The sequence below is a fragment of the Balaenoptera borealis genome, assembly GCF_965194805.1.
Source record: "Balaenoptera borealis genome assembly, chromosome: 19".
NCBI classification, from domain to species: Eukaryota; Metazoa; Chordata; class Mammalia; order Artiodactyla; family Balaenopteridae; genus Balaenoptera; species Balaenoptera borealis.
In genome coordinates this window covers 26,159,368-26,302,803 of record NC_138878.1, presented here as the reverse complement: position 1 = coordinate 26,302,803, position 143,436 = coordinate 26,159,368, and the positions used below count along the sequence as shown (strand labels likewise).

The following is a 143,436-nucleotide window of genomic DNA, read 5'->3' as shown; positions in this document are numbered from 1 at the left end:
AACCCTCCCTCGCTTTCCCTCCACCATTTTTTTTTTTTTTTTTTTTTTTGGCTGCTCCGTGTGGCACGCGGGATCTTAGTTCCCCGCCCGACCAGGGATGGAACCCGTGTCCCTTGTAATGGAAGTGCGGAGTCTTAACCCCTGGGCCGCCAGGGAAGTCACCCCTCCACCATTTTATACTGTAAGAAACCCCTGCACCTATTCCAGTCTATCCTCACAAGGGTCAAGTCTGTTGCCATCGTCATTTTACGACAGGCTCTCTTCTGAGAACGAGCATTCACCATTACACTTACTTAGCTGCCACTAGATCAAACATAAAACCCCCAAGCCACTATAGGAACCCTGGATATCCCTCACATGAGTGGAAATGATCCCACTGCCCCTCCCAGCCTAATTTCTGGGACCCAGACCAACCACACAGGGACCACCTTCAAACAAATCCTTTCCCCACCCTAAATTTAGCATCCTTTGGTTACTCTCAGCCATCAGATAACTATCTCTATGGCCCCTCGCTAACTCCAGATGATTCTTATTTTGTCCATGGAACCCAAGTTTATTGGCTGTTACTTGCTAACTGGGCCAGATCTTCCTACCTTGCCAATCTTACCAATCCCTTCATCTTACTCTATTCCCCACAACCTCCTTCCTCTCTTAAACTGTCTCTAAAACAATCACCCACTCCCTCAGGTTCATCTCCTCTCACTGTAGGAGCAAAAGGTATCCAGGATCATTGTAGATGATCTTGGTTCCCGGGGAGACAATTTAGAAAAAAACAGCTACAGAACTGGGCCTACATTCCATCCACGACCTCACTACTTTTGGGGGAATGGTTTGCCACCTTTTGGGTACCATTCCCAGGAATCTATAGCCTGGCTCAAGAAGTTAGACTCGGGACTTCCCTGGTGGCGCAGTGGTTAAGAATCCGCCTGCCAATGCAGGGGACACGGGTTCGAGCCCTGGTCCGGGAAGATCCCACATGCTGCGGAGCAACTAAGCCTGTGTGCCACAGCTACTGAGCCTGTGCTCTAGAGCCTGTGCTCTAGAGCCCACGAGCCACAACTACTGAGCCCGTGTGCTACAACTACTGAAGCCCACATGCCACAACTACTGAAGCCCACATGCCACAACTACTGAAGCCCACACACCTAGAGCCCATGCTCTGCAACAAGAGAAGCCACCGCAATGAGAAGCCCGCACACCACAATGAAGAGTAGCCCCCACTCACCACAACTAGAGAAAGCCTGTGTGCAGCCAAAATTAATTAATTAATTATTTTTTTTTAAAGATGAATAAAAACAAAAGAAGCTAGACTCAACGACAGAATCATCTACTCATTGCTGAAGCAATTCACCCTGTCCCCAGATAACATCACCACTGGCCTGAAATCAGTGACTCACCAACAGTGAGAAACCCAGTGTGCTATTCTCCATAACTGCATTGCCCTTGATACGACCCAAAAAGGGGGCACGTGTACAGTGGTTGGAAACAACTGCTGCACCTTTGTCCTCAGCAACCTACCTGACATCTCTGCCGTAACCAGGAAGGTTCGAGCTGTGAACTAAGAAGTGTGTGCATCACTGCCATCGCGCTGACACCACCCCCTGAGGAAGGACAACAGGTCCTGGGACTTCTGGTAGATCCCTGAAGGTCTACAAAGTTAGGCACAAGGACCAATTCAGCCTCTAACCTTCATCTTTCCATTTATCTTCAAGGTATTCCTCTCATCAAATGTCTGTGGATCCTACAGTACAGCAATTAGCAGCCATCAAGTCTCAACAGATGATTCAGCTGGTTCTAAATGAATAAAAAGCAATAAAATGAGAAATGAATGTATATTGATCAGAGGAAAGAATGCCTCTCCTTCCCTTGAACAAAAGGGGGAAGTGACAAAGACCCTTTGCTTAACCAAACTTTAGTCAGGCTCCCTTGAACCTTCTCCCTAACAAGACTCATCCCTGTACTTCCTTCCAGAATCCAGTTTTAGCAAGAATCTTGCTAAGTCAGTTTAGCTGAATGCCCCACCCTTGATATCTGATCAAACGCAGCATCCCCACTATGCCCCAGGGGATATCTGATCACCCTCACCTACCTTCAGCCAGAATCCCCCAGACTTGATGTCTCCCCTTAGTAATTTTCCATCCACCAATGCCACCCCGCCCCCCACTTGCTCCTTGGCAGTAAATCCCCACTTGTTCCAGTTGTATTTTGAATCAGGCCCAGTTCTATATCGGAGTCTCTATTGCAATAGCTTTTTTTTTAAAATAAAATCTATCTTCGTCACTTTACTGCCTGTTCTCTTTAACAGTGCTCTTTTTCTTCACCTGGCAGGTTGGTGAACAGGCCATTTCTGAAGCTCTGCCAGATCTCTGTGGATTTCCAGGACGTGAGGCCTGCCGGGCGACCTGAGGGCTTACATTAGGGAAACCCTCCCTCAGGTAAGGAAAGCTCCCATTTCCGGGGCTGGGAGGTGGCGTTGGAGAGGGACGGTCTCCGCCCTCCTGCCCTCCCGCGGGGGCCTTCACCTCACGACTCTGCCCCTCCCGGACTTCCCTTGGTCTGGATGCGCAGCCTCTGTGGACCTTAGACACAGGCCTCCCACCTCAAGCCTTCAGCATCCAAACCGACCGGATCTCAAGCCGCTCTTGGAAAAGAATTAAACTAGCACTTTAAGCTCCGCTCTGCGGGGAGTTTTGCCCACCCGCCCAGCACCCTGTGGGGCTGCATTGTCACATTTCATTTGCACAAAATAGTGTTCTTTGCTCGGACACCTAATGTGTGCTAGGCCAGCAGCCAGAAGTATATCTAACCCCCCACCCCAGCCCTTTGCCCTGCGTTCCAGATAAGGACTTGGAGGTTCAGAAAAGTTAAGTAACTTGCCCACCTCCATACAGCAAGTACGTGGCAACCCAGGACTGCAACCGCGTCTCTGTCGCTTGGCACTGCCCGTCCAAGGTACCCAACGCTTCACTTGGCAACTGAGAAAAGTCCTGAAGGGCCAAAGACACCCTGAGGCTCTTGAAAAGAGACCTCAGGCCAACAAATCTCTAGATTTTTGTTTATCTTTTTTTTTTTTTTTTTTTTAGCCTAAGACCAGACACTTGGGTCTCTCTTTCTCGGCTCTCCCTGCTCACCGCTGCCTCAGTGTCCCCACCAACCCACTAGGCGGGAGAAAGAGGCGTCTTCATTCCTTTTTGCCCCTCCCTCTGTGGGGCGGGCCTCTTGGGGGTCAACCCAGCTCCCCAAAAACAAGAAGGCGAGTGACGGGAGCGGACTGGGGAGGATTCCCGCCGTCTGGGAAGAGTTAAAGGGTCGCCTGTCCGGCTCCACCGCCGGCACCTGCTACCAAAAAGCCTCTGGCTGAGGTACCGCCCCCGGCCCCCGCCCGGGTCCGCCCGCCACGAGAGCACTGGCCCTTTAAGAGCGGCGGTAGTGCATCGCGGGGAGGAGGGCCGGGAGCGCTCGGGGCTGCGCGGAATTCGCCGGGAACGTCTGGCGCCGGCTCTCTGGCTCGCTCACTCGATCCGACCGGCTCCCTGCGCCTCATCCCTGGGCTGCGCGGGGACCCGGGCCCGGTCGGGCGCGGGGCGAGCAGGATCCACGGGCGGGAGGCGCGCGCTCTGGGCAGCGCCTGGCCCCGGACATGGACAGAAGGAGCTGGGCGCGCAGGGGGCGCCGCGGGACCGGGCGGCCGGAGCGCTGAGCCAGACAAAGGCTCAGGAGTTGCGCTTGCTCTCGAGAGCCGGGCCCCGGGCGCCGAGGCTGCAGGACCCCGCGGCGGGCGGCTCCGGCCCGCCCTCTCCCCCGTGGGCAGGCTCCGCGCGCCCGGCCCTGCCCGGCCCGCTTTTCCTCGGGCGTGGGAATTTGCCGAGGAGACCTAAGCGGCTCCGCGGTGGCCGGGACCGGGAGGTCTGCCTCGCGCCCGCCGGGCGGGGAGCCAGGGAGCGTCGCAAGTTTCCGAGCCGCGTGCGGGGACCCGGCGAGCGGGCGAGCCGCGCGTGCAGCAGCGCCCCGGGCCAGGCCGGTCGCCGGAAGCATGGGCAGCGACCGGAGCGCGCCCGGACGGCCGGGCTGGGCGGGCAGTCTCCTTAGCGGCCGGGAGGCGGCTGCGCGGCCGCGACTGCTGCCGCTGCTGCTGGTGCTTCTGGGCTGCCTGGGCCGCGGCGCAGCGGCGGAGGACGCAGAAGTCAATGCCGAGGTAAGGACCCTCGCCCAGTCCCTTTGCCACGGGTTGGAGGACTTGGGGCTGGGGGACTTGGGGTGGGAAGGAAGCCACGCCCGCAGCCTGAAGCGTGGAGAGGAAGGGCGCGGAGATGAACCCCAGTCCCGGAGTTGGGGGCGGGGAAGAAAGGGGACCCGGCAAGCTGCCCCTCCCCAGCTGGCCCTTGGAGGTGCACCTCTTCCCAAACCCTGGAGGGCGTAGGGCTTGCGCCCACTCTCTACCCCTATAGCCCCGTCCTGGGCACTGATCCTTCCCAGCCCGCGTCCCGGGAGCCGCTTCTGCCGCCCCCAGCCCTTGCTCTTCTCCTTCCCTCCCTACCAGACTCCTGATTCCTCGAGAGCTCTGCGGACGCACGGTGACGTTCTTTGCGAATGGGAAGGGGGCTGCTGTGTGTGTGTGGGGGGGGGGGGGGTCTTGGGCACAGCAGGCAGCGCTCCTGCCTAGATAGACTCTAGTTTGGGTGACACTGAGCCTCGCGCGGCAGGCTGGGGTAGGGGTAGGGGGTGCGAACCTCCGAGGCAGCCCATTCGGGTTGAGGGGGCGCTTTGGCGACTTTCTCAGACTCTTGCGCGCAAGCCGCACCAGGGCCAGATGGCATCTAAAAGGGAAGCCCGGTCTCAGCCGGCGCTTCCTCCACCAGCGCCCCTACGCCAAGGCCCGGGCCCAAGAGGGTGGACCCCGAACATTTTTTCACCAGGAGCCCGGCAGACGTCCCTACCGGGGCCCATCTCTGGAGCGGTCCCGTGGGTGATTAGGCGCCGCCTCCTGGCGCAGAGCTGCGTCCAGCCAGCGTCCCCGGCTCCATGGGGTCGCTGAGCGCCGTCCTCCGGATTAGGGACAGTGAGGGCACTAGCTCCGTTGACCCAGAGCAAAAGCGTAGACGTTCCTTCACGACTTCTAAGACCCTGCTCCCCGCCCAGGAGAAGGGGAGAGGTTTGGCATGGTGGGGAGACACCCCCTCAGCGCGTCCCCCGTAGGCTCGGGCCTCGGTGCCCTTGCGCCGGCCTGGAGCCTCCTGCCGCCCGGGCTGCTGCCCTGAGTGCCGTTTCTATTTGCAGCCAGGCCGGTGCTCCCTCCCAGCTCTCAGCGGCTTCCCCACCTCCCCGGCTGCCTGGGAGATTTTTCCGATGGAAGCCTGCCCTTCCCCGCCCTACTTTAATAAAAGCACTGAGGAAGGGCAGGGAATTCCTCCCAGCTCAAGTTACACCTCCCAGCCAGTTCCCCACCTGCTCTGCCCCCTCCCTCTTCGGCCCGGCCAGGGAAAGCTACGGGGAGCCAGGCCCAGGCAGGAGGCAGAGTGTGACCCCAGGCCATGCCCAGTCCAGCTCCACCACCCCACCCCTGATTCACACAGGCAGGCAGGCAGGGGCTTATTGGGGACTCCTGCTGGTGGGGATTGCCCCTCAGCCTGCATCCAGGTACTGGGCGGAGAGTGCTGTTTGGGCCCACCTGCCACTCTTTGGAGTTGCATACCAAAGAATTGCAAGTCATAGACCCACCCCCGAGGAGTTTATAATCTATACTTAGAAACGGCATCTCCACACAGAAAGCAATTGCAGACCAAACTGGAATTTGGTAGCCAGGCATTGTGATTTGGCATCTTAGATGGCCAGGAGCTGGGGCACTGGGGCCTTCGTTCTCTCTTTCCTTTGCTTCTGCTCCTCCATCACCTCCTCCTCTCCCAGCTGCGGGAGTACCCATAGCCCCGGGCCTGCACTGGGGCCACAGACCATGGCCCTACGCCTGGGTGGCACTGACTAGGGATTCTGTGACTGACCTGCAGCCCCTCCCCTCGGGAGAAACTTGGGTTGGGCTATTTCGGGAAGAAACTCTGGAAAGTACAGGGCACCCTTGAATGCAGGAAGCCAAGGCAGATGCAGGACTAGAGACCGGTGGGCTATCCCAGATCCTAGAGTTGGCTTTGGACTACAGGCTGTTCCATGGAGTCCCATCAAGTCTGGCTGGATCTGGGCCCAAAGAGTCAAATGGCTTCAGCAGCCAGCCCATTTGCCCGGAGGCTGTGAAAACTGTCCCCAGGTCCGTGCTAACCAAGAACCAGCATCAGAGATTCCTGGGCCTGGCTGTACCCTGTGTCCAGAGCTTCCGTCCCTTGGAGCAGGGCTTTGGTCCTTGACCACAGCTCCAGACCTCCAGTCAGGTCATGGCTGGGACTGTCTCTGAGCAGCTTAGAAACTGAGGCAAGGCCAGCCCCTCTCCCTCTCTCTCCCTCCCAGGGCAGAAACCAGAGGCATCTCATCAGACTAAGGAATCAGACGTGTGCTAGGAGCCAGTAGGCACCGGCAACCTGCCAGGCCTCAGCCTGGAGAAGGCTGTCTTCCTTGGGGAAGCCACCACTGAGCTACTCTGCCCTGTCCCACTCCCTCCCTTGGCTGTCAGGTCCCAGTCTCCAGCCATTCTGGCCCACATAGACCCAGGCCCCGCCTGACTGAGGTGCCAGCTGTAGCTCCTGGCCTCCCTGACCTGAGAGTCCAGGCCCTCCTTCAGATTTCTGTCTTGCTCTTTCTGGCTATAGCGCATACTCCGCTTAAGTGCCTTTGATTTTTCACCAGAGAAGCTTTGGCTCTCCCCACCTTCCCCTCCCCACCAGACACACATCTAGGCCCTCAGCCCACCCACCCCTCCGCATGGAGGTGACTCAGGCCGCTAGAGTTCAAAGGTGTGGTGCCACTGCCACTAAGACATGGACACACCCACCTCCTTGCCCCTACCTGGCAGCTTAGCAGGAGAGCAAAAAAAGGGGTAGGAGTCAGCTGGAATTCTGCTTTTGACCTTCAGGTCTAACTTGAGCCGCAGCCCCAGGCTTCCTGGGTTCCAGTCTCTGTCCACACCTCCATGCTGGCCCCTGGGGCCCCACTGTGTGCTCCTGTCAGTGCCCTTTCCTAACTGCGGAGCAGAAGCGGCAGGGGCCCCCGTGCCCACCCTCGAGGAGAAGGGGTTAATGTGAGGGCTTGTCTTTGGGAACCTACAGAAGCTGAATCTTCTCGCCTTCTTTCTCCCTCTCTGCTTTTTAATCTGTTCTCCTCTTATCACTAACAAGCTACTGCTCTCTATACTTTATTTCAAAACCCAGAGAGAACTGGGCTGACTGGTGCTGCCAGGCACTCAGGATCCGACTGGGCTGTGCCCTTCATGCCCAGCCCTTTGCCAGGGCCCTGTGTTAGGTCTGCCCTGGGGTGCAGTCAGTCAGCTTCCTCCTTGCAGAGAACAGCCCAGTGTGCGCTCCATGTGTGTGCATCACCTGGCCTGCCCATTCTGACCCCTGGACTCAGACGCCTTCCTTTGCCCCAGCCCAAGGAGGGTGGAGAGGAAGCAACCTAGAAACACACCCAGACCCCCCCTTAGAAGACTTCCTGCAAATCCCTCCAAATACTACCCATGTTCTCTGATGCCAACTCAGAATAGCAACGCTGCCCAGCAAGGAAAATCCTCTCCCTGCCAAGCACTTGGTTCTGGTCACCCCTCCATGCCCCCTTTGTTGCTTGGTCCAGATGTCCCCTGCCATCAAAGCCTCTGCCCAGCTGGAGGTTTGACTTCTGCCTGAGGCCAGCTTGAGGTGGTCGTAGTGGTGGCCACTGCTTCCCACCTCCAATTAAAGTTGGTGCTGTAGGCCTTTGGGAGGTGATTAGGTCATGAGGGCAGAGCCCTCGTGAGTGGGATTAGTGCTCTTACAAGAACTGCCTGAGAGGGCTTCCCTGGTGGCGCAGTGGTTAAGAATCTGCCTGCCAATGCAGGGGACACGGGTTCGAGCCCTGGTCTGGGAGGATCCCACGTGCCGCGGAGCAACTAGGCCTGTGTGCCACAGCTACTGAGCCTGCGCTCTAGAGCCCGCGAGCCACAACTACTGAAGCCCGTGCACTTGGAGCCCGTGCTCCGCAGTGCATGGGGTCACCGCGGTGAGACGCCCGCGCACCGCAACAAAGAGGGGCCCCTGCTCACTGCAACTAGGGAGAGCCCGCGCGCAGCAATGTGGAACCCAACGCAACCAAAAATAAATTAAATAAATAAATTTTTTAAAAAAAAGATAATTAAAACTGCCTGAGAAAGCTCCCTTGCCCCTTCCACCATGTGGGGACACACACACAGCAAAAAGTTAGCAGCCAGGAAGAGAGCCCTCACCAAACCTGACCGTGTTGTCTCTCCGATCTTGAACTTCTTACCTCCAGAACTGTGAGAAATACTGTTATGAGCCACCCAGCTCATGGTATTTTCGTTATAGCAGCCAGGGTGGACTAAGGCAGTTGGCATCTTCAATATTGTCCCAACATTTATGTAGTTCACACAGCTGACCACTCGGGTAGGGGTCGAGCCCCATGGCCAGCTCTGCCCTGGGCGTGGAGATGTGTTCTCTGAGTCAGCAGAAGCAGAGAGGGCTTGGGAGCTCTCTGCTTAGATCCTTCTCCAGCTCAAAGAGGGCCCAGGGAGGAGTCCACAGATGAATGTGAGGACCTGGGACCCTGCAGGTGGCTGAACACTCCAGGCCTGTGGCACACAGTAGGTGCCTTCTGAGTGGACAAGCCCCCGCTGAGTTAGAGCTCATATGAGGCCGTTCCCCAGAAGAACAGTGGTTCTGGGGATGCCTGAGCCCTTTAGGGGAGGTAGTACAGATTTTGCAGCCCTGGGCAGGAACAGCAGAGATGTATGAGATGGTCCTGGATCAGAGAGACAAAGAGGGATGCCTCTTAACCAGATCCCATTTCCCTTGTGGGAATAGCAGGAAATGAGCAAGAAGACCCAACTCAACCTCCAGTATCTGGACAGACAGATGGGGACCTGAGTCCCAGCCATCAGCCAGCCCTCAAAGATGCCCCACAGCCACAGAGCCTGGAGGTCAGGGTCTAGAACTGCTCTCTAGGATTCGCCCTTAGCCCTGGACACCACCTGGTCCTTCTCCCAGAAGCAGCTGCCCCCCCCGAGGGGTGAGAGCCCAGCTTCGTGTCCACCACACATGGGCCTGGCGCCTGGTACATAGGAAGCGCTTACAAAATGGTGGCAAAATACAATGACAGTGAGAAGCACATGGCATTTGCTGTTGTGAGCAAGTCATTGACCCCATCTGAGCCTCAGTTTCCTTGTCTACAAAATGAGACTAGTAATAGTATCTACTGGATGGAGTTACTGGGGAAATTCAGTGCGTTTATATGTAAAATGCCGAATGCGATGTACGGTGTCCTTCACGCTCACGCGGGGCCCATGGAGGATCAAGTGTTATTTCTGAGCACCTTCAACATACTTGGTGCTATCCTGGGCAGGGCCTAGGTGTGTTTTGTAAGCATTTTCACATTTAATCCTGTATTAACTCTGTAAGCTTAGGTGCAATCATGACCCCATTGTACAGAAGAGGAAGCTGAGACCTTGAGGTGAGAGACATTACCCCTGATTCCCCAGCCTGGGTGGTGGCAGAGGAGCCTGAGCTCCCAGCCCCCAGACTGGGTTAAAGGCTACAGGTCAGAGCCCAGGGTGTCATCCTTTGGAAGTGCCTCCAGGCAGGAGCCTACTGGGCCTGAGCCAGGTGGGAAGGAGGGCGTGGAGGTGGAGCCAGGGCCCGCCCTCAAGCACGTGAGCCTGGAGCCCTACCCCTGCCTGTCCAGCCACCCAGGCTCTGCCTGGAAGGCAGCCCCATGTAAGAGGCAACACCTACAGGGGGTTTCCAGGTGAGGCCCCAGGCCTGACCCTCAGCCAGCCCGAAACCACTAGCAAACAGGGCCCTTTTCCCCACCCCTGCCCGCCCACTGGCCGAAGGACCCGGCTGCTTTTCCCTCCGGGTTAAGGAGTGCGGGCAGGCTGGGAGGCCACAGGGTAAAGAAGTGGCGTCCACTTCCTTCCTGCTTCCCTGGCTGGACGTCCCCCACCCCGCCTGCTCTCCCCACCACCCAGAGCCCCTTCCCCACCTGCAACTTTCCCATCTTGGGGGGTTAGATTTGAGCCCCAAATGAGCAAGTTTGTTCTTCTAGAACTGCTTAAATATGGACTGTGCTACCTCTAAAGGGAGTAAATGATCCACTAAGGACAGGGTGGTCTGGCTTGGCGCCCCCCTTCTTGCCCGGCCTTGGACTAGTTATGCCTTCTGCGGGCACAGTGAGGACCTCAGGACACCATGAAAGGTCTGCGTCCGTCCGTCGCTGGCGGGCCTGACAAGACGCCTTTTGTGCCTGTCTGGGCAGCCCCGCTAGGGTCTGCTTGGCCTGCAGAGAGAGCTGTGGGTGAGTGAAGCAAAGCAGAGCCAGGAGAGGTTTTTCTTATCGCACAGGGTCTGATAAGGCCGGGTGGGAGGCGGCTCGGCCGTCTGAGCCCCAGGAGCTGGATGCGGCGGCAGCAGCAGCGCGCTCACCCTGCCCCCACTGCTGCTTCATGCACAGTATTGATCGGGCAGCTCCTTGCCAGACACGCCCGCCCTGTGGGGAGGGCCTGCCTCGCCGCTGTCTCGGCAGTCCTGGGGGGCAGCCCTGCTGACGTGGCCCAGCGCCCAGACCCAGCCGGAGATGTGGAGTGTGGGGAGGGCTGGGCGCTGTTCCCGAGAAGGGCCAGGGCCCAGTGTGCCCTGCCTCAGGCCCAGAGGAGCTGCTGCTGCTTCACAAACAGCCTGGTCCGGTAGCACTGCCCACAGGCTCCGGTGCTAGCCACAGAGCAGCTGCGTGACCCTGGCTGGGCCCCGCACCCTCTCTGAAACTCGTAGTCTGTGTAATGGGGATGGGGCACTTGTGAGCATTGAATGGGGTGATGAGAGTGGACAGTCTGGCCTCCAGCAGATTCTCGGCCCCTGGCTGCTGCATTTATGGCCTCTCCTAGGGGCCAGGGGGCCAGGAATTCCCCCTCAGACTCTTGATGGCTCTACATCTCTTTGCCTGGGGCAACCACTCACCTGAAGCCTCTACACACACTTATTGGATGGGGTCTGGAGCTTGAGAAAGAAATTGGTGAAAGAACCAGGGTGGGTGGGGTCTCCTGCAGCAGCCTCCCTCCCTGGGCTGCAGGCAGGAGGAGGCCTCGTGGCCCAGAGCTCTCTCTGCAGAACCCTTACCTGCCTCCCACTGGACAGTGGTCCTCATGGAGGAGGGCCCACCACTCTGCTGCTTACTGACCTCCCTGAGCCTCAGTTTCCCCAGCTGAGCAACAAAGCTTCACTGCTTGGCTCACCCCACCTGTGAGAGTCGAGGTGACCGGACGGAAAAGGAGACACCTTATGGAAGGGACAGTCTTTACCGGTAGGAGCAGCAGGGGCTTGAGCACAGCCCTTCCCCGACTTTGAGACCAGGGGTCAGTCATGACCTTGGGAATTGCTTCCCGCTTTTGTCCCAGGGCCGCAGAGCCCCTCAGGAGGCTGGAGTTAGGGCAGCACCTGCCATGCACCTGTGCCCCCCATGGTCTTTCCCCTCCACCCCCAGGGCTTGTCGAACTTAGCAGAGCAGTAAGGTGATGAGAAACTTCTCCTGGACACGGGGGGAAGGAAAAGCCCCAGCCCCGCGGGCGGTGTAGACTGACTGGTGCATTGCCAGTCAGGCGGGCTCCGTCAGCTCCTTCACTTTGTCTTCCGGGGGCTCAGCTGCTCTGGGCCAAGGCTGTATTTCAGCTTAGCCCACTCATGTCACCAGTCCTCAGCCTCAGCTTTTTACCCAGCAGTGGCCGAGAGACATTTGTCATCAGGAAGCCTTGGCTGATACCGAGATGGAAGTTCCTGGCTTCCCTGGGACTCAAAGGGTGTTTGCCTGTGTGAAGGAGGGTCCACATCAGCCCCCCCGAACTGTGCCCAGTATTGAAGGGGCCCCTCTGCCCCATCCCCCGCCGGGCTCTGGAGCTCTTCACTGCAGACAGGCCCAGCTCCCTCCCCTCCCCAGGGCCCCAGCCTGAGCCTCCCCTGCCCTGCCCTCCTCCTGTCACTCGCCAGACACCGCTAATCAGCCCCTTGGTGGCCTGTGATTGCGCTCCCCGGGATATTTTTACCTTATGCAAATAGGGGATGTAGAGGTGCCCTCATCTGTCAGCAGCAGCCCCAGTTCTCCCCCCACCTCCAGCTGGATTCTTTTCACTGTCAGAGCTGTCCGAGCATCACAGCCTCGCCTTCTAGATCTTTCCAGGCTTCTTCAGGCAAACCGTGTCCATTAAGGGTGGTGGACATCCCCCTTTACAGACACACAGGAGCCTCAGGAAAGGCGTCCATGCTTGGGAAGAATGGGGAGGGTGCCCGTAACATTGCCAGTGTCTGGTGGACCTGAAGGAAGGGGGCCCCGGGCAGGAGGGGTGAGGGGGGTCCGTGGGGGATGCCACAGGGCGCTCCTGCCTCCCCCAGCTGCCCTGCCCCCACCCAAGGCTGCCGTGTCGGAGCCTGGATCCTTCAACCCTGTCGGCCGACGCAACGGGCTGCCACTCTAGGAACAACTGGGCAGCGCCCCTGCCCCCACCAGCCTCTGCCATTAATACCACGTTGACTGAGCACTTTCCCCTGCCCAGCACAGTGCCAAGGGCTCCTGTGGACTTGCCCATTTCATCCTCACAGAAATCCATGAGATGAGGCAGGTCTTGATTCAACCCCCTTTTACGGACTGAGGCACAGGGAGCAAAGTGGCTGGGCCAGGATCTGCCCCCAGAGCCGTGGTCGTTTCTCAGCTCGGTGTCTGCCACATTGTTCTGCGAGGCCTGGAAGCTGTGGCTGGGCATCCTCAGGCTCTGGCAGTCTCCCTGCGCCGCCCTTGTTGGCTCAGCCCCCGCTCCCTCCAGCGGCAGCCTGGGTGTTGCTGAGCCCAGCTGTGTGGGCACCCCATCCACACCAGGGGCCTGGGCAGGTGCCAGGGCTGGGCTGGCGAGTGGCACTGAGGGAAGCCAGTACCTGAGGAGCTGGATGTGACCCTGGTGGCAGACAGATGAGAGTGTGGCCCAGGCCAGCTGACACACGGCTGTCGGCCCAGAGCAACTACCATGTCCAGCTGCCATCCTGCCCCGTGGGCCCTTGATGTGCAGCCCTCACCTTCCAGAGCGTCTCAGAGAGCAGGCCTTTAGGTCCCCTCACTCTGGGGGTTCCCAGAGACCAAAGACAGACAAGGAAGGGCTCAAAGGACATGCTTCCATGTAGCCAAGGCCCACAGCAGTCCCTGGGCTCTGCTCGCCAGCCTCCCACAGTGGTCACCATGTTCTCGTGGCCTTGGGGGCACCAGGTGGGCAGGGCAGAGTTCCCTTCCTTACCACCACTCAGCTTGGCTCACTGGGGATCCCGTCCACCGGTCTTGACTGCAATGGTCCTGTCTGCTCACAGACTTGCGGGCGTGAATTCCTCGCTCTGCGGGTGCACCAGGTCTCCCCAAGGAGATCATAAACCCCTGGAGGTCAGGACACCTCAGCCGCCTCCTCCACGGCCTCCAGCTGGCATGGTACCTGGCACAGAGAGGGTGCTCAGAAACACTTGGCAGGATGGCTGGCTGGGTGGGTGGACACACAGACAGACAGATGGGTAGATGGATGAGAAGACTTGCCCAGCAAGTCTTGAAGGGGACGGGCACCCCCACTGTGTCCCAGCTGCTTTTCCCAGGTCCATCTCTCTCACCCCACCCCCTGACAACCCCATGGCTCCCATTTTGCACACGAGGACACTCAGGCCCAGAGAGAACAGAGTTTGTGGCAGAGCAGAGACTGGACTTCAGGCCTCCTGTCCGACCCTCCTGGGCCTGGGTGGGCTGGGCTGCCTGAACCCACCTGCTTTCCCTCCGGAAGGTTCAGGGTCTGTTGGGGAGCAGCACCAAGGGGCTGGTTTTCCTACTTGGTGAGAACTCAAGAGGTTCTGAACCCCGCAGGGTCCCCAGTGGTCTGCCTGGAATGGTAGAAGGCCCCACCCTGGAGGGGCCAGCACAGTAATAAGGACGGCAACTGTGGACTGTCCTCAGAGACACAGCTTCTGTCCTAATGGGGGAAGGCAAATGATAAACACCTAAGTGAAACGTACAGTGTGTCAGATGGTGACAAGTGCAGGGAAGCAGGAGAGGGAGTACAGCGGATGGGTGTCTTTTTTACATTTGTCAGAGAACAGCCCTCCAATAAGGTGATGAAGCAGAGACCTGAAGAAAATGAGGGCATGAGCCATGCAGATTTCTGTGGGGAGAACACTCCAGGCAGCAGGAACAGCAAGTACAGAGGCCCTGAGGCCTCACAGGTAGCTCCTGTGAGAATTGGCTTTTCCTCTGAGATGGGAAGTCTTTGGAGGGTTCTGGACAGAAGACTGACCAGACCTGACTTGTAAAGGCCTTTTGTTCCGGCTCTTGTGTGAGAACAGACCGTAGGAAGTGGAAGCACGGAGAGCGTACAGAAGCTCACATGGTCACCCGGCGGGAGGTGGTGGCGGGAGGTGATGGTGGTGGAGGTGAGAGGTGGTGGGATGCAGGCCATGCATGTTTGGAGGTAGCGGTGCCAGAACCTGCTGACCAGGTCATGGCCTCTCCTTTGCAGAACTGGCTGCGGCTCTATGGCTACCTGCCCCAGCCCAGCCGCCACATGTCCACCATGCGCTCCGCCCAGATCCTGGCCTCGGCCCTCGCCGAGATGCAGCGCTTCTACGGGATCCCCATCACGGGTGTGCTGGACGAAGAGACCAAGGCGTGAGTCCCTCGGTCGGGCCATTCCCAGACCCCACTGGCACCTGCCCTCCTTCTGGCCAGCTCTGATGAAGGCTTGGCATGTGGAGTTTCCAGAAAAGAGTGGCCTAGATAAGAGATGGCATATGGCTTGATCCTCCGTGCTAGCTCTGATTGGTTGGGAGTGGCTGCCTGCTGCCTAGTGTTGAAAAAGCTCCTGAGGCCAAAGCCCAGCTCAGCAGCAAGGAGCATAGGATTGATTAGTGATGTCTGCCACGGGCATGGGAATGGGGAGGTGCAGCACACATGCGCACATGTGGTTGCCTAGCTAGGCCTTGCTCTGAATCTGGCAGAGGTGATGTGACCCAAAGCCACATCCTTGATGAGCACGCACAGAGCATAAGGTATCAGGGATAAGAAGCCTCAGGATAACTCTCCTCCCATTCCTGGGTGATACTGCTGAAAAGGGGCTCACCTTTGCAGAGCCACTGCTGGGCACCCAGTCTGCCAGTACAAGATCACTGTACCGTTTTCCTGATGAGGAGCTCGAAGCTGACAGTCTCTCACCCCCTCCACACCCATACAAGGGGCAGCTGGAGGCCAGTGGGGGGAGGGTGGGAGACGGTGGACTGCCTGGAAGAGGCAGAGCCCAGCAGGCAGGCGTGTTGAGGGGAGGCTCTGTGCACCCAGGTGGATGAAGCGGCCCCGCTGTGGAGTGCCAGACCAGTTCGGGGTACGCGTGAAAGCCAATCTGCGGCGGCGGCGGAAGCGCTACGCCCTCACCGGGAGGAAGTGGAACAACCACCACCTGACCTTCAGGTAGGGACCCTGGCTGCCCAGGGTGGCGTCCCCCCAGGGCACCCTCCAGAAGCAGCTGGCCCCTCTCTGCCTGGGCTGAGGCCTCAGGCTTCCCAGTGGGCTCCTCTGGAAGGCTTCCTTTCCCAGCAGCCCACTGCAGGGTGTCTGGCCTAGCCGTCCAATCCTGCCAATCCCGCTCCCATGCTGATTAGATCAGTCACCCCACTCACCCACCCACCCCAGGCAGTCTCCCTCCAGAGAAGGGCAGGAACTTTGAACTGCTTCTGCTCTGTCCTCCTTCCCTCCATCCCCTGACCCGCGAGCAACCTAGGGCTGGCCTCACCTGCCCAGATGGGCTCCTGCACCGGTGCAAACTGGGGGCTTCAGGTGTCTGAAGGGTAAGGGAGGACTGGGGTGCCTGAATCCAGGCAGATGCAGGCAGGCAAGCAGCAAGTCACCTGCACAGACCCTGGTTCAAGCACCCTCCTCCTTTCCACTGAGTCCTTTGGCAAGAAACCCCCCTGAGCCTTGAGCTCTGTGGCAGTCCCCAAGGGTTCCCCCTTCCTGTTCCAATACAGCCATGACCCCACCCGCAGCTCCATCTCCTGAGGAAGAGCAGCCCACAAGGTCACATAGACCCAGGCCGCCAGAGTGAATTCATGATCCATGAGTTGATTCATGATCTTTGATGGAGATCTGTCCAGCACATGGACTCTTAATCTGCTTTATGTGGGAGATAACAGGCTTCATCATGCTTTGTGTGTGCGTGTGTGTGTGTGTGTGTGTGTGTGTGTGTGATGCTTGTTAATGCTTAACATTTACATGTTCTCAGAATGAAATTATGTAAGAAAGAAAAAAATCAGAATATGTACCCTTTATAGGCATCACAGTTTTGTTTGGGTCAAGTGTGAGGCAGAGTTGCCTTTAGTCTGTACTCTTCAAGGCAATGGAAATCTAGAAGGACAGATATTTATTATTAGGGGCTGGTATATTTGTTTAATATTTATCTGCAATAATGATAGAATTGTTTTTAGGAGAATATGGATAGTAGGGTAAAATATAAAGAGAGAAAGAGCTCTTTTAGAATTATACATAGATTTAACCTACTAAATTGCAGAACATTGGTAGTAGAGAAGCAGCATGGCATGTTGGAAAGAGGTATGTTCTGGAAGCCAGCAGTCCTGAGTTTGAACAGGCTTCATCATGCTTTTATCATGTGCAGGCTCATATGTGCCTATGTTCTACCTGAGTTAAGTCATTTAATCCTCCCAGGCACTCCATGATGAAAGCGCTGCCCTCCTTTTCCCATTTTACAGATGATGAAACTAAAATTCAGAGAGACTAAGTCAGTTGCCCAAGGTTCCACAGAAAATGTTAGAGCCGAGCCTTGAACTCAGGTCACCCTGACCCTGGAGCCCAACATTCAGAACCTCTTGGCCTGTGTTTCCCAAACCGCAGCCATTTGCATCCCACTTGCTAGGTCTTTCTCTTGGCTATGTATCACCTATACTTTTAATTACTTAATGTTTTTCTTTCTTAAAATAAGCTTATTGGGCACAATGCAACCTTATTCAGTGATATCCTAATGAATTCCTTGGCTTCACGTTAGTTCCTTTTTTTTTTTTCAAATTCACGTCAAAGTAAACTAACAGTTGATATTGATGAGCATTGTCCATGAACCAGCTCAGATCTTATGCCCTTTCCTTCAGACCATGTGTCCCCGCCCCCAACCCAGTGAGTGCTAGCAGTGGACAGCAGCCCCAGGCCCTGTGTTCACTCACACATCTCTCTGCCCACCTGCAGCATCCAGAACTACACGGAGAAGCTGGGCTGGTACCACTCGCTGGAGGCGGTGCGTCGGGCCTTCCGCGTGTGGGAGCAGGCCACGCCCTTGGTCTTCCAGGAGGTACCCTATGAGGACATCCGGCTGCGGCGGCAGAAGGAGGCCGACATCATGGTACTCTTTGCCTCTGGCTTCCACGGCGACAGCTCACCGTTTGACGGCACAGGTGGCTTTCTGGCCCACGCCTATTTCCCTGGCCCTGGACTGGGCGGGGACACCCATTTCGATGCAGATGAGCCCTGGACCTTCTCCAGCACTGACCTGCATGGTGAGAACAGCTGGTCAGGGTGACAACAGGGGAGGCGAGCTGGAGCCTCAGGGCTCAGAGGAGAGAGCATCCCCCGTGCAGTCCTTGGGAGCAGTGACGCTTGGTCTCAGTCCCCTGCCCATCATTTCCAAAGGGGGGTGGTAGGGAAGGGAAGGGATCATCGTACCCATTTTCCAGATGGGGAAGCTAGAGGCCCAGAAGTCAGAGCAGTTTAGCTTCTTCTAAGAGTAAAGCATGGCCAGGCTCTCTGGCCCCCTCAGCCCACCCCAGCCCTGTCTGGGGTGTCCAGGACCTGGGCCAGGTCAGAGCTGACTGTGCTGCCTGCCCCCACTACAGGGAACAGCCTCTTCCTGGTAGCAGTGCATGAGCTGGGCCATGCGCTGGGGCTGGAGCACTCAAGCAACCCCAGTGCCATCATGGCACCATTCTACCAGTGGATGGACATTGACAACTTCCAGCTGCCCGAGGACGACCTCCGGGGCATCCAGCAGCTGTACGGTGAGCGGGCGGCACGGGTGTGGCCGTGTTCTCTGCACGCGGCTCTCAACTCCCAGCCCTACGAGGCGTAGGTACTACTGCTACCCCCATTTTGTAGACGAGGAAACTGAGGCCCAGAGAGGATTAGTGGTTGTCCACATCATTCAGTGAGTAAATGGTGGTGCTAGAAATCAAACCCAGGGCTGGCCGACTCCAGGACCTGGCCCTCCCTCAAGGTCCTCACCCAGAGCTTTCATGATGGCCCCAGGGCCCCTCACTGCCCCCCTTTCCTCCTCAGCCTGAGTGATACTCTTATTAGACCGAGGGTGTCCCTGGGGTCCCAGGACCCCATTCCTCCCACTGTCACTCCCAGCCCGTGCCTGTCCCAGGCTCTCCACTGAGTGTTGCTGGTTTATCACTTCCCAGTGCCTTTGAGGCAGGTGGCATCCCTGCCGCCCCACTGCAACTAGGCCCCACCAGAGAAGGCCTCCAGTGGGGAGGTGTCCTGGGGGCCAGTTCGGTGGGTCAGGGCCACACTCAGTGCCCACCCTGAGCCCTCAGTGTGTTCCTGGCCACCTGGGAACCAAGTTCTTCCCTCTGTTTGTGTCCACTGTTTCCTGGAGCCTCCACTGGAGCAGGCTGGCATCCTGAGGGGAACATCACCAAGGGGGGGGTGGAGCCATTGGCAGTCTCAGGGGTGCAGTGACCCAAGCCCAGTGTGGGGAGGTCAAGGAAGGGGCTGTGTGGAGGAGGATGGAGGTCCTCCCAGGGCTGATGGCCGTGCGGGGGAGGGGTCTGCCGTGGCCAGATAGGGCCTTTCGCCTGGGTGGGCTGCCCCTGGAGCACAGGTCTCCCCAGGCTGGGGACCCCAGGCTCCCAGGGTTCTAAGTAGGAGACCCTGGCATCCTGGCTGAGTTCCAGGGCTACCCCCTCACTTCCCCCTGCCGCCCTCCGCAGGCACCCCAGATGGCCAGCCACAGCCCACCCGGCCTCTTCCCACCGTGACCCCCCGGCGGCCAGGCCGGCCAGACCACCGGCCCCCCAGACCCCCTCAGCCACCTCCCCCAGGCGGGAAGCCGGAGCAGCCCCCAAAGCCAGGCCCCCCGGCCCAGCCTCGAGCCACGGAGCGGCCCGACCATTACGGCCCCAACATCTGCGACGGGGACTTTGACACGGTGGCCGTGCTGCGCGGGGAGATGTTCGTGTTCAAGGTCTGGCCCTGCCTGTGCCTCCCCAGCCCCTGGGCCCAGGCTCAGAGCCGAGAGCGCCCTCCCACCTCTCCCCCGGACCCTTGCCCCGCCTCCACCCCCGCTTCACTGAGCAGCCCCTGTGGAGCCATCAGACCCTAGACCAAGAAGAAACCAGCCCGAGGGACAAGAGAATTGCCCGGGATCGTACAATAAGCCTAGGAGTCCGCACCCCACCCGGGCTCTCTCCCTGGTGCCGCCCTGGCTTCCTAAGCCACCTCCCCCTGGACCCTCCCTGACCCGGGAAGGGGTGGGTCGAGGGGGGCCTCCCCCAGGCCAAGGCAGCAAGCCTGCCATGCTCGCTCACACCCACGCCCTCCCCAGGGCCGCTGGTTCTGGCGGGTCCGGCACAACCGGGTCCTGGACAACTACCCCATGCCCATCGGGCACTTCTGGCGTGGTCTGCCCAGTGACATCAGTGCTGCCTACGAGCGCCAAGATGGGCGTTTTGTCTTTTTCAAAGGTGAGCTGGGGCAGGTAGGAGGGAGGGGACTGGGCGGCCTTCCTGCCCTTACCTCTGACCTGACCTCTGACCCAGCCGGGACTGAGGGAGGAGGAGAGGGAAGGACCGTGCACATCTCGTCTTGTTGCCCACTGTGGGCTTACTCGGGGGAGACGAGTCCTCCTGGCAGCAAGGCAGGGGTTGGGGATGTAGACAGAGACCAGAGGACTGGGCGGCAGAGGCTGCTCTGATTGGAGGCAAGTGTCCATCTTCTGCAGCACAGGGGCTCCGCCCCATCGCCCTCCTTCCTTGCATCCTGTGCCCCTTCCTTGCCCCTTCCTCATAAGAATGGGTCCCCGAGCCCACTCTGGGGCAGGATTCCTGAGTCTGTCTATGGAAACAGTGGAGCTCTCTCCCCTCAGCCCTCCCTCTGGGGCCTGCCTTCCTGGGGAGGGCCTCAAGGGCAGCACCCCTGATGGACCAGCTGTGTCCCCAGCCTCGCTGGCCCGAGCCTCAACCAGGCAGGAACTCCCCGAGGACAGGGCTGGGTCCACACTAAAAGTAAGGAGCCCTGGGCCATGCACTGGGGTGCCCCAGGGATGCAGCCCCCAGACCCAGAGGCCAGGCAGGGCTCCCCCTCTTTCCTCTCTCTGTACAGGAACTGTGTGGGGGGGGTGGATGTTCAAGTGGGAATGGAGGCCCGTATACGGTGCGACTGTGTGTGGTGTGTGTACAGGTGTGACCCGGCAATGTGTATGTGTGTAAATGGGTGTGTCGCAGGTGTCCATGAGTGTCCACTGTGTGTGATGCGAGGGTGAGTTGCGCTGTATGTTGTCATGGGTGTGTAGGTGTCAGTGCCTGCCCTGTGTACGAGGAAGTGTGTGTGTGTGTGTGTGTGTGAGCGTGGTAATGGATGTGAACAGATTTGGGAGCCCAGAATATCCCTCCCGGTGCCCCCTTCCTGCACACCCACCACCGGCCCCAGGCCTGTCCTCACCCCCCTGGCCCCTCCCACAGGTGACCGCTACTGGCTCTTCCGAGAAGCGAACCTGGAGCCCGGCTACCCACAGCCACTGACCAGCTATGGCCTGGGTATCCCCTACGACCGCATTGACACAGCCATCTGGTGGGAGCCCACGGGTCACACCTTCTTCTTCCAAGAGGACAGGTGAGCACCCCTCCTCGAAAGGGAAAAGGCCCGCACTGGGCCCCCACCCTCAGGCCTGACCAGAAAGAACCCATGGCCCACGCGGACCGGGCTCCAGGCCCCAGCTGGCCCGCAGCCCTGTGCTTTTGGTCACAGGTATTGGCGTTTCAATGAGGACACGCAGCGTGGAGACCCCGGCTATCCCAAGCCCATCAGCGTGTGGCAGGGGATCCCCGCCTCCCCTAAAGGGGCCTTCCTGAGCAACGATGCAGGTACCAGGGCCAGCCCCCTCCCAGTCTACCCAGCACTCACCATTCCCCCTCCTCCATACACAGGAACAGAGCTTGCCTGAGGTCACCAGCATCGAGATGGCATACATGGGGGACACAGCTGTTACCCCAGGCTACCATTTACCCCATTTACAGAGGCCAAAGGGAGCTTGCGTAAAGGGCCCCAAATCCCGCAGTGAGGAAGTTACGGGGTCAAGAGTCCAGCCAGACCTGCCTGTGTCCAGAGCTGGTGCTCAGAGCTGCCCCGATCCCCACAGAGCCTTGAGCCTGGCGGGGGTGGGCGGTGAGCTTGGCTCAGAGCGACGGGAGCAGGAGTCCTCCCGGGGTGCCCCCTTACCCGCTTGGCAGGGAAGCATGATCTCCGTCGTTATAACTGAGCAACAGGGAGCTGTGGCTTTTATTTCTCCAGCAGGGTCTCTGGTGAGTTTAAGAAAACCCATCAGCCCTGGTTCTGAGCCTCCGGGTCTCAGGGGAGACCCTGCTGGCTTTGCTAATGCTCGGGTGGGTCACACAGCTGGTTCTGGCGGGTCCGGCACAACCGGGTCCTGGACAACTACCTCCCCCGTGCGTGTCACGCGGCTTCCATGCGTGATGGTTTCACTCTGCAGCTGCTCTGACCTCCTTGTGCTCAGCTGAGTATAGACGCACCTGGTGGTTCAAACCTGGCCCTTCCTGGAGTTAAAGGGATGTGGGTGGAGTGCCCAAGACCAGAGATCTGGTCCGAGGCAGCATCAGTCCCCTCTCCAGGTCTGTTGCAGGCTGACTGTGTGACCTTGAGCAAGACACTGGCCTCTCTGGTGCAGGGAGAAGCCAGGCCTGGGTCCCCTGACTGTAGCCCACAACCCAGCAGGCTACCGGACCCTTCTTTGCGCTGCCCTAGTCAATGTCAGCCCAGCCAGGAAGCACAGGATTCTAGTCGTGCCCCTGACCTAAACCCTGTTCTTCTCTGAGCATGGTCTGGCTCCTATAAGTTGGTAAGGGACAGATCTGAAAATGCCCAGGGAAGCCAGTGAGAAGGATGGTGTTTTAAAGCTGGGGCCCCTTCAGCTCTCCCTGGTCTTCTTTGAGGTCTCTGGCCAGTGGGTGGGCCCCGGCCTGACACCCCTCCGGTCTGCTTGCCCTCGCAGCCTACACCTACTTCTACAAGGGCACCAAATACTGGAAGTTTGACAACGAGCGCCTGCGAATGGAGCCCGGCTACCCCAAGTCCATCCTGCGGGACTTCATGGGCTGCCAAGAGCACGTGGAGCCGGGGCCCCGATGGCCTGACGTGGCCCGTCCGCCCTTCAACCCTGACGGGGGTGCAGAGCCCGGGGCGGGCGGTGACAGTGAGGAGGGCCACGAGGCGGGCCCCGGCGGCAAAGAGGGGGACTTCGGGGAGGGGACAGACGAGGACGGGGGCAGCCGCGTGGTGGTGCAGATGGAGGAGGTCACTCGGACGGTGAACATGGTGATGGTGCTGGTGCCCCCGATGCTGCTGCTGCTCTGCATCCTGGGCCTCACCTACGCCCTGGTGCAGATGCAGCGCAAGGGCGCGCCCCGCATGCTCCTCTACTGCAAGCGCTCCCTGCAGGAGTGGGTCTGACCCTCCGCACCAGCCCCTCCTGCTCCTCACGGTGCTAAGGGGCCAGGCTGGCCGCGCCTGTGGTTCTGAGACAGCTCCTGGGGCCTTTCATCCAGAGCCTTCAGTGGTTCCCTCAGCCCCTGGGTGGGGGCCCCTCCAGGCCCTCTAACATCCCTGCCAGGCCTGCCCCCTTGTTTATTTATGCCCAGGTATCCTTTTTTTTTTTTTTTTTTTTTTTTGCACACTAATTGAGCATTTCTTCCTACTTTCCTGACCAGGGCGGTCCCTCAGGGCAGGGGGTTAGAGTTTTCTAAATGTAGTTCTGCACCAGACAGGGAATTAGGCTCCCACCCACTTCTGGCTTAGCCAGAGGAGCAGAGGGTCAGAAGGCCCGGCTGGAAGAGTGGCCAAAGGACTGTTGGGCTGTGCTTCAGCCTGAGCACCAGGGCCAGAACCGAGGGCTCTGCTGGCTTTGGAGCTTGGTGGGGCCTAACTGGTCTCAGCCCTCTGAGTCTCAGTGGTCTTAGAAAGAGCTTTCACCCAGTGGCAGCCCCAGGCCAGAGGGGCCAGAGGGGGCAGAGGGGGAGGTGGCCTGCTGATCGAGAGAGTCCTGTTGAGGTCTGGTTCCTTCCCACCCACCTCTGACAACTCCAGCAGCCTGGTTCCTTGTGCCTAAGAACCTACCCTGCCCCTGGCCAGCACAGGGCCAACAGCCCCCAGCTGCCCTGTACCCCTTGAGCCCGCACCTCCTTCCCTCTCTGGAGAAGGGGCCCTGGGCCTGCCTTACCAAGGACCAAAGGGGGTCCGCCGAGGCCCCTCCCCCAAGGGTAGCACCAGCCTCGGCCCTGGGCTGGGTCTCCACCCCCGCCCACTTTCTCCTCTCTGAGTCATGACCCAACTGGGCTCTTTCCGTGAGCGTCCTCCCTCCCTCTCTCACCCACACCACCATCCTCAGAGGTCTCAGAACCCCAGCAGCCTCAGGCTCAGCTGCCAGCGTCCTGGCTGTCCCAGGGAGAGAGGGGCGGATGGGCGCCCAGGCTGGCACGGGAGGTGTCCACAGACGCGCGCCCACCAGCCTGGGGGTGTTCCTCCCTGCCAGCTCCCTGTCCCCCAGGCGCACTGGTAGGGAGAGGCCAGCAGCTCATCCCCTCACACAGGCTGTGGGACAGGGCTGTGGAGCCCCCAGAAGAGCCCACTAGTGGTAGCCTGGAGATCCTCCCCGTCCTGGGCTCAGCCCTGAGCGTGGAGATGATTCCTCCCTCTTTTCCTTCCCAAAGTAAGCAGGAGGCGAGGCTGCTGTGGGAAATGGTACTGTACAGCCGGCTCTGTCCCCTCTGCTTCGCTGCAGCCCTGAGCAAGCAGGTCTGCCGCCCAGAATCCCTGAGGCCCCTGCGGGGAGGGGCTCCCCATGGGCTGGCCCCAGTGCGGGTCCAGCAGCTTCCTCCCCCCTCCATCCTCAGAACCACCGGTGAGCCAGCCAAGGGGGGTGGGGAGGGAGGGGGTCAGTGTCCACCCCCATACGTTTCTTTCTGTAAATAATCTGCACTGATTAAATTGTACGGCCGGCGAGTGTGCCTCCTTTGTAAGAGGCCTTGGGCTGGAGCTTACAGCTGGAGGGGCTGCAGGTGACTAGGGTGGGGAGGGCGTGGTCCAGGCTGGGATTAGGGGACTTGCCCCCCACCACGCCAAAGAGACCTCGTTCCCAGTTCTGCGGGGGCTCCTTCCTGATGGCCCTGGAAGGGGCAGAGCTCTGGGGAAGAGTGGGAGGCGGCTGCCCTCAGTAGACCAGAAGAGGGTGAGGCAGGGGACCAGGGGTGGCCCTGCTGGGGTCGGGCAGAGAAGGGGTGGGGAATTTACTGGCCATTCCTTCATGGTGAGAAAGGGCACCCAGCTTCCCGCACACCCTGCATGTCTACGAAGGGTGGGATAACCAGTCCAGGCCACCCAGCCTTCCCACCCATCCGGACTGGTTCTAGGCAGCCTGAAGACCCAGCTTGGACGAGAAGAGATGAGAAACGATGCCACTGTGGATTCCAAAAGTTCCCCTCATCCACATGCTCTGCCCAGAAGGTGAGGGGCCACCCAGGATCTGCCCTCTTTGAAGAAGCAGAAAACCTCGCCCCGGGCAGGGGGCAGCCGATGCCCAGGAGTGCAGGAGACGGGCGTCGCTGCCCTCGGGTCTGAGCTTGGCTGGTGAGCCTTGCGCTCCATGTCCGACCTCTGGGCCCAGCCTGTTGGGCGCCAGCCTGTGCACCCAGGACCGCGACGCTCAGCCACGGAGCAGGCCAGGCCCCCAGAGCTCCTTAGGCAAGGTCCTCCAGCCCGCTCCAGGCCCACCCTCCCCCGCAGCTGCGTGCCCCCTTCATCCCGCCCTTTCCTCTCTTTGTGTTGAAAACTGGCTGAGGAGAGTAGGAAACGCTGGCCCTCGGAAGCCCCAGAGGCCACTCAGGCTCAGCTAGGAAACGCCTGTGTGCTTCCCCCAGCCCAGGGGCCTTGGTGGGCGGCACGGGGGTGCGGGTAGACGCTGCCTCGTCAGCCTTCCTGTGGCAGCAGCCGCGGGGCCCCACCAGGTCTGCCTTCTGCCTGAAGCCTTAGGGTCACCCAGAAGCCCAGAGGTCACCAGGCAGGAGGAGGGCAGTGTGGGGCACGGGGACGAGAGAGGACAGGATGAAAGGCCTTCTCGCCCAGCTCTTCCGCAGCCGCCGGAGGGGAGACTTAGCAGAGGCCTCACCTCCTCAGGAAACCGCCCGAGGAGCCTTCCTGCCCCAGCTCCCGGCTAGAAGCTCAGGCTAGAAGCTCAAAGAAACCCGGCGGCTCAAGGAACAGCCCATCTCGCGAGCCCAGTTTATGCTTGCTCAGGGGCCCAGGTGTGTGGAAGTCTCTGAGGCACAAGGGGTGGGGGAGCACCTGGGCCCTTTCTCCCCAGCCCCAGACAGCCCGGCAGCCCCAGTGACCCCCTCCTCCCCAGGATTAAACAGAAGCCCACATCTTTAACGTGGCTTGTTTTTTTAAATCAAGCTGTAACCTAAGCTCACCTTGGGCTCCTCCCAGCCCTCCATTCCCTCAGCATCTTTTGTTTCTTTATATTTTGCTAATTCCCAAGTAAAACAGGCAAGACATTACAGATAAACAAAAAGAAGAAAAAGATAAGTTGCCATCACTTCCCCAGCCAGTGTGGACAGCTTGGTGTATTTCCTTCTAGCCTCTTTTCCTCTGCTTCTGCACAGCTTGGGGTTTTAGAGTCCAAAACGTCCTGGGCTTCAGCCCTGGTGCTACCGGTACTTAAACCTCAGTGGAGGGGATCACATGACCTACCCCACTGGCTGCTGGGAGGATGATCGGAGGACGCTGACTGTCAAGTGCTGGCGAGTGCTCAGTGTGTGATCACGACTCCAGTCGTCTTGCATGCTCCCTTGCTCACGTTTCACTCCCGAGACGAGCAGGGCTCAGAGAGGTGAAGTGACTTGGCCAAGGTCACACAGCCGGGAAGTGGACGATTAGAACCCAGACAGAATGACTTGCACAGCAGCCCAGCACCCCCACCCCCACCCCCATGCTGCTGAAGAATCCAGCAGGGATGAGGAGGCCCCTGACCACCCTGGCCTTCCCTCCTCACACGTTCTAGACATTGAAGACCCCAGGGCCACCAACAGAGCCTCCTTTCAGGCTGGGGCAGGGCTGAGCTGGCCGCTTCCTCCCCCTCCGACTTGGCAGAAAAGCCTTTTTGTTGTGGCTCACATAGAGGCCATTCTCCTCCGGCTCACGGGAAGAAATGGCCAGCTTCCTGTCCATCCACAGCCGCCCAGGCGGCAGTGGACTCCTCCGTGTACATTCAAGAGGAGCAGGGCTTCCTGCCCCTCCAGGTCCTCTAGTTCTGCCTCAGGGGCCCGAGGCTGCCGGACTTTGCCCCTCGATCCGTGAAACCACACAAGGGGGTTGGGCACAGCCTCCTCTCAGCTTTCCTGGCGAATGCTGGGGATTCCAGGCCTCAAGGCACTCTCAGGACACAGCAGTACCACCCTCGGCCCACTGTTCAAGTGGCCTCGTGACCCACAAAGCGCTGGCAGAGCCCCTGCCAGGCTGCTTGCTCTGTCCCAAATGTCCTGGCACTTGCTTGCCTCTATGCCTTTGCTTGTGTTGTTCCCTCCTGCTGGAAAACCTTTCCCTGCACATTTTATCCTATTCAAATTGCACAGATCCTTTAAGGCACAGGTTAAGGCTTGCCTTTTCCAGATTTCCACCCTCCCTCCTCAAGATGATTGTTTCCTTCCACCCCTGGCTCAAGCAGCACTTGTATCCTAACCATTCCTTGCCTCTGACTCCAGTCTGCCCATCCTAACAGGCACCCAGATGCTGAGTGTGACTCCATCACTCACAGGCTGTGTGTCCTTGGGCAAGTCACTTCACCTTTCTGAGCCCATCTGTAGAATGCGGCTAATAGCCATGCCTATTTCATTCAGCTGTGAGGCTTGATTGAGCTGATCCATGTAAACACTTAGAACAGCCCACAGCAGGCTCTCAATAGTTTGTTACTCATATCTCTGTTTTAGGTGCAGGTACCTGATGGGCACTAAGGAGGCATCCCTCCTTGCCTTCCTCTCCAGGAGTATTTGTGGGATGGGGTCAAAGGTCGACAAGCCCAAGGACAGGTGCCAGGAAGAGGGACATTCCTCTCCTACCAGCTCCCCCCCTCAGCTGCTGTGGCCTCGCCCTGCCGACCCTGGCGGCCCAGCCTCTCCTCACCCACAGCGCCAGCACTTCTTTCCAGATCTTGAGCGTGAGGCCCCGGCTCAGGTTTTCTCCCCAAGTGCTCCTGTCACCTCCCACCCCTACATTTTTCACCCACCTCACTCTTTGCCAGAAATAGCCTCCAAACTCCCCTTCTCTTGCAGCCAATCTAACAGGCCCCTCCTGGAAAAACTATATCATTCCCCTGCCAGCATGGATCACAGCAATAAACTGGATTCCATTAAGAAATTGAGTCAGTGGAAAGGGAGGGGTGGCTATACCCCAATAATTTCATCAGAAAATTACACAGCACCATCCTAAAACCTGTCGACTTCAGCCAGATTAAGGTTCCTTTACAGATGGGGACACTGAAGCCTGGACAGGGGGCTGATTTGACCACAGTCACTCACTGAGTCTTTAAACTGGTGCCCAGGCAGGACTCCTCCACCCACACCCTCTCTCACCATGCACCCCACGCCACCTCCCCACCCCTCATGCGGCCTCCCTCTTCTGCACTTTGGAAGAACTGAGGGCAGGGTGTTGTGGTTAATCCAGCTTTCCTGATAAAGGGCATTTCTGTGCTTCATGCGTACATGAAGCACAGCCTTCAACACAGCTAGTGGAGAGGAGATCTGCCCTCTGCAAATAGCCCCCCATTGTCCCGTGAGAGCAAGACCCTACTTCCTCCCAGTCCGTGGATTCTGGTAAAGCTGGCCCTATTGCCTTGGTGGCCAGATGATCTTGTGACCCAGAATCCAGCCAATCAGAACCCCAGCGCATGATCCAAGGGTGGGTAGAAAACCCAAGCCTGGCCAATCAGGGACTCCCTGCGACTTTTTCTGGAGCCCCGAGGAGAGAGAAGCCCTGTGTCTGCTGGGATTGCTGAGCTCCTGGAGCGTGACTCTGGAGCTGCTGATGGGTCATCTCGCCACCACACAAAGAAAGCCTGCCTCAAAGCAGAGCCAGCAGAGGAATATAGAGCCTTGAAGGGTCTGGAAGGCACCACTTGAGCACCTGGATCCAGCTGTGCCTGAAGCTCTTTCAGTTACATGTACCAATAAACTCCTTTTATTTCTTAAGTCATTGTGTTATTATTTTGTTTGTTTGTTTGTCCTCACTGATGCCCAGGGTGCCCTGAGTTCCAAATTTGTGCTTAGCTTAACACATTCTTCTTGCAAATCTAGGACTCTTCTCAAGAAAGTGCCAAACCCCAGGACCACAAGCCACCCATCTCTTCAACACTTGAATGTTTACTGAGAATGTTTACTGGGGTCCCTGGCACAACTCCCAGCCTCAGTAATGCTGCCTAAGACAACATAGGACACCTGAGTCTTCACAAGAGGCCCTGGGAATCACGTAGCCAAATGGTAGCAGGTGAGGGTAGTGGGGAGGCTCACTTAAATGTTACATGGGCTTTTTCAGATTGCATAAGGTAACAGATGATGAGAAAACCACAGAAAAGCCAAAGCTGTCTATGAAAAATGTCATCAATATCTACTCTTTCACCAAACAACTTTAACAAAAATTTTTTGGTTTTTTGGCTGAGCCATGCGGCTTGCGGGATCTTAGTTCCCCGACCAGGGATCAAACCCGTGCTGGGTCTTAGCCACCGGACCACCAGGGAAGTCCCCAACCTTAACAATTTAAATGTAAATCCTACAGGCTTTCCCTTATGAGTACATATTAATATATTTTATTTTCTAAAAGTAAGCTCATACCAGGCATGTTGGTTTTTTTAACCTGCCTTTTTCATTTAATATAGCATGAAATTTGGATGAGAAACTTGACCTGCAGGAGACTTTCACTTTATTTGTTGCTTGAATTTTTCTGAGGATGCATTGTATGCCCATCATGATGAAATAAGTGAGTAAACAGTATATCTTTAACCCCTTTCATGTCCACAGGTTGATTTCTACAACATGCTTTTGGTGGATACATTCTGCGGACACCCCGGAGGAGATTCCTCAACCCACGTCTGGACAGTTACAGATAATATTTTGGAAACATCCATAATTATCGCAAATAGTTTTTGAGGGCTCATAACTGCACCAGACTTTATATGCTTTACTGACATTAATCCTAATAAGAACCCCACAGGGTAGTTCTTCTATTTGTACTTCACACCAGAGGAGCCCAAGGCTCAGAGAGGTGAAGGAACTTGCTCAAGGTCACACAGCTAATCAGTGGCGGGGCCTGAACTGAAGCCGCACCTGCTCTCAATTGTTCATTTGTACAATGAACATCTACTGCTGTCAGGGGCCAGGCCAAGGATCCAGCAGGGAATTAACACAGAGACCCTCCCTCATGGGGCTCACTTTCGAGGGAGATGAGCATCCCAGGCAGAGGAAGTAGCCAGTGCAAAGATCCTGAGGGTGGACCAAGCCTGACAAATTTGAGGAACAGAAAGGAGATAAGGAGGGTGAAAAGGAGAGAGAAAGAGAGCAAGGCCAGGCCACGGGGTCAGGAGTTGGATTTATTCTAAGCTTGACAAGAAGACTTTGGAGTACTTTAAGGAACGGGGAGGGAGGAGGTGGGATCTATGATTTTAGAATATTCCTCTGCCTACTGTATGCTTTGCTAAACTACCTTTGCAAACATCCATGATTCTTGCCTTTAGAGAAAGTTCTAGATATGAAAACAAAGTGGAATCACCAGCCCACAATGTTCTAAGCTTTTATTACACACTGACAAATTACCCTCCAGAAGGAGAGTAGCACCTGTTTCTACTCCTCCCGCAAGTGGCTGAGTGCCCATCCCCCCACCCCTCACACACCTGGAATGAGATCATCTTTATCAACATGATTGGTGGAAGCAATATTGTTTTGTTGGTTTTACCTGCAGTTCTTTGATTGCAGCTGAGTCTGAACATTTTTCTCATGTTAGTTGTTAACTGTTTAGAGGGGTTTTTTTAGGCGAGGGGAGGAAGGCCTGCTTATGCCCATTGCCCAGTTTTCTTTGGGGGCGTTTCTTCTCGTTGATTTGTGGGAACCTTTTATAGTGTGACAAAATTGACCCTTTGTCAATCAGTGAGTTTTAGAGCCAGGAAGTTCCACAAACGGGTAAACTGAGGCCAGGACAAGCATGGGTACTGGTTCTAGTCCACGCTCTCAGCTCTCTGGGGCCCTGCTCGTTCTGGGAAGATGCCTCTGCCAGCTGTGTTCATTGCCTAGAGAGATCCCCTCCCCTCCCGCTGGCTCCTCCTGGTCTTTCCCTGCTTCATCCCCAACTCCCCACCAGAGCCTCTTAAGGGTTCCTGGTGGAGAGGAAGACATTCTGCAGACAATGGCTGTGTGTGCAGATGATGTCACCGATGGGGGAGTGGGTCCCAGAGAACAGAGCTTAGTTTCCTGGGCGGGGTGCCGGTGAGGGTGAGGGAATGGTGCCCCTGTCCTCCCCTTGTCCCCAGTTACCAGGAGGGGCCAAAGAGTTTGATTGGGAGACAGGCTGCATACACACCCTGCCCCAGCAATCTTCCCTGGGCAGTGCGGGACTGCAGGAGCATGAAACATGAAAGGGGCATCAGAGAAGGGCAGTGGGGTGAACCAGAAAAAGTCCTAGATCATGGCTCAGAAATCCTGGGTCGGAGACCAGCTCTGTCTGGGCAACTCTTTGAGCTCTCAGCCTTTGCCATGAGATGGGGGTTGTTTCCAGAGTTGGTGCTAAGAATCGGTGAAATGATGGACTTAAGAATGTGCAAACATGAAGCTGTGCTTACTGTGGCGGCCTCAGTGCTTTTGCCTGCCCAGCACCCATCTTCCCATCTCTTGGCTCCTCGAGGGAGCCACCCCTCTCCCACTCTGAGTTCATGAATTGCAGAAGGGCTGCTCCTCCCCCCACAACTTCAGGGACAGGTGAGACCCAGGTGGAGGCAGTCCCCTATCCCCTCCTCCATCCCTACCAGGGATGGGCTATGTCCAAGTCATCTCTGGCCTTTGTTCACACATAGAACTACCTGTGTGAAAATGAGCAGCACACAAGGAAACAGAGACGCAAGACAGAAAGATGGTATTGTTTGAACCCCTGGATACAGCCAGACCCGACAGCCATCCCCCTTACTCTTGTGAGCGCCAATAAATACTCTCTTTGGTCAATCCAGCTTGAGTTGGAATTTCTGTGATTTGTAACTCAAAAAAAATACAACCAAACACAATTGTCACTTAATTCAGTCCTTCGTCACCAAAGCCTGGGGCTCAATGAGAATAGATTTGTCCCAGGTCACATACCACTTCGCTGTAGAGTGAGAGCTCTGGAAGCCCAGATGCACTCCTCCTCAGCCACATTCCCCTGCTGGCCTGGTCAGGATGTACAGCCCCGTCACTCTCCCTCACTTCCTTGCGAATTCACAAGTTAACAAAAGGCTGTGTAAACAAGTGATCTTGTTTGTTTTCATAAACAAATCAAGCAGAGTTTGGGTCTGCATCTAGGGTGGCAATAGCACCCCACTGGGCTAGTCTTGTGCCTCAACTTGCACTGTAGAGTCCAGTGGTCCTGACCACACCTCTGTAAGTCACTAAAACTACATTTTCTTGGTCCTGTGTGAAGTGAATTCTGTATCCTGCCTGGGCTCGAACTAATACAGCAGGAGAGAAGCTGAAATTCCCAGATCCCTGGACATGTGTGTTGTCTATTTTAATACTTGCTTCCACGTTGCCCTTCCAGGTCGCACGACAGCTTGCCTGACTGGGCCACTGGGTAACCTTGCGGAGAGATGCGGATGTGGGGCTCCCCCCATGGGTCCAGGCACCTGCCCCTGAGGTGCAACCTTGGGTTCTGGAGCGAGTGTCCTGGCTGATGAACAGTTGTACACTGGGGCACCCGCGGCCACCTCTGGCTGGACACGTGCCCAAGAGCACGTGAGGGGCCCAGGCCCCGCCAGCCACTAGCGGCCACTGCCAATTGAGACCAGCCTGGAGCGCCTTCCCCTCTCCTGTCCAGAGGCAGGACAGAAACCTGACAGGCGTGTTTTCACCAGCGCGAGAGTTTCGGCCCCTCTTTGGGGACTGTTTGTGTTTCGGGTCACGCTGTTGGCTGCCCCACCCCCTTCTTTCCTCTGCCAAAGTGACACTCCCTGGGCTGCCAGGCCTCCAGGAAGCTGGCAGTTCCTGCCCTGAGCTGCCCAGTGGGAATCTCCTTTTCCTATTCCAGGCACTTCCATATCCTCTGTTACATTTCGTTCTCTCATCACAGTTCAGCAAATGGGAGGTATAGCCTCCACCTTACAGACAGGGAGCTGAGGCCCAGCAAGGGAAGGCAGCTTGCCCAAGGTCACACAGCAAGTTAGGGGCTGAGAACGTGAAAACTGACCCCCAGCCCAGTATCCACTCCCCACCCCCAAACCCAAACTCAACCACCAGACAAGGATCAGGCCTGGTAGCAATCCCCACTCTCCAGTCCGTCCATTCATTTGACAAATACTGAAACTTCCCGGGCACCAACTGCAGAGGGTTGGCCCTGGACCAAACCCTGCCCACCTCCTGTTTTTGTAAATAAAATTTTGTTGGAACACAGCCACTCCCATCCATCTGTGTATGTCTACGGCTCCTTTCTGCTACAGGCAGAGTTCAGTCAAAACAGAGACCATCTGGCCCCCAAGCTTAATATATTTACTATGGGGCCCTTTACAGAAAAAATGTGCCCAGGGCCACATTATGACTTTCTAGGTACTTCTGCACCTTCATGAACCCTTCCTTATAAAAAACTATATATATGCTTATATATATATATATATATATGAATCCGAGTCCCCCTAAAACCAAATTCCCTTACTGAGTTTATGATTAATCTCTCCATCCAAAACTTGATTTCCCTGCTGTCCCCCCTGATCTCAGTCCTATGCTAACTGAACCCTAATCAACCAGCATCAGATGACTAAGATTGCTGTTGTCCAAAACATCGTTAATGTCCTAAAACTGCTGTTAGAGATTCATCATTAATGTACAAACTCGGGTTCTTTCTCCGGGGCAAGATGAGCTCACAGACCACCTCCCGCCACCCGCCTCAGCCATGGACCACCTGGCTAGAGAATGGTAAGCCAGAGACATCCTGACTCCCAAAAACACAATTAAGAAATGTCACAGAAACGTCACAAGATGATGACTAATTCCAGTTCCTTTGTCCTTAACCTTTAAAACATCCTTAACTCGAAGACCAAGATGGGGTGGATCTGAGACTTGTCTCCCACTCCCTCGCTTGCTGCCCTGCAAATAAACCCTTACTTTGCTGCAGACACCGGCTGTCAGAGTTTGGCTTTCTGCACCGTGGGTACACGAGTCCTTGCTCAGTTACATACACATAAAATTATAGATATAGCTATATATATATAATTATATTTTATGACTGCATTGGTATAAAGACAAATATAATCCAGGCATGACTGTATCCTTTTTCTACTGTTTTAAATCAATTCCAACATTTCTATGAGCCACTAGAACTCTTGTGGACCTCAGGCACTGCACCTGCTACGCCTCACAGAGAAGTCAGCCCTGAGGGTTGGCCACAGGTGGGTCCCATACTGCTGAGAGTAGAGCCCCAAAAGGAGACACCCCAATGTTTAGCGCTCACCTCGGTCCTTACCCCAACAGTAGAGGTTGCAGGGAGAAGTTTTGACAGCTTTGAAGGGAACCATTCAGGACTCAAAGTGATTGCATACATTTCTTAGGATGAAAAATTTTATTCCTTTTCAAATTCTTATATTTTGTATTTTTCAATTTTTAAATTACTTTTGGGGGATAAATAATAAATGCACACGGGTTAAAAATATTTTGAATGCCCCAAATGATTTGCAAAAGAATATAACGCTCCCTTCCGCTCCTGCACCCCCATCCCCTTCCTACCACTAGTGCAATTCCTTCCATGCAGACTGCATATTCAAGAAGAGATGTGCGCACACAGTTTAATGCACATGCTGTTCCACTCCTGCCTTTTTTTTGCGTCTTAAGTCTACATTCTTATGCATATATTCATCCTGTCTTTGTTGAATAGCTCTTTAGTATTCCACTGACTGAATATACCACAATTAGGATGTGCGGGTATTTCCAATATTTTTTCTATTACAGCATTGGAACAGAGATTACTTCTATACAGACTGGCTATGCCTGGATATTAGGCAACTATTTTTTGCCTCCAAAAATATCTCTCAGAAAAGAGGGGGTCCCCTTTACTGTATAAACAAATTCCCATTACCTGATGCTTTCTGATTCCTTTATTTTAAACAAGGAAGTACTACTTGCGGAAGATACAATAGCCTGAAATGACCTCAGTGAATTCTAATTTGGGATGTTTATGGCGGACACCCAACAGAATTGGTTAGAGGGGGAAAAGGAGGCAAAGGCATTTAACACAAGTGCCATAATTTTTCCTGGGGATATGACTTCACAATTGCAAGTGTTAAAATAACACTGTAAACAAACCTTTTAAAGATCACTTTAGAAAGCAATGCTTTAAAATTAAGAATGTCCCTTCATCATACACCATTAAGAAAATGAAGAGGAAGCCACAGATCAGGAAAAGATACTTGCAATCTGTATGGCCAGCAGAAGACTTGTATGCAAACTATATAAAGAACTTCTGGGGGCTTCCCTGGTGGCGCAGTAGTTGAGAATCTGCCTGCCAATGCAGGGGACACAGGTTCGAGCCCTGGTCTGAGAAGATCCCACATGCCGCGGAGCAACTAGACCCGTGAGCCACAACTACTGAGCCTGCGCGTCTGGAGCCTGTGCTCCGCAACAAGAGAGGCCGCGATAGTGAGAGGCCCGCGCACCACGATGAAGAGTGGCCCCCGGGCTTCCCTGGTGGTGCAATGGTTGAGAATCTGCCTGCTAATGCAGCGGACACGGGTTCGAGCCCTGGTCTGGGAAGATCCCACATGCCGCGGAGCAACTAGGCCCGTGAGCCACAACTACTGAGCCTGCACGTCTGGAGCCTGTGCTCCGCAACAGGAGAGGCCGCGATAGTGAGAGGCCCGCACACCGCGATGAAGAGTGGCCCCCGCTTGCCGCAACTAGAGAAAGCCCTAGCACAGAAACGAAGACCCAACACAGCCAAAAATAATAAATAAATAAATAAAATTTAAAAGAAAAAGAGTGGCCTCTGCTCGCCACAAATAGAGAAAGCCCTCGCACAGAAATGAAGACCCTTGGGCTTCCTTGGTGGCACAGTGGTTGAGAGTCTGCCTGCCAATGCAGGGGACACGAGTTCGAGCCCTGGTCTGGGAAGGTCCCACATGCCGCGGAGCAGCTGGGCCCGTGAGCCACAGTTACTGAGCCTGCGCGTCTGGAGCCTGTGGTCCACAACAAAGTGAGGCCGCGGTGGTGAGAGGCCCGTGCACCGCGATGAAGAGTGGCCCCCGCTTGCCACAACTAGAGAAAGCCCTCACACAGAAACGAGGACCCAACACAGCCATAAATAAATAAATAAAGTAAATTTAAAAAAAAAAAAAAAGAAATGAAGACCCAACACAGCCAAAAATAAATAAATAAATAAATAAATAAATAAAATTTAAAAAAAAAGAACTTCTACAAAACAATAAGGAAAAAAAAGCAGATGATACAAAAGAAAAACGGATAAAAGACTCGGTCAGCACTTTATTAAAAAAGGATATCCCAATGACCAATAAACATGAAAACACGCTTAACTTCATTAGCCATCAGGGAAATGCAAATTAAAACAACAATGCAATACTACTATCTACCCACCAGAATGGCCAGAATGAAAACAGAAGACAATACCAAGTGTTGACAAGGATGTGGAGCAATCAGAACTCTCACACCCTGTTGGTAGGAATACAAATTGTACAACTTTGGAAGACTGTTTGGCATCATCTGTGAAAGCTGGACATATGTATATTCTCTGATCCAGCAGCTTCGCTCCTAGAAATATACTCAACAAAAATGCTCGCACATATTCATAAAAAGTCATGTATAAGAAAATTCAAAGCAGTAGTACGATATTGTGTGATCGATAATAAAAAACATACCTTTGGTCTTCCTCTGAGTTCCTGGCACATAGCTCCTAAATTCCTTGGAATTTCCTAAGTGATGAGAGCGATAAAGGTATGTTGTTATGCTATTGAAGTGACTTTTGGAAAGCCCCTAGGTAAGATTGGGGACAGGTTGCTAAGGGAACCAACCACATGATTGGAGGCTCGGAGTTTTCAGTCCCACCCCAACTTCTGGGGAGGAAAGAGGAGCTAGTGATTAAGGTCAATCACCAATAGCCAATGATTTGATCTATCAAGCCTATGTAACGAAGCCTCCATAAAAACCCCAAAGGGTGGGGTTTGCAGAACTTCCAGGCTGGTGAACACATATAGATGCAGAGAGAGTGGTGTACTCAGAGAGGGCATAGACACTCCGAGTCCCTTCTCACATACCTTGCCCTATGCATCATTTCCATCTGGCTGTTCCTGAGTTATATCCTTTTATAATAAGCTGGTAATCTGGAAAGTAAACTGTTTCTCTGAGTTCTGTGAGCCACTCTAGCAAATTAATTGAACCCAAGTTGGGGGGACGTTAGAACCTCTGATCTACAGTTGGTCAGTCAAAAGCACAGGAGACAACCTGGACTTTTGATTGGCATCTGGAAGTTGGCCAGGGGAGTGGGGTGGGTTAGGGGAGGCGTCTTGTAGGACTGGGTCCTTAACCTGTGGGATCTAATGATATCTCCAGGTAGTGTCAGAATTGAGTTGACTGCTTGGTAATGTTGAAAAACGCACATCAGAATTGGTGTCAGAATTTGTAATAGCCAAAGATTGTCATCAACAGTAGAATGGATAGATTGTGGTATATACATACAAATACCAGAGAGCATTGAAAATGAACAAATTATAATAGCATGTAACGGCTTGGAAGAATCTCAGAAACATGAGCGAAGGAAGGTGTACATAAAGGAGTATAGGCTGTATGATTCCAGTTATATAAAATTCAAAAATAGGCAAGCTAGCCACGAGGTAGAAAAAACCTAAGTGTCCATAGACAGATGAACAGATAAACAAAACTGGTGGTATATCCATACAATGCAATATGATTCGGCAACAACATGGATGAACCTTGAAAACACTACGCTAAGTGTAATAAGCCAGACACAAAAGTACAAAGATTGTATGATTGCATTTGTAAGAAATATCTAGAAGAGGCAAATTCATAGAAATAGGAAGTAGATGTTACCAGGGGCTGGGGTAATGGAGAAATAAGGAGTTATTGCTTTGTGCTTAGAGTCTGGGGTGATGAAAAAGCTTTGGAAACAGATAGCAGTGATGGTCGCACAACAATGTGGAGGTAATTAATATTACTGAATTCACACCTAAAATTGGTTTAAATGGAAGCTTTCGTCCCTCCCAGTTTTATTGAGATATAGTTGACCTACAGCACTGTATAAGTTTAAGGTGTACAACATAATGATTTGACTTACATACATCATGAAGCAAGTACCACAGTAAGTTTAGTGAACATCCATCATATCATGTAGATACAAAATCAAAGAAATAGAAAAATGTTTTTTTCTTGTGATGAGAACTCAGGATTTACTCTCTTAATAATTTTCATCTATAACGTACAGCCGTGTTAATTATATTTATCATGTTGTACATCACATCCCTAGAACTTATTTATCTTATAATTGGAAGTTTGTACCTTTTGACCACCTTCATCCAATTCCCCTTCTCCCCACTCCCTGCTTCTGGTAACCACAAATCTGATCTCTTTTTCTATTGTTTGTTTTTGAAGTATAATTGACCTACAACACATTAGTTCCTATTATACAGCATAGTGATTCCATATTTCTATACATTTAAAAATGATCACCATGATAAATCTAGAAACCATCTGTTACCATACAAAGATATTACATAATTACTGACTATATTCCCCACACCGTACATTTCATACCCATGACTAATTTATTTTGCAACAGGAAGTTTGTACCTTTTAATCTCCCTCACCTATTTTTCTCATTCCTCCCAACCTCTGGCAATCACTTATTTGTTATCTGAATCTATGACTCTGTTTCTGTTTTGTTATGTTTGTTCATTTGTTTTGTTTTTTAGATTCCACATATAAGTGAAATCATACCATATTTGTCTTTGTCTGACTTATTTCACTTAGCATAATACCCTCTGGGTCCAGCCATGTTGTTGCAAAGGGCAAGGTTTCATTCTTTTTTATGGCTGAGTAATATTCCATTGTATATATACACCACACCTTCTTTATCCATTCATCTATTGATGGGCACTGAAGTTGCTTCCATATCTTGGCTATTGTAAATAATGTTGCAGTGAACATAGAGGTGCATATATCTTTTCTAATTAGTGGTTTCGTTTTCTTTGGATAAATACCCAGGAGTGGAATTGCTGGATCCTTCAGTGGTTCTATTTTTAACTTTTTGAAGAACCTTCCTAATGTTTTCCATAGTGGCTGCACCAACTTACATTCCTACTAACAATGCATAAGTGTTCGCTTTTCTCCACATCCTCGTCAGCACTTATTACTCGTTGTCTTTTTGATAATAGCCATTCTGACAGGTGTGAGGTGATATCTCATTGTGGTTTTGATTTGCATTTCCCTGACGATTAGTGACGTTGAGCATCTTTTCATGTGACAATGACAAAAAGGTAACAGAGATGCATCAGCAGAAGTGTAATGCAAAAAGTAGAACATAATTGTTTAATGTGATAGAGGGGACAAAGCTGTATTTCTAAAGTGATGTTTTCTCTAATATGTGATTTAAAAAATATATGTATAGGGCTTCCCTGGTGGCGCAGTGGTTGAGAATCTGCCTGCCAATGCAGGGGACGCGGGTTCAAGCCCTGGTCTGGGAAGATCCCACATGCCGCGGAGCAACTAGGCCCGTGAGCCACAATTACTGAGCCTGCATGTCTGGAGCCTGTGCTCTGCAACAAGAGAGGCCGCGATAGTGAGAGGCCCGCGCACCGTGATGAAGAGTGGCCCCCGCTTGCCGCAATTGGAGAAAGCCCTCGCACAGAAATGAAGACCCAACACAGCCATAAAAATAAATAAATAAATAAATTAATTAATTAATTAATTAATTAAAAAATATATATGTATAAAAATTAATACACTAAATATTTTAAGTATTTGACTATTTAACCTACATACCTAAAAGTTATAAATACAAGCTGGTCCACGAATGTGTTGTTGGTTTTTTTTTAATTATTATTATTTTCAGTTGTGGTAAAATACACATAACATAAAATTTACTGTCTTAACCATTTTCAAGTTTACAGTTCAGTGGTATTAAATACATTCACACTATTGTGCAAACATCACCACCATCCATCTCCATAACTTTTGATCTTGCAAAACTAAAATTCTGTCCCCCCAAAACAATAACTCCTCATTCTCTAGTTCCTCCCAATCACCATTTTACTCTCTGTCTCTATGATTTTGACTATTTCACGTAAAAGTGGATCATACAGTATTTGTCTTTTTGTGACTGGCTTATTTCACATAGTATAATGTCCTCAAGGTTCATCTACATTACAGCATATGTCAAATTTTCCTTCCTTTTTTCAGGCTGAATAATATTCCGTTGTATGTATAGACCACATTTCGTTCATATATCCATCCATCCATCAGTGGACACTTGGGTTTCTTCAACATTTTGGTTATTGTGAATAATGCTGCTATGAGCATGGGTGTACAAATACCTCTTTGAGACCCTGCTTTCAATTCTTTTGTGTATATAGCTAGAAGTGAAATTGCTGGATTATATGGTAATTCTATTTTTAATATTTTGAGGAACCACCATACTGTTTTCCACAGTGGTGGCACCACTTTCTATTCCCACCAACAGTGCACAAGGTTCCAATTTCTCCACATCCTTGTCAAAACTCATTGTTTTCTGGTTTTTGACAGTAGTCCTCCTAATAGGTGCGACGCTGTTTTTGGTTTTGATCTCTTTGGGAAATAGAAAATTGTCATATATTTGAGCAATATGCTACTTTCTAACATACATGTGCAAGTATGCATATGTGTGGAATAAATCCCTAGAAGTGAAATTCCTGGCACAAAGGATGTGTGCATTTTATTTTATTTATTAATTTTTAAAAATAAATTTATTTATTGTATTTACATTTTTTATTTTTGGCTGCGTTGGGTCTTCATTGTGGTGTGCAGCCTTCTCATTGCGGTGGCTTCTCTTGTTGTGGAGCATGGGCTCTAGGCGCGAAGGCTTCAGTAGTTGTGGCACGCAGGCTCAGTAGTTGTGGTGCACAGGCTTAGTTGCTCCGCAGCATGTGGGATCTTCCCAGACCAGGGCTCGAACGCGTTTTCCCCTGCATTGGCAGGCAGATTCTTAACCACTGCGCCACCAGGGAAGTCCATGTGCATTTTAAAGTCATCAAATTGCCCCCACTGAGGTTGCCCCAATTCACAATGCCACCAACAGTGTGTCAGAGCGCCAGTTTCCCCACACCCGAGCCATCGCAACACATGATCAATACTTCCATTCGCTAATGCATCTCCTAGTGCCTTTGGTTCTACTGTGGAATGAGGTCCCTCCACCCTTCCTTCTGGGCCACAGCAGTCACCCACACACAGAGCCCTGTTGCATGTCCCAGATGAGACCCCCCTCCTCAGTCTCATTTCCTCCATACCACCCTCCACACAGGCAGCCAAAAAGATTTTTCTCAGGTCCTGTCCTGTCTGCCTCTGGGGAATCCCACACCTCCCCATTCCCACCTGGTCCAGATCAAATATACCCTTTTTGTGAATCCTGCTTGGATAAGACTCCAAACAGAATGATTTAATCCCTCCTCCTTGCTCCTACTGTTTATAACTTTCTATTTAAAGCAGAGCTTGGTGCTCAATATGATCATTCATTCATTCATTTAACAGTTATTTACTGAGCATCTTCTGTGTTCCCAGCACTGTTTTGTGCATTAGGAATAGAGCAGAGAAAACTCTGTCTTCATGGAGCTTACAGTCTAATAGGGGAACAGATAATAAAGATCTACATGTAAAGTAAACTACACATGGTATACCTGCAAGTAAGGACTAGAGAGAAAAATCAAGCAGAGAAGGAGGATTAGGAGAGCTGGAATGGTGTGTGTGTGTGTGTGTGTGTGTGTGTGTGTGTGTGTGTAACTTTAAATAATGTGTCCAGGGATGGGAATTTCCTGGCGGTTAGGACTGGTGTTTTCACTGCCGGGGCCCGGGTTCGATCCCTGGTTGGGGAATTAAGATCCTGCAAGCTGCACGGTGTGGCAATAAATAAATAAATTAATTAATTAAATAAATGTCCAGGGAAAGTCTTTCGGAGAAAGTAAAATTTGAGCAAGGACCTGAAGAAGATTAGGAAGTGCAGTAGGTTGAATGGTAGCCCCAAAAAGATATGTCTACGTCCTAGTCTCCAGAACCTCTGAATGGAGGCTTAATGGGGAAAAAGGTTTTTGCAGAGCTGTTAGAGAATGAATTTATGTTAAGTAACCAAATTTGTTATGGAAGCCCTAGAAAACTAATACAGGAAGCAAATCTTGTGGAAATCTGGGGTGGAGAAGAATGTTCCAGGGAGAGAGACTCTCAAGGACAAAAGCCCTGGGGTGGGGATTTGGTGGCTTATGGACCGCCAAGGAGCTGGAGCTGCTGAAGCAGACTGCACAGGGAAAGTGGTAGGAGTGAGGTCAGAGCCTAGGGAACCAGATCATGTGAGACCATGTAGGGTCTTGCTGGCTTTGACCCTGAGTGAAGTGGAGCCATGGCCGGGTTTTGAGCAGAGAAGTGGCATGATCAGACTTACAAAGACATAAATGAATGCATAGCAGCTACCATATCACATCCTAACTGTGTCCATGACTGCTAAACTCTGAGCAATTTGAGGGCAAGGGACTATAGTAAATTTTTTTGCATCCCTAGGGTCCATCACTAATAATTTAAGAGTTCCTACAAATCAATGAGAAAAAGACCAAAAAATAGGTAAAAGAAAAATTCAAGTGTTTAACAAACATGAAAAGCAACCGGATCAGTTGCATTCCTAGGAATTTATCCAAGAGCAATGAAAGCATGTGTTCACAAAATATTTGCATATGAATGTTCATAGCAGCTTTATTTATAATAAGGAAAAGTTTAAGCAGCCCAGGTATCCATCAACAAGAGAACTATCCATACAGTGTATCCTTATCCATGTATGAAATGTATCCATACAACTGGCTATCCATTTGTATATCCATACAATATACATTCAATGAATATAGTATGGGTATTTGCATGTCCATACAGTGGAACAGTATTCAACAATAAAAAGTAACTAACTATTGCAATGACATAGATGAATCTCACAAGACATAATGTTGAATGAAAGAAGCCAAACACAAACTAGTATGGGCTCTATGATCCCATTTATAGGAAGTTCCAGAACAGCCAAAATTAATCTCTGATGAAAACATAAGAATGGTGATTGCCTCCGAGGAGTCAGAGCAGAGATTGACTAGGTAGGGACAAGAGAGAGTTTTCTGGGGGTCACGTTCTACAATATCATAATATAAGGTCTGGGTTACACAAGTGTATGCATTTGTCATAACCAATCAAACGATACACTTAAGAGTTTTGCATCACCATGTGTAAATTTTACATAGAGGTGAGAGGGGAGAGCGATAGACAAAGATTGAACTCTAGTTAATGATATACATGCTTGAGTGTTTAGGATGAAGTATAGTGACGCCTGTAACTTGCTCTGAAATGTATCAAAAAATAAAGACTGATGGATGGATGGGTAGATTGATATGTGCTAAAGCAAGTCCAGTAAAATGTAAATTGCAGAACCTACATGATGGGTAAATGGGTGTTCACTGTACAACTCTTTCTACTTTTCTGTATGTTGAAAATTTTCATAATAAAATGTTTTTTGGGGGAAAGAGGCTCAATAATCAGGGATGTGTAAATTATGAGACTCTATCTTCCACCCCTGGGATCAAATTACAAGACTCTATCTTCCACACTCTGGATTGCCAAAAATGTTAAAGACTAGGGATACAGTGGGCACAAAAGTGTGGGGTTTCTCACACTGCAGGTGGGTGGACCCACGGTGGTGCCCCTGCAAAGCCATCGGCCCTGACACCCCGCGTGCTTCCTTCCTGTTCCCTTCCTGCCCTGAGCTTCTTGTCCTTTACATACGTTGTATACAATGTTGTATCCTGTTTTCCCCTCAGCTTGGATTATCAACATTTCCCCACTTCTCTAAAAACTCTTAGTAAACGTTTTACTTAAAAGAAAACAGGTATTGCAGGATTTGAGTGTTTTGTTTTGACTTTTTTTTTAGGGTTACAAAGTTCATAGTAGAAAAATTAGAATGTTCAGAAAAGAACAAGAAAGAAATAAAAATCCCCTGACACCCGTTGACATTCTGTTGGTCCTCTTTCCTGTCTCCTCTGTGCACATGCACGGGCGCGCAAACATACACACGCACACACACACAGATTTTTACGTTTGTGTGCATTTTAACAAAATAGGGATCCTATAGGACATCATGTTTTGTTATTTGCTTTTCTTAATGAAATTCTTCTGGGATGTGGTTTTATAGGCTGCCTGGTTCTCTAATGAGAGACTCATTTTCCTTCATTGTTGGGGTCCAGGTAGGGTCAGCCTGGTGCTTGCTATGCCCTTGCGGAGCCCAGGGCAGAGACAGGCCCACCGACACCGGCTTAGAGACGTGCCGGCTCCTTGGGTCAGAGCGCCTGGCAGAAGTACCTTCTGATCCTGAGGGAGTCCCCCTGGCCTGGCCTCTGGCCCCTGGTCTGGCTGCCCCAGCTGCTCCCATCACCACCACCTGGTTCCAAGCTCAGCTGGGAGCGAGCGGGTCACCCCTCTTCCCTCGGGGTTCCACTGCCAGTCCTGACATGTGCTGGCCTGTCCTGAGCTGCCCTTGGCTGGGCCGGGTCGGGGGAGGGTGGTTCCCAGAGTCCCCCTGAGGACTGTGGGAAAAGTCAGGCATTTGAGGCCAGTGGTCAGGGTGTCTTGCTTCAGCAAGGCCTTTGGCCTAAGAAGCCTCCTCGGTCCAGCCCTCAGCCTGGAGGAAACCCCTGTGCCCCAGGCTTCATTGTATTGTCAGGATTTCCTGTTTCCTGGCCACCTAACCTATTTATGGGCCACAATGGCCGCTTCCCTGGGGAGGTCCCTACTGTACTCGGGCCATTCTCCACAGGCCTCTGGGCTTGGCCCACACATCCCATGACGGCCCAGCCTGGCCTTTCTCTGGGGTAGGGACAGTAAATGGGTGTCACCTCACGTGCTAATTCAGTAGATTGATAGAGCCTGCCAGGCACAGCGTGAGGCTTCTGAGGCTCTATCTGGGCTCAGCAAGAGTCTGACAGTCCATCAGCCGTGAGCGCTGTGTGGGGCTGGGTGACGTGAGCACGCAGCATGGTGACGGCAGCCCTCTGCCCAGGCCCTAACTTCCTTTCTTGTCTCATCTCCTACCTCGCTGCCACGCCCCACCCCTCCAGCCACAGGTCCACTCTCTCCTTTGAACATGACCTGCCTTTTCCTGCCCCAGGGCCTTTGCTTTTGTTGTGCCTCTGGCCTCTCATGTCCTGAGCAATTTAATCAGGCAAGATTTATCAAATGAAGCAGACACTGTTCAGCTCAACAATTCTTACTCAACCTTCAAGGCCCTGATTCTAATGTCACCTCTTCAGGGAGGCTTTCCTGTGCCCCTAAGACTGGCCCCCCATATTCCCCTTCCCCAGCCCTGGTACCATTCTATAGGAGAGGCCACCAGGTCAATTTTGTGGGTATCTGAGATCAAGTTCTCTAGAAGCAGAGCCTGAGATGCAATTTTTATGCAAGTGGTTTACTGAGATCCTCAATCCATGTGAAAGTGAGGGAAGCAGAGAATAGGGCAGAGAAAGACGCCAAACAGGGTGTGGTTTCAGGAGAAATCTTGCCTCAGCCTGATCCCCGAGGACTCCAGATTGTGAACGGTACCAAAGACATTGTGGACTCCAGAGGCCAAGGGACCTGGCTGCTAACCGCCCATGTTGGTCAGTCACTGCTCATAACCTCCCGAGCATCTCCAGGTGATGCGGCTCCCGTCAGCCAAGGGCAGCCTCTGGAGGGGGTGAGCTGAGAGCAGCCAACAGCACAGCAGCTCAGGGATGGGAGCACCAGCCCGGGGATCTGGGCGGACATGAACGGCGCCTGCAGCAGGAGTATCCCACCAAGTGGGAGCTGCCCACAGCAGGTGTGGCATCTGAGGCACCCCAGAGCCCAGAACTGGGCACCCAAAGACAGACGTGACAGGTGACATACTGCTGAACTCAGGGAGGGCAGCAGCTTCAGGGCTGGTACTGACTCTGTGACCTGAGCCCGGGTATGTGGGGGTCACCCCCTGCCCCAGTGCCTTCCCAGCAGGCCTGGTGTCTGTGCCCCTGGACCTCATCTCCTCTGGCTGCGTCCCACCTCCCTCCCCTGGGTCGTGTTGGTCGGCCCGGCTGTGCGTCCAGCAGGCTCTAGGAGGGCCGCAGGCTTCTGTGCCAAGGATGTTCTGGACCTCTCCCCAGCCCTGTCCACCTTCCACTCCTCTCTCTGCCTTGGGCACCATCCCTACACAAGTCACATCTAGATGGGTAAGCAGCTCCCTAAATCCCTCCTCCTCTTGGAAGCCTCCCCAGACTTGGACTCAGGAAAAAGGTGATACTGGGGAAGGGGCACGGTTCTGGCTGCTTCCTGTCCCCTGATGGTGGTAGTGGCGGTGGTGAGGGTGGTCCCCAGGCTGACCAACCAAGGAGCTGGTCTCAGGGGCCTCAGTCATGCAACCAAAGGCCATGGTGTTTAGGCCATGACGAGGGGGTCAGGGTACAGAGCTGGGGTCTGGAGAAGAGCTGGCTCCCTTTGAGCAGCCTGCGGGAGGAGGAGTTCACGTGCTGGAAAGGGGTGGGACCAGGAAGGGTGTCCAGAAGCTTCACTCAGCATCCCTACCCTGCTGAGCCCTGTGTTTGGGGAGGGCAGGGAAATGTGGTGGGGTTTGGGCCAGGCAGAAGAGAGTGAGGAAGGGGAGTGCGCCTGTGTTGATAACCCCTCCAGGAACCGGTTCATGCTTAAAGGAAGGAAGAGAGAAAAACAGCCCACAGTGGGGACCACCAGGCAGGAAGCTGGAATCCCAGCTCTGCCCCCTGTGCTTTGCAACCTGAAGCTCTGGGCCCCTGGGCCTCAGGCTCCTCAAATTAATGACAACGAGTTGGACCAGGTGGCATGCGGGGATTCTTTGGGCTGGAACAACCTGCCGAAAGTCCCTAAGTCAGGAAGGGCCCCCGGTCCCTGGGGAGAGGCAGCTCTTCAAGGGGTGGGACAAGGAGCCTCAAAGCCCAGGATGGAGGAAGAGGCACCCAGGGACCTTGTCAATAGCTGCATCAGTCAGACCTGGGCTCCAGTCTCAGGGCAGCCACTTGCCCCCTGTGGGCCATTTACATCTCCGAGCCTCAGGCTCCTCACTGGGAAAGGGGGACAGTAATATCAGCACCTGCCTCAAGGGTCGGCATGAGGGCAACGGGTACCCAGGGCCCTCAGGGACATGTTCCCGCTACCCCACCGTGGCTCTGTGATCCCTACATCAGCCCTATTAGGGAAGCAGGACAAGGCTAGTGCCCATACTTCAGATGACAAAACTGAGGCTCCAGGTGCTCAGTTCAGGCTGCCTCTCCCTTTGATGCACCCTGCCTCTCCCACCTCCATGGCTGCAGGCGATGCTGGCCAGGCCGTGCGTGTGTGCACACGTGCACACTCACACGCACACACACTCACATGCACCCCCGCCCCCTCTGCAAGGCCACCCTGGGCTCAGCACTGCTGAGGTGGGAGACGGGAGCAGAGCATGGTGTTTCCCACTGCTGGGCTCCTCCTGCCAGGAGGGGAGGAAGGAAGGAATGGCGCTGGTGGCAGGAGGGGGATAGGATGGGGGTGGAGGGGTGAAGTGGCTGCCTGTTCCATGGAAGGATCCATTTTCCCCGGAAACACTTCTGCCTTCCACCCCCTCCCCCAGCTGCCTTTTCCTGGAACAAAGGCTGGGGGTGGAAAGGAGACGGTCCCAAGACCCACCTGGACAGATGCATTGTGACTTCACCAGCCCAGCTTGGCCCCAGAGCCTGGCCCCAACCCCATCCGGGAGCCCAGACCCCTGACCACCTCTCTGCCTCATAGAGGGAAACCGAGGCAGACGGTCAGAAAACCACCTTCCTCCACATTGGGTCCTGTCAAGTCAGAATAAAATGGTGCAGCCCACACCCTTTGAGGGGTCATGACGGTCAGTCCTCTGCCTCAGAAAGGCCAGGGCTCCAATGAGGGGGGCACTTCCCTTGGGGGCCTGTTCTGCTCTTCATCAAAAAGTTCCTGCTTATGTCCAGCCGGATCATCCCCGGTGGAGGACAGACTAGCAACTGCCATGCCCCTGCCTCCCTCCCTGGCCAGCAAGGCCTGGGGTGAGGGTGCAGGGCGTGGGCCGGGCAGTGAGAAGGCGAGGCCGGTGAGCACTGGGGAGAAGTTCTCTGGCTTTTCACCTGCTCTGCTCTCTGCTCCGCGTGGCTCTGGCCTAGCTCTCCCTCATCCTTTCTTTCCTCCCTACTCTCCCCCTCCCCCACCCCCGCTTTCCCCCCTCCTGTGTGTCCTCCCTCTCTCTTCCTCTGAATCACTTCTTGTTCTCTCTTTTCTCTCTTGTGTGTGCGTGTCTCTCCCTCTCTGTCCTGGGCGCTCTCTCACTTTCACTTTCCTTGGCTTTCTCCTTTGCCACTTCTGCCCCTCTCTCTTCTCCTCTCTCCCTCCTTTGCTCCCCCCTCCCCGTCCCTCTCTCCCCTTGACTTTCCAGCACTCCCCTGCCACAGATCCAGCTGTCCTGCAGGCATCTCCCCAAGCTGTTCCACCAGCTCCTCAGCCTGCCCCTCCTCCCCCAGTGCTCCCCCAGGCTCTCACCATACCTGTGCAGCCCCTGCATGCTCCCCACTTCCTGCCTGTCTCCCTCCAAAGGCAGGCCTCTGTCCAGCACAGAATGTCGGAGCTGCAGTGCGAGGGACCTGACATGGGTTAGGGCTGAGAAATCGAGGTAAAGACTAGCCAGGAGCTAACAGACCCAAGACGAGGCCAGTTGAGGCAGCATCCCAGAACAGCAGAGCTCGGGGGCTCTGAAATTACCAGCACAACCCCTGCACTTTACAGCTTGTAAGTCGGGGCTCCCACTGTGGGGTCCTAAGCGGGCAGGCCCAGACTCAGCAGGGCAGGGCTCCCTATGCCAGGCACTCCTGGCTGGTCAGTGCCACCCCAGCAGGCAGCCCTGCAGCCCAGCAGCCCAGCAGACTGTAAATCACCACCATTGTCTGGCCTGGCCCCAGTCTCGCCTGTACTTTAAAAGGAAGACAAGAATCTCCCTGCACGCGGCCCCCCTGCCTGCCAGCCGAGAGAGGGCTGACGCAGCAGAAGAGAAAGGGGGTCTTTATGCCCACGGGCAGGAGGGCACCGCATCCCCTCCCAGTCCCCCTACAATGCCCTCTGGTGAAAGGAGTCTTTGTGATGCTCCCTGAGACTGGCCAGAGCAGACACAGTGCCCTCCCCAAACAGGAGGCAGTAACAGGCAGCTGGGGGGCTCTCTGTCCTGCGGGGAGGAGGGTCACAGGCCACACTGGGGGAGGCCTCTGGGCCCAAGGACCTGAGGAAGAAGCCATGTGATGGCAGGAAAAGAGAGAGGAGACACTCAAACTGCAGCATGCGGAAGCGAGGTTAGAGTTGTCGTGTCCTGTGTCCACATAGGCCCTGACCTTTCGCAGCTGCGGAGGAGTGAATTCCTGTGGAATTGGTCACAGAGGAGGGGCAGCTCTCCTGCCACCCAGTCTCACTGACCACATTCTCACCTACTCTACCTCTCACCCACTCTGCTTTCACTGCTTCTTGAGTCACTTTGCACAGCCCAGGCAGGAACTTTGCAATGCTGTTCCTTCCACCTAGAACACTGTTCCCTGCATCTGCACTGCTCATCACCTCAGAGACGCCCACTTTGACCTCTCCTCCTCTGCCCCTCTGGGCTAGCTCTACTTCCCCTTAACCCACCTCCTCACCTTCCAGCCTACCACGTCATTTGTTATGTCTGTATTTTTTTTTTTGTCAGTCTCCCCAGCTGGAATGTGAGTTTGGTGAAGAAACTTACATTCATTTTTCATTTATCTCTTGTCCCAGTGCCTGACACACAGTAAGTGCTCAATGAATATTTCTTTGAATGAAGGTATAGATCATTTCACTTCCCCTTTCTCCTACCCTGAGAGGGAGGCACAATGGTTCTTGATCCGGAACTGAGGGATACTTCTCAAGTTATGTAGTGAAAAAGAAGTGGAACTGAGGGAATTCCCTGGTGGTCCAGTGGGTAAGACTCCACACTCCCAATGCAGGGGCCCCAGGTTCGATCCCTGGTTGGGGAACTAGATCCCGCATGCCACAACTAAGAGCCCACGTACGGCAACTAAGAAGTCCACATGACGCAGCTGAGTCCGCATGCTGCAACTAAGACACAGTGCAGCCAATACAAATAAATAAATAAATAATATTTTTTTTAAAAGTGGAACTGGGATTCAGATTCAAGGCTTTCTGACCCCAAAAGCCATGCCTTTAACCCATAGTTCCCTATCTCCCTGTGACAGCCACCCTCACGCACTGGGACCCTGCCTGGAGGGACCCCAAGGAAAGAAGGGCAGAGAGAAGGGCTCAGCCCTCAGAGAATGTTCGGACGGCCCAATCCCTCCCTTACAGGTCCAACGGGGGCCCAATGCCAGGTCCTCAAGCAGAGCTCTGTGCCTGTGAGAACAGGGGAGCAGCTCCACCACTCCCCTGCACCTCACCCCTGCAAGTCTGACCCTGCCCAGCTGTGCATCATTAGGCAGGGCTCCTACTGCTTCTGGAAATTTAGTGCCCCCCCACCTCTCCCACCCTGTGTAAAGTGGGGCAGTAACACCTGCTCAGCAGGTGTGTCTGTGAGGACCACAGGTGAAAATGTGCAGAAAGGGCTCCTGGGACCGGACTGTAAAGCCACAGACCCCTCTGCAAAGGCCTGAAGCTGGCAGGAAGCTAGGGGTGGGAAGGACTCCAGAGAAAGGCTTGGTTCCCTCAGTCCCCAGCTGGAGGAAAAGGCTGAGCTCGGGGCTGCCAAAGCCATGAGTCAGCCATCCCTGAAAAGCCAGGCAGCCCAGGGCCCGGCAGGGAGTGGAGGGCCAGGGGGCCTGGGGCCTGGGGCCTGCTCTGTGGATGGGGACAGTCTCCCCAGGGAAGAGCAAAGCCTTTCAGGCCAGGAGCCATTGGAATCCATCTCTTTCAATCCTGATCCAAGGACCTGAGTGATGCTAACAGTGGTCCCTGAAAAAGGGACTTCCTTATAAAGGCCAAACGTGGGGCTGCCTGACCCCTCCAGACTGCCTTCATGCCCCCCTTCATCTTACCACTCCATCCCCATGAGCCAACAGTGTCCCCCAAGGCCCCTCCGAGCCAGAGACAGGGCCTTAGGGGACAGCAAGCTGGGTCCTTCACTGTGCAGATGGGGAAATCGTCCCACGGAGGAGCAGTGAAGGCCTGGGGCAGAAAGAGATGGGGCCCAGCTCTTCCCGCCCCAGGCCTCGCACTTGGCTCTGCTTCGAGGACAAGCCGCTCAGGTGCAGCTGTCCGTCACAGTGCCGGGTCGGATGCTCTGGCACAGGCAGGCTCGGACCCTGGAGTGGAGACCCCATCCAGTGCGCCCTCTTGCCCCATCTCTCACCCCACCCCAGCCACGTGGAACTTCTCGCAGTTCCTCAAACCGGCCAGGCTCTATCCAGTCTTCGCCCATGCTGTCCCTTCTGCCTGGAAGGTCATCTCCCCTTTCTCTTTCCTGGCCAACCTGTGCCCATCCCTCAGCTCTCCGTACAAACAGTAGACACAGCTTCCTCCAAGAAGTGCTCCCTCTCCTTCTGCCCCCATGAAGCCGGGGCTATGAGGCCCTCTCTGTGTTTCTACCCATCGTAGAAGCCACTCTGTAGGGCTGTGGTTCAGCCCCAGATCCCAGCACTATGGCCAGTACACAGCAGGAGCTCAGTGTTTGCTCAGTGAAGGGGACTGTGAATGAGGGGAATGAGCTCCTCATGATGGAGGGTCTCTAGGATAGGGGGTAGTCCCCAGGGAGCACTGCCTTCTCTTTCGAACTTCCCCGCTCTGGCCACTTAAGGTGGCTGAGGAGATGGAGGAATACCTGGCAGAGGGAGGAGGTACCACTCTCTCGCCAAGGGTCGCCTCCCTCTTGGAAGGGCCGACTCCACCCCTGCTCTGTTGGGCCCACTTCTCACTTCCATTTCCCGAGCCCCTACTGCTAACAGGGGCTCTATTTCCCTGTTCAGATTCCAGACAGAGGAACCTGATGGCCATGTCCTGGGTCACTGACCAGCCCAAGAATTCATCATCCAGTTGCCTTCAGCCAGGGGCCCAGGGTCCACATCCCAGGCAGCCAATAATTCACTAAAAAATCTGTTCATTTCTTTATGCAAAGAATTTGCTCTGAGCACTAAACCTGTGCTGGGCACTATCCTAGGTGCTGAGGATACGGCAGGGAAGAAAACGGATGTGGGCTCTGGCCTCTCGGGCACACAGTCGAATGGGCTCCTCTCTCCTCCCCACATTTCTGGAAGCCTCCGTCTTCCTCCCTGATGAAGATGTTTTCGTTTCTCCTCTCCATGGAACCTCTCTAAGCAGGCAGACACACCTGGGCCAGAAGGAGGCCAGCCACAATGACACCCATGAGGCTGATGAACCGAGGACAAAGACCGTCACCCTGACAACTCCCGCCCGGAGTGCTGGGTCTTGCCCTAAGCACGGTCCCCTCATTCTCTCAGCGAACCCCAGCCACAGCACTATGAGGTGCACATCGCTACTGTAATTCCTGTTGCTGTAAAATGGGAAGGCCCAGTGAGGTGAACTATAGCTGAGTTTGCAGGGCCGGTAAGCAATAGAGCCAGGATTCAAGCCCACGCTGGCACACGCTACAGGGGAGGGCTTAATCACTGGCCACTTGGCTTTTCCAGGCCCAGAGTGGGCACATCCATTCATCTCACTGCCCTACAATGACCCCGCAGGCGGGTAGGGCAGATGCCCCAGAGCATCTGGTCTCCACCAGACTTGCTTTCTGCTGGGAGGGCAGTGCTGGAGAGGGCCTGCCTGGAAGAGAGGGGACGGTGACCAGCCAGCCCAGTCCCTTACAGAAAGCTCATTCAGTGGGAGACCTCTCCCCCCACAGCCCCAGTCTCGGTCACAGGGACTCCTGTGGCACAGGGGCCTATTTTGGGGAGGCTGTGTCCACCTTCCCCATCCTCTCCAGCCAAATCCAGAGTACACTCAGGACATGGGCTCCGTTTTTGCATCCCCCGTCTGGGGCCTGCTTCCTCCCTGGTCCATCACTCTCCTCTACGGCCCCCATCTTGGTGGGGACCATGTCCTCCTCCCCAACACCCCCTGTAATTAATCATGGCTCTGGTCCTGCTCACCCACCCCACTGCCAGGCCCGGACAGGGCCATCTACCTCTCCTGGTCAGAAGCCAGTGACCAACTCAAAATAACTATTTCCCTTCCCTCCAGCACAACTGTCTTTCCTGGGGGGGACAACAGCTGCAAGGGATTAGGCGTGGGGAATGGAACCCCACCCACCGAGCTGGAGGCCGGGGCCGGGGGCGTGGTGTGAGGGGCCTGCCCCACCCCGGCATCCAGCATCCAGGGTCGCCTTCCCCCCGGAGTGAAGTCCTCTTCCCCAGGAGCAGGAGGTGAAAGAAGGGAGCTGAAGGACGGCTGCCTCCCCCAGCCCAGCCCACCTGTGGCCAGGACTGGGCCCCCAGCCTGAGGTTGCTGCTTGCAAGTCAGGCGTAAAGGAACTGCATGCTCTCATTGCAGCAGGAAGCTGGAGTTCCCACTTCTGGGCCTTTGCTCCCACTGTTCCCTCCGCCTGGACCGCCTTTCCTCCTTTGGCCTCCTGGCCACACAAAGTCCTCCTCCACAGAGCCTTCCTCGATCCCCCCCGCGCCTCCAACAAAACGCAGAGACTGGAAGTTACACCTTTTACCTGCTCACACAACCACCTCTAACGGTACTTCTCCCAGGAACAGACCCCCTGGTGAGGGCGACTCAGTGAGAGGGCAGAGCCACCCTCAGCTGGAGGAGATGGGGGGCTCTCTTGGACCCCGGAGTTGAACTGAGCTGGATAGGCCTCACTCTGAGCAGTGACACCTCAGCCAAGCCCAGCTCAGCCAAAGGACAAGGGGAGGTGTGACTGGGCTGGGGAGGGCCCCGAGAGAGCTCTGAGTCCCCAAGGCAGGGCTGTGTCACATGAGCGCCAGCCTCAGTGCACATTTCCCCACTACTTTTGGGGCTGCTGCTTCTCTCTCTGGACGGCCCCTCTGTACCTGTGCCACTCTGCCCTGGGGCCACTCGAAGTTCACCTCGGCCCCCCACTCCCACCTGCGGCTCCTCCTCCCTCTGCAGACACCCCATTGTCCCTGCGTCCCTTTCCTGAGGCAGCCTGATGGATCGTTGCTTTCTCCCTGCAGGTCTTGGTCACAAGGGCTCTCAAAGCCACGTTTTCAGGCTAGCCCCTCCCTAAGCAAACTCGAGAGAGAGAGCTGGCGTGTCAATACACCTTCGTCTGGCAGGTGGCACTTCGCCCTCCCATGCCCTCCCACCCTCAGCCTTTCATGTCTGAATGAGGTTACACAGTGGCTAAGGTCAGGGACCAAGGTCAGGAGTGAAATGATGCTCATCACTCATATAATTCTGAACTTGCATCCCACGCCCGAGGCTCATCACCTAACACGCACCCTAAGTGTTTGTAACTAATCCTACAACCCCTTGCAGGTCAAAGGGTGGTCCATGGATCGGAAGCATTAGCACAACCTGTGACCTTATTAGAAATGCTGAACTTAGGGCCTCATACCAGATCTGCTGGAGCAGAACCTGCATTTTAACAAAATCCCTAGATGACTCCTATGCACATTAATGTCTGAAAAGCCTGCTCAGATCCATTTTTAAGGAAGTGATTATATTACATTAAACATTTTTTGGTAGTGGTGATAAAATCTTATTTTGTTTAATGCAAGCATTTAAAACAGCATTGTCCAATCAAAACTTCCTGTATCTGCACTGCCCAACATGGTGGCCATTAGCCACATGTAGCTACAGAGCACTTGAAATGTGGCTCGTATGACAGAAGAACCGAATTTTAAATTTATTTAAAATTAATTAACATTTAATTTAAATAGACACAGGTGGCTAGTGGTTACCATATTAGCACGAATTTTCAATCCACTTCACTTTCTACAGGTCTGCCAACCTAGGAAACTGCAGCCTGGCTCCCTTCTCCGTCTCCACGAGGATTCACACAGCCCTGAACTCCTTCCTTGTTACAGTGCGATATTGCGATATAGGAAGAAATACCTATTTTGGTCTTTATCCCCAGCTCCTGGCCAGAGCTCCTAAAACCTTTGTAATTTCCTAAGCAATAAGGGTGCCAGGAACACCTTTTGTTCTGATATTTGGTCTTTGACCTCAGTTCCTGACACAGAGGTCTAAACTCCTTGGAATTTTCTGGGTGATAGGAATGTCTTTTGTTCTAATGAAGTGACTCTTGGTGGGTTCCTGGATGGGAGCTGTTACCTGAAAGACCAAGCCATAATCAGAAGCTCGGAACTTTCAGCCCCCCTTCCCATCCTCTGGGGAGGAGAGAGGGGGTAGAGACTGAGTTAATCATGAATCACGCCTACATGATGAAGCCTCCATAAAAATCCCTAAAGTACAGGGTTTGGGGAGCTTTTAGACTGGTGAACACATCCAGTGTACTGGGAAGGTGGTGCACCCCAACTCCACAGGGGTGAGCCATCACAGCAAATTATCAAACCTGAGGAGTGGGTCAGGAGAATTCCCAATTTGTAGCTCAGTCAGACAGAAGTGTGGGTAACCTGAGGACCCACTACTTGCAATTGCCCTCTGAGTTGCGGGGTGGGAAGTCTTGTGGAACTGAGCCCTTAACCTGTGGAATCTGATGCTAACACCAGGTAGATAGTGTCAGAACTGAACGGTAGGACACCCAACTGGTGTTGGAAAATTGGTTGCTGTCGGAAGTATTGTGTGAGTAGAGAAAGAAACAAATTTTTTCTTGTATGTGGTTTCACAAATAAGGCAGGAAACTGGTGCCTCTGAGGCCCATGGAGCCACCAACGGGAGGGGAGGGTGGCAGCCACCATGGGTCCCCACACCAGCTGAGCTCAGCCTCCTGGGGAATGGGTGATGCCCTGAAGCACCCTTCAGGCCTCAACAGTTTCCTCGGGCAAGGGGAGTAGAATGGGACAAAGCTCATGTCCAAATCCCGCAGGGAAGGCCAGTGGCCCCTCTGAGGCTCAGCTGCCTAAGGAAGCTCCAGCTTCTCCATTTCTCTTACTTGAGGTTGCTGGGATTTCCTGGGCGTGAGGACTGGTGTAGAGCTTTGGGTGTAGAGCATCTCCCCTCCCCCACTCAACTGCCAGCACACGGACCAAAGTGAGCACAACCGTTGGGAATGAATATTTACTCCCTACAAGTAGTGCAGGGATATCAGAAATACCATTCCATAAGAAATAAATAAGATCCACACATGGCCAAAAAAAAAAAAAAAGAAAAGAAATATCTTTCCACTGGAGAAATGAGTCAATTCCAAAATATGCGACTGAACATTTTACAGGTATCTCTGTCCCCGTTAAAATGGGGCATAAGGGCTTCCCTGGTGGCGCAGTGGTTGAGAATCTGCCTGCCAATGCAGGGGACACGGGTTCAAGCCCTGGTTTGGGAAGATCCCATATGCCGCGGAGCAACTAGGCCCGTGAGCCACAATTACTGAGCCTGCGCGTCTGGAGCCTGTGCTCCACAACAAGAGAGGCCACGATAGTGAGAGGCCCGCGCACCGCGATGAAGAGTGGCCCCCACTTGCCGCAACTAGAGAAAGCCCTCGCACAGAAACGAAGACTCAACGCAACCAAAAATAAAAAAAATTAAATAAATAAAAAAATAATAATAAAATAAAAAAATAAAATAAAATGGGGCATAAGAACTTGGCAAGCCCAGCCACCTAAGACCTTCAGAACGGTATAGTCTGGAACTCAGGACCGGCAGCTCATCCCTCCTCCAGCCCACACACTTAGCAGAGAATCCCCATGTGATCCTACTGTCCACATATCCTCACGTTCCCCACAGAAGTGCACCAAGAGAGAGCAAGCGGACACTTCACCGAGCTTTAGGAACGGGTGCCAGGAGTCTTTTTTGCATGCTCACTTGTCAGTTTTGTACTTGTGTCCTGAGACATGCTTTCATAGCACACCACGGGGTAGCCAGCTTGGAGGGGAGAGAACTCAGCTTTCCACTACCTCTGATACAGGCTCCCGAGAGTCACCAGGACTGACATGTTGGCTTAGGTCAGTTTCCAACACCAAGAAGAGAGGCCCCAGGCTTGCAAGGATGCTTTAGGCTTCAAGTGAACATGAGGACAGCCCTGGAGGAGGGGAGGTGACTTTGAGGGTGACTTGGAACCCAAAGGCTAGTGTGTGTGTGTGTGTGTGTGTGTGTGTGTGTGTGTGTGTGTGTGTGTGTGTGTGTGTGTGTGTGTGTGTGTGTGTAGTGATTCTACTGTATTTCCTGATTTTACTGTATTTCCTCCCAAATACCAGGAGGATTCACAACTTAAGACTTTATGGAAAAAAGGGTTGGGGGAAACCCATGGGATGAGAGAATTTATGAAAGCCCTTATTAATATTTATTACCCTCATGCAATAAAACAGCAGAGGCTCTCAGTGACATTTTACACCCTTTGCTAAGGGGTTCTGTCCAATGTGTTTCCATATCCCACCCTTGCACACTGTTTTGCTTTGCTTCAGACACCATGGATACCAAGAAGCACAATTTTTCCAAGGCTCATGCTCCGTCCAGATGCTCAATGACTTATGGATTTACAATTTGGAGGGCCTCTATTGCAGCCCAGGGGTGCTCATGATTTGCATTACAGGACTCCATATTTTCAGGTTATGGAAAAGGTACAGAGATGTAAGTTACACACTAGAATTTTGTATAAAGGGAACTTAAGGATTTCAGAGGTAGTGGGGTTGCTATCTGCAAACGTGCCAGGGTGGGTTGCTTTACACTCTCCTTCCCTCCCGGCATCTGGCTTCTCAGCACTCAAGAGGTATCACATCAACTCTTGCTCGCTCCAACTTGGAGCAGCTTCAAGTGACAGAAACACCAAAAATCACCAGGGGACGATGTTAACATGCAGATTTCTGGGCCAGATTTAGATCTCCTGAAAGAGAATCTGCATTTTAATGAGCTGGGCCCCAAGAGCCTGCATTTTAATAGATCAGGGCTAAGTAATCTAAATTTGACTTTTTTTTAAATTGAGAAACATAATCGGAAGAATATATTCAACCATGTGTGCAATTCAAATAGTAATGAAGCAAACGTCCATGTGTAAACACTGCCCAGGTTAAGAAATAAAGCACTGATGGTCCTTGGACGCCCCCAAAGTGCCTCTCCCAACACTTGTATCCCCATCCCCAACCCCACCTCTAGGCAAAAGCGCACTCCTGAGTTTTCAGATACTCCGCCCTCCGCCTGTCACTAGAGTAGTCCCCAAAGGGATACGTTCCAAGACCCCCGGTGGATGCCTGAAACCGCAGATAGTACCAAACCCTATATATACTACTTTTTTCCGATATATACATGCCTATGATAAAGTGTAATTTATAAATTAGGCACAGTAAGAGATTAACAACAGTAACTAATAATAAAATAGAACAATTATAATGATACACTGTAATAAAATTTATGTGAATGTGGTCTCTCTCAAAATATCTTATTGTACTATACTCACCCTTCTTCTTGCAATGTGAGATGATAAAATGCCTACATGATGAGATGAAGTGAGGTGGGTGACATAGCATTAGGCTACTACTGAACTTCTGACAATGTCAGGTGGAGATCATCTGCATCAGGTGATCTTGCGTCATCGAGCCATGACAATGTCAATGGTGGGGTGTTAAGAGCAAACCATGTTGATGGTTGGGGATCCCAGGTAGGGCAGCACGAAATTTCATCATGCTACTCAGAATGCAGCACAATTTTAAACTTATGAATTATTTCTGGAATTTTCCATTTAAAATTATTGGACTGCAGCTGACTACAGGGAACTGAAACCAGGAAAAGCAAAACTGCAGATAAAGGGGGACTACTGTATAGACTGTCGTTTATAAATGCATCCTAAACAATATATTGTTTTGTCTATTTAAAAATTGTACAGAAGTGTAATCATCTCTACTATATTATGCCTTGCTGTTTTCACTGCATTATGGTTGTGTGGTTCCTCTTTTCTTGCACCTAGCTGTAATTTGCCCCTTTTTCATCACTGTACAGTATTCCACTGGGTGAAGATAATACAAATGATCTAATCTATCATTCACAGACGGACATTTCTTCCAGCCCAGCTCTGTGGTAAGTTTCTTGTGTTTTATCATGAGGCTAATTTTGTCGAGGAGGAAACAGCGGGTCAAAGAAGTCACGTGATTTAAGAGCCTAGCACAGGAGTTAAACAGTCTGAGTTTGAAACCTGCTTCTACCACCACTGTGTGAGCTTGGGCACATTAATCTCTGTGCCTTGGTTTTCTCATCAGTAAAATGACAATAATAGTTCTTGTTTCAGTGTTGTGGTAATTCAGTAAAACAAATACATGTAAAGTAGTTAAAACCTGGCCTGGGGAAACTAAAAATAGAATTACCATATGACCCAGCAATCCCACTATTGGGCATATACCCTGAGAAAACCAGAATTCAAGAAGAGTCATGTACCACAATGTTCATTGCAGCACTATTTACAATAGCCAGGTCATGGAAGCAACCTAAATGCCCATCAACAGACGAATGGATAAAGATGTGGTACATATATACAATGGAATATTATTCAGCCATAAAAAGGAACGAAATTGGGTTATCTGTAGAGACGTGGATGGACCGAGAGACTGTCATACAGAGTGCAGTAAGTCAGAAAGAGAAAAACAAATATCGTATATTAACGCATATATGTGGAATCTAGAAAAATGGTACAGATGAACCGGTTTGCAAGGCAGAAATAGAGACACAGATGTAGAGAACAAACGTATGGACACCAAGGGGGGAAAGCGGGGGTGGTGGGGAGGTGGTGTGATGAATTGGGAGATTGGGATTGACATGTATACACTGATGTGTATAAAATGGATGACTAACAAGAACCTGCTATATAAAAATAAATTTAAAAACAAAACAAAACAAAACAAACTTGGCCTGGCCCATTCAAATACTTTCAGTTCAGGAATGGGAACAGGGGCTTTATCTTACTTTACATTCTTTGTACAGTTTGAATTTCCCATGAGCCTATGTTACTTTTATGATCCATTAGTTAAACACAAATCTTTGCCCCACAGCTTTCTATCCTCAGCCTCAGGCCCTGAAGTTCAGCTAATGTGCAACCATGAAGGGACAAACCAGGCAAGCCCTCGCTGCAGAGGCAGAGCTGAGTCTAGTCGTCTTGAGCAGCCACGTCTGGCCTGGCCCAGCCTCCCAGGCAGACATTATCTGACCTGTCAATGCCTCTACAAAAAGGAAACAGCCACCACATAGGAAGCAGGGGGACATCAGCACAAGGGAGGACAGGGATGGCATAAGACTCCCATCAGGTGGTCCTCATCCTTGTTCTACTACTGCCACTCTGACAGGGGCCGGCCCGAGTCTCTCTGGGCTATAGTGGCCTCATCAGTAAAATGGAAGAAGGGAGGGCTCAGACAAGAAGGGCTCCAAGATCTTTTCCAGTGAATTCCTGAGACTTGAGGCTTTTGGCTAAAGCTGCCAAGGATCTAGGGAAATCAGCTTGGGGGTTGTTCTCTGGCATTCTTGCCTCCTTAAGAAATGCCCCGGGAGGGGGCTGGACTGGCACGGTCAGTCTTATTGGCTTGGTTGCAGGGGAAGCAATCAACATGCTGGTTGCAAATAAGGGCCATAGTGGATCTGCTCTCCCCCAAGACGGGCCCTGCTGAGAATGACTGCATGACATGTCCCCTCAAGTTCATGCCAATTAACTAACACTCTCATTTGGAAGACAACGCCTCCTAAAACACACCGTGACTTCTGAGGAGCTGGGTAACCAACTCTGCCTGCTGCAATTTCCTCAATCTAAGGTCACTCTGGCTCCAGCTCCATGAAGGAGGAGGCCTCCAGGCCCTGCAGCCTGACCTTTCCTTCCTCCTTCCCTTGGCCTCATAATTAGTCGTCGTCATCTTCCTGGTGAGCTGGAAAGCTGAGGGCAGGGGCCATGCAGTCGCTGGTACCACAATTCACATTGGCCTGGGTCCAGCTTAGATAATACATCCCACCACCCTCAACGCCCCCTCACTTCCTCTCGGATGGATATGTGAAGCATCTGGGAAGTCAACAGCTGCCGCCTTATACCCCAAAGAGGGTGGTGAGGTAATCCCCATACATAGTCTGACAAGTGCCGCGGGGTGAAAGGGGCTCTGTGTGGAGGAGAGTGCATTACTGTATTGCTCTGGACTTCCAGGAGCACTCCACTGATGTCCTGGCACCGGAGAGAGATGAAAAGTTAACCGGGTTTTCTCGCCTCCACAAAAGCATCTTTCATCCCACAACAGACTCCAGATTGGAGGGAAGATTTCACCACACAGTGGCCAGAGACAAGAAGCTCTGTTGAAGTCCCTGACCACCCGCCCCCACCCATTTCTGAGGACCCCTCTGTAACCCAGAAAGCTTGGGAGACAGACACACGGAGTCTCACAACGGGAATGCTAATGTGTTTCAGGATGGAGAAGCGGGCCAATGTTCAGATGTGACTGGCGTTGGCCCTGAGAGAGCAGGCTGTCACCTGGGCTGATGGGTGCTCTGCGATGCTGAACGATGGTGACTCTCCAAGGAGAGGGGCGGCATCCACGGCGAAGGCGGCTCCAGTCCAGCTGTTAGCAGGAAGAGGAAGGCAAAGTCGTCTTGACTGAACCCACCTAAGTGCCAGGTCCCGACGACTGTGAGGAGAAATGAGAACTCAGTGAGTGTCTAAGGCAGCAGTGGAGCAGCTTTCCCTCCAGCCCTCCGCCCACTGCAGCCCTGCCCTCCTCAGAGATTCGGTCATGCTTACCCAGAGCACACTCTGGAGGATAAGGATGCGGGAGAACAGTGCTCCTTGCCACTGAACTTCTCAGGAGGCAGCAACAGCAATGACGAATTCAGCACTGTGTTTTTACCTCTAGTCAAAGTCAAAACAGCCAGTGCCCACAATTCCAGCCTTATCCTGTGGGATGAAACCAAATCCAGAGGGAGTGTCGGGGAGAGCACAGTATCCAGGATGGCCTTTTGTTCTTTTTTGACTTTGAAATTCTTATCACATAAATATTACCTTTCAAAGAAAACGTCTATAGTACAAAAAAAGTATGTAAATGATACAACCATTCTCTCCAGAAGTAATCTTATGTGTCCTATGAGATCATCTAGGTGTATCTACATATGCTCTTATCCGCCCCCAAATTGTTTTCCCTCCAGAAATATTACATAGAGTTGTATCATGTAAGTGTTTAACTTTTGTAAATTTAACTATTTGTGCCAGGGTCATTTCACTAACCAAGCACATGCCCCAGAATAAGCGTGAGCAGGGAGAGTGGTGCCAAGATTTCAGTTCTCTCAAGTGAGTCCAGTGTTTAAAGAAACAGTTTTCCTTGAAGTCCCTAAATTCAAGGCATGTACTTCATCAGGAGCTCAAATAGGGAGATGGTGATCTGTTCCAATGCTGAGGAACACTAGATGTGCTGATCGTTACAAAAGGGCAAGTGAGGCTCCAACAAGACACCTTCCTAAGGTGTCTATAAGGTGTCTTCCTAAGGTGTCTAAGAGCAATCTGGAATATATGCCATTTTATCTAATTCCACTTGGGACCCACCCCTCAGTAAGATGATTCTACTGGTGATACACTATTCCGTTTCTTTCCATTTAGTTTATCTTGGAAGTTGTTCTAAATCAGTATCTATAGATGTCTTGTTCTTCAAGTGCTTATTGTAAGCTATTTCACAGCATGAATGTATGGGATGTTCTTTGGAAAGAGTTCTATTTTCATACCATAAAGAAAGAGAAATGTCACCATTAAAAAAGACACAAACTAAGAACAAATTTACAAACCAAGAATATAACATTTTATTCATTTCCGGATTATGAGTATTACACAGCATATACATATATTTAGATAATATATAAAACAAAGAACAAACCATAGGAAGAAATATCGGTCTGAAATTGCCTTTACGGGACATCTTTAATTCTGTAAGTTCATGGTAAATGTATCTCCCCACACACCGAGGCAGGCAGCAAGATAAACTCTGGCATTCATGTATCAAAGGACAGCTTATCCCCCACTGTACTTACAATGCACGGCACGGTCACTGGTAGCCACGACCAGGGACGCCAAGGAGTAGGTAAAAGAACCGCAGCACAGTGAACTAATATAAATATTTGCTTTTTGCATTGTCCTCCAGATAGTTTCCTTTTTAAACTAAGAGTCATATCCAGGGTCTATCCCTTGAGTTGCATTCGAGTTATTGCTGGAGGGGAAAGAAAAAAAAGTAGAATAAAGGCATCAGTTTAAGTTATTAGAAAACAGACGGTCAGTGCCACTGATCCCCTACCTCTAGTGACACTCAAGGGGATGCTGGACTGTGGGGAGATGCATATGTGTCACCAGTGGGCAGGCATGTAAGCACCCATCGTCGTGTCAGAGGGGACAGATCAGCTGATAGTAATTTGGGGCTGATGAAGAGGTCCAGATGAAGATATTCTGCAAGGAAGGCCTGGGAGCAGGAAGCAGCAGGATGCCCCCCAGGAGGGACAGTATCACTTCATGGAGGTGAGACAGCAGTAACAGAACATTTCATGGGATCATTCCTGATTCAGTGCTGGTGGTGGACGACCTAAGACCTTATGATGTAAAAGTCCTCCATACTCCATGTCAACAGAGAGAGGTTCTGCAGCTGAACTTGTAGAACAGAGCACTTTCCAGGGACACAGCTTCTCCAACTCACTGTCTGGCCTTCCTCTGAGGAAAGCTGGCTTACCTTTGCCTTATTCTGAACTGGGAGATACAGTTTGAACTCTGCTGGCAGTTCGTCTTCTGAGTAGAGTCTGTCTGAGAAGTAAACCCGTCGGATGCGACAGTTTGCATGGATCTGTGGATGCAAGACTTAAAATAAGTCTCTTAAAATAAGACACAAAATATGATTGTCCTTCCTCTTTTCCTGATTTTCCTCGAGCCCCCCGCATGGTGTTGTCAAAGCTTCACCTCTTTGGCATCTCCTCAGCGTGGCTTAGAGGTAGATTCTGACAAGAGGGAGATTTTACTTGCTGTATTCTCCCACTGTATCTGAGCAGATTCCTGAGTAGGTCCTGGGCCTCTCTGAGGTGAAAGCCCCCTGGACAGTGACTTGGGAACTTTAGCCTGAAACCCACACTGTTCTGTCACCTGGGTCACAAGCCAGTAACAAACAGAGCCTAGACCCCTCTCCCATTTGGGGCTCCATCTGGAAAAGGAGCCAGTACCTGCACCCTGAGGGTCTCAATGTAATTTGTGCCATATGCCCGCCGAGTGAAGTCTGACAGGTTGAACTGAATCTGGTTCCAGCCGTCATCCAGCCGCATGGGCATGGTACAGATGAAGGGTTTGACCCTGGTGGTGCTCTGGTAGTTACTTGCCCGAAACCGCCGACGCACATTCTTGTCATCTAGTACCTATGAAATATAGAGAAGAATCACATTAACTCCATCTTGGAAGAAGCAAACAACCCTGATAAAACAAGGACCTGAAACTCCCACAGCCTGGTTTCCCAAGGCTGAGACCCAAGGGAGAATAAACAAACCAGATACAGGTCACATTGGATGCAGACGGCCTGGAAGTAGCTAGTTTATCTTGTCTGTTGCCAAGACAACACCAGCTGCTTATGACATATGACACATGCATCAGGCCCCCAGACCATAGCATGATTCCATAAACATTCTTCCCTTTGAAAAATTAAAAAAGCTAGACTTGAGACCAACAATAGCCCAGTGTTAAATAGTAACTTCCCAAATGGACACTACTCTAACCCTCAAGCTTTGAACTCCTGTAGCTACTGATTAGATTTTCTAGATGCTTACTGCTTCTTTTAAAACTTGGCATTAAACTTTGATTAATAATACCAAAATTATGCCATAATAATAATGGTTGCATCAAGTGTACAGCAGAGGCAGAAAAGAATACATACAAAAGGATAAAGATACTTTCCTGCAGCCACTTTTTTCCTATAAATTGACAGGACACCTCTTTGGTATAGCCAAGAGTGTAGAGATTCATGTGCACATACTTACCTGTACTTCAAAGGTAAAATATTTCTTCAGGTTTTTGATAATCATGACAAGGAAGGGAAGTTTAATTCCCAATGTTTTCTTTGGGTCTGCAGGACATGTGATATATGTGGTGCTGTAGAAAGAGGAAACACCAATAAACACACTACTTGTCTTTTCCTTTGTAGTATGCACAGCAATAACACTCAGTCCAAGAGGATAAATTGGAAGGCAGATCTAAAAGATCCAGATATGTCATCCAATGATCCCTCAACCCTTAAGTTAAGCTAATGCGTTAAAAAAAATGCTGGACTCTGAAACAAAAGCTTAACATAGCACTAGACATCAACAATAAAATATCTGAAAAACAAAGCCAGACCCGTGGATCTGGAAGTTCTTCCAGTGAAAAAAGATTTAATTCTGGTCTAAGAAACTATCAAATGATAGAAAACCAAAACTAAGACCATTGTAACACTGAAAACTACCCTGGCCACCCACTGGATGATTACTGTAAACCCATACCTCCACATAAACACATCTGAGTTAAATAGTAATAACTAAGACTTATACAGCACTGACTAAGTGCTAAGCAGGTTTTAAGTGTTTTATACACATTCACTTATTTAATCTTCACAATAATTCTACAAGGAAGATGTACTGCTATTATCCCTATTTCACAGGTGAGGAAACTAAAGCCTGGGGGATTAAGTAACTTGCCCAAGGTGAGCTCTAAGTAGCAGAGCTGGATTCACACCAGGCTTTCTGACTCTGCAGTCCATGCCATTAACCTCTATGATGTACTACCTCCTGGCATTCCGTGTCTCTGGGAGAACATAGTGGCAACCTACCTGACATTTGTTCCTTCAATCTCTAGCACCAGGGACTGGATGTCATTATCAGTGATTCTTTTGATGTGGCCATTCCGTACCTACAAGGGAGGAAATTAAACTGGTTAGTACTGAAATATCGACAAATAACTCTGTTAAGATTTTGAAGGCTGAATAGGACTATTTAAAGCAGCGGTCCCCAACCTCTTTAGCACCAGGGACCGGTTGTGTGGAAGACAATTTTTCCACGGACCGGGGTTGGGGGTGGGGTGGGATATGACGGCTCAGGCGATAATGCGAGCGATGCAGAGTGGCAGACGAAGCTTCGCCGGCTCGCCCGCCACTTAACTCCTGCTGTGCGGCCCGGTTCCAAACAGGCAGCGGACCAGTACCGGTCTGTGGCCTGGGGGTTGGGGAGCCCTGCTTTAAAGAAAACCACAGTAGCCCAAGGGGCATAACACAGAAGTCTGTGACACCATATGTTAAAGCTTATGTGAAAGTAAGCCATGCTATTACCTCTATACAGGGCCCAATCAACCACCACAGGAATTGCAGGCAATTTGGCAATCTATAAATCAGGACAAATTTCTTCCCAAAGAAATCAACTCAATTTAGATTCAGCCAACGTTTACCAAGTGTCTACTATACACTAGGAACATTCCTAACAACAACGAGCTCAGTCCTAACAACAACAACAAAAATTGCAAGGTCGTTGGTGTTGTTTCCACTTTACAGACGTGGACACTGACACTCAGGGAGTGCAGATGACACACCCTAAGTAAGAGTGGCAGGATTAACGACCAGGCTTTCCACTGCCCTACACTGCCTCACATAGTTCTCTGGCCAGAAAGGCCAAATGCTGAGTGTCACTGAGAGGGAGGGTAGCAACCAAAAAACGAACGTATTACTACCCCAGGTTTACTCCTACTTCATGCTTCCTTATCTTCTTTTCCCCAAGTTTCTACTTTTTCAAGTATGAATTCAAGCCCCATCTGTGCCACACACAGAAGCCTTCTTTAGCATTTTCAGTCTACACTGACCTCTCTTCTCTCTGATTCATTTTTCTTGCTCATGTAGCCTAGACTATATAATTTAGCACTTCATCCTACATTGTTTTGCATTGTTTGCCGCAATATGTAGGAGGAATATGGTGGAGAGGAATCAATATTCGATACGGATTCCTCCTCTCAAAACATATTTAGGAAAGCACAATTATCTTGAAGCATTACACCCAAGCACCTTATATGGACAGAGCAGAGACATGCAAAGGCACTTCTGAGACAGGGCTGGACTGTTAGGGCTGAATGTATTAACACATGAAAAAGATCAATCAGGTTTAGAACCAGATGCATCAGAATGACAAGCATGTGGTCTTTTTCTAGGTATAGTGAAAAGGGCTGCCTGTGCTGTCATATTCAACAACTCATCATGTGGCTTTCCATGAGACTTGCATATGGGGAGAGAATACAGCGTTGAGTCTGATAGTTGTATTATTCAACACAATTATTAATAATATGGCATTCTGTCTTTAGACATCAGCCTCTGTGTGCTCTGTTCCTGTTAATTTGATCCACTTGTGGTGTGCGTGGTATTCCCCAGGTAACACCTGATATCACTGCCCATCTTTTTCTGCCAGATGCAACTGAGTCTTGTCTCCTCAAAAAAGTATAAGCTGAAGGATAAGGACCAAGTATTAAACATCATTTATATGTTCTATAATGCTTAGTACTCTGCTAGGCATAAACTAAGCATTCAAATATTTGCTGACTTCTGGAATTTGTCACCCTAAGAGTTGGCACATATGAAGAGATTCAAGGATTTTTTTAAAATTCCTGGATAACATATCCACCATGGGCTATTATGGGAAGCCAGAGATCCTAGGGTATATCACAAAGCCAGGGAGGTTACCAGCATAAAGAATGCCTTCCCACAAATCATCCTTTGATACCCATTGTCAGAGACAGAATGCTGGGTGGATGGGCCCCAGATCTCTGCCAGTGTAGCATTTCTGGATTCTCAAGTCACAAACATCACACTGAAGTGCTTCTCAAACAAAGCTGGCGACATCCAATGCCCTCCTGCTTTGAATTCTGGGCCTCTTTCCAAGGGAGATTAAAAGCACAAAGACTTGGATCACAAAGACTTGTAGCACATGCCAACACTGCCCACCTCATTCCCCATATAAATGCTCCCAAAGTGGCAATATTCCTCCTCTATTTGCTAGCCCACAGCTGCTGTGGAAAATCATGCAGACTTCTTGGTAAAGGAGGAATTCATCAAGAAATTTTTCCATGTAATATGTTGCAGGCACATTGATAAGAGCTGACAGTATCCCAACAAGATGCAAACACTAATTTTATAACATACCACTAATTATTCTCTATAACTTCATTCTTTCTTAAAAAGGTACCAAATGCAACAAACCAGATGGTTAAATTTAAAGGATTAAGTAATTAGGGTCCAAAGACTACTATTGCTAAAAGGCAACACGTTGCAATTTATCCAACATTGTAAGTGGGACCTCAGATCTTACATCCTGGAAGGTCTCTCTGACCACAGTCACAGGAAGCCTCCCTCAGCTCTAGAAAACCCAGCCAGATTTCACAGGGAGGAAATGTTAGGACATTTGCCTTCTGCCCATCTCAAAGTTTATAGCACTCCAGTAAATGTGACTACTCAGGTCTTTACAGAAGAAAACAATGCCTTACACTGCACACAGAAGCCAACAGACTAAAAGCCAAAACAGACTTTGTGTATTCTTACACTTCTGTCCCAGGGGCAAACTAACTTTCAGTTGGACTGTCAGTAACTTCTTAAGAGAAATTTCTTTCACAACAAACTACCACACTCACAAACTTAATTCTTACAAAATTAATTAACGTAGCCCGTAAAACACGAGAACCCAGAGGGGGAAAAGGCAGCTTTTTCAAAGGAATGCCCAACAGTCTCTCTAGAGTTTTAACCTGCCTAGTGGCGAGAACAGTCTAAATAGAGCTTTGCCCAAGGAGAAAGTTCAGTCCTCAAAGAAGAAAAGTATTCTCATATCACAAGCTGCCAGAGCTTTAAAATCAAATTAAGTTGATTTCTTAGTGAATTATGATTTTTCTTCTTTATTAAGTTCAAAGGGCTGTAAATACAAATTCACTGGAAGAAGAGTGGAGTGAGGCCGGGGGTGCAATTAACCAGAGATATGGGTGGGAAATGTCCCCAAACCTCTCTCTAGGCTCTAAAACTACGATCAAAGGAGAAAGACAGGTGGACAATTTGGGGCAAGGCCTCCCAACCACCCTGGCAATCTGGCTGTCACTGCCTTAAGTTGTAAAGGTCTTCCAGGAAGCAAGCCCCTCCCCAGTCCAGCTTCTGACAAACATGTATAACAAGACACATGGACTCAGAAAGCATCAACTTCCTTTCCTTAGCTTCTTCCAGTTCAGAGGCCACTAGGCAGGCCTGGCTTTGAAATGAAGATAAGATGAACTGGTCAGCATTTATTGCACATGGTGGAAGTAGGTTTTATTTTACTTCCCTCTCTAAATTAGAAAGTGCCTATTGTTTTTGACTTGCTAATTTTTTTAATTTCATGACACATTCCTGTAGGTGTGGCCTATGAGTGTTTTATTCCTCCAAAATAATGATAATAAATAAAGCCAATCTTACAATTTTTAATTTCATGAACTCCTCCCCCCACCCCCCACCGGCCCCAACTATGAGGTGGAGTTAATTTAGAAGCTTCAGAACCCAGGCTACTGGCAATTAACAATCAGAATGGTTCTCAGCCCCTGCAGGCACCAAGAAGGGAATCTTCAAGCCCTTTTTTGCAATCACTCTCCCAGGCTTTCCATGGTTGCTGGGACAACTAATAAAGAACACTGATTTTTTTTTTCCCCCAATGTAAGCCCCAGGGAGGAGGGTCAAAGCTGAGGGGGGAAATACTACTGGGATATGGAGGAAGCTGGCCAATGCTCTATATTTCATCAAGTGCTTTAAAAATAACACGAGTTGTATCCGTTCCCTACTCCCACCTTTCTTTTTTGTGGCTCCACCCACTTATCCTGGCAGACAGCTGAGCCCTCAGCCATCTGGCATCCTAGTCTTAATGACACATGTTCCAATTTACATTAAGCCTTTAGAGCTGTCCATTTCAGCAGGAAAGTTTCTGCCCTGAGCTAGGGGCTGGGCTCTAAGTCAGAAAACAGGCAGAGGGAGACCTCTGTGGGGAGAGCTGGGCATAGCTCTGTCTCAAGGCCTGGGCCTTACAGGCTCTAGTGGGTTAAAGGCTTCTCACCCTTTGCGGCACTTAACAGGGACTATCCAAACAGCAGACAGGCAACTTTGGACATTTACAAACAGCCCTTTAGTTAAAGTAAGGACAATAATATGTATTGCTAACCAGGCTCTTCCTAAGAATGCCTTGAAAGGGCAAGTGTAACTAAAACCCAGGCCTTTGCCCAATTATAGTAAAAGCTATTTTTTGGAAAAATGAATAACATCCTCAGATTGACACAGGGATAATCTGAAAAAAATAGTTTTAGTACTTTCATGTCCAAATGCTCTCAATTCTACTACTAGAAATTTAACATGTACCAACAAGGTTTGCTAATTAAAAGTTAGGGTGTGGGAACTTTTTTTCTGGAGAGAGACTTTGTTCATTTTTAAAATTAGGAACTGGGAATGGGAATCTAATATTTTCCAGCAACAACCACAAAAACTCTGGTTCTAATATTTCGTTTGGGAATGGGGAGGATCAGCAGCAGAAAGAAAGAGAAGCTTGTATGAATTAACAGTCTCATGTAGTAGACTTTTAGGGTATTACCAGTAAAGTCTGAAAGTCACATGTTTTACACAGGCATAAGTGGGAAAAGAACCTCCTGGTATTTTCTTTAAAAACCAGAAGTAATGTTTACATTAAACATAAAAAGTCCTTTAATAATGTAGTATTTGCTGATCCCAGAAGTTAAGGGAGCATTAAGAAATCCCTAATTTCTGCTAAACTCTTGGTTTGAAAAATTACAAAGGTCTCTATCAGGAAGCTTACCGTCCAGCCAGGAATACAGATCTTGAGAAGCTAATTTCAAGCATGATGAGAAGGAAGTAGAGGTTCTATAAGTGGATATAAATTAACTTAACCTGAGGAAGTACCTTTGCGCTGAGACGTAGAGACTAACGAACAGGGGTAGGAGTGGGTCCCAGCAGAGGGGCCGGCAAGTACAAAAGCCTAAAGCGGGGAGAGAACAGACTTCTTTCAGTTCAGTAGGAGGTCAATACTAGAAGGGGGATCCTGTGGGACGTCAGCCTGGAGAACTAGTTAAGCAGGTACCAGACCACAGTCTGTGTGGCCTTAGAGCCATGTTAAGGTTTTGGATTGGGAAAGCCATGGTACACTGACTAAATTATCCTCATTTCAGAAGTCTGGAGTTACTGTACTTCCTATTCCTAGGCATCTGAATATCGGGCTCAGTTATAAATTTTTCACTTACTCTTGAGCAAACGCCTCAGTTCCCTGCCCTACTTAATACTGTGTGCCATAACTGTTGCTAAGCATTTATATACATCTTCATTTAATCTCCATAACCATGAGAAGGAGGTGGATTACAAGATGAGAGAACTGAGTAGTTGAGTACTTGCCCAAGGTTACACAGCACAGGACATATGACAGAGCCAGGACGCAAATCCAAGGTGTCTGACCACACTCTGGCACTGGGGTTTCAAGGTAAGATACTATTCTTCCCCCTAAGGAACCTGTAGTCTAGTGGGAGATATACAATAAACAGGCAACTGCCATTCAGCGTGATATAGAGCGCCACAGGAGCACAAAGGAGACATAAACATTATTTCATTGGGAACTTAAGCTGAGATTTGAAGGATGAGATGGGGGGAGGTGCTGAGAACTTCAGAGTGTCAGATAAATGCAGGTATTGCAAATGTAGCCACACCCCCAAAATGAATTTGCAAATTAAATGTTATTATGAATATGGCATTCACTCCTCATATTCATAAGGAGACACAGAGCCTAAATGAAGCCAAACCTAAGTTTTCCAAGACTGCTCTTCACCGTAAACAAATAACAGAAATTCTCTCTCCATAAACTAAGGAAGGAGAATAGTAAAATTTTGTGAAATCAAAATATCTAACAACTAGAAACAGGCACTTATAGCCAATATGTACCTACTAGCAGAGGGCAGGGTCATTTCTAGATAAATGTGGACAGTCCTTCCCTCCCTCCATCAAACTTTGCCCTTATTACAACTTCTCCTTATTTGGAATCATGGGAGTGGGGAAAATGTCTTCTCTTCCCTAACTTTGTATCTCCCCAAATCTACACAATGCCTGTCACTTAGCTGTTGCTCAATAAATCTTTGATAAGATTATCAGTTCCCAGTGTTTCCCCTTCTGGACTGGATTCCCAACACTTTCTGAGGACTTTATAATACAAATGAGTAAAGGAACACATACACCAAAGCCTATGGATCTGGCCCCAAACTTTCCCTTTTTTCCTCCCTTTCCTTCTCTTGCCTCAAGGGGGAAAAATTCACAGATAAACACTTTTCAATCTAGTCTAAACAAGAAGAGTAGAAACATATAATTCACTTTTACTATTATGAGAATTTTGCTTAAAATGAATGTTCCTCTAAAGGTTTTCTTTGCCAAAATGTCCACTTAATTTACTCCATGTAACCCCGCCAGTTGATCTAACAATGTTTTCACACAGGTTTATGTCATTAGGGTACCATCCGACCTCTAGTGGCGTTGTTAAGGGACACAGTGCACCATGGTTACTTTGCTTTTTATATTCCGCGTGCAAACATGTTGACTACTCAAAAAGCTGCATTTGAAAAATAAAACACACTACAAAAGATCAAGCCCGGAAGGGTTAAAATGGGGCAACTCTGATAAAAGTTTCACCTGATAGAAATGCTGAGGCCTCTCTACCACTGGAATTCTTTGTGTTGGTAAGTTCTCTGACCTGCTCTGAAAACCTCTCCTCCTAGATCAAGCCCCATTCTCTATATCAATTGCCTCATATCGACACTTTGGTTACAATCCCAAGTTCAACTGGCATACAATCCACTCTCTCCTTGCCTTTGGACAGTCCAAAATTAAGTCAAGCCACAGCTGAGAAGCCATCATCTTTACAAAGTTCCCAGGTACACTCATTCCGGGTTCTCTTTGTAGAGGTACAATTTCGGAGTTTAAAGTGTTTTTTATTCCAATTTGAACAAAACCATGGAACTGAAAAAGTCAGTAAAATGTAGGAAAACAGTTAAGAGCTGCTCTCTTGGGTAATAAGTAACTCTTGGCATTAGCTCTAGTTTGTGGACAGAATCACTGTGAAAGAGGAGAGCTGGTCAGATTTCTCACACATGCGTAAGGCCAAACTCATTAAATTCAGATCTTTCAACTATCTTATAAAAATGACACTGTGAACACACCATCCCCAAAGCTGCTCTCAGAAAGCAGAATTCCCTAGTGGCAACAGGCAGAAGGCTGTCCATGTTCTCTCCTAATCTCTCTATGTGGCCCCAAACCTTCATCTGTGGATAAGGGAAGACAGGAATTGTTCTGAGATGATACCCAAAATTCTTGGCCTCATTACCAATGAACTGCTTATTTAGATTATCCTACATTCTTCTCTATAAAAACAGCATTCAACATACCACCTCTCTCCATTTTCCCCGAAGGACTGAAGTACTAAGGTTATACCCTAAATCACCTGTCTTCTCAATGTAGAGTGCTTTATATTAACTTATATTCAAAAAAGGGTACAGATGACTGGGAATTTGCATGAGAAAGGAAATATCAAAGTAATTAAATGCAGACCAACTCATAGATTGCTAGGCACACATGCCCCCAATCAACATCTCCAAAAAGTGGGCAGGGTCACCATCTCCCAGTCAGTGAAAGTTATCATCGAGTGGATGCCTGAATAAAGATGATGAGGCTTGTACTTGGCGTTCAGCTTGTTAACACAGACAACACTTTATCACCATTTTGCAATTTCCCTGATGGAGATCAGCCACTGAAGGCAGAGTACAGACCCCAAGTCACAGTGAGTGTGGAGCAGGTGCCAAAGGCCACCGAATTCTGGCTTGGTTGGGATCAGTGGGAGGAAGGGAGCAAATGAATGAAACCCAAACATAACTGAGTTCTGGCTGTGCCTCTATAAGGGGGCCTGGAACAAAGGCTCTGTGTCTAGCGCCCAGCACAGTGCCTGGTACAACACAGGATATCAGTAAATATTTGTGAAATCAGTGAACAGCGGTTCCTTTCATCTGCGCGTTCCCGAAGCAACCTCACGTGAGTTTACGCTTTTCATGCCGTGAGACGGGCACTATCGACCCCACCATATAGATGCGGACACTGAGGCTGAAGAACCGACTGGCCCAGTCAAGTCTGCGGCGAGGGACCACTATCCTAACCACACTACTGCCGCAGGACACTGAAACCCCAGGCACGCCCACCCCACAATGCACCCCCCGCTGCTTACACGACGCCCCCACATGGCGCCTCAGTCACGCCAGGCTGGGGACAGGGGATAGCAGAGACCGCCCGGCCTCCCCCAGGCCCTAGTTCGACACAACTACCCGCTACCCCGGGCCCAGCCCCGGGCCCCCGCCCCGCCGCCGCCCCCAGCCCCTGACCTTTTTGTCCCAGATTTGCAGGGGCTTGCTGCCAATGCTGTAGAGGATAGAAAGGAAGCCGCTCTGGAACGTGTTCTTGAACATCTCGCCCGCGGCCTTCTCCTCAGCCGCGCCGAAGCCGACCTAAATATGGGCACCAAGTGGCGAAGGCAAAACAGGGGGCCGGCCCTGGTCCGAAGAAGGGACGCTGCGCTCCTGACCTCCCAATCGGTAGCCACAGACAGCTGGACTTGGACGCGGGACGCGGCGTCCGTGAACTTCAGCTCCTAGAAGAACTACGCCACCTAAACCCAGAAACCACAGCAACTGCCTCCCGCGCCGTTCTCCCCTCCTTAAATGGAGGCGGCGGCCTCCCGCCGCCTGCGATGGATCCCTCCGCCCACTTGAGCCCGCCCCCTGAGAGCGCTGAGCCCAATCCCGCCACAGGACTCACAGACTTCCTGTTCCTTCCGCTCTTAAGCCCCGCCCTAGTTCCGCCTCCTCGTGAGAAGAACTCCTTTGCCAAGGGACTATTTTCCCATCGTTGTCCCATAGCTGCTTCTAGAAAGCGGAAGGAGACAGGATTATAGAATATGTTGTTAGCAGCTACGTGGTGTCATGGAAACCTGGCGGGGGTGGGGTCAAAGCGCGTGAAGACCAGGCCCCGCCCCCTAAGGGGCTAGGAGGAGTTACAAAGGCAAAAGAAAAGTGAGGAAGGGCACGGAAGGTGGCTCGGATAAGCTTACCTGGTGTCCTGCGAATGACAAATAAATACTTGTTGGCCGAGTACTGGATAAGGTTAAAGCAGCTAACCAGTATTGCGCAGTAACTGTGCTAAATGCCTTACAGGCATCATTGCTTTAATTATTGACAGGATCGTTATGAATACTCCACATAACTTGTGGGATGAAGTCAAAGCAATACTTGGAGGAAAGTTTATCGCCTTAAATGCATGATTAGAAAACAAGGCCTGAACATCAGGATAAAAGCAGAAATTAATGCAATTAAAATAAAGTTGAGTTGGTTGAGTGGAATAAACAGCTGGGTTTTTAAAAAAATCAATTCTTAGAATTTTTTTTTTAATAAATTTATTTTTATTTTTGGCTGAGTTGGGTCTTCATTGCTGCTCACGGGCTTTCTCTAGTTGCGGCAAGCAGGGGCTAACTTCTTCGTCCCGGTGCAGGGACTTCTCCTTGTGGTGGCTTTTCCTGTTGTGGAGCACGGGCTGTAGGTGCACAGGCTCACTAGCTGTGGCACGTGGGCTCAGTAGTTGTGGCTCATAGGCTCTAGAGCGCAGGCTCAGTAGTTGTGGCACACAGTCTTAGTTGCTCCGTGGCATGTGGGATCTTCCCAGACCAGGGCTCGAACCCATGTCTCCGGCATTGGCAGGCCGATTCTTAACCACTGCGCCACCAGGGAAGCCCTAGAACATTTTTTAAAAGACATAAAATAAGCTATGGTATTTCAAGTGTGGAAGAAATCCCAAATGTTGGAAACCAGTCACTCACTGAGCATTTACCTGGATATTACTCTGTGTTCAGGCCTGTGTTGGGTATTGTGGCTGACAGAAAAGGAGTTTGCAGCTAACTTCACTGTAACAACTAATGTCATCATTGTAGTAACTAATAATTCCTAACATCAACTGAGCATTTATTTTGTGTCAGGCATATAATAGAGTGCCTTAGCCTTTATTAAATCATTTAATCCTCATGGCAATGCCGTGAACAGTCCAACCAGAATTTCCAGACAGAAGGAAAAATATGGATCTTATTACAGCAGAAAGTCAAAAATGTTTATACAAAGCTGTTATTTTTGGATGATTTCTGAGGACTCTGTATAATTCAGGTCAGTGAACAATTTATCCCTTAAGGTTATTAAATTTTTCAAAATATCCTAGGGGGAAACATAATTACTGTACATTAAATTTTCACGTGCACCTGAGTCTATTGCAGGATTTTAAAATTCTGCTCTCTTGAACGCAGACAACACCAAATGCTGGTTAGGATGTGGAACAACAGGAACAGGAATTCATTGCTGGTGGGAATGCAAATTGTACAGTCACTTTGGAAGACAGCTTGGAGATTTATTACAAAACTAAATATACTCTTAATAGGATTCAGCAACGCCACTCCTTGGTATTTACCCAAAGGAGTTGAAAACTTATGTCCATATCAACACCAGTACACAGATGTTTATAGCGGATTAGTCAAAATTGCCAAAACTTGTAAGTGACCAAGACATCCTTCAGTAGGTGAACAGCTAAATAAACTGGTACACCCAGACAGTGGAATATTATTCAGCACTATAAAAGAAATGAGCTATCGAGCCATGAAAAGACATGGAGGAAACTTAAATTCATGTTACTAAGTGAGAGAAGCCAATACGAAAAGGCTACATACTGTATAATTTCTACTATATGACATTCTAGAAAAGGCATGGAGTCAATAAAAACATCAGTGCTTTCCAGGGGTAGGGGGGTGGGGAACGATGAATAGTCAGAGCACAGAGGATTTTTAGGGCAGTGAAAACATTCTGTATGATACCATAATGATGGACACATGTCACTATACATTTGTCCAAACCCATAGAATGTAAAACACAAAGAGTGAACTCTAATATAAACTGTGGACTTTGGGTGATTATTATGTGTCAGTGTAGGCTCATTAATTGTGACAAATGTACCACTCTAGTGGGGGATGTTGATAATGGAGGCCATGCATGTGTGGGGGCAGGAAATATATAGAAAATGTGTACCTTCCCCTCAATTTTACTGTGAACCTAAAACTGCTCCAAAAATAAGGTCTTAATTTAAAAACAACAACCTTAGAACTATCTTCAAGACCTTGAGGTAGACAAAGATTTCTTAAATAGGACACAAAATGTACTAACATAAAAGAAAATATTGATAAGTTGAATGTCATTATAATTTTAAAAGTCTGTTAATTAAAAGACAAGATTAAGAAAGTGAAAAGGCATATCACGATCTGGGAGGACGTATGTGCAATACATACACCAGACAAAAAAAATCTTTTATCCAGAATATATAAAGAACTCCCACAAATTAATAAGAAAAAGACAGAAAACCCAATTTTGAAAAACAAAAGAAAATATTCAAATGACCAATAAGCATATGGAAAGATGCTCACCATATCTTGTCATCAGGAAAATGCAAATTTAAATCATGAGACACTGCTGCAGATCAACCAGAATGGCTAAAATTAAAAGGACTGACAATACCCACTGATAGGGAGGATGTGGAGCAACTGGAACATTCATACTTTTTTTTTTTATATAAGTTTATTTATTTCTGGCTGCGTTGGGTCTTTGTTGCTGCGCGCGGGCTTCCTCTGGTTGCAGCGAGCAGGGGTTACTCTTCGTTGCAGTGCGTGGGCTTCTCATTGCAGTGGCTTCTCTTGTTGTGGAGCACGGTCTCTAGGCGTGCGGACTTCAGTAGTTGCAGCACGCGGGCTCAGTAGTTGTGGTGTGCAGGCTCAGTAGTTGTGGCGCACGGGCTTAGTCGCTCCGCGGCATGTGGGATCTTCCCAGACCAGGGATCGAACCCGTGTCCCCTGCATTGGCAGGCGGATTCTCAACCACTGCACCACCAGGGAAGCCCACATTCATACCTTCTTGATGGAAGTATAAATTGGTTCAGCCACTTTGGAAAACTGTTTGATAATGTCTACTGAATCTAGACATATATATACTCTGTGACTGAGAAATTCTAATGCTGGGTACCAAACAGAAATGCTTGTTTATGTCCATAAAAGACATGTACAGAAATGTTCTTAGCAATGTCATTTATAATAGCCCTAAACTAGAAACAACTCAAATGTCCATCAACAATAGATGGGGACTTTCCGGGTGGCGCAGCGGTTAAGAATCCACCTGCCAATGCAGGGGACACGGGTTCGAGCCCTGGTCTGGGAAGATCCCACATGCCGCGGAGCAACTAAGCCCGTGTGCCACAACTAGTGAGCCTGCGCTCTACAGCCCGCGAGCCACAACTACTGAAGCCTGCGCATTCTAGGGCCCACGTGCTGCAACTACTGAGCCTGCGTGCTGCAACTACAGAAGCCTGAGCGCCTAGAGCCCATGCTCCGCAATAAAAGAAGCCACCGCACCGCAACGAAGAATAGCCCCTGCGTGACACAACGAGAAAGCCCGCGCGCAAAGACCCAACGCAGGCAAGAAAAAAAAAAAAGAAGGGGCTTAGTTTGTTAACCTGCAGTTTGGGTAGAACCACTGCAGAAGCAGCAAGCAATTCTGTGCCTGGCCCAGAATCTCTGACCATGAACGAATCACAGTCCTGCGTTTAGATAGAATATCTCACCTTGGTGGGATAAGTGTCAAAATACACACAGAGACTATGGGAAGTAAATCAAATTCATAATATCAGTAATCCATGTCAAACAGAGGAATAAGTTTGATTATTGTGATATTTTGTTATTTAAGATATTTGAAATAGTTAACTCATTTAGAGGATTAGAGGATATGGTACTTTGAATTTAATTTGAAATGCTTAAAGGAATTTGAAATTAGGTCTGCAATTTTAAAGTGCTAAGAAAATTTAATTAAGTTTGTAAACAACGTTTGATTGATTAAATCTATGAGTTTAGACTTAGATATGTTAGTATATGAATGCTTAGGAAGATTTCAGCAGATTTTAGGTCTTTCATATTAGCTATTGGAAGTGTTTGAGCAAATCAAACAGACTAAAAATGTGGTTTACTTTGAAATTGTCTAAGGAAACTAGATTAAGTATGTGAGCAATGTTTATGGTTTAACCCATTAAGTTTTGAATTAAGTGAGCATCAAAGATTAACCAAAATAAATGTTCAAATTTACGTACAAAACCAACCAGTTTGTAGTTATAACAAGATTTGTAGACACAAAACAAATTAGATTTTTAAACGTACAGCTTCTTTCTTTTTTAAAAAATAAATTTATTTATTTATTTATTTATGGCTGCTTTGGGTCTTCGTTGCTGCGTGCAGGCTTTCTCTAGTTGCAGTGAGTGGGGGCTACTCTTCGTTGTGGTGCGTGGGTTTCTCATTGCGGTGGCTTCTCGTTGCAGAGCATGGGCTCTAGGCACACGGGCTAAGTAGTTGTGGCTCAAGGGCTTAGTTGCTCCACGGCATGTGGGATCTTCCTGGACCAGTGCTCGAAGCCGTGTCCCCTGCATTGGCAGGCAGATTCTTAACCACTGTGCCACCAGGGAAATCCCAAAACGTACAGCTTTAATAACTAAGATATTATATAAAACACCCAGAACTCCAAGAATCCCTTTTAGAGCACAAAAGCCCTGGTTACTTGCTAAAATCCAGTGGACAGCATCTGTTTATGTCAGTCTGAGACCAGAAACTCCAAGCACCTGGCCACTAAAGGACACAAGGGACTTGCCACACACTGTAAGGCAGAGATTATTCTTCACCCCTCCCTGCTGATGGGAATGGGGAGATATAGGAATGAGGTGAGGGGTTGTGCCTAGAGAATCACCCTTAGCTGGGAACAAAGATGGAAGACTGCCCAAATGATTGGGGTGCTCAGCTAGCAGACGGAGGACCGCTGAATCCCAGCTCAGTGGTTATATCCAAAGACATCGTTAAAAGAGCCAGTGGCGGGCAGATGAAGCTCCTGCTAATCTGAGAGTGAAGTTCAAAGGGGACTGTGTTGGGACCCTGCATGTTATTGTTATTTTTAAAATTTATTTTTAAACTTAAATACAGTAAAATATACTCCTTTTGGTATAATTTTTTTTAAATAAATTTATTTATTTTTAATTTTTGGCTGTGTTGGGTCTTCGTTGCTGCACTCCGGCTTTCTATAGTTGCGGCGAGCAGGGGCTACTCTTTGCTGCGGTGTGCAGGCTTCTCATTGCGGTGGCTTCTCTTGTTGCAGAGCACGGGCTCTAGGCGCTTGGGTTCAGTAGTTGTGGCACGCGGGCTCAGTAGTTGTGGCACTCAGGCTCAGTAGTTGTGGCTCGCGGGCTCTAGAGTGCAGCATCAGTAGTTGTGGCGCACGGGCTTAGTTGCTCCGCGGCATGTGGGATCTTCCCAGACCAGGGCTCGAACCCGTGTTCCCTACATTGGCAGGCGGATTCTTAACCACTGCGCCACTAGGGAAGTCCCTTTGGTATAGTTTTGAGAAAGGTACCAAGTCATATAACCATTGCCACATTTAGGATACAGAACAGCTCCATCACCCCCAAATTCCCTTATGCTATCCTTTGTAGTCAAACCCCCCAGCCCCCAACCTTAACCCTTGACAACTACGGGTCTGTTCTCCATCCCCACAGCTTTGCCTTTTCCTGAATGTCATATAAATAGAATCATCCAGCCTTTTGAGACTGGCTTCTTCACTTAGCACAATGCATTTGAGATGCACGTTATTTTAAAAGTTTGTAGAATATTCTGCAATGAGTTGCTCATCCATTCCACCAACCAGACCATTCAGGCCAGGGATATTTTAAAACATTTACCAGCCCTTTGCATGGTTACTTTTGAAGGCATCCCCATAGCATTTCAAACATTAAAAGGCAGCCATTTTTCATATTTAAGATCACTTTTTTTCCCTGTACTTTTTTTGGAATTCTCAGTTCACAGGATTGGAGAGACATTTACTTACATTTATTAAATTTTTATTTTGCAACTTTCTTATGTTAGAGCCAACACCCTTCTTTCAAGTCTGAAATATTCTGTAGGTCCCTGGAAAGCTCATAGACCTTGGACACCATGCTCCAAGTGCCTGACAGAGCCCCACAAGAATTCCATAGCTAAAGGCATCATGGTGCCAACCTACACCAGTGAGAGAAAGCAATGGAAGACTACTTTCTCTGAATTACAATGCCCTTCCTAAAAAAAGGAAAAAAGAAAAAAAGAAAAAAAGCATATGGCACAGTAATTCTTTTTTTGAAAAGATTTTATCTCACAAAGGTACAGACTGTGTAAGAATGTATGTGCAAATTTGTTCATTGCAACAATACTGGTAAGCGTCTATCCATAAGGGATTGCTTCAACTGTGGTACATTACACAATGGAATGCTATACAGCCATGAAAAGGGGTGGGGTAGATCTATACATGATAACAGTAAAACTTTCCCAACTAAGTGAAAGCACAAGTTGCAGAAAAAGAATGCAAAATCTGACTACCTTTCTGTCAAATAAAAATCATTATAATTTTAAAATGTTAGTAAATGCATAGAAAATAGTCGAAAAATACATGCCAAATTTAACTCTGGTTTTCTCCAAGGGAGGAAAGTTTTTGGATGTGTGGGTATGTGGTTAGGGTGAGGCTGTCATTATTTACTTTTATGTAACATTTGAATTTTTTGCCATGAACATATATATTACTTTGGTAATCAGGAAAAGTCAATAAATATTACTTTAAACAACCGCAATACAAGCAGGACTACTGAAAGATGTGAATTGATGTTCTGAATTTCCAAGCACATTGTGGATGAGCTTCAGACTATTCTTGGGTTAGTGGGTTCCTTGTCTCCTCTCAAGGCCAAAACAACCTAAGCAAAAACTCCTCCTTCACCTTCTTCCTACAACTGAGTACTCTCCTACCCAACAATTATCATCCACAAAACCCAAGTTTATCTTGGTTGAGAGGTTTCTGGAAAATAAGACTTTCCCACTGGTTGAGAAGGGAAATTGGATAAAGCTAGCGTTTCAGTTCTGCATGGCATCTAAAGAACTCCCAAGCCAATTGACCGTGTATGTGCTCTGAAGAGACCCTCCCTGTCGGGGAAGGCCCTCAAATGCCAGCGGGTCAACATGGTGGTAACATGCTATGTAGATTAACACACACATATGAAGTACCACGTTCATAAGAGTTTCATGGACATGCTCATTAAAACAAGGTATTGAGATGCTGTCTCAGACACGTGGGAGACCAAAAGAAGTTTACAGAGCCTTGAGTCAAAAAGGGCCTCATGAGAGAGACTGCTTGAGAATACGAGGCCGGTGATGGAGCTGGAAAGGACCAAGTCCAGCGTTCGGTGTCCTGTCAGCTGGTTGGGGGCCTGCAGGCCCTCACTCGCTGGTGTCTGGGGGCAGGCACAGTCTTGAGCTCCCACACCTGAGGAATGGCTTGGATACAACAGGAGCTGGTCCAAGGGACACTGACGCCATGGTGGCCCTGAGGGACCTCTTTGCTTTCCCCCTATACTTGCTTCAAAAACTGTGAGCGTCCGCACCTGGGTTCCCATAGTCACCTGTTCAGGACAAGCAGCAGAGAAGACAGGAGAAGGGATATTGGGCAGACCAGTGGCTTTTGTGGAGAACTAGCGGGCGCCCCGTCTAGCTGCCCAGGTGTCGGGTCTGCCCGCCGCTTCTGCTTTACAGGCGGTGGGAGGATGCAGGCCTCAGCCAGACACAAGGCTGGGCAGCCACCAGGTTGTTGTTTTCACCTCCCCGTGGCATAGCTGTCCTGGGAGAGGACTGAGGGCACCAGGGAATCTCATTTGTAAAACAGGTTTCGTTTTCTCACTTAACAGACACACCTGGTGCTTCTATTCCACCTTCCTTCACCTGTGACTGGGCTGCTTCTCCTCCCATTCACGGGAGCTTCGGGATAATCTGAACCCCAGACCCAACCCCTTCCCCTGCCTCTGGGCAGCAGACTCAACCAGCCTCCAAGGTAAGATGTTTTTTGGAAGGGGGCGTGGCGCGGTGGTGGGCAGGATTGGGAGGTGGAATGGAACACGGTGATGCGCAAAGGGAAAGCAAAGAATGGGCTAAGGCAGCTTCCTGAGTTCGCTAGAGGTGACATTTACCTACCGCCTAAATGGTTGGTTGACTCACCTGCTTTGGAAGGAGGGGTCCACGGAGACGTACGCGTTCAAGGCGAGGCCGAGGCCTGGCTCTCCTGGCTCGCCAAGTCTGCTGGAATCACCTGCGGTCCCCCATTGCCAGGGCTGGTTCACATACCTCTTCAACTTCTCATCTCTGTCAAGAGCGTCCTGGAAACGGCCCTCCTCACCTCTGGGACTGGCCCTCTTCCCTCTGGCTAGAACCTGGCTCAAATGCTCTTCTCTCTGTCCTCTGTGGCCACAGGTCTCGTTTAATGGCCCCTTCCGCACTGAAAACTCTCCATACATTTCTTTTAAAACCTTTTATTCAATAATATATACTTTTAAAATTATAATATGTAACCGCCCATCATGCCATATACGCCCCGTGCCCCCACTGGAGTCTGTGGTCAGCTAGTTAACATGGTCTGCTGGAAAAAACAAGGCGGCCACGGGGATGAGCCAGGGGCGCGGGGGAGCAACAGTAACCAACAACCATTTCGCATACCCTTCACATTTCCCATGCTTTCTGGGTCAGGAGGAAGTCAACAGGAAGCCAAAGGCGTGTGAACCTTTTACATTCAGAAGTGAGGTTTGATATACGGTGGTGGGCTGCCCTTCGGTTGGTCTAGTTCGTGCTCGCCAAACCTGCCACCGTTTTGTGTCTGCTCACGGAACGTGATCTCTCTACACACGTTAAGACGTTTGATTTGGTTCTTGTTCTGCTTATGGAAAAGTGGGAGGAACCGCAACAGACCTGGGGAGAGAGATGGGAGGAGGGGAAAGATGGCATTAATCATTCTGACCTGGAGTGAGGACAGGCCTCCACTGGCCTGTGGCTCCCTTCTCTTGTGGAGCACCGGGAATGGTATACAAGCCTGACTTTCCCATGGCACTTTGTGGAAAACCAGGTAAGAACTGACTGGTTTCAGGTTTCAAATAGTACCCTTTTTCTTCCTCTTCTTATCACCACTTACAGAGGCAGTCTTGGTCCCAGCCTTACTGGACCGAGTCCCTCCCCTTTTCTCGGGTCCAGGACGCTGATCTAGAAGCACCAAAGCCTCTTGTCTATTCTGTGTAAGCCAAGCTACAGGCTCAGCAGCCCAGCTCCAGATATCCATCAGACCTGACCAACTTACTTATGTCTTGGGACCAAGAATCAGATGACTGTATTTAGAGGGAAAGGGCCCAGTTCACTAATAAAGAGCAAAAACAGAGCTCAAATATTTTTAACTCCCCCCTGGAAGGAGCTGTCTGGCATGGCCTGAAAACCTCATTCCTCCTTCCATGTCCAGCACAGTGGAGTGGGTCGTGAGATGCCAGCAGAACTCTAGAAGCAGCAGCTCATAATGGTGCCACAGCAGGGTACCGACAGAAAGGACAATGTATCTGGGAAGCGGTCACACAGAAACATTTCATGACCCAAACTTTCTTTGGGTACAGGAAGGGTTCTACTGCTTAGTATCTGAGAAAGGCTGCATGGTGCGTAAAGTTAAGAAATGACTCTTCAGCAGATGACTTTCAAGCATCCCACTCCACAGAGGGATCAGTGAGAAGCAAGCTCACTGATGAAAGACTCCACCATCTGCCAAACAATGGCGTGTGCCCGCCTGTGTTGCAAGAAACGGGGCTGGGGAGAGGTTTTCCTAAATGCAGAACACTCTGCCACAAGGTAAAGTTGTGCAATGAAATGGTCAATCCCAAGCAGGATTGACAGGTTCTGAGTGGTACAATTCAGAAACAAGTACCAAGAAACAACCCCCACACCACCCTAGTCCCACCACTTCTGCTCAAGTCAAGTCTTCACACCAAGGTGATTAACTGCAGCCACCCACCCACAAAACTTCACAGTTCAAGGTTTATTCTTCCTCTCCCCCAAGAGACAGGAAATACAAGTTTAAGGTCCTCATAGCAGTGGCTTGTCTCCCACTTGGGAAGGCTGGTGATTCTCAACATGCTGGTGATTATCAACATTTTTATTTATGAAAACAGGATTTAACATGGCATTTTTCTTTCCTCTAAAGGGCAGCAGCACATAAATCATACATCAGTCATCCAGTGATACAAAGAGGTGGTCAATTGTGTCTGAAGTAGTCATTAGTAAAGGATCACAACCCAGGCAGTGTTGCTTTTCTGCAAACAGAAGAAAATAGTCGGCTCCATGCTTCTTGAAGATTTATCCAAGCTTTCCACTGGGTGTCAAGATTTCTGTCCCAACCTCTTAGTCACCATTTACAGCAAGAAAAGCCAGCAAGTGAAAAACTGTTAATTTATTGATTCAATGAATTAAAAAAAAAAAAAAACAATCCCCAATACATGCAGTTCAGGATTAAGTATCACATTTGTAGCACATTGTTGATTCTCTACACAAAAGTATGCATCACCTGTATAATCCCATAACATCACTTCCCCCCGCCTCTACAATACCTGGTTGGGGTCATTTTCACTGACACATTCACGTAGCTCCAAAGCATATGTTATTACTGGTTTTCTTAAGCCAGATGTTTCCTCGCCACCTCCCCTCCCCTCATCCCTACCTTGGGGTTAGTTTTAATGGCAAGATGTCACTCAGTCTTAGATTTATTAAGCTCACTGACAAACTTTGGCTTCTTGTGTGCTCATATGGACCCTGCTTTTGCTTTCGGGTTTATATCTCAATGGCCTTGACTCTGATCAGTTACTATCCACTCCTGTTAAGTTGTAGGAGGGAAGATTGCTTTTTCCTGTGAGTGCTCATGCAGTAACACAGATTCCTAAACGAATCATTAATCTGAACTGGCATTAAAGGAGACTGTCAACGGGGCTCTCTCAGATCCATTTCAATGCATATATAAAAATTCTTCCGATTGTTTGTGTCCCAAAATAATTTTGCTTCCATCCTCATCAAAGCAGCACCTGGGAGAGGCTAAGTCATTTCCCTGAGTAGACGCAGACTGAGACCCACAGCCATGGGCTGGCTCTCTCTGGGACTCAGCATCTGCCTCAAGAGCACCACCTTGCAGTCCCACTGGAACCAATCCTGGGGGCGTTCCAGAACTCAGGGCACGTTCCAGAACTTGAACTTTGTGCTCCCTTGCTTTCTTCCCTCAAGAAGTCATGCCCCGCCACCTCAAGATCTACCTTTCAACTGTTTTCACTGATTCCCTTTCTTCTTTTAACAGCCCCCTCTCCTGTCCTCTCTCCCTGCCCCCAAGGATTATAAGCTCTTCCATCTCCTCTAATCAATCAGTTGGAGAGCACCTTCCTTCTCTGCACGGGAATACATATGCTTTGAGCCTCGTGAGTACCAACGTGCCGGAGAATGCCTGTGAGGAGACCCAGCAGAGTGACTGAGGCTCACGTGCCTCACAGAACTGGCTCTGGCACTCCTCTAAGTGGTAAGATGACCCGGGAATGCTTGGTCTGCATTATACACTCATTGGTTGCTCCCACCTGGTCACTTACCACGGGGCTAGGATAGGACAGGGGCAGGCCAGCTGATAGGATCACGGGGAGAGTGAACTGCAAGCAAACCTGATGAAAGTATTTGCACTTCATCAGTTCTGCTCTCGCCATGGGATTTCTCAGCTGAAGCAAAACCTTGCAGTTATGCTCACCTGTGGCCAACAACCTCTGATACACCGATCTGTATTTGGCACGGGAACCTTCCGTTCTCACCATACCGGGTCTATGTTCTTGAACACAGGCAGTACCTGAGATGACAGTGTAACACTACCCTGTTCCCCACATTTTTTTGCTTTTCTTTAGGAAATAATAGGTCCTTATCATAGGCACTTTTAACCTGTTACAAGGTAATGAAGCAAACAAAATGTCTAATGAAAATTACTGAGATGAATTTAAGAAATAATATGCTAACTGAAAAGGATATTGGGTGGGTAAATCTACCACAGCTTTGTCTAAATGTAAGATTAGACTCACTCACACACACGCACGCTCTCATCCCTCTTTTGGAACTCTCCAAGACTGCCTCCTAACCCAGGTAAATACTCTAAAATCTCAGGGGAGCTAGGTCCATCTGGACACAAAATGGTTCTGGAGATAGGTAAAAGAGGAAAGGTCTGGATGAGACTCAGTTCAGTTTGGCAAAGAACCACCCACAGTCAGTCAGCCAGAAGTTGGGTGTCAAGACCAGACTCAGAAAGGAGTGAGCATTTTAAACTCAGTTATGCTATATGTCTAAGGCATGAAGAGAGGTAAAAAGTATAGGTGGTGGAAAAGTAAACTGTACACATAAAATGGAAGAATTACTCCTTTGCCAAGCTGCAGTCACAAAACCCAAGGACAGGCAGGTGAGCTGTGTTTGCATCTACTACATCATGACCAGAGGAGAGACAGTAGTCAAGTCACCTGACTCTTCTCCGCTGCTTCTACTGCCTCTGTGGGGACCCAAGAGAAAGAAACGGGGTTACTACTTCACCAAGACCCTCCAGTAGGCTTCCTCTGCCTGGTCCAGACCGGCAATTTAAAAAAAAAAAAAAAAAAAAGAAGGGTGGGGGGAGGGAATGGGTGACAAAGGAGGAGATGGGTGGGGCAGGAAAGACACACAGTGGCACATTTCCCTGATAAATAATAACCAACAGTTCGGTGTTGCCTAGAAGGGCACATTAGAAGGCTTTTGATAATCCAAAACACTGAGTTTTGCTGCCTGACATATCAATATAGGTTCACCCAAGAGCTCCTGTCTTGTTTTTGATTTTCAGGTAGAACAAATGTATACATTAATATACAGAATGTGCAATGAAGGCAGGTAGCATTGGTATGAGAACCTTAACTGAATGCATTTCCTGGCTTTGGGATCTTGTTTTATTTGAAGTTCCCACTGACCAAACGACAAAAATAGCATCTACATTTAGAGATAGGACCTGCTACCAATACCAATACGATTTTATTGGGATATGGAATGTAAACAGATGTTTTCAAACAACCTAACCTTATAAAAATGTATGGCATTATTAAATAGTAATAAAGAAATCCTAAAGTGTGATGTGGTGGTAGACACCTTGAGCTCCAGCCTAGTGTGAGAGGTCCCCACAGCTGTAGCATGGCCCTGCAGCTGGGGTCAGGGGACTGCTTGCAAACTATGTTGATGACAAGTCCCCAGAGTGACATCAGCTCTATTTTTTTTAAATTTTCTTAAACAAAATATAGCTTCCTTTGCTAACGTGAAGGCTAGCACAATGGATCCCAAGCTTTGATACTTGCCCCAGCAGCTCCACTCCTTTCCCCAAGTCGCTTGTATGCTACTCTCTCCGGTCGCCTGGGTTATCGGTGGGTGGCCCTGCCCACACAACTCCAGTCCCTGCACGTGAGAAAGACTTATCTCTGCCAACACATTCATGTATTACCTATCAGAGCTTAAAAATGCAGATTACCCTGATTACAGAGGGAAACTGTTTCTCATGGGGATAAAAAGGGGTAAAGCATGGGAGGGGAGTACTTGTTTTTTTCCCACCCAATCCGTCTTTCCTGAATAAATTCTAATAAGGACGCTTTTTTTTCTCCCTCCCTGACCTCCCTGAAGACTGACTTTCCAGCTTTAGTTATGGTTGTGAACAAAAAGTCTTTGTTTCAGAGACGTGCGTTAAAATAGGTGCACACACAGGGATGTGCTGGGAAATGAAGTTTTCCTTAAGAGGCTGGAAAAAAAAAAGCTACATGAAAAAAATAGCAACAAGATTTTATGGTTAGGCAAATCAACGAAGGTTACACTGAGCTCCAAGTTATGCACTTAGCATCCAACTTTTGATGAGACAGATGGACCTGTCCATGGCATCAGAAGGTTTAAAGTGATGCCTCCTGACATCAAAGGGGACTCCTGTGAGAGTGACTGCAGTTTGCTCCCAAATGAATACACTTAGAAGAAAACTGCAGGGATGAGGTACATTTCCCAGAGAGCTCATGTCATTAAAAAAAAAAATACATAAAACATGAATTTGTAAAAGAGCTTAGAAAAAAAATACCGTCACTGTTTTAGTATCTCCTTTTCGTGAATGAGGCTGGTGTGTCACTATAGACTGCTGACATTTTGCTAAAACTTGAGCCTGAATCTCACCAAAGGAAACCCAGACCACAGTGGAATAGATAGGAAGTCAGATATTCAGAGCTTGTTGACTTGAACAGGTTAATTCAACAGTGGTCTCCTGTTAAATAAAGGTAAATGTACAACAACTCCGAGTCTCTCATCTCCCATGCATTCCAAAGGGAAAGTCCCCTCAGATACCCAACTATGTGCATCGTCAGGCTGCCGAACAGCAGTTCCCTGTAGACTAGTGCTGGGGAGTTTCTTTCTTTTTGACAGACTTTTAGGTCTTTACTCTTCTTTGCGTTTAGAAGGAATGGCTAGAATTTCTTTTTATCACACTGTAGTTTTCCTTCAAGGTTTGTGTTTGGTTGGTTGGTTTTATTGGCAAGCATCAATGCCGCATTACCCGTCGCTTTCCAGTCTTCATCGGGCCGCCGTGAGACCACTGGAAAGTACAGCATTATCTGCACAAGGCTGGGACTGCTCCTTCACCACGGGGTCTGCAAGAAAACAGGAGGACAGTCAGCAGAGGCAGGGCTGGCCAGTGCCAGGGGAGAACACCATAACAGACCCAACCTTCTTCCACAGTGAGATAGAGATACAGGCTACCAGGAAGTCAGGGCCAGGAGGGCAACAGAAATTACAGACACTGAGAAATGATCAGGGGGAAATGCTCTCACAATCAACTCGTATACCTCTTCAGAGTACAAGTTCAACTGCTAAGACTAAGGGAAAAGAGAGGCAGAGAAACACCCATTTCCCACTGTTCAAAATTTCTACTGATTTTCTTATGTGTTGTTTTTCCTTGAATACTAACATCATATCCAACTCCCATTTCTTCAAAGTATGTGCAGTAGATAATAAACACTTCGGAGGAAAGGGTGAATAAAAGGAGCTATTAGAAGAACTATCGATTTTAAGCAATAGTATAAAAATTTTTTTATAGAAGTATAATATGTATTCGGAAAAGTAGACAGATCATGATTTGCATAATATAAACATCAGTGTTCTTAATTCAGTCAAACTCAGAGTGTAAAAATAGCCTTCTGTGACAGAAAGACATCCATTTACACTTGTCTGAGGTCTGGAAGAATGAAGGGTAACACCTTTTAAATCTGCTGTCTACTAATGCTTATGGGTTACCAGGCTCAAGACCACAGAGCAATGTATTCTTCAGGCAAGATTTAGTTAATCTCCAGAGAGGAAAAAAAGGAGAAGGAAAAAGCGTATTGGTCAAGCAAGAGATAGGCTGAAAGTTCTCACCTCACTTCAGACAGAAAATTGAGACAGATCACTTAACCTCCCTCACTCTCAGTCTCCTCTGCGACTGGACTAAATGACCTCACACTGCCTATAATGAGAGGAAAGTCTGGGACATACTTTATCAGTGGGGAGAACCATATGCATGCAGACCGATAAGCAACCACATAAACTGAATGAATATACACACATACTTTAAAGTGAGACCTAAGAAGTCTGTAATTCAGATAGGATTTTAGTGAGGTCCTTCCATACCTGCTTTCCTTTCCTCAAATTCCTTGTATTTATTTATCTTATTTCCTTCTTTAAAAATATGCTATGGTCACCTTACTACTTTCAACAAATCATTTTTTTTTTGAGGGGGAAAAAAAATCTTTGATTAGGTTTCCACACAAATGTATATATTTGAAAACAAAACTTTAGATACTTGTCATCTATCAACTCAGGGTCATGGGCAATGGTCAAACAGACCAGACTCAAGGGAAATACAGCAGTGAACAAGCAAACACCTTTGGGCATCTAGAAACAGATCTGCAGAGCTGTTTCAAGAGTCGAACTAATGAGGCCAAATCCCAAGCATGATTCATCCAAATACCCAGAATTCTCTTGTCTGGCCTCAAAGATAAAGAGTAGAAGAATTTCCCTTTGACAAATCAGGCCCCTGGAAACTCACAGAAGTATGGGTGCTCCATGGCCTCTTTGGCAGTCAGTCTCTGTTGATGGTCATATCGCAGAAGTTTGTCCAGAAGATCTAGGGCCTCAGGGCTGACGAGGTGTCTGTTCTCACTATGGATAAAATTTTCCCAGCGTTTCCGTGAATGTCTGAGAAGAAAAGGAAAGCATTGGTATTCTGAGATTAAATTCAACAAGAATCCTTACATATTAGGCTAAAAGCCAACAAAGTCTTAGAACATTGCGCTGATTACAAGCTCATTAAATCTCATTCTTATTGTTACTTGTCCCCCCCACCCCGGCCCCATAGTTATGATCACAGCATCCTCAAACAAAACAGTGCTCTGTGACTGATACATAGAATTAATTAAAATGTCTGCATCTGATTTAAAATTTGTAGAACCTTTCTAGATAATTTTTTACGCCCCAGGCTTTTAGTCAATTCTGGGTGAGGCACGGAGGTAGCTAAGTAATCTTTATTGTTCAGCAGATATATTTAAAGAGCTAGCCTCAGAAACATGGAGGTTCCATAAAAATTACTGTCTGAAAATTGTCAACACAACATCTACTTTTCAACACTACTGTACTGTATCTGAGAATATGCTTTAAAATTTGCTCCCTTACAGAAAATTCATTACACAGAACAAGAAACTACAAATCTCTTATTCAAAGAAAAATCACAGCTTTCTAAGATTTTCCATTAAAATAAGCCATATGCTGTTCCAGAAAGCTTTTTTCTGTAGCATGATTTTGTCTTCCATTTTCTATTGATAAACAGGTTATCTCTTAGAGAAGTAAAATGATTAGAAGACACATGTAAGCAATGCCCAAATTTCTCAAGTTAAAAAATATATATGGGGAAAAAAAAGAATATTTCAATTTTGATATAATTAGAAAGGAGAAAGAGCTTTACAAAGTGATTTCAGCTAACCTTTTCACTTCTGAAATGGGGTAAATTAAGACCCTCTTTCTTTCGCTCTCTTACTTACTGTCCCAGGATATCATTGAAGTGTGGATCTAGGTCTATGTGATACTTCTTCAGATACCCATACAGCTCATCTGTACCCAGAACCTTGGCAATGCGAACAAGCTGAAACACAAAACAAACTGACCAAATTACTGAGCACAGAACTCACTGCAAGCCCGTGGGGATGCTGACCAAAGAATTAGGAGACTTCCACATCACTAAATTTCCAGGGAACAGATACAGATCTGAGCCCAAGGCGGGCAGGCAGCAGACTCACAGATATGAAGTTCACATGAATGCAAATTTCCAAAATGCCTTTAAAATGATAATAATATTATGACAATAATATTCTACAGGCTGATGATTATGGGGACAAAAAACCTAATGACTAGAATCTTTTTTTTTTTTTTAATAAATTTATTTATTTATTTATTATTTATTTTTGGCTGCGTTGGGTCTTTGTTGCTGTGCTCGGGCTTTCTCTAGTTGCGGCGAGCGGCGGCTACTCTTCATTGCAGTGCATGAGCTTCTCATTGCGGTGGCTTCTCTTGTTGCAGAGCATGGGCTCTAGGCACATGGGCTTCAGTAGTTGTGGCTCTCGGGCTCTAGAGCGCAGGCTCAGTAGTTGTGGTGCACAGGCTTAGTTGCTCCACAGCATGTGGGATCTTCCCGGACCAGGGCTCAAACCCGTGTACCCGGTATTGGCAGGCGGATTCTTAACCACTGCACCACCAGTGAAGTCCTTAATGACTAGAATCTTGTTTTATTAGACAAGGAGGTACCTGACTTCCTCATAGACACAATTTGGAAGTTGGGCATAATGCAGCACTATCTGTCTCTATCTTTGGGGACCACAGACAAGATTTTGTGAAACTCTTTACCCTGAAGAAAAGCTTATATGCAGATACTGGATGATATTTAGTGGCTCAACAACAGCATCCCTATCAAGATGCTATTTTCTTGGCATCTGCCCCCAAATGGATAGGAGCCAGATGATGTTTGCTTACCTGGTCATAGTTATCCTGTCCATGAAAGAAGGGCTCCTTTCGAAAGATCATGCTCGCTAACATACAGCCCAAACTCCACATATCCAGGCTATAATCATACATCTGAGGAAATAAAGACAACCAGTCAGTCAAGGGTGTTACAAATGTCATTTTTCTGATCTGAGTTTCTAGGTTTCTAGTCTTCAGTTGACCTCTTCAGATATTTTAAAATTCAAAGCCAAAAAAAAAAGTAGCTGAGAAAAGTCCATAATTATCATTTTGGGGCAGAATAAAGACTGGATTTTATTTTATTTTATTTATTTATTGGCTGCACTGGGTCTTCGTTGCTGTGCGCGGGCTTTCTCTAGTTGCAGCGAGTGGGGGCTACTCTTCGTTTTCGTACGCGGGCCTCACACTGTGGTGGCTTCTCTTGTTGCGGAGCACAGGCTCTAGGCACACGGGCTCAGTAGTTGTGGCACGTGGGCTCAGTAGCTGTGGCTCATGAGCTCTAGAGCGCAGGCTCAGTGGTTGTGGCACACGGGCTTAGTTGCTTCGCGGCATGTGGGATCTTCACGAACCAGGGATGGAACCCTTGTCCCCTGCATTGGCAGGTGGATTCTTAACCACTGCGCCACCAGGGAAGTCCAGAGTCTAACTTCTTGAGCCAGGCGACAGATTCCTGGGAATGGTACCCAAAAGGTGGCAAACCTTTTCCCAAAAAGTAGTGAGGTCGTGGATGGTATGTAGGCCCAGTTCTGTAGCTGTTTTTTTCTAAATTGTCTCCCCAGGAACCAAGATCATCTACAATGATCCTGGATACCTTTTGTATCAAAGGCTGGATTTTAAATGTATCCAAATTGACTAAACAAAAACCAGGAAAAAGAAAAAGCCAGGAAAAGCCCTAAGCAAAGGTAAAAAGAACCCAGAGGTGCTTCACTAACATTTTACCTGATAGTCCACAAGGAGCTCTGGTCCCTTGAAGTACCTGGAGGCTACGCGGACATTGTACTCCTGGGCAGGATGATAGAATTCCGCCAGACCCCAGTCTATCAGTCGCAGCTATAAGAACGACAGAAATAAAACATGTGAAAGGAGTGTCTCCAGATGCCTGTGTCTTACAACAAGGCCACATCTAATTAGATAACAATTATTTGGCCACATAAAAAATGTTAGCAAGTGCACTGGCTAAAAAGATACACTTTTCAGCAACTGCTAAGAGGTCATTTCTAGAGCAGAGCACTTGGAATCTTATTTTTCTTTTTTAAAATTTAAATTATCCTGGCTTATCATTCTCTCTAGATCAATAAAGCTTAAGCTTGTCTTCTGCCTCCATACCAGCTGCATGTGTTAACATACCCCCTCATTACTGATAGCTTTCATTATAAGCTCTAGTCATAACAGAAAAGGTTGGGGACATGTGCCCCACTCCAGGATTCAAGCATTGCTCTAGCTTTTCATTAATCTAACACTAGCTGATTCATTTACTCACCAGTCAGGGACAATCAGAACTGAAAATAGAAAATTGGAGGGACCCAGGTATACTTTTAAGGCCAGGCAGATTGGTCTGAGGGTCATTAAGAAAGGAAGTAAAAATCACCAGCTGTAGTTTCTGTCTTGAGGCCCTCCAGAAAATCATGACCAAATTAAACAAGTGACTACAGTCAGGGTCAGCTGTCTACTCTTCTTGTGTACTATGCTTATGCGAAGTAGAAACCAACACTGGAGACTAGAGAAATAACAATATCACAAGTCTGCCAAAGAAAACAGCATGGGTCTTCAGAAACTACCTAGGTACTGGCCAGAGTTTTGACTGGCCCTAGGCCTTCCAATGAAAGGCTTTTCACTGCCTGGCTGTAATGGTACCTTTTTCTGTTGGTGATCTATCATGACATTGTGAGGTTTCACATCCCTGTGCATGATTCCCTTGCTGTGGCAGTAATCCAGAGCCTATTAGATAAGAAAGCACAGAGAAAAGTAAGCAAACCCTCTACCACCCCCCAATGCAAGCATATTCTTTTTATTTTTATTTTTTTGATTCTGAAAGCTTTTATTGAGCACTGTCAAATTTGTAAGCTTCATAGGGATGGACATCATATTTATAAATGCCCTTCTGTAAGTGCTACCATAGATGTGAAATTCTTGCCCTTAATATCATCTTTGAAACTGTTAAACTGAGAATTCTGTTAACATTTTAAGAATTGGCATATTGTATTACTACAAGATTTGATTTTCAGCATCTGCAAGCATATTCTTATTTGTTTGTGACAGCTTGATCTGAATACAGCCTCTCAAGGGGCAGCCTTACTATCTGTAACAAAAGAGAAAAAACATGCTTCAGAAGGCACCCCTTGCTCTCTGAGCACACTATGCTGGCAGCTGGTAGAAAGGGGGCTGTGGAGAGGACACCAAGGGCTATGATGAAGGTTTCTTAAAAAGGGGGAATGATATACTTCTTTAGGCACTCCTCTCCTACTTGTAGCTGGTAGCAATACATCAGCCACCTGGATTTAGAAATCATACATTAATCTGTTGGTCTAATTTGATGTGTTTAAAACCAGATCTAGGAACCACACTGGAGTCACTTCTCATATGAGTTCAACGACATGAAAAGAGTACATGTGGACATGAAGAATGACATCCAAATATATCTGCAATATGACTTGTCTTTTAGGTAAGTGTCCTATGTGGGTTTTCTAGATTAACATATATTCTAATATTAGTATTTTCCTTAAAAATAATCCCCGAGCCAGTTGGTCTTTAAGAATTATGTTATGACTCTACAAGTCAATGATTTTTTAGTAAATTCCTCAAGCTGTGCCACCATTACCACAGTTCATTTTTAGAACTTCTTCATCATCCCAAGAACTTCCTAAGCTTAAGCCTGCCTGCAGTCAGCCCCCAATCCCATCTACCTCCTACCTCCTTCCTTCCTTCCTTCCCCTCTCCTCCCAACCACTGCTCTACCACCTGTTGCTACAGATTTGCCTCTTCTGGACAGTCATCAAATGAAACAATACAATACACAGTATTTTATCTTCTTTCGCGCAGCATACTGTTTCTAAGATTCATCCATGTTGCTTTTTTCCTTGCTGAGTAGTATTCCATTGTATAAGTATACTAGTTGATAGACATTTGGTTTGTTTTAACTTTCTGGCTATTGTGACTCATGCTACTTATGAACATTCATGTACAAGTCTTTAAGAGGACACACATTTTCATTTCTCTTGGGTAGATTCCTACGGGTGAAGTGCTACGTTGTATGTACGTTTACATTAAACTTTTAAAGAATCTGCCTAATTGTTTTCCAAACTGGCTGCACCATTTTACATTCCCATCAGCACCATGAGAGGGTTCCAGTTTCTCTATATTCTTGTTAACACTTGTTATTATCTTTCTGATTACAGCTGTTCTAGTGGGTTTGATGAGGAATATCATTGTGGTTTTGATTTGTATTTCCCTAATGAGTGATCAAGTTGCACATCTTTGCATATACTTTTGGGCCATCCCATATCTTCTTTGAACAAATGTTGATTCAGATCTTTCACCCATTTCTTATTTGGGTTAAGTTTGTTTTTTGTTTTAAACAATATAAAACTTTGCTCCTAAATCTCCCTTTTCTAACACAGTAACTATTTTCATAAATTTCAATGTTGGGCCCTTTGGCTTGTCTTAAAAAGCACTTGAAGCCTACATGAGGCCCATAATATACTCCTTGAATAATGACAGCAACCCATAATTGTGTGGTACCTACTATGTGCTTGACACTGAGAGCTCTTGCAAGGTGGAGTTTTCCATGGGACAAGATTAGGGTTTCTCGATGTCAGCACTGTTGACATCTGGGACCAGATAATTCTTTGTTGTGGGGAGTGGTCCTGTGTATTATAGGATGTTTAGCAGAATCCTGGGCCTCCACCCATGAGATGCCAGTAGTGCCCCTCCAACTGTGACAACCAAAAATGGTTCCAGACATTGCCAAATGTCCTCTGAGGGACAAAGTTAACCTGGTGGAGAATCACTGGACTAGACTAGCAAGGGCACTGTACCAGGCATCTTTAAGTGGGAGGGAATATATAAGCCAGAGAATGATCCATAGAACCAGCATTCCAAGAATAAGCAAATTTTGCTTTCCCCAGACACGAAAGAGTATACAGTGTACAATGCTTTTCATATGAAGGTCAAGAACAGGCAAAACTAAACTATGGTGGTAGAGGTGAGAATATAATCTATGCAAGGAGAGAAACAGTCTATATTTGCACTGTCCTATATGGCAGCCACCAGCCACATGAGGCCATCGAATGCTTGAAATGTGACTAGTGTGACTAAGGAACTGAATTTCTTATTTTACTTAATTTAAATAGCTACCTCCGGAAAGTAGCTACTGTATTGGACAGCATAGTTCTGTGTCAATGTGGGTGAAGGTTTCACACTTAAGTAAAATCAAAAAACTATACCCTTAGGATTTATTCATTTCATCTATGTAGGTTCTACTTCAATTTAATTTTTCTCTTTGTCTTGTTTTATACCAACAGTTGTAGCAAGATTCCACAGTGGCTCTGTGGCAGTGCTGTAGAGAACCACGGCTCCTGAGGACACACCTCCCTAAATCTGAATCAGGAGCTCAGACTTGGTGGGAGGCCTCAGCGAGTCACTGAGCAATCACGCTGCAGCCCTCAGCCTAGTTCCTTCTGCATTTTCTACATTCCACCTACATTTCCTCTCTCCCATCCCTGTTTTTTTTTTTTTTTTCTTTTCTATGAGAATATTTAGCAAGTGTTGATTCTGTTATTTTGCCTGGTCTTTGTCCAAAGGAATAAACTAATTAGGACCACAGTACCTGAGGTGTGAAAAATACCTGACGAAAGCAGAGGCTGGACAAATACAGCAAGGGAATAAATTCTTTTGCCACTAGTCAGATTCCCTGTGGAGTTACTGACTGCTTTTAAATTCCTTGGGGGAATTATTTCAATTTAAAAATCTGATTGTTTCTGACCATTAAGCATGAAAGAGGTTTTTCAACTTTCATCTGGGGCTCTGCCTCATTAGCACAAAGTATGCCCCACCGCATAGCTGCTACCCCCAGAAGGCAGAGAGGACATCAGACACTGCCATCGGAATGACCAGCCTGTATCACTGCGATGCTGTTACCTGATCTAAGGACAACTGCCCTAGGTTATATATCTTACCTTTGGTGTGCTAGCTAACCACAAAATCTTAATACCTTACTTAAAAAAAAATAACCAACTGTGAGATTTGGATTGCTGCTCTCACGGAGTGAATGCTTGGGATTTTCTGAGAAGCCCTAGGAAAAAGACTAGCCTGACAGTTCAAAGCACTGCAAACCTCTGCCCACCAAGGCCTTCCATTCTAGCCCGGAGGGGATATGAAGAAAGGTAGAAAGGTGTGATAAACCAAGCTCTACTTTCTTCATCTTTCTGATCTTAATGACAAAGAAAGACCCATTCGCCATAAGAGTGAATCCACCACCTTGGCTCGAATGATAAGTAGTTTGTGTAAGTGCTTGTAAGAAAACACACTGACTTCACATAAAGCTAGTCCTTCAAATTCCCATTCCTTAAAGCCTAAGTCTTGATTTAACTTGTATTTTCTTCGAGCAGCTGTTCATAATCCCATCAAAACTCCATCCTGACAATTTTCTTCAATAATACCAATATCTTAGACACATCTATATTCTTTTAGAAGTTCTTGAGACCCATCCATTCCACCCTATAACTTTATGTAATGCTGTATGTATATTTTTACATGCATTGGCAGCGTGGGGCGGGGGGTGGGGTTCATAGCTTTCATTAGATTCTTAGTGATCCATGACCCTAAAAAAACACTGTATTCCATTTTAAAAACCTTTTTAGAATTCTTTACTTAAGCGTTTATCTAACCAAATTAGAAAAGATCACTCCTCTGTCAATCAATAACACTTGAAAATTTCAGTCTCCTAGAAGGTCCACCCATCACCTCTCCTTGCATGTTAAGGTTAACCAGCCGGGGCTAAACGGGTGGGTTATCTCATACAAGAAGGGGACTATGAGAAATGGCAAGAAAAGGACGGCCGTAAAATGCCCACCATCCCTGTATGCATGTCCTTCCACAATGTGACTTCAATGCTCTGCCCATGAAAAGTGGAGTCTACTTCTCCACCCTTTGATTCTAGGTTTGGCCACGTGACTTGCTTTGGACAATAGGGCATCAGCAAACGTGACACAAGCAGAGGCTTGAAAAGTGCTTACGTATATCGAGGTTTGCCCTCTATTGCTCTTAGGACCTGATGAGACCACCATGGGAAGCAGCCCAGACCATCCTTCTGGAGAATGAGACCTCAGCTATTCCAGCTGCCATCCCAGATATGTGAATGAGGCCATCCTGGACCATCTTGCCCTAGTCAAGTTGACCCAGACCAAAAGACTCACTCAGCCAACCCACTGAATTATGGGAAATAATAAATCATTTTTAAAAAGTCATTAAGTTTGGGGTGATTTGTTATGTAATGAAAACTAGTGGTAAGTATTAATTAAGCAGCAAAAACAAAACAAAACGAAAAACAGTAAACAAAAAAACAAGGACCAACCAGAGTTATGTTCTAATCTCTGGTATAATGTCCCCAGTACCACTAACTTAGCCATTTTTCTCAGTTCCACTGAAGTTTCTATGTAAAGATTCCACAATGGAGGCCTCAATGTAAGTTAACCCCCCACCCCAAACCAAAAAACACCACTAAATTCTCTGGGTATCAAGAAATATTCTTGAGGTCTCTGTGTCCTCTCGAAAACTTCTTTAATGAATAATCCTGAAAAATTTCACGGTTTATGACTGTCACTTACTTTAAGTAGTTCATACATATAAAACCGGATATCAAAGTCTGTCAGGATCTGGTAGAGTTGCTGAAACAGATTTCAGAAAACATTAAGTTAATTTAGTCTTATTGCATCTTGTTATCCAAAGTTGGTCATTATTCTCTGTAAACTTAGTCACTGAAGAATCCCAGAACTTTTTACTACCTGATCTGGAACAAATGAGGACAAAGACTAAAGACAAGGGTCTAACACTTCGGTCTTCAGAAGAAAAAACGAAAGGAATTCCAAGGGGAGAAGAAAAAAACCATTTACACCAACTTGGATCTTTTAAAAACCTGTGTAATGCTCCATGATTACAACACCCACAATTACATTATTATGAAGTCCAAATTGTCCTCATATTCTTACTGAACTTCAAACAAACTAACCCCACTGCAGCACCACAGTTTACTTTAGAGAACCAAGTTCTGAGCAGATAGCAGAATCTGAAAAACTTCATCAGCCCACATGGTAAAATGATGGCAAGACAGTCTGTTCATGAAACCCAAGGAAAATGAACTGCTATAGCATTTGGAGACGGCAAGAGACTTCAAAAAAAAATCTATAACCTCCACTCCCTCAAAACCAATTCCAGGCTGGAAAAAAGAACACTTCATTGGCAAAAACTGATGGAAGCTAAAGACGTAAAATGTTTAGGGGGGAAAAAAAGGAGTGGTGGAGTGAGATGTTTAAAAAAAAGGAAGGAAGGAAGGAAAAAAGGAAGGGAGGGAGGGAGGAATGGATGGATACCAGTTCTGAAAATGATTACAGGCCTAAATGACATACCAATGTAAGTTTTCATAATTGGTAATCCAAAGACCCACTCACCGGGAGTTTTGTTTGTTTGATTTCAATTTCTAAGAGACGGAGTAGAATTCACACAGCCAGGTTCATTTAAATCATCACAAACCCCCATCAGAAACTATATTATTATTTTAGACAATCAATTCCAAGTAAATCTCTTTCCCCATCAGTCCAAGCAGCACCTTCTGTAAAATTAATCAGTACACCTTTATTAAACCTATTTTGTTTCTCTCTTTACTGGAAGACTCAAGCCATGTAGGGAATCTCTCCAAGGAGCACAGAACAGCGTATACAATGTGTTTGTGTAAAAAAGGAGGGGAAACTAAAACTACACATGCATATTTGTATGTGCAAGAATGACTTTTCACTGTGTACCGCTTTATATTTTAGATCCATGTAAACATACTACCTGTTCAAAAAATTTTTTTTACGAAAAACAACAGATTTACCAAGAATCGAATCCAACATTTTTGAACACCAGAACTCTTAGCCTCTTTCTCAAATTTCCCCTTTTCAGTAAGAGTAATTATCCCTCCAACTTAGTAAGAGTGTCTGATTTCACTCATGGCACTGTAGAAAATGAACACATACTTTCCAGTATACTGGTGGTGGCTTGGAGCTGCTCCACTACTGGAGGCTGACCCTGCTTGGGACTGAACCGCGTTTAGGCCCAATGGGATGAACGTGCCACCACTTCGGCTCCTGAGAGACTCAACTGCATAACAGCTTAACACCCAAGTGTTTTGTTCTCCCCCAGCTCTGCATAGCAAGAAAGGCTTCTCAGCAGCACACTGACAGTCTGTATGTACAGACACAGGCCGAAGATAACATCTCTTCGGGTGCCAAATCAGCTCTTCCTCTGAGAGTTAAGGAGATCACTCCCAGAGACTGTGCCAAGTTGAACCTCAAGGCAATAAACAGACAATGAAAGTGAAAAGGGCATTTTCTAGTAACCCTCAGAGGGCTAGAATATTCTATTTCCAGAAAACAAACATGGGCTATTTTATTATTTGGACCTTTATCTGCGGAAGGCTTTCCTCTCATACCATGCGGTATCTATCCCAAGCATCCACCTGAGTATTAAGGCATAAAAACAAATGTCCTTGGACTGCCAACACAGTATTTATAGCTACTCTAACCAATATCAATTTTACGTAACACAAAAAAAACACTAGCTGACTATAGCGTTTAGGCCTAATACGTTACAAAGTCCTGAGTGACAGGATGATACTCACTTTCATTTTTCAGGAGCTCTGGGAAGGAGGAGACCAAACTACACCTGTAACATTTTACCACCCGGGCCTGAAATTCAGGACTCACCAGAGTCCAGGGAGTAGCTTCCTCCAACCTTTGTAGCTCTTTCTTCACTGCAGCCCCCAGGAGTTCCCCACTCTGACGAAAGAAACCTGTCTTTGCCACCTCTGTTCTTCCCTCCCCCAAATCTAGAATGCCTGCCCCTCCCCCTTAGCTGGTAAAGTCATAACCATCCCATCCGGGTGCCACAGAGCCCACAGTGGTCTCTTCCTTCTCTGAACCCCCAGGCTATTCACCGTTCTCTGGGGCGCTCACAGGACACCGACAGCAGCAGCGTCCCCAGAGTTAATGTTCTGCACTCGGGTACTGGTGGTGAAGTTCTCAGGATACTTTCTCACTCTGCTGTGAACAACAAGAGGCTTCTTCACCTTGCCCACATGCCAAGAGCCCCAGGCCACCGCCCCTGCATATCGAGGCATATGCATCCTGGGGAGGAACGGATGCCACAGCTGCTGGCAGTCACCGATTTGGTGATTAAAGATCTCTGAACTTTCCTTCCCTCAGGCATGTCAAGGGTCCACCGTACAACTCTGTCTGTGGACAGCAACTCTGTCCTTGCACAGCAGAATAACATGTTTTATATAGCCCATAACACGTGTGGCAATTCTGTGCTTGTACACAGAAGGCAGTCAATAAATGTCTTTGACGATGCTCACTAGTCAATGGGACAAAATTAAAACTGTCCTCAAGAAACAGAAGTACTAAGATTCCATGACAAATTAGGAAGGAAAATTTCACAAGAAGCACACTTCTCCTCCATTCTTCTTAGTCAGCTACGTGGAGAACATCCTTAACCGACCAACTGCAAAATGTTGTCAGGAAGTTAGTTTTATTTACGTTTTCATAAAGTAAGTGACTTACCAAAAACAAAACAAGCCTATACTTCCCGGAAGATTACAAAGGTGCTGAGAATGGAACCAAACTAGGATTGGTGAATAGTTTCTAAGTCTCAAACACACTGGCATTTCCCTAGAAGTCAGTTATACTCCAGGACTATTCAAAGGGCCCAAGGTAGAAATCTCCTGGGACTTTTTTTTTTTTTTTTTAACTTTGGGTTTGTTTGTTTGTTTGTTTATTTATTCACTCATTCATTTATGGCTGTGTTGGGTCTTCGTTTCTGTGCAAGGGCTTTCTCTAGTTGCGGCGAGCGGGGGCCACTCTTCATCGCAGTGCACGGGCCTCTCACTATCGTGGCCTCTCTTGCTGCGGAGCACAAGCTCCAGACGCGCAGGCTCAGTAGTTGTGGCTCACGGGCCTAGTTGCTCCTCGGCATGTGGGATCTTCCCAGACCAGGGCTCGAACCCGTGTCCCCTGCATTGGCAGGCAGATTCTCACCCACTGCGCCACCAGGGAAGCCCCCTCTCCTGGGACTTTTAATTAACCTCAGAAGGTCGGAGAAGAAGAATGGGAAAAATGCAATTTGACCAAAAGAATCAGTGCCTTCTTGGTCTAAAACCAACATCCAGAAAGGAATGGCCACAAGTGGGCCTCACTCATGCTGTCTACACACAGATGGTTCTTTAGGCTCCAGTCGTGGTGCAGCTAGATTCCAAGGCCCCATCCCTAACGACTGTCATTCAGGAGGACTTCTCACTTCAAGAAGGTTCCCAGCCAGATGTGGGAATCACCAGCACAGCAAACTCTCACGCTGCACACATAGCTTGCATATTCCCTGCCATACACAGCTTGGTCTATGTCCAGAAACCAGTGGTCCCCACGTAGGGAGAAGAAAAAGTGGGGCGAGTGCGAAATAAAGTAAAAGTGAAAGGTGCTGAATGCAGGAGGCACCCATTTTATAGCACTGTTCACACATAACCCCAAGATCCAGAATGAAACCAAGGGCAACATTTTTAGAAACTTAAGGAAGCAGAAAAAATCATTAATCAAGAACATCAAAGTTACTACAAATCACCCGAAAATGTCTTACCAAGAAATGACAAAATAATGTCAGTGATCTATAATAAAAGTAAATTTTGTCCCCCCAATTAAGGAAACTTTATTTAGTCTGTGAATGCACCATCTCCACATCAGACCCTAACAGCATTAACAAGGCCTCAAGATAATCAGGTAGTCAAGGCCTAATTCTATGTGAATGATATGAAATTTTCCAAAGATTAATATGGGTCTACCATCTTCTCAAGATGGAGCCCATTTGGGATGTCTTAAACAATTTTTAAATGCCCAAATGATATATATTTTACTTAAAATGTATACTTATTTTTACTGATACTTTTCCAAAGGCATAGAAAACTGAGAAGCATGTCTCAACAAAAAACTCTTTCTACCTTAAAACAGTACCTTAGCTTCCTTGAGACAATTCTGAGTTTGGGAGTTTTCTATAACTATTCATTCCAACTTTTAGAAACTGGCTTTTCCTGTTCATTTGCTTTCAAATTTTGTCTTTTGTTCCAAGTATCACCATGTATCTTTTATTATCGCTTTGACATATAGGAAGCATAACTGATGATTTTAAGGAGAAACTGACCAAACCAGTACCACTACCACAAAATAAAATATCAAGGGAAAAAATTATCAAGGCCATAGAAGATCTGAAAAAGATTTAAATTAACAAGCTTGATATAAAAAAAATGACTGTGTACCAAAGCCACAAAGCAACCATCAACAAATTCCAAATAATCAACATTATACAGATGTTTTCTGGACACAGTGCAATCAAATTAGGAACCAACTAAAAGAATCATTAAAAAAAAAATAGGGCTTCCCTGGTGGCGCAGTGGTTGAGAGTCTGCCTGCTAATGAAGGGGACACGGGTTCGAGCCCTGGTCTGGGAAGATCCCACATGCCGCGGAGCAGCTGGGCCCGTGAGCCACAATTACTGAGCCTGCGCGTCTGGAGCCTGTGCTCCGCAACAGGAGAGGCCGCGACAGTGAGAGGCCCGCGCACCGTGATGAAGAGTGGCCCCCGCTTGCCACAACTAGAGAAAGCCCTAGCACAGAAACGAAGACCCAACATAGCAATCAATCAATCAATCAATTAATCAATAAAAAAATAAATCTTTAAAAAATAAAAATAAAAAAATAAACAAAAAAATACCAAGTGGATCCGGAATGGACATTCCCAGGACAATAATTACTGGGAAACTTCTGAATATAAACTCTATACTATATATTAGATGGCATTATAATATAAATATTAAATTTCTTAAGTGTACTAACAGTATTGTGGTTATACAGGAAAATGTCCTACCTAGTTCCAGTGATGGCATATTTAAAAGTGAAGTATCATGATGACTACAACTTACTTTAAGATGACTTCAACAAAAAGAAAGACAAAGAGGGGAGGGTTGGGAAGGGGTGAGAAATAACTACAAATGTGGCAAAATAATAACAGCTAGTAAATCTAGATAATGTAAGGGTATTAACTGTGCTACTCTTTCCAATTTTCAGTAGGTTTTAAATTTTTCAAAGTAAAAGATTTGGAGAGAAAAACCCAAATCCACAAGTTTGGAATCTGTACTTGTAATCTGAAAACTATATAGAAGTGAGTTACATAACCATGGAATGTAGCTACAATGATGCTTGGGGTTGTATAGACTTAAAGCACACTTACTACCAATCAAGAAAGACAGAAACAAATCAAATGAGCTGATTTCAACTCAAGAAGTTAACAGGAAAAAACAGTGAAAACCCAAGAAAGAAAATAATTAAGGAAGAAAGAAGAAAAGTTGGAACAAAATAATTAAGACAGGAGCAGAAACAGAATGAAATCGAAAACCTAACATAAACTCTCTGAGCACAAAACCAAAAGGCAATTCTTTGAAAGCATTAATAAGAGATCTCTAGCAACACTGATTTCTTTAAAAAAAAAAAAAACAAGAGAAAAGAGAGTAAAGGTACAAATAATATTACAAATGTAAAGGAAAGCATAATTAGAGACATATTAAGTTTTTAAGTCCTAAGAGAATTCTATTAACAGCTTTATGCAAGTATAATTTAAAGTAGACAACTTTAGGAATAATTATCCAAATAGACTCAGGAAGAGATAGAAAACCAGGATAAAACTTTAACCAACAGTATGTTTTAAAAAGGAAAGTGTAGTTCAAAGTCTCCCCTCCCCACCTCAGAAGATACCTACTACCTAGATCATCCCTATTTTATATAAACTTTCAGAGAATAGAAAGGAAAAGCTATCTAACTTATGTTATGAAGTCCGTATAACCTTGATACCAAAATCAGAAAGACTCTACAATAAAAAGAAATTACAGATAAAAATTTATTATCCATTGTATCAATAAAAAATACTGAAAAGAACAGGCTGTGTCACTGTCGATTCATCCCTGATATTTAAACCAGGGACAAACCTTCTCTGGATGATACCTTAAAACCAGTTATTAATACACTTAACAGTAAAATTTAAAAAATAAATAAAAACATCCTTTCCTAATAAGATGGACACAGGACAAAATAATAAGCCTGAAGGATACTGGACAATAAATCAACTGATTTCCCCACTTATGGCCTGTCATACTATCTGGAAAAAAAAGTAATTTTCCTGTTATGATTTGCTCTTCCTGATATTTAAGATATTTTAAGTTGACTAAAATGGCATCGTTTGAACATTCAAAGGGGACCTACAGTTTAATAACATGGCAGAACCAACCCATCCTACCTCTGTTTCTTCCCAAAGCTCCTCTAAAATAACTGTAAGACGGACTTCCCTGGTGGTCCAGTGGTTAAGAATCTGCCTTCCAATGCAGGGGAGGCAGGTTTGATCTCTGGTTGGGGAACTAAGATCCCACATGCCAAGGGCAACTAAGCCCACGTGCTGCAACTACTGAGCCCGCGCGCCACAACTAGAGAGAAGCCCAGGCGCTACAACGAAAGATCCCACATGCCACAACTAAGACCTGACGCAGCCAAATAAATAAATAAATATTTTTAAAAAACCGTTAAGAGGAACAGGGGGATTTACTCACAATGCTAAGAGAATGGAAGAGACAACAAACTTTGAAGCTATAAAACAGATGTCCAGTTGACTTAGCAGACCAAAAGAGCTGAGAATTCTCCCAATGTTCTGCCAGTGGAGGGGGCCCAGTAGCAAACACTTCACAATGAAAAACTACAGAAAGGCTCAAGAATTGGTGACCCCAGGTATCACTGAAAAAGGGCAAAGAGATTGAGCTGAAAACAGCAAAATGAGTTTAAAAACACGACACCGAAAAGGGGGAATTAAGTGAAAGTCCACGTGGCACTCCCCAGAGCTCTCCTCAACTTGAGGCTACTAGGGCTGCCAGCAGCCAGGCTTGCATTCTTGAGACAGGAGCTGACAATCAGTAATCAGTAATTTCATTACTCTACAGAGGGAGCAGACATTCAAAAACTGTGACATTTCAGACAACTGTAGCAGAGACAAAACCCAAAAACACCCCCCCCCAAAAGGAATTTGGAAGGAAAACAGAAAAAGAGATGAAGAAGAAAACATAATGGGAAAAAAACCCCACATATTCTCAGTGAGAAAATAGAAGATATTACATAAAACATAAAAGAACAGGATACTATTTTTAAAATTCAGAGGAGAAAATAGAGTGCCAATATATGAAGTCTAACATTCGAATGAGTTCTAGAAAGTGAGAACAAAGAAGAAAGGGAAAAAAATAAAAGAACATTAAAAATATTTTTTCAAAATGGAAGGACATGGGTTTCTAGACTGAAAAAGCCCAGTAAGTCCCCAGAACAAAGGATGAAAGCAACCTGTATGAAAGCACATCACTGTGAAATTTCAGAGACTGAGAATAAAGAGAAAATACAAAAGCTTTCAGAAGAAAAAAACAAAAAACCCAGATTACATATAAGATGAAACCAGAATGGCTTCAGTGGTAATAGTGGTAACAATCTCTTCAAAATTCTGAGGAAATTATTAATTACAACCTAGAATTCTATATCATGGCAAATGTATTAATTGGGAGGATAAAATAAAGATCTTTTCAGATATGCAAGCCTCAAAAAACATCAATTTCCCATGACCCTTTTAAAGGAAGCTCCTAGAGAATATATGCCATCAAAACATCCTCTTTGTAAGAAGTAAGATTTCTCTAAGAATTAAAAACTGATCCTCTGTATGTTATTAAATCAACAGAACAGCTGTCAATTTAAGAAACACAAAAATACTGAAGTGAGGGACTTCCCTGGTGGCACAGTGGTTAAGAATCCGCCTGCTAATACAGGGGACACGGGTTCCAGCCCTGGTCCAGGAAGATCCCACATGCTGCGAAGCAACTAAGCCCATGCGCCACAACTACTGAGCCTGCACTCTAGAGCCCATGAGCCACAACTACTGAGCCCACATGCCACAACTACTGAAGCCCGTGCACCTAGAGCCCGTGCTCCGCAACAAGAGAGGCCACCGCAATAAGAAGCCTGCGCGCCGCAATGAAGAGTAGCCCCCGTTTGCCACAACTGGAGAGAAAAGCCCATGCACAGCAACGAAGACCAAATGCAGCCAAAAACAAATAAATAAATAAAAATTAAAAAATAAAAAATACTGAAGTGAAATTTTTACATCTGTGGCTAGATAACTGGTAAAAATTCATTAAGGAAGCAGAAGCACTGAAACCTGAGGGATTTCACTATGAAGTTCCATTAAGACCAGCTTTTAAACTTTTGCATTAGGAAAATGTTTGGTTTCACTAAAGCTTATTTCTTAAGAAACACATTTCCAATCATGGACATCTTGATAAACCTCAGTTGTTCATAGCAAAAGTGTGATCAGTTACGTATATCAGCACAGTACTCTACCAGCTAAGCACTGCTCTGCTAGTTAATGAAAAAATTTACATCCCACTTTTTAGAGTTCACCTTTAAGGAGTCACATCAACAAGGAAACTTGTTACAAGTGGGAAAAGCCATCCAATTGTCCCTCCATATTTGAGGATTCAACCAACTGCGGATTGAAAAAAAAAAAAATTCCATAAGGTTGAATTTGCTGTGCTCCACCAACTATTTACATACCATTTACATTGTATTAGGTATTACAAGTAGTGTAGAGATGATTTAAAGTATACAGGATGACGTGCATACGTTACATGCAAATACTATGCCATTTTTATTGATATACAAGGGACTTGAGTGTCCTCGGGTTTTGGTATTCCTGGGGCTCCTAGAACCAATCACCAATCACCAATCCCCTATGGATACCAAGGGATGACTGTACTGAATATAAAACTTGCTTATTGTTTTGTAAGTCATAATATCCATTTTTGCTTATTTTCACTAATTATTTTAGAGTGATTACCAAAGAAAAAGTAAATGTGAGGATAAGATTCTTTTATTTTCACCCAAAAGCATCACTCCCCATAGCATCAACTTTCAACTGCTGATTTGGTTTTGTCCTAACTTCCATCACAACAAAATCAGAAGCCTTTCATACACTGACAGAGAATTACATTCACCTAAAAGTTCTCTAAATGCCCCTAAAAATCAACACCACTATTTGCTTTTATATTGGTTTTCATATTACGCTCTACCATGTCCAGTATGCCTGGCTCCTTATCAGAAGGTTGCAGTGTTTGAACAAAAATAAAAACAAATTCACGAAAAACCACACTTTTGGAACACTTTAAAGTCTAAATTAACATGCATTATAAACATAAGAAATGTAAATAACCCAAAATAGGGCTTTTCTAAAGCACAGTGGTTCTGTGTCATCTGCTTTGTACACAGTGTGCATGAATACACACGCCATCTGATAGCTTGAATCCAAGGTACTATACTGACTTGTTTTCCACACAAGTCCTGTATCCATTTATCACTTCCTATCAGTAATATAAGATCTGTATGAAAATTAAAGTTAACACCTACCTAAAACTATGCTGTCTACAACAGGAGCATTATAAATGAGGCATTAACTTAGACCCAGCCCAGCAGCTCTCCCCAGAGTAAGCAAGGCAAAGAGTGATGAGAAATTTCACCTGTGCAAGAACCTAACCACTTTCTGCATTCTGTACTAATGCTTTAAGGAATCCAATGTTATTTCCTGCTCTCACCAATGACCTTTCCCGGCCCCCTTGTGTTCTAGAGTATCAAGAGTACTTATCGCCACCTCCCCACTCTCCATTAACCCCATGCCAGAAAGAAAAAGTATATACGCACCTTAAAATCTGTATTATTGATATATTCAAATACCAAAGCTGGTGTCTTTGACTGCAAGAGAGAATATTAATGCTTTGTAAGTTTCAAACAATAAATGTAATTTGCTTCTGTTGTACTGGCCTACCCCCAAATCCCACTTAGATGAAAGAGATTCACTCATCAGGGAGAGCCTATTAAGAAAGAATCCTCTTGAAATTTTAAGTTTGGAATTTGCTTCAAAACAGCTGGGGATGGTGGTTGGTGGGAAGTGGGTGGGGTATAGATGAAACAAAGTTGGCCACAAGCTGATTAACGTGAGCTGAAGTTGGGTGATGTGTGCAGGGAGGTTCATTATACTATTCATTTTATTTTGCAAATGGTTGCAAAATTTCATAATAAAGGTTTTCTTTTTGTTTTTTAAGAAGAGTTGTATTCTCTGACCAACCTGTCAGTGGGCCTGGCACATTATGTGAAGATTTATACTCTTCAGTGTTCCAGGTTGCCAACTACAAAAGGAGTGTTAGTTTTCATCTTGGGTTAATGAGCCAGATGCATTTTACAGAATTATCATGGGTCTTGGGAATTTATTACTGGTCTTTTTAGGATCCAAAAAAGTCTATAATTATCAATAAGGTAGAATGTGAAATTATTGCCTTGGCTAGGGACAATAAGAGAATGTCTCACGTTACAAAGATGTGTTTCCCCCACAAATCATATAAAATCCAGTACTTTTGAGTACTATAATCTTTAATGCAATGAGTACAAAATGTTCAATATTTCCTTGTGTAAATACAGATATTCAAAAGTCAGGTTTACCTAAGTAAGGTAAAATAATGCTAACTGGCAGTAACAAGCTTTCAAAATTGAGAGAAAAGCAGGGGCTTAAAGGATTATAGGAAGAAATAAAATCATCTTGGAAATCTTTACGGCTGTGAAGTTTTGCTCAAGGAAGCAAGTAAAAGTTACCTAGGAAATAGGCCACAGTGCATGCATGCAAGTCTTTGAGCAAGCAGCAGACCTGGTGCAAGGATTCCTCACTAGCCCAATGCTGAAAGTTTCAATAAGACCACCAGATCTCTCTATAGGCTGGGAGCAAGCCTGTCCCCCTACAAGTTAGGGGATGAGGGTTCCCTATTGGTTTTCATTCACCTTGATTTACTTGCGTTACGTACCATGTAAAACACATACATGCTTTAAGTAACAAATTACAAAAATAGTAAGACAGGAATCATTAAGTTCTGTTAACTTAAAAAAAAAAAAAAAAAAGCAAAATGAAGATGCTCTAGGTATAAAACTACATACTGGCCCACACTGCAGGCCATTTTCAAGGATTATGTAGTCCAGAGTTAGTCACTGTAAAATCAATCTGAGCTGATAAGGTTGGGATACATTTTTAATGCCTCGGATAGAATCCAGCATACAACCATCCTTCTCGATCTTTTCAGGGTCCAAAAGGAAAAACTTTTCTTTTTTTCAATTCAATGATACTGTGTAATCTTGGGCAAATTACTTAACCTCTGCAGACTTCAGTTTTCTTATCTATACAATGTGACAATGTGGACAATAATGTTACCCACCCCACTGAATCGTTGTGGGGATTAAACCACACGATACCGTTAAACACTTAGAACAGTGCCTGGCACAGTAAGCACTCAATGCATGTTAGCTACATTATTATGAGGATGTGTCTTTAGCAGACAGAAACAAAGACCTACTTCTTAAAAAGCTATCATGGGAGAACAGGGAAATAGATGAGGTAGAACAGGTAAAGAACAGAAATTGAATGGGAAGCTTGGCTAATCATAAACACTTAAGGTTAAGTTATTCCCGAGGGGGAGAGAAAACAAAATTAAACAGCACATTTAAAATGGCTAAAAATTAAGCATTTTAACAAAAATATTTAAATTGCATCTGCATATACAATGTGAGCCCCGATGGTGGATGCTGAATTAAAGACCAGTATGAGAAACAGCAAGATAGTGACCTCAACGGGTCTGTGGGGCTGTGATCTCTTCAGCTCTCTATGGCAAGTGTCCACATGGAGACACTTCCTATTTCCTTCTATAAACCCAGATTTTCAAATGTCAGGCTTACTTAAGTGAGGTAAAATAATGTTAATTGGCAGTAACGAGCTTTCAAAGTTGGGAGAAAAGCAGGGCCATAAGGAAATATTCAGCAAATGTTTGTGGGCCAAATCAAAATAATGAGGTAATAAACCTGGGACAGGGATTTTTTTCTACATAAACTTTTAGGTTCCATAAAAGTGGCGGTGGCTATTTTATCATTGGGCCACCATGATTTTTTCTGGTTTTCAAAATCAGTTAGTAGTAAAGACAAACACAATCATTCCCACTATATTATAATGATGTTTCTCATTATTTTCAGGTTTTGTGACATTGGCATACACACACACACAAACTCTCTCCCGCAACCACCAGGCACCTACCACAGGGTCCTTCACAGTGTCAATCAGCTTAATGATATTTGTTCCACCACGAAGGTTCTCCAGAATCTTAACCTCTCGTTTTATCTTCTTTTTCTTCACTGGCTTAAATACACAAGAGTAATCAGAAGTAAGACTCCTTTGAAGTTAATAAATAAAACTTTAAAACAATGTTTATATCAAATGGATATTGTACTATCTTGCACACTGTGTTATGCTAAAGGCCATGTCTAAATTAGAAGAAAATAAAAGAAAAAAAAGAGATAAAATGGGCCTGCTCATAAGAATCAAATAATTCATGGACTCATATAGCTTATGTGTCAAGTCTTTAAGTAGTTACATTTAGGGCATATAAAAATTTGAATACCCATGTCATACTTTAAAAATAAAATGCTTACTAGATAACTAACTGCCAAATGGAAAATGTTATAGCTCTGAACAGCTGTCTATCATGCACTCACAAATGGAAAAACTGAAACAAAATGGTGAGACACCTGCTCTTCCAACGGGTTGCATGTAATTTTGTCTTCTAGGAGTGAAGACCAGTTCACTGACATCAAGTTACAAACTTGTTTCCCAGCTGCTGGCTCCCATGTCCTGTCTGCACTCCCATTTCCTTAATATCTAGAATCTGAAATCAGTTCAGAGCTAGTAAAACTTCCCAAGAGATCCCATTCCTAAAGAAAGAGATGATGGATCAGCAAAGGAGAAAACTGACCTCTGACACAGCAGTGACTGAAAACTCCCGCTACCTACTAACCTTTCAATCTGTTGGACAGAAAAATCAAAAACCTTAATCAGAAATACTAGCATTATACATGTTATTTCTTGTCTTAAATGGGCTAAAGAGTTTGAAGAAGAATAAAAGTAGTTCTGGAAAAATAAGCATTATCATAATCAATCATGCTTTATAAAGTACTTATAAAGTACTTAAACAGTGACTGGCATATAGGAAGCAGTCAATAAATGTGAGCTTTATTATTTTCAAAATTTTAGTTAGTAATAAATCATATTTCATCCTCACAAAATTCCTATGCAGTAGACTCAGGCAAGTTGAGCTATTTGCCCAAGGTCGCACAGCTAATTCTAAAAAGTGGGGGCAGGATTCAAATCTAGACAGTCTGACTGTAGGCCTCACTCTTAGCCACTGCGCTTTCATTTCCCAAGTGTGGCTATGGAAGAAACATAACTGAGGAAAAGGAGTATTCCACCACTGAGACACTGTTATAAAAAGCACAGGCAAAAAGAGTCCAATGGATTAGCCACGAAACAAGACTGAAAAAGCCTTGTGTGTATGTGGTGGTGGTGGTGGTGGTGGGATGGGGGGAGATGTAATATACACACATGCCAGAGAAACCTCTTGTTGGTCACCAAGCTACAGCTTTGAACACACAACAAAACAGAGAGATTATGAAATACAGAACAACTGCATCACCTGTAAGAGGGTGCTCAGTTGAGAGACTGGAATCTGGCTGCATTCTTCCAAGCCAGCTGCCACAATCATGGCCACTCCACTTGGTCAGGGTTTTCAGTAGAATAGATCTGGCTACTGTGGTTCTTCCCCACGTCCACTTAGGAATTTTACTCCTTACTTCCCTTTTTCATAATTACAGAGCTCAATATTTTGGGAAAATGAAGCACTTGAATATGAAGTACAACTTGGTCAGAAAACAGCCAGAGAAGGATATACTACAAAATAAGTAGCCTATAAGCTTCAAAAATGTCAATGTCATGAAACACACAGACTGAACAACTATTCCAGTTTAAAAAGATGACAACTGAATATAACACATGGTCTGGGATTTTCCTTTGCTATAAAGAACATTATAAGGACAACTGGCAAATGAGAATGAGAGCTGTAGATTAACAGCACTGCATCAGTGTTAATTTCTGATTTTTGATCATGGCATTGTGCGTTATGTAAGCAATTGTTCTTGTTTTTAGGAAACAGAGGAAATTAGGGATGACTGCAATTTCCTCTCAGGCACTTAAGACATGTAAAAGAAATATAATTATTTATATGCACACACATACACATCTATGTGTATATATATGAGAGTGAGAGAGAAGAATAAAACAAATGTCAATATTTGAGAAATCTGGGTGAGAGATACGGGAATTTTTGCAATTTTTCTGTAAGTCTGAAATTTTGTTAGTAAGTTAAAAGAAAAATAAAAGCTGGCTATCATATCTAAAAATTTAGCCAACGATACCAGTATATTCAATGTAAGAAAATTCTAGAGGCAATAGTCTAGAATTCTAGAGTCACTACTGGAAAGCAGTTACACATCTGTGGGAGTGGCAACAGAGGGAGAAAAACACAACAGCCAGAAGAAGCCTGTGTTCACCAAAATCCCTCTTCTCCCTCTAACAGTAAATTAGTACAGGGGTAACCCATTAAATAAGTTGCTCCTATGACAATGCCCCATATAAAGCCTTGCTTTGTTCTCCCGTTATTCAGCAACAGATCAGGCAGGTACCCAGTTCCTGGACAACCCAGTTAAGATGAACATATTTTTCATTATGTCTAAGGTAACTTATAGAGCACGTGAAGCATATTTTTTTGCCCAATTGTCACCTGTCCAATAACTTCCCAAACTAGAGACTGGGGACAGCAGGACAATTCTGAAGCGGCACAATGGAGTCACACTGCAGCTGGAGTTCTCACATACTGACAAAAGACAAAGAGACTGTAAGAAAAAGGAGAGTGCTGTACAGCTCAGGACACTCCCCTCCAAAGCAAGGGCACCAAGTCTCTACAGGACCCAGGCTACGGGTAACTCCCTTTAGCCTCAAGCTCACTCCTCTGAACCTAAGAGATGCTCCAGAAGCTGAAAAACCAATGAGCTCCTAGGGAGTGAAAGCAAAGATTTAAAGTCTATAAAAAGAATTGAAGAGAAAAAGTTAGGATTTATAAGGGAGGATCCTTGCATCCGAAGGAAAATAGACCATGAATTTTTATAGAAATAAGGATGCTCTGACCCTCTAGCCCACTGTCTGCATTCATTCACCGTCACTAAAGTGGAGAATACATTTCCATCACAATCACATCATTTCACATTTCATCCTGCATGCTAGAAAAAGTCCCTGTCTCACCTAAGGTTCATTTATTCCAATTCAGAGAATATCTGGTTCTAACTGAATCAGTTTAGCTGCTTAACAAAACAAAAAAATTTAAACTCAAAGTCTAGTAGATAAAATGGCAAAAAGCTAAAAAAGAAATTAAAGTATTAAATCAAGTTTCAATAATAAATTAATTTTGGCACACACCTAGAGAGAATATTTAAAGGGGAAAAACTCATTTAAAATGTTCTGTGCATGAGCTGTGAAAAGAAAGAAAAACAGATTTTTTTCAGAACGTTTCTGCTCACAGGCGAAGAGTCCCAGCTATTCAGGAGAACCTTGTTCAATGTAATCCAAGAGTAAGGTCCTTTTTCTCTTTCCCTATTCACCAACATTAAACATTTTAAAACAAAAGACCAATTTAGTATTGGCTGCTTAGAAAGACAAAAGTTGATAAGGCCAGTAATCTGTCCTATTTATTCACAGCAGATTTTTAAAAAGCCAGATCTGAGAATGATTTCAATTACCAGCATTTAATTGTGACTGAATTTGCAAAGTAATGTCTACCAAAGGCGTAAGAATTATGACCTCAATAAATGCCAGCAAATGTTAATAGGCAAAGTCCTGTTTTAATTTCTTTCCAGGCATAACTGAACTGATAAATTCAAGGAAGGCAGGAATATAGCTCAGAACTTTCAAATCTGGGATTACTTTTATTCCACTACCAAAGCAACAACTGCCCCACTAAGATTAATTTCATCACCTGCAATAAACAATTACGATGAACAATGGTTGTCAGGAATGTAGGATAGAGTAGAAAGAAAGCTCAGTCTGGATGATGGCTTTTATTTTATTACCCTGGTAGCATCTCTAAAATCCATTACGACTGACCTAAATATAAACATTATCTGAGCAGAGCAGTGTTTATTTCTTCACAGCAAATTTGCCCCTAATCTTTCAGCTCTCGTCTTCTCAATTACATTATCAACGTCTTGAACTGTTTATTCTAGATTAAAAAAACATTTTTTATTTAAAAATGTGAGGCACATAGCAGGCCTTCTGAATCTCATGGAGAGGATGGTACAGTCCTTTCTACTACTGGTTCTGCTCCCTGAGCAAGCGATCAGGATGAGACTTGGAAGAACTGTATGGGTTAAAAAAGTATAAAAACACTTGTTCTTGTGGTGTCAAACAAGAAAGGAAAGTAACATTTCACTTACGCATTAAACATGCTGCTGTGGATACAAACCAGAGAACCCAAGTCTGGGTCCCTATGGCTCTCTGGGCTTTCATCTATCCCACACTTCAACCAGCAACCCTCTGATGTCAAATATTTCCCTTCAGAAGAATAACTCCAAAAATCATTGGAAACAAATTAATTCCATTTGACTTCCAGTGAGTGTTTGGCCATCTTTCCAGTACAGTTCAGAACATCCAGCAAATGTCCTACTTGTGCCCCTCACATCTACCAAGACTCCATGGCAGGGACCGAAGGTCGTGAACCTAGTGCTTCTGCCCCCCACCAGCCATGGAACCCTGAGCAAACTGCAGGTTCCCCTGGGTCTGTAAAAAAGAGGCTGGGTTCTAATAATACCTGCACTCCCCTATCCTGTGACTCTGTTTCACAGGTTAACCACACTCTCAATGTCTGACCCCACAACCACAATATTAGAAACAGCACTGACTAGGTTCACAATTTTTTTTTTTTTTTTTAATATTTATTCATTTATTTATTTGGCTGTGCCGGGTCTTAGTTGCAGCATGCGGGATCTTTGTTGCTGTAGGCAGGATCTAGTTCCCTGACCAGGGATCGAACCCAGACCCCCTGCATTGGGATCGTGGAGTCTTAGCCACTGGACCACCAGGGAAGTCCCCAAATTTTTATTTTTAATACTTTAATAATACTCTTTTTAACACTTTTTATACCATGAGACGTGTGTAGAAACTAGAAATCACCAAAAAATTTAGATAAATTAGTATTAATGTCTTGTTTCAGGACAATGATGTCTTGGCACACTTGCCTAATAAAGTAAAAGGAGGGTAAAAAACCTAGCAGCTGATGAAGTAGAAATAAAGGAGAAAGCACAGAGCAAACATCATTTTGATATAACCTAAACAGCCACCCGCCCACTAGGAAGCCCACTATGAAGTAACTAAAAAAATCTGTAATCAACAGTCATCTCATCCTTCTTTTAACACTACCTCCTGCAAGTACAAAAATTTAAATATACCTACAAACAAGTAGGCTAAACATGCTGAAAAGATAAACTTGTATTACCATCATTCTTTGTTTGAAGCTTGATAATTATTTCTGGGGGGAAAAAATGGACAGCCAAGCTCTTTGTATAAAATAAGACTACCGGGCTTCCCTGGTGGCGCAGTGGTTGAGAATCTGCCTGCCAATGCAGGGGACACGGGTTCGAGCCCTGGTCTGGGAAGATCCCACATGCCGCGGAGCAACTAGGCCCGTGAGCCACAACTACTGAGCCTGCGCGTCTGGAGCCTGTGCTCCGCAACAAGAGAGGCCGCGATAGTGAGAGGCACGCGCACCGCGATGAAGAGCGGCCCCCGCTTGCCGCAACTGGAGAAAGCCCTCACACAGAAACGAAGACCCAACACAGCCAAGAATAAATAAATAAATAAATAATTTTAAAAAATAAAAAATAAATAAAAAAATAAGACTACCAACAGGAAGCCTAATATGAGGATTTCCAGTCCTTGCAGCATGGGTCCAAAAGCCTGCACATTTGTTTTTTAAAAACTGGTATTGCTCTTAACTTCTACTTAGAAAATAGCAGTTGAATTTGAAGGATCCCAAGGACTCTAAGAAGAGATGAAATCCATACATAGGTGATACTCACAAAGTGCTATAAGTTGTCCAAAATGGCCAAATGTTTTTATTTCTGTCTATACCTTCCTAAGAGGTCTACAAAGGAACTGAAAAGTTGACTTTTCAAAATCAAGATGAAACCTCAGGCACAAAAGTGGTTTTCTACCCTGCTATATTAACCCTTACCACCCCCGCCCCCCATCCTCGGCCTTTTCTCCTCAAAACAATTTCTGTCAAAAAAGATATGACCTCCCTATTGATTGGAAAGTTTTCTTTGAAGATTTCAGACTCAGGATCTCACTTCAGCATAGACAGAAACATTTTGCTCACCAATTTCTAAATTCCTAAAACCTCTTAATAGCCCCAATATCTTCTCATCACAAAAATACTGAGAAATCTACTGATGTAAATTAAATGATATAAAATCCCTCTGTGGTCATTCGTCATCCAACCATTGTCATATATTGAAAAGGACTGGATGGAATGTTCGCCAAAAAAGCAGGCAGCCCCTGTCCTCAAGGAATGTACCCTCTGTCTCAGTCACAATGTGCACATCAATATATAATTCCTTCTTGAAGTTGAAATACAGTACGCCTAGATGAAAAGGAAGCTTTTTCTGGATTCCTTCAAATTATGAGCAACCAGCACTCTGTTAAGGAACTAATTTCCTGTGGCCAAGCACCACAACAGTAGGTATTAGTCATAACTTTGACTTATCTGAATAGGGGCACTTTACTGAGTAAAGACCCTATTCTTTTTAAAAAACAATACTTTTAATCTACTTTAATTCAGCCTGTCAGAACGAGAAAACCCAACAATACCATTAATAGTTTCTTACTCCATCCATCAGACAGAACAAAATCTGGACAGAAATGTCACAGGGCTTTGAAAAACAGAAAGTGAGTGTAGTTTTCACCAGTGGAAACAAGGTGGTTCAGGCTGCACTCTGAGAAGAACTTGTGTGGAAAAGATACAAGAAACAACACTTCATTAGCTAGAGCATCAAGGGGGCCTCCCAAGTCTTATTCGAGAACACTGGAACTTACTCTGTGCTCAACGTTAAGATCTTATAACCCAGTGCTAAAATGAGCAGTAAGAGACAGGAAGAAATAGCAAACAGGAGTTCTGGCTAAGGGTTATTTCAACATAGTGATGTGAGATATGTTTCTTTGTGCCTACATTTCTTGTCGGTTAAAAATAACCTTCAGCTTCCATATTGGGTTCCCTAAACATATCCTCCGAATCTTTAGAGCAGGGGAAAAGCTATCCAGCAACTGAGGCTATGAAGCTCTCTACAAGGATGACTAAAGGGCAACGTGATGCTTCCCTAAATGAATGTACTGTTATTTACATGTACACCTGAATGTTGTTCCTTTTCAAAAAAGACACTACAGGAAGTTGCACACTTACTCTAAAAATGCTACCGTCGCACACATGTTTAGACATTTTTCTGGAATTGCTTTAGAGTCAGCAGTTCATTCTTCTGAATGTACAGCAATGGAATGTGGATATTCCTAATTTCAATTTATGCCTTGCTTAAAATTTCCTAAAGAAATTTTAAGCAGCTTATATAAAAAACATTTATTATAATGTATAAAGAAAAAAATTGTATGCCTTTGCCAGGTGATTTCTCTGAAGAGAACATTTCTTTCAATATTTATGCTTGTGAAGAAAAACAAACAAAAAAGATCACGTGACTCTGTAGGTGCAATTCATATTTAGGGAAGAGAAGAGTCAAAAACTCCACGTCTTTAAAATCAGTTCCTCACTTCTTACCCCCGTGTTTCTGACAGCACAAATAATTTGCCTATTTCTCTCAACTGCAATCCTGCCTCTTCATCACTAGGCCAGGATGGTACTGCGTAATAGAGATGATCACTTTTTGGAAAGGTGATTTTCAGACAGTCTAAGCCTGACCCCTCTTTCTAAATAGGGACACAGCTGCCCTAACTCTACTTAAGATACAAAAACATCTTTTCAATCCCACATTCTTATTCACAAAGCCTCTTCAAAATGGCCACAATGTAACTCTTGTATGTGTAAAAGTGCTTATATTAACTAACTCTTTGGTCATCTCAAGATTTCACTAAATGACATGCACACATATTAAATAATCTGGCAATGATGAATACCCTTCACAGATTCTAAGAATTACTTTTTAGTACACCCTATAAAACATTATCAGAGCTACACAGTTACCTGAAGATAATTTAGCCAACTCTTCATGCTCATTAAGATCATGCCTTCATTCAAGAGATGACAAAGGTGTATCTTTAACAAACTTAGGCTGCTAAACCAGATTCAGGCTGTTTTGTTCCCATTATTATTTTAGTGATTTTAAGTGTATTCTCCACTGCTCCCAACTTCACTTTTACTAGCTGATAAGCAACAATGAACCTTCCTGACACAATTGACTCACTATATCCACCCCACCTGAAACTTTTATCACCAAAGGAGAAAAAACAAGTGATTATCCACTGAGGTGTTTCCCTCCACTCAGGCTTCAAGCTCATCTTTGAAGCTACTCTGTTTCCAACTTTCTCTCTGGAATAACAAACTCAGTACTCAAGGAGCTCCTGGATTGAGGGGATCTTCATGAAAAGGCTCTTCTTGCTCCTGAATACCTGTTTACTTTGTAACAAATGGAGCCCCTTTGGAATTTTCACTTTGGGACCCCGTAATTACATTTCAGAACAAGAACGTTCCTGAACTATCATGCTTAGATTTGGAACAGGTCTGCGTATTTTCTTGAAAGTTCACAGGAAAACGGAGTGGGAGGAGTAGCAGAGAGACATCAGGCAGAAGATATGCAAAATGAGAGCTTGTACTACTCATTCTAGAATGTGGCTGGCGTAGTTTATATCCTCCTGACCTGTGAAAAAGAAATTTTAATGCCACTCATAAGACACTCACCTTGAGAATTTTTACAACCACTCTCTCATTGTTGGTGATGTTAATGGCCTCAAATACTTCACTATACTTTCCCCGACCGAGTTTTCGAACCAGCTGGTAATCATCTTGATTACTGTGAAAGGCAAGAAAGAGGGACACATAAATGCCAGCATTTGGGATTAACTGAGCCTATGCCCACTACACACCCCCATCCAGCCGCTTCCATTAATCAAGCACTTGGAACTGTCTATATACATCATGCCACGACTCATTACCTAAATGAAAGCCACAACATAAACTTGGCTCCCTTCACTGGACGCAGATCCGAACCTAACTGGTCCCTCATTAACTTGGGGGAGATGAGGTAGGAAGGCACGGGTCTGAGCCAATCTAGAGAGGTGAGCAAAGAATCACCATCCTGGAGGCTCCGAAGTGCCCCTCTGCCCACAGCACCTGCCTTATACTTCACATGCCGAAGGTAGGCAGCTCCTCCTTTGAGAATCTGGACGTCTTTAAAAAATTTCCTCGCACCCAGCCTCATTTCAAAAAACTAAAAAGGCAGAGAATTTTAATAGCTCAAGAATACAGCTGCTGACTTCCCACCCCAATAGAAACCCCAAACCGTGAGAAGGGCCGCTCCCTCACTTGCACCAGGCTCTGGTCTCTGGACCCCTACACTTGTCAGTAAGAAAGCATTCCCTGGGGTGAGCGGGAGAGAGGGGTGCGCACGGCGGAGAGGAAGGAACGAGAAGGGGGAGAGGGAGACGAGAACATAGTGTGTGTGGGGGGGGGGTCTGCCGCCCACCCCAGACCCGAGGAAGCACGGGCCCAGAGGGGAGACAGATCGCTGGGGGACAGATCGCGGGGAGCGAGTGCGGTCTGCATCGGGGGGCGGCCGGGCGGGGGTGGGGGTGAGAAGGCCCGGCGGGGGACGGCGGCGGCTTTACCCCCAGCTCGGGACGTGAGCCTCATAGTCCCAGTACTCGCGGCTCCTCAGGCTGTTCACCTCGGCGTAGACCCGGGCCCTGCTGCCCGCGGCCGGGCCGGGCATGGCGGGCGGGACCGGGGGGCGCCGCGGGGCGCCGAAGGCGGCGGCGGCGCGGCGGGGGTCGCGGGGCGGCGGGCGGAGGAGGCGGCGGGCAGCGGGCCGCCGGAGGAGGAGGAGGAGCGCGGCTGCGGGCGTCCGCGCCAGGCCGGGCCCGCGGGGGCGGGCGGGCTGGGGGCGCGGGGGGCGCCGGCCGAGCCGGCCCGGCCCTGGAGCGGCCGGCGGGGCGGCGGGGCGGGAGGCTCTCGCGCTCCGCGGCGGCCTCCGCTTGGCTCGCGGCCCCGCGGCGGCGGCGGCGGCGGCGGCGGTGGCGATGGCTGCACCAGCAGCGGCAGCCGCCGGCCGGGAAAAGGGTAGCGGCGGCGGCGGTGGCGAAGAAGGAGGAGGAGGAGGAGGATACCCGGAAAAGGGACCGCGCTCACTAGGAGCGGCCGTCGCCCGGCCCGAGGCCTCCCGGGCTCACAGCGCCCCCTGCTGCGCGGGGGGACCCGCCCAGCGGTCCGGCCCCGCCCCCCGGCCCCGCCCTCCAAGGCTACCTTCCAAGTCTCCCCATCCTCGGTCTGGCCTAATGCACTCATCACGGAGCCTCGTCCACCCACAGGCTACTGCCCTAGAGGCTTACCCCTCGTATACCCTTTTAGGACTCTCCTAGAGACCCTTACCCAAAGCTCTCTACCCTCTCGTCATCCAGAGTTTACCCAGCCCAACCTCCCAAACGGACCCTGTTGTGACCTTTTTGTCACCCAAAGTTCCCATCGAGTCCCTCCCTAATGACTCGCTCTTACCTCTCAGAACCTCTCCTACTCAAGAGAGTTCCCCATCCCTCCCAGAGACACCCCGTCTTCCCCCAATGGACCCTGCCCTGTCACCCAGAGACTCTTGAACCTCCAGACTTCCCCTTCTCTCCTCATCCAGAGCCTTTCTCACGAAACCCTTCTTTTACGCTTTCCCCCAAATTTCCTTCCAGAACCTTCCCTAAGAACCCTCTGTATGTTCACTTCTGTCACTTGGTTAAGTTGGAGTCAGCCGGGTTGCTCACTGTGAAGTTCCTATTTTTCCCTTTGTAATTAATAAGCAATTTGTGGGGAGATACTTTGAGACCATGTAAGTACCCTGGTTTTGTTTGGGACCACAGAGAGCAGGGGAAGAATTGTGAGAGTCCTGCCGGCAGGGACAGGCTAGGGGCATGGACTGAGGGTGGGGTAGCCAACCAAACTTTGGCCTATTTTATTATGTTGTCTTCTAGCCCTGAACGCTCTTCTCTCTTTGATCTTCTGGGCCTTTCTTTTGTCTTGCTTTCCCATCCCACATTTTTTTTTGTCAACAGAACTTCCTCACTCAGCCCAGGTTGCTCTGACTCCAGTCCTTTTTCATATTCTGTTTTCTAGGTGAGACCGTGTTTCCTCCTTTTTGATATAGTTAAGGGCACAGACTGTGGAGTCAGATCCATCCCAGGTCTGAATCCCAGCCCTGCTACTTACAAGCTGTGTGACCTTGGGCCGATAACTTAATCTCTCTGTGCTGTAGATTTTACAGCATAAAAATAGTAATGGCACCTACTTCACAGGGCTATGGGGAAAATTAGACAAGGTAAGCCATGTAATACACTTAGATAGCAGATACTACATGCTCAATATTATTATTATCAGACCAGGGCCTTTCTCCTATCACTTTTCTCTCCTTGAGATCACCACATGCCCATCTTTCGGTTCTTTTCTACCCTCCAAGCTTGACCAGGGCCACCTCCACCCCCTCCACTCCCATCTTCCTATGCCTGACTCCTTTTTCCTCTTCAAGGCTCACCTTTAAGTTCACGTTAAATGTTAGAGTTGATACTGCTCTATCCCAGCACCCACCCACATTCTTCAGAAAACTGCATATTTTCTAATTATTTGTTTCCTAGGTTATTGTCTGTTTCCCCCACTGTAGAAACAGCATGAGAACAAAAACTGAGTCTGGATGCTCACTGCGGTCTCACGCAGCATCTGCCACAGCTCAAGGCTTTCAATGAATACAGTGTTACCCTACAGAGCATGTATTAATGACAAAGGGCAACCTGGAGGTCATCATGCTAATCATGGATCAAACTTAACATCATCAGTAAGGGACCAACTGACCCTCTGATGTCATGCGTCAAGAAGGGACACAACATTTGCCCCCAGATTTTAACTTTAATCAGACAAATCCAAACTGGGGAGCATTCTGCAAAACAACTAGCCTGGACTCTTCAAAAAGATGTGTCACAAGAGAAAACAAAACAAAAAACCAAAACTCTGGAGTAGTGCTCTTGATTAAAGAGCCTGAGAGATATAACAAAATGAAGTGTATCATTCTGGATTCTTTTTTTTTTTTTTTTTTTAAAGTATTTGTTTATTTATTTATTTATGGCTGTGTTGGGTCTTCGTTTCTGTGCGAGGGCTTTCTCTAGTCGTGGCAAGCGGGGGCCACTCTTCATCGCGGTGCGCGGGCCTCTCACTATCGCGGCCTCTCTTGTTGCGGAGCACAGGCTCCAGACGCGCAGGCTCAGTAATTGTGGCTCACGGGCCCAGTTGCTCCACGGCATGTGGGATCTTCCGAGACCAGGGCTCGAACCCGGGTCCCCTGCATTGGTAGGCAGATTCTCAACCACTGCGCCACCAGGGAAGCCCATCATTCTGGATTCTATCCTGAATGAAAAGGTAGGAAGGAAAGGAAAGAAAGACGGAGGGAGGAAGGGAAGGAGAAAGAATACAGCTAAAAGGATACTATGTATTGGGACTACTGGGGAAATTTGAATATAGGATGTATACTACATAAAAGTATTGTATCAATGTTAAATTTTATGAGTGTGAAGATTATGTTGTGGTTAGGCAGGAGACTCGCTTGATCTTAGGAGTTATATGCCAAGTGTTTAGGGATGAAGTATCATAATATCTGCAACTTACTCTCAAATGCTTCTCCAGAAAAACATGGGTTCCTGAGAGCACAAGCATGCAAGGGAGAGGGGAGAGATTAGAGAGAAATGTTGACAGTTGGAGAATGTGATTGGACTACACGAGCTTGCAATTTTTTGGTACTTTGAAAATTTTCAAAATAAAAACTGGAAGAAAATAAATAAAGCATTTATGGAATAAGTGGGCTTTGGAATTTAATTCCCAAACCTGCAGACCTCCCTAAATCTCTGTTGCATGAGAAGACACAAACGTTCTCAAATTCTCTTTTTTTTTTTTTAATTTTAATTTTTTTATTTTTTTAAATTTATTTATTTATTTATTTATGGCTGTGTTGGGTCTTCGTTTCTGTGCTAGGGCTTTCTCTAGTTGTGGCAAGCAGGGGCCACTCTTCATCACGGTGCGCCGGCCTCTCACTATCATGGCCTCTCTTGTTGCGGAACACAGGCTCCAGACGCGCAGGCTCAGTAGTTGTGGCTCACGGGCCTAGTTGCTCCGCGGCATGTGGGATCCTCCCGGACCAGGGCTCGAACCCGTGTCCCCTGCATTGGCAGGCAGATTCTCAACCACTGCACCACCAGGGAAGCCCCGTTCTCAAATTCTTAATGCAGCCTTAGGATTTCTTTCTGACAAGTCCCTGTGAACTAGTCTAGACCAGAGGTTTTCAATTCTGAGCCCTTGGATGAGCTTCCTAGGTTCAAGGAAACCTTGACACTGTGCAAATTTGTGGGTCAGTGTGTGTGTGTATGTGTGTGTGTGTATGTGTGTGTGTTTATGCATGTGGGTGTGTGTGCATTCTGTCCTTAGCATCCATCAGATTCTCAAAGGAGGCCATGGCCCAAAAAGGGTTCCAAACTGCTGGTCTAACTACTAGGTCCAGTCCCAGCTGGGGTCCCATTCCTTACCTCCACCCCCACCCATCTCTGACCCCACCTACCCTCCCTGCACCTTTCTCTCACCCCTCACCACCTAACCCACACCCATCTCACATAACCTGCTCCCACACCTGCCGGGATGCCTGAGGATTTGCCCACACATCACTCTGGTGCAAAATGCCCTTGGATTTGGCTGACACTTGGCTATCTCAGCCCTGAAACCTGCAGTCGGTCCTCCCACGGCCACATGGAGTATTCTTTTGCCGTTTCTTGGTAGGTAGGTTAGGCACTCCATGGACTTGGTAGAGACCCGCCTCCTCTCCTTCCTGCCAGTTTGCCATGCAGTGTGCTTGGTGTGAATTAAGATGGGCGACTGAAGATGGTACCAATGCAGCTTACACTGAAGGAGTAAGATTCACTTGGATATGGAGAAGGACAGGCCAGTGGCTCTGCAGGGATGGCAGACAGGGTAGGGACACATTCAGTGAACCAGAATCAACCTCCCCTAATTACTCTGTGTGTGTGGGTTTGGGGAGGAGCATAATTCAGGGTTACACAAGGGAGAATGAAAGAGGGCATCTTGAGTCAACTGGCCCAAGAATTTAATACCAGCTCCTCCTATGCCCCCAAATTCTATCCAGATACTAAAAAATAACCCCCAACCCCCCTCCCATAATTTAAAAACCCTCACAAGAACACCTTCTATCTTTCCAAGGCCTATGTCCAAAACATTTGAGAGGTTTACAGGCTTTTATGCTATATTGCTGACCCTTAGAACCTAGCCCAAGAAAATGATGGCAATTATGATCAAAGAGTTATTAATGGTAGTGACAATTTGTGTGTTCAATATCATTGAATCCTGCAAAAACCCAGAGGCTAAAAACCATTGAATTTACCCCTTAACTGGGTGGATTGTATAGTATGTGAATTATATCTCAAGAAAGCTGTTTAAAAATCCAGTGAGCTTGGAGCTGTTGTAAGGATCTCCTTTTTGCAGTTGTGGAAACCAAGACTCCAATGACATGGATAATTGAGGCAGAGCCTGGATTTGAACTCTGGTCTTTCTGACCACCAAGTCCATTTCCTTAACCCATTTCTGATTCAGTATATCCCCCCAAAGACCTAAAGATGTTCATCATGAAAATCATCATCTTTAAAATCATGAAAATGTTAAACAACCTAAATATCCCCAACTGGGGGACCAGTTAAATAAATCGTGTATCCCTACAGTGAAATATTAGGCATCGTTAGAAATTATGATTATCAGGAATTTTTAGTGATGAAAAAAATTTTATTATATGAGGTTTTTTAATAGGTTTTTAAAAAATTACACAAGTCATTGTGGTAAGCAGAATAATGCCACAGTCTCCGCCTTGTTCCCCAGAGATCTCTACTTTCTAATCTCTGTGACCTGTGAATATGTGAATATATTACTTTACATGGAAAAAGAGGCTTTGCAGATGCGATTAAATTAAGGATTTTGAGATGGGGAGATTATCCAGGATTAGCCAAGTGGGCTTAATATAATCACAAGGGTCCTGATAAAGGAAAGAGAGGCAGGAGAGCCAATGAAGTAGATGTGAAGATGGAAGCAGAGGTCAGCGTGATGCAATTGCTGGCTCTACAGGTGGAAGGGGGCCATGAGCCAAGAATTGTAGTCAGCCTCCAGAAACTGGAAAAGGTAAGGAAACATTCTCACCTAGCAACTCCAGAAGGAATGAAGCCCTGCCAACACCTTGATTTTAGTCCAATGACACCCATTTCGAACTTCTGACCTCTTGAACTATAAGATAATAAACCTGTGTTGTTTTAAGCCACCAAGTTTGTGGTAATTTGTTATAACAGCAACAAGAAACTCATACAGTAGAATATAGTTACTAAACATTCTTCAAGAAACTCAGTCAGTGAGGTTAAAAGTGAAGAGTGTTCTTCTTTCCTTTCCACATTCCCAGTTTGGTGTGTATCCTTCCAGACCTTTTCCTCTGCAATAAGAACATATAATACAATAACATATAATACAATGTATGTTCTTTTGCTTTGCTTTGCTTTGCACCAAAGTGTATATACATACTCAGTAGATAAGTTCTCAGGCTTGTAACAAATGCATAGAAAAAGAACTGCAAGGAGATACATTAAGTGCCTTTGAGTCTGTGAATCACTTGATTTTTCTTTTGTAGTCAGAAAAAATAACCAATGTTTAGATGCTGTTGACTATCTTGGCCCTTCTCCCAACAACCTGTGGGTTAGTGGGGGCTTTTCACCAGTTGGGAGGTTGTAGAGGGTTGGGGAGTAAGGTCTTAAATTCTCTCTGTAATCAGAGGAATCCAGAGGGAGTGCTGGGCTCTCATTTCTGTGTGTCTTTGAGGCTCCAGACAGGTGAATAAAGTGTGTTCATTAGGGCCGCACTGGCAGCACTCCACCTGGGTCCATTCCCACAACTTGCTTAGGGATAACACGCTTTCTTTTTTTCTTAATCATCCTTAAAGTGTGACCCACTCCACCCTCCACCCAGCAGGTGTCCCCATAGAGGGGCAGGAGCAGATTTGGCACAGCCTGCCCAGACTAGAAACAGAAATTTTCTGCTGGTGTTCCAGTGGGGTCCTCTTTTATTCAGCCTTGTTTGACTGGAAAAGGGGGCACACTTTTCACCCCTGTCCCCCATCACCCATCTTTTCTGAGAAGCTCAGTGAACTCAAACTCTCCTATTATTCTCAGGGAAAGAGATTAACTCATTCAGACTAAAATGTCAATAACAGCTCTCTAAAGGGGATTTGCATTTGAAGGAAGGTCTGGACTCAGAAGTCCTGCGGAATGGATCCTTCATCACGGAGTTGTGAGTGGTAGGTGGAGGGGTTATTTTGAAGGGCAGGCAGTATCTCCCTGAGAGCTGCACCCACCTCGAGAGACTGAGGTGGGCATTTGGAGGGGCGTGGGCTGAACTCTACAGTAACAGGCACCACAGCCCCTGGCAAGGCCATTGTACTTCACAAACATTTATCCTCTTCTGGGCAGACCAATCGATCTTCCAAATTGTCCACAATCACCATCAACTCCCACTTCCCATCCATCACCAAGTCCAGCTGGTTTTCTGTCCAGCTGGCAGGTCACTTCCACCCTCCTGTCTTGATGCCCATAGAGTTGGCCCTGACTTAAGCCTGAATCATTTCCTCCTTGGCTTTTCTGCAGGTCCTTTTCTGCAGCCATTTCTGGGCTCTCAGACTCAACACGTACTAACCCAAGGGTCCTTAACCTGGGTCAGTGGCTAGAACTCATTGGGTTCATAACCTTGGGTGAAAAAAAATTACATCTTTATTCACTAACCTCTAAATAAAATTGAGCATTTCCTTCCTTTATGGATGTAGTAAATAGATAAATAAATAAATAAAAATGAAAACAAACAAAGGCCAGTAGTATTAGCGGCCCCTGCAAGTATGTCACTAGTAGAAATCCAAGATATTTGCTTGTCACTTTACAGTTGGTGTTATTTTTTTTTTTTAAGATTTTTTTTTGTTTTTTTGATGTGGACCATTTTTTTTAAAAGTCTTTACTGAATTTGTTACAATAGTGCTTCTGTTTTATGTTTTGGTTTTTGTGGCCCTGAGGCATGTGGGATCTTAGCTCCCTGACCAGGGATCGAACCTGCACCCCCTGCATTGGCAGGTGAAGTCTTAACCACTGGACTGCCAGGGAAGTCCCTGGTGTTGTGTTTTCTTTTTTTCAGATTCTCATGTTTTATTGCCATATCTTCATAAAATTTAAAAGGGAAAAATATCATCACTGCAGTCTTGACAAGTAAGATTTAATCCTTAACTAGATTGTAATGGATCCTCTCAAAATTGAAGAAAATGGTTGATAGAACCATAAGGTGGCATTTGGTGCTGGTCATTCAGTTCATGAGGCTGTAGACTGGAGCATGTGGTCAAGTGTGAAAGCTTGGCAGCCAGATCTTTCTGCTTGGTCCATTTCCCAGCCAGGTTAAACCCTTGTTCAAACTTACTAGCTGTGTTTCTGATTATAAATTGCTTAATCTCACTTTGCCTCAAGATATTCCTGGCACATGATAAATATTCAATTAATGTTAGTTCTTGTTGTTAGTGATCCTGAAGAATTTCAGCACAAACCCAAATATTAAGATGTTGTTTTAGATCTGCTTCTTTGGGTCACTTCTGATGAGCTTTCTAGTTAGTTAGGCTCATGATAGATGATGGTTGACCAGCAAAGATCCAACTGATGCCTCAGATAGTTCCAAACCTTGTCTGTAGATTTTCTTGGAGGTCTCAGTTTTCGTCAGAACTTTGGAGATCATCTCAATACATCAGAAGGATGCCAGTGCACAAAAGGAAAAATGTTCCGTACTATACTAAAAGCCATTGCTGTCCATAAGGATCAGCTGCTCTGATTGCCGGAGGCAAACCGATACAGTGGGACTGTCCCTCCTCCGGACCTTGGGCTTTCCCCCTGGATTCCAGCCCCGCCCTCTTCCTCTCCATAAGTCATCTGTTTAGAAGGCTGTGAGGCTGACATTTGATACTTTTTACTTCCCCGAACAGATACTAGGGGATATACCCGGAGGAATAACAAAAAAAACATACAAAATAACAACAAAGAACCAACTAAACTAAAAGATGTTGCACTTGGAAGCTCTTTTTGTTTTAGGAAGTGCATAGTTTCTGGATGCTTGCAGAAGTCTTCCTGTTTGACTGGAAGATGACATGGAAAGCCCAAGTGCTAGTGATGGGCCGGCCCTATGACTGCAGGGGCCTGCCAGCTCCGCTGCTCACAAGAGCACAAAGTACAACAGAATTTCCTGTGGATGACCTGCCAGCCCCAGAAAGCACAATCTAAGCCCAAGAAGAAAATCAAAACTCCACAACCCTAAGTGAGGACCAATCCCTTCACTGAGAAAATGGAGGAGGAGACATAGACCACAGTGAGAGACATGGTTGGGAGAAGATAGCCCTGGTGGCAAGCACAGTAGACACCGGTGGCATTGCTGGACTTACCCTAATTAGTGCAAGAATCGTGTCATTCTGCTGACACCGTAATCCTTAGACCCTGTTCTAATTTTGCCATTTGCCCCAGTAATGTCCTTTAGAGCCAAAGGATCCCCTCCAGAACCACAAGTGGCATTTAGTTGTCATGTTTCATTTTTTTTTTAAGTTGAGATATAATTGACATATGTTAGTTTCAGGCGTACAACATAATGATTCCATACATGTATATGTTGTGAAATGATCACCACACTGAGTCTCGTTAGCACCCATCGCCGCACAGAGCTAGTTGTGCCTCTTTACTCTCTCTCTCAGTTTAGAACAGTTCCTCAGTTTCTTTTAGAAAATTATAGGCCAGTACTTTTGTAGCCTGACCCTCAGTTTGAGGTTACCTCATGTCTCTTCATGATTTGATTCAGATTATGTATCCTTGGCAGAAATATTACAGAAATAATTCCATGTTCTCGTAGCGTCCTGTCAGGTGACATACAATTTCTATCATCCTGTTACCCGAGGTTTTGATATTAACTTCAATCACTTGATTATCAAGGTAGTGTCTGCCAGATTTCTCCACTGTAAAGTCACTCTTTTTACCTTTTTAAGGAATATGTATTTTATGGAGAAGTGTTCTGAAAACTGTGTACTTATCCCGGTCTTCATCAAATTTTCTGTTTATTTCTTTATGTTGGTATGAGCTCATAGATTCCTATTTTATTCAATGAGTTATAATCAATTCTTGTCATTAGTTATTTTGATGTTCAAACTGTCCCTTATGTGGCTAGCGGGAGCTCCTTCAAGCTGGCTCCTGTATCCTCTCAATGTTCCATCATCCTTCGAGCACTTTATTTTTTGGCACAAAAAAAATGTTCCTAGTTCGTCTTGTACTTTCACTTCCGCAGGCCTGGAATCAACCATTTCTCCAAAGTGTCCTGATTCCTTTTAGTGGAGAAGAGTATTTAGAAACCAAGATCGGAACACAAGGTATGCTCACTCTTTCTGGACTATTGCTGTCCCCAAGCCTTCTCCAGTCGACTGAGCTAGAGAATATGTATATATGTATGTACAGACACACATACACACACACACACACACACTTCATTTTCCTTCTATATTTATTTCTCTCTCTATCTGTGTTTATTGGAAACCGTGAGTTCACTGCATATCTCCAATTCCAATCTCACACCATAGAATTCATTCTAGTTTTCTCCCTCTCTCTATTTGTAACCCTCTTTTCTGACAGTGGGCAATCTGACACACGCAGGCTCTTTTACATGGCGGAGGGAGTGGTAAGAAAGGCCTCTCTGAGGAGGTGACCTTTAAGCTGAGACTTGAAGCAAGCGAGGGCATGCGCCGTGCAGATCCTGGGAGAAGAGTGCTCTAGGCAGAACGCTGCAGTCCTTGCAGTGGCCCCAGCAGAGGCGCGCAGGTGTGTCTGAGGAACAGCAGGAGTCCCGTGGCTGAGCCAGGAGGCAGATGGCGTCAGCCAGGTAAGAGGGGCTAGTTCAGGTAGCACCTTGCATTGTAAAGACTTCGGCTTTTATAGTGACCGAGATAGGAAGCCACTGGAGCATTTCGAATACAGGAGAGACATCGTTTTAAAAGGGTCGCTCTGACTGCAAGTATGGAAGCTGGGAGACCAGCGGGAGAGACCTACAGTAAACCAGTGGGTGAGCACCCCGGCTAGGAAGGTGGTGAGAAAGGGTCAGATTCCAAAATCATTTTTCAGGGAAAGCCGATGGAATCTGTAATAAATTAGAGGTAGCGGGTGGAGTGTGAGAGATCCGTGGTGGCACACAGTGCTACGTAAGTGTTTGTTAATAAATGAATAAATAAATAAAATAGAATACTTATGTCGTGCACGACATGGGGCATATAATACACTAATCATGATCACTGTTTATCAGTTGATGAATGGAGGTGAAACCTTTCCCAGCAGGCTCCTTATCCCAACTCTGGCCCTGTCCTAGCCTCCTGCAATGTTACCCCTTGAGCAGAGCTACCCCTTTTCTTCTTTATTTATTTATTTATTTATTTATTTATTTATGGCCGTGTTGGGTCTTCCTTTCTGTGCGAGGGCTTTCTCTAGTTGCGGCAAGTGGGGGCCACTCTTCATCGCGGTGTGCGGGCCTCTCACTATCGCGGCCTCTCTTGTTGCAGAGCACAGGCTCCAGACGCGCAGGCTCAGTAAGAGCTACCCCTTTTCAATCCATCCCTCCCCCATCCTTCCCAGTGAGTCAAAACTCCCACTTCCTCTGTCTCTGCCCTGTCTCTGCAGGATGTGGGTGACCATCTGATAAGCTAATTCACAATGAGGTATTGACTTCTTGCAAGATGCCTACTCCTCCCAGAAGCATTCACATTTTTGAAAAGGCAGCAACTTATTTACTTAGCTCTGGGAAAGTGGTGGAATCTCTTGACGGTGTGGCAGGGTGTTGAAGGAGGTCATTTTGTTCTGGCCAGTAGTCAAAAGGCAGCTTACAGAAGTCTGGGACCTCCTGGAAGGGGTCCAGCCCAGGGCCAGGCTGCATTCCTCCCCTCCCTTGCCTCACACAACCTGGGTATTTAAATGATCCGCACTTGGCCAGAAGAGCACGCATTCTAGATGCTTTCCCCAAGATGGGCAGGGCTTGGTTTAGCTGCCCTGCCCCTCTGGGAGCCCCCACCTGTGGGATGGCTCAGCTGGGCAGTCTTCACTCATCCATCAGGCTCAACTCACCCAGAGAGACTTAAACCCCGAGGCCGCTGGGCTGAGGACCTTGACTGTGTGCAAAATTCGTTTCTGTGAAAGACTGGTTTAAGAAGCAAAGCCACAAAAGCACAATGAGATACCGTTTCACACCCACTGGCGAAACTGTGGGTAATCAGGAGTTAAATCCATTACATCTGTAACCTGCCTTCACTAATCAAGGTAGTTTTAACTGTTGCTGCAAAAAACCTTGCATATCCTTCAAGTTGCACATAGCCTAAACAATAGGAAGTTTGCCAGAGCTGTTTCCCAGGAACTCGGACTCAGCTATGTCTAATTAGAGCTGAGCAGGTTAAGACTGGATAGGACCACTGACCCTCCAACTGGGCATGCGTGAGTGTCCGCTTGGTGACCTTTTGACATCAGACGGCCGAAAACTCCACCCTCAGGTCATGTTAAATGCCTCCATTTTTTCTTTTTCTTTTCTTTTTTTCTTTTCCATTATGGTTTATTACAGGATATCGAATATAGTTCCCTGTGCTATACAATAGGATCTTGTTGTTTATCCATCCTATATATAATAGTTTGCATCTGCTAATCCCAAACTCCCGATCCAATCCTCTTCCACCCCCTCTAAGCGCCTCCATTTTTGAACATGCCTCCCATGAGGAGGCATGTAACTCAGATATGCCTGAGCAGAATACCGATTACCTCACCTTTTCCCTACCTCCTTTCCCCATTCCTAAGACCAACCTACTTCCTTATCCTATAAATATCCCAAGCCCCTCGACTTCGAGGAGGCAGATTTGAGACTTGTTCTCCCATCTCCTCACTTGGCTGCCTCTTAAATAAACCCTTTCTTTGCTGCAAAACTCGGCGTCTCAGTGTTTTGCACGTCGGGCAAATGAACTTGGTTAGGTAATATTAGGATGGCTTTAAATGAACTTGGTTAGGTAATACTAGGATGGCTTTAATCAAAAAGATGGATAATAACAAGTGTTGACAAGGATGTGGAGAAATCAGAACCCTCCTACCCTGCTGGTGGGAATGTAAAATGGTGCAGCCACTTTAGAAAACAGCTTGGCAGCTCCTAAAAAGTCAGATATAAAGTTACCATATGCTCCAGAAATTCCACTTCCAGGCATATACCCAAGAGAAACCGAAACATATGTCCACACAAAACTTGTAACTAATGTTTATAGCAGCATTTTTCATAAGATCCAAAAAGTGTAAACAACTCATATGTTCATCAACTGATTAAAATGTGATATGTCTATCCAAGGGAATGCAATTTGGCAATAAAAAGGAATGAAGTTCTGATACATGGTACAACATGGATGGACCTTGAAAATATTACGCTAAATGAAAGAAACCAGACACAAAAGATTCACATGTTGTATGATTCCATTTATAGAAAATGTCAAGAATAGGCAAATACATAGAGATAGAATGTAGGTTACTGTTTGCCAGAAGCTGGGAGGTAATAGGGAGTGACTGCTAATGGGTATAGGGTTTCTTTTTGGGGTGATGAAAATGTTTTAAAACTTAGTTCACAACTCTGTGAATAAACCAAAAAACATGGAATTGTACACTTTAAATGAGTGTATGGTAAGTGAGTTACATCTCAGTAAAGCAGTTATATATATTTTAAAATGAAAGTAAGTAAGAAAGGAAGAAGAGGGAATTCCTTGGTGGACCAGTGGTTAGGACTCCATGCTTTCACTGCCGGAGCCTGGGTTCGATCCCTGGTTGGGGAACTAAGATCCCACATGCCATGCAGCACAGCCTAAAAAAAAAAAAGCAGCATATTAAATCAAAGTATAGGATAATATGTTTTAAAAAAAAGAAAGGAAGGGGAGAGAGAGAGAGAAAGGAAGGAGCAGGGCCATATTGAATAGGAGACCTTGCCAGATATAGCAGCTCATTGGAAATACCCAGGTCCCTGGGGACTGATCTCACCTTCCTAGAATGTGGGTAGAGGGAAGGAAGATGAGAAGATGAGAGATTGCAAGGGGACCACAGAAACCATGGCCACTTTCCCTTAGGGAAATACTGTGCAGAACTTGCTTGGGGAACCAGAGTAAAGAATAGGGATATTAAGAAAAATTATCCCAAACTTGGAAATAAAGGAAAAGGAGGACTGCATCTCCTTTCAGCTTATGCTGGAGCATTGTCTAACAGACCACCTCTGAATTATTATTTCATTATCTGGGGGATGTACCTTTGTTCGACTTAAACTTTCCTATTGCTCGGGTCCCAGATTCTGTAGAGTTGTGTGTTAGCTTGTAGAACTTTGCTCGGTATAGATGCAAATGATTTTTGTCTGGTAGAAAAGATAACCCCAAAGGTTACAGCTTTATTGCCCTGTAGAATAGTAATTAGTGTTGTCTCTAAACTAGCAAACTGATTTAAGCTTGTCTTTTCTGATGGACTATATAATCCCTTTTCCTCTAATTCTCCTTTGCACCATCTTTCACTGTCCTGCTGGTTCCCTCATTAACAAATTAAATATATCTTGGGTGCGTTCTCATTTGTATGAGAGTCATGTTTTTTTTTAAATTTTTTAATTTAATTTAATTTAATTTTATACAGCAGGTTCTTATTAGTCATCAATTTTATACACATCAGTGTATACATGTCAATCCCAATCGCCCAATTCATCACACCACCATCCCCCCACCCCCGGCGGCTTTCCCCCTTTGGTGTCCATACGTTTGTTCTCTACGTCTGTGTCTCAACTTCTGCTCTGCATACTGGTTCATCTGTACCATTTTTCTAGGTTCCACATACATGCGTTAATATACGATATTTGTTTTTCTCTTTCTGACTTACTTCACTCTGTATGACAGTCTCTAGATCCATCCACGTCTCAACAAATGACCCAATTTTGTTCCTTTTTATGGCTGAGTAATATTCCATTGTATATATGTACCACATCTTCTTTATCCATTCGTCTGTCGATGGGCATTTAGGTTGCTTCCATGACCTGGCTATTGTAAATAGTGCTGCAATGAACATTGGGGTGCATGTGTCTTTTTTAATTATGTTTTTCTCTGGGTATATGCCCAGTAGTGGGATTGCTGGATCATATGGTAATTCTATTTTTAGTTTTTTAAGGAACCTCCATATTGTTCTCCATAGTGGCTGTATCAATTTACATTCCCACCAACAGTGCAGAGGGTTCCCTTTACTCCACACCCTCTCCAGCATTTGTTGTTTGTAGATTTTCTGATGATGCCCGTTCTAACTGGTGTGAGGTGATACCTCATTGTAGTTTTGATTTGCATTTCTCTAATAATTAGTGATGTTGAGCAGCTTTTCATGTGTTTCTTGGCCATCTGTAAGTCTTCTTTGGAGAAATGTCTATTTAGGTCTTCTGCCCATTTTTGGACTGGGTTGTTTGTTTCTTTAATATTGAGCTGCATGAGCTGTTTATATATTTTGGAGATTAATGCTTTGTCTGTTGATCCGTTTGCAAATATTTTCTCCCATTCTGAGGGTTGTCTTTTCGTTTTGTTTATGGTTTCCTTTGCTGTGCAAAAGCTTTTAAGTTTCATTAGGTCCCATTTGCTTATTTTAATTTTTATTTCCATTACTCTAGGAGGTGGATCAAAAAAGATCTTGCTGTATAAATTAAAAAAAAAAAAAAAGATCTTGCTGTGATTTATGTCAAGGAGTGTTGTTCCTATGTTTTCCTCTAAGAGTTTTATAGTGTCCAGTCTTACATTTAGGTCTTGAATCCATTTTGAGTTTATTTTTGTGTATGGTGTTAGGGAGTGTTCTAATTTCATTCTTTTAAATGCAGTTGTCCAGTTTTCCCAGCACCACTTATTGAAGAGACTGTCTTTTCTCCATTGTATATCCTTGCCTCCTTTGTCATAGAGTAGTTGACCATAGGTGCGTTGGTTTATCTCTGGGCTTTCTATCTTGTTCCATTGATCTATGTTTCTGTTTTTGTGCCAGTACCATATTGTCTTGATTACTGTAGCTTTGTAGTATAGTCTGAAGTCAGGGAGTCTGATTCCTCCAGCTCCGCTTTTTTTCCTCAAGACTGCTTTGGCTATTCGGGGTCTTTTGTGTCTCCATACAAATTTTAAGATTTTTTGTTCTAGTTCTGTAAAAAATGCCATTGGTAATTTGATAGGGATTGCATTGAATCTGTAGATTGCTTTGGGTAGTATAGTCATTTTCACAATATTGATTCTTCCAATCCAAGAATGTGGTATATCTCTCCATCTGTTGGTATCATCTTTAATTTCTTTCATCAGTGTCTTATAGTTTTCTGCGTACAGGTCTTTTGTCTCCCTAGGTAGGTTTATTCCTAGGTATTTTATTCTTTTTGTTGCAATGGTAAATGGGAGTGTTTCCTTAATTTCTCTTTCTGATTTTTCATCATTTGTGTATAGGAATGCAAGAGATTTCTGTGCATTAATTTTGTATCCTGCAACTTTACCAGATTCATTGATTAGCTCTAGTAGTTTTCTGGTGGCATTTTTAGGATTCTCTGTGTATAGTATCATGTCATCTGCAAACAGGGAGAGTTTTACTTCTTCTTTTCCAATTTGGATTCCTTTTATTTCTTTTTCTTCTCTGATTGCCGTGGCTAGGACTTCCAAAACTATGTTGAATAATAGTGGGGAGAGTGGACATCCTTGTCTTGTTCCTGATCTTAGAGGAAATGCTTTCAGTTTTTCACCATTGAGAATGATGTTTGCTGTGGGTTTGTCATATATGGCCTTTATTATGTTGAGGTAGGTTCCCTCTATGCCCACTTTCTGGAGAGTTTTTATCATAAATGGGTGTTGAATTTTGTCAAAAGCTTTTTCTGCATCTGTTGAGATGATCATATGATTTTTATTCTTCAATTTGTTAATATGGTGTATCACATTGATTGATTTGCATATATTGAAGAATCCTTGCATCCCTGGGATAAATGCCACTCGATCATGGTGTATGATCCTTTTAATGTGTTGTTGGATTCTGTTTGCTAGTATTTTGTTGAGGATTTTTGCATCTATATTCATCAGTGATATTGGTCCGTAATTTTCTTTTTCTGTAGTATCTTTGTCTGGTTTTGGTATCAGGGTGATGGTGGCCTCATAGAATGAGTTTGGGAGTGTTCCTTCCTCTGCAATTTTTTGGAAGAGTTTGAGAAGGATGGGTGTTAGCTCTTCTCTAAATGTTTGATAGAATTCACCTGTGAAGCCATCTGGTCCTGGACTTTTGTTTGCTGGAAGATTTTTAATCACAGTTTCAATTTCATGACTTGTGATTGGTCTGTTCATATTTTCTGTTTCTTCCTGGTTCAGTCTTGGAAGGTTATACCTTTCTAAGAATTTGTCCATTTCTTCCAGGTTGTCCATTTTATTGGCATAGAGTTGCTTGTAGTAGTCTCTTAGGATGCTTTGTATCTCTGCGGTATCTGTTGTAACTTCTCCTTTTTCATTTCTAGTTTTATTGATTTGAGTCCTCTCCCTCTTTTTCTTGATGAGTCTGGCTGATGGCTTATCAATTTTGTTTATCTTCTCAAAGAACAACGTTTTAGTTTTATTGATCTTTGCTATTGTTTTCTTTGTTTCTATTTCATTTATTTCTGCTCTGATCTTTATGATTTCTTTCCTTCTGCTAACTTTGGGTTTTGTTTGTTCTTCTTTCTCTAGTTCCTTTAGGTGTAAGGTTAGATTGTTTATTTGAGATTTTTCTTGTTTCTTGCGGTAGGCTCGTATAGCTATAAACTTCCCTCTTAGAACTGCTTTTGCTGCATCCCATAGGTTTTGGATGGTCGTGTTTTCATTGTCATTTGTCTCTAGGTATTTTTTGATTTCCTCTTTGATTTCTTCACTGATCTCTTGGTTATTTAGAAACGTATTGTTTAGCCTCCATGTGTTTGTGTTTTTTACGTTTTTTTCCCTGTAACTGATTTCTAATCTTGTAGCGTTGTGGTCAGAAAAGATGCTTGATATGATTTCAATTTTCTTAAATTTACTGAGGCTTGATTTGTGACCCAAGATGTGATCTATCCTGGAGAATGTTCCGTGCGCACTTGAGAAGAAAGTGTAATCTGCTGTTTTTGGATGGAATGTCCTATAAATATCCATTAAATCTATCTGGTCTATTGTGTCATTTAAAGCTTCTGTTTCCTTATTTATTTTCATTTTGGATGATCTGTCCATTGGTGTAAGTGAGGTGTTAAAGTCCCCCACTATTATTGTGTTACTGTCGATTTCCTCTTTTAGAGCTGGTAGCAGTTGCCTTATGTATTGAGGTGCTCCTATGTTGGGTGCATAAATATTTATAATTGTTATATCTTCTTCTTGGATTGATGCCTTGATCATTATGTAGTGTCCTTCCTTGTCTCTTGTAACATTCTTTATTTTACAGTCTATTTTATCTGATATGAGTATTGCTACTCCAGCTTTCTTTTGATTTCCATTTGCATGGAATATCTTTCTCCAACCCCTCACTTTCAATCTGTATGTGTCCCTAGGTCTGAAGTGGGTCTCTTGTAGACAGCATATAGATGGTTTTGTTTGTGTATCCATTCAGCAAGCCTGTGTCTTTTGGTTGGAGCATTTAATCCATTCACGTTTAAGGTAATTATCGATATGTATGCTCCTATGACCATTTTCTTAATTGTTTTGGGTTTGTTTTTGTAGGTCCTTTTCTTCTCTTGTGTTTCCCACTTAGAGAAGTTCCTTTAGCATTTGTTGTAGAGCTGGTTTGGTGGTGCTGAATTCTCTTAGCTTTTGCTTGTCTGTAAAGCTTTTGTTTTCTCCATCGAATCTGAATGAGATCCTTGCTGGGTAGAGTAATCTTGGTTGTAGGTTCTTCCCTTTCATCACTTTAAGTATATCATGCCACTCCCTTCTGGCTTGTAGCGTTTCTGCTGAGAAATCAACTGTTAACCTTATGGGAGTTCCCTTGTATGTTATTTGTCATTTTTCCCTTGCTGCTTTCAATAATTTTTCTTTGTTTTTAATTTTTGCCAATTTGATTACTATGTGTCTCGGCATGTTTCTCCTTGGGTTTATCCTGTACGGGACTCTCTGTGCTTCCTGGACTTGGGTGGCTATTTCCTTTCCCATGCTAGGGAAGTTTTCAACTATAATCTCTTCAAATATTTTCTCGGGTCCTTTCTCTCTCTCTTCTCCTTCTGGGACACCTATAGTGCGAATGTTGTTGTGTTTAATATTGTCCCAGAGGTCTCTTAGGCTGTCTTCATTTCTTTTCATTCTTTTTTCTTTATTCTGTTCTGCAGCAGTGAATTCCACCGCTCTGTCTTCCAGGTCACTTATCCGTTCTTCTGCCTCAGTTATTCTGCTATTGATTCCTTCTAGTGTAGTTTTCATTTCAGTTATTGTATTATTCATCTCTGTTTGTTTGTTCTTTAATTCTTCTAGGTCTTTGTTAAACATTTCTTGCATCTTCTCGATCTTTGCCTCCATTGTTTTTCCAAGGTCCTGTGTCATCTTCACTATCATTATTCTGAATTCTTTTTCTGGAAGGTTGTCTATCTCCACTTCATTTAGTTGTTTTTCTGGGGTTTTATCTTGTTCCTTCATCTGGTACATAGCCCTCTGCCTTTTCATCTTGTCTATCTTTCTGTGAATGTGGTTTTTGTTCCACAGGCTGCAGGATTGTAGTTCTTCTTGCTTCTGCTCTCTGCCCTCTGGTGGATGAGGCTATTTAAGAGGCTTGTGTAAGTATCCTGATGGGAGGGACTGGTGGTGGGTAGAGCTGACTGTTGCTCTGGTGGACAGAGCTCAGTAAAACTTTAATCCGCTTGACTGTTGATGGGTGGGGCTGGGTTCCCTCCCTGCTGGTTGTTTGGCCTGAGGCAACCCAACAGTGGAGCCTACCTGCGCTCTTTGTTGGGGCTAATGACAGACTCTGGGAGGGCTCACGCCAAGGAGTACTTCCCAGAACTTCTGCTGCCAGTGTCCTTGTCCCCATGGTGAGCCACAGCCACCCCCCCCCCCGCCTCTGCAGGAGACCCTCCAACACTAGCAGGTAGGTCTGGTTCAGTCTCCCCTGGGGTCACTGCTCCTTCCCCTGGGTCCCGATGCGCACACTCCTTTGTGTGTGCCCTCCAAGAGTGGGGTCTCTGTTTCTCCCAGTCCTGTCGAAGTCCTGCAATCAAATCCCACTAGGCGTCAAAGTCTGATTCTCTAGGAATTCCTCCTCCCGTTGCCGGACCCCCAGGTTGGCAAGCCTGACGTGGGGCTCAGAACCTTCATTCCAGTGGGTGGACTTCTGTGGTATAAGCATTCTGTAGTCTGTGAGTCACCCACCCAGCAGTTATGGGATTTGATTTTACTGTGATTGCACCCCTCCTACCGTCTCATTGTGGCTTCTCCTTTGTCTTTTGATGTGGGGTATCTTTTTTGGCGAGTTCCAGTGTCTTCCTGTCGATGATTGTCCAGCAGCTAGTTGAGATTCTGGTGTTCTCACAAGAGGGAGTGAGAGCACGTCCTTCTACTCCGCCATCTTGGTTCCTGTCCCAGTCATGTTTTTAATGTTCTTAAAGTTGTACTTTAACAGGGAACAGAGGTCATTTGCTGTATTTCAAAAATGGTATGGACAAGTGATCACCTTAATCAGTATAAACAATCAGAACTTGAACAGTAAGGAGTAGCTCTCCAGATGCAAGAGGGTGATTGCAAAGGACTCTGGGGCTTAAAGCAAGAAGAGATATTACAATGTTATATGAAAAAGAGGGGTTTGCCCAAAATGTTATACATACATGTATATATACATCTATGTGCGTATATACATACACACATTCTACACAGAGGTAGAGAGAGAAAAAAGAGTGGAAGGCTCTAAGAGTAATCACCAAAATTATATTATCAGTGATTATCTGGAGGGAGCCTAAAGAGAAAATTTTAATTTTCTTTCCTGTGCTTTTTTGTATTTTTCAACCTTTAACCAGAAATATGCATTACATTTGAAAGTTCCTCCAAGTTATTTAAAAGAAAACCAGCAGATCAACTTGAGAAAAAATCTGAGAGTAAATTAAGAGAAATTCACCCCCTATTTGGGCACACAGGGGAATGGTATGGTGGGAATATACGTCCTGTCCTAGAAAATCATAAATACCTAGTTTTACCAGAAACAAAGGAAGCAAAAACAGCTAACTGGGTCACTTGTTGCTAACAGAACTTCAGATCAGTTTTCAACTGAGGGTGATTTTGCTGCAGAGAACATGAGGCAAAGCCTGGAGACATTTTTGTTTGTCACAACTGGGTGGGGGGGTGGGGTGGAGAAATGCTACTGGCATCTAGTGGGTGGAGCCCAAGGATGCTGTGACACATCCTCCAATGCACAGACCCGCCCACAACAAAGAATTCTCCGGTCACAATGTGAATTGTGCCAAAGTTGAGAAATCCTGGTTTTTAACAAAAAGCCAAGGGAGGAAAAAACAGGATCTGAAGTGTCCACACTATGGTTATGATTGTGCACATAGAGTCAAGGATACAGTTAAAACTATGTAC

General features: G+C 47.0%; 3 protein-coding genes across 5 annotated transcripts; 1 reads left to right on the top strand and 2 right to left on the bottom strand.

Annotated features, from left to right (window-relative positions):
* Positions 1-3,739: 3,739 nt before the first annotated feature.
* MMP15 (matrix metallopeptidase 15) lies at positions 3,740-24,438 on the top strand. Its single transcript, XM_082368954.1, has 10 exons — positions 3,740-4,195; positions 14,669-14,817; positions 15,484-15,612; positions 17,395-17,702; positions 18,039-18,200; positions 19,137-19,390; positions 19,751-19,889; positions 20,886-21,036; positions 21,172-21,287; positions 22,433-24,438. The coding sequence occupies exons 1-10, from the start codon at positions 4,034-4,036 to the stop codon at positions 22,888-22,890; spliced, it is 2,028 nt and encodes a 675-aa protein (XP_082225080.1). The 5' UTR covers positions 3,740-4,033; the 3' UTR covers positions 22,891-24,438.
* Positions 24,439-62,789: 38,351 nt separating this feature from the next.
* Positions 62,790-74,817, bottom strand: CFAP20 (cilia and flagella associated protein 20). Its single transcript, XM_082369098.1, has 6 exons — positions 74,455-74,817; positions 65,837-65,916; positions 65,013-65,124; positions 64,209-64,397; positions 63,728-63,838; positions 62,790-63,217 (listed from the first exon to the last, which is right to left on the bottom strand). The coding sequence occupies exons 1-6, from the start codon at positions 74,536-74,538 to the stop codon at positions 63,212-63,214; spliced, it is 582 nt and encodes a 193-aa protein (XP_082225224.1). The 5' UTR covers positions 74,539-74,817; the 3' UTR covers positions 62,790-63,211.
* Positions 74,818-83,538: 8,721 nt separating this feature from the next.
* CSNK2A2 (casein kinase 2 alpha 2) lies at positions 83,539-123,053 on the bottom strand. 3 transcript variants are annotated; one of them, XM_082368988.1, is made up of 12 exons: positions 122,422-123,053; positions 121,437-121,548; positions 112,634-112,735; positions 110,209-110,259; positions 99,971-100,030; positions 95,001-95,084; positions 94,086-94,196; positions 93,159-93,260; positions 92,174-92,274; positions 91,186-91,334; positions 89,659-89,752; positions 83,539-83,987 (listed from the first exon to the last, which is right to left on the bottom strand). In XM_082368988.1, the coding sequence occupies exons 1-11, from the start codon at positions 123,036-123,038 to the stop codon at positions 89,676-89,678; spliced, it is 1,566 nt and encodes a 521-aa protein (XP_082225114.1). In that variant the 5' UTR covers positions 123,039-123,053; the 3' UTR covers positions 83,539-83,987; positions 89,659-89,675. The 3 variants fall into 3 exon arrangements, with proteins under 3 accessions (XP_082225114.1, XP_082225116.1, XP_082225115.1); XM_082368990.1 differs by having other exon boundaries at positions 122,363-122,576; XM_082368989.1 differs by lacking the exon at positions 83,539-83,987 and adding an exon at positions 85,192-87,606.
* Positions 123,054-143,436: the final 20,383 nt, after the last annotated feature.

What these genes read in the sequence shown, in the direction of transcription:
- MMP15 (XM_082368954.1), top strand. Translation starts at nt 4,034, where the DNA reads ATGGGCAGCGACCGGAGCGCGCCCGGACGGCCGGGCTGGGCGGGCAGT. An exon ending in GGGAGATGTTCGTGTTCAAG is followed by an intron (nt 19,391 to 19,750) that starts GTCTGGCCCTGC and finishes CGCCCTCCCCAG; the next exon opens with GGCCGCTGGTTCTGGCGGGT. An exon ending in GCGTTTTGTCTTTTTCAAAG is followed by an intron (nt 19,890 to 20,885) that starts GTGAGCTGGGGC and finishes CCCCTCCCACAG; the next exon opens with GTGACCGCTACTGGCTCTTC.
- CFAP20 (XM_082369098.1), bottom strand. Translation starts at nt 74,538, where the DNA reads ATGTTCAAGAACACGTTCCAGAGCGGCTTCCTTTCTATCCTCTACAGC. An exon ending in TGCAAATCTGGGACAAAAAG is followed by an intron (nt 65,917 to 74,454) that starts GTCAGGGGCTGG and finishes CCTCCCTTGTAG; the next exon opens with GTACGGAATGGCCACATCAA. An exon ending in ATTTTACCTTTGAAGTACAG is followed by an intron (nt 64,398 to 65,012) that starts GTAAGTATGTGC and finishes TATATTTCATAG; the next exon opens with GTACTAGATGACAAGAATGT.
- CSNK2A2 (XM_082368988.1), bottom strand. Translation starts at nt 123,038, where the DNA reads ATGAGTGCATTAGGCCAGACCGAGGATGGGGAGACTTGGAAGGTAGCC. An exon ending in ACACTGTGAAGGACCCTGTG is followed by an intron (nt 110,260 to 112,633) that starts GTAGGTGCCTGG and finishes TCTCTCTTGCAG; the next exon opens with TCAAAGACACCAGCTTTGGT. An exon ending in GACAGGATAACTATGACCAG is followed by an intron (nt 92,275 to 93,158) that starts GTAAGCAAACAT and finishes TTTGTGTTTCAG; the next exon opens with CTTGTTCGCATTGCCAAGGT.